The sequence below is a fragment of the Canis lupus genome, chromosome 21, assembly GCF_048164855.1.
Source record: "Canis lupus baileyi chromosome 21, mCanLup2.hap1, whole genome shotgun sequence".
NCBI lineage: Eukaryota > Metazoa > Chordata > Mammalia > Carnivora > Canidae > Canis > Canis lupus.
This window is the reverse complement of record NC_132858.1, coordinates 7,148,452-7,259,043: the sequence shown is the minus strand read 5'-3', so window position 1 is coordinate 7,259,043 and position 110,592 is coordinate 7,148,452. Positions and strand designations below refer to the sequence as shown.

General features: G+C 53.2%; 4 protein-coding genes, 1 long non-coding RNA gene and 1 pseudogene across 17 annotated transcripts; 4 read left to right on the top strand and 2 right to left on the bottom strand.

Moving 5' to 3' along the window:
- The first annotated feature begins 13,492 nt into the window (after positions 1-13,492).
- Positions 13,493-21,785, top strand: MRGPRF (MAS related GPR family member F). Of its 7 annotated transcripts, none has more exons than XM_072790271.1 (3): positions 13,496-13,758; positions 16,837-16,944; positions 19,930-21,785. In XM_072790271.1, exons 2-3 carry the CDS (start codon positions 16,897-16,899, stop codon positions 20,911-20,913), a joined length of 1,032 nt encoding a protein of 343 aa, XP_072646372.1. In that variant the 5' UTR covers positions 13,496-13,758; positions 16,837-16,896; the 3' UTR covers positions 20,914-21,785. The 7 variants fall into 7 exon arrangements, with proteins under 7 accessions (XP_072646377.1, XP_072646372.1, XP_072646370.1 ...); XM_072790269.1 differs by having other exon boundaries at positions 16,832-16,944; XM_072790272.1 differs by lacking the exon at positions 13,496-13,758 and adding an exon at positions 13,888-14,257 and having other exon boundaries at positions 16,832-16,944.
- Positions 21,786-34,851: 13,066 nt separating this feature from the next.
- On the top strand, positions 34,852-35,901 carry MRGPRD (MAS related GPR family member D). Its single transcript, XM_072792025.1, has one exon. The coding sequence runs from the start codon at positions 34,852-34,854 to the stop codon at positions 35,899-35,901; it is 1,050 nt and encodes a 349-aa protein (XP_072648126.1).
- Positions 35,902-44,974: 9,073 nt separating this feature from the next.
- LOC140612576 (uncharacterized) lies at positions 44,975-54,160 on the bottom strand. The gene is made up of 3 exons (XR_012013731.1): positions 50,112-54,160; positions 48,702-48,780; positions 44,975-47,219 (listed from the first exon to the last, which is right to left on the bottom strand). It is a non-coding gene; the product is annotated as an uncharacterized lncRNA (long non-coding RNA).
- A 16,028-nt stretch (positions 54,161-70,188) lies between these two features.
- On the bottom strand, positions 70,189-96,931 carry LOC140612573 (DNA-binding protein SMUBP-2-like). 6 transcript variants are annotated; one of them, XR_012013730.1, is made up of 16 exons: positions 96,773-96,931; positions 94,820-94,989; positions 91,946-92,135; positions 91,452-91,549; positions 89,659-89,822; positions 85,457-85,657; positions 83,189-83,336; positions 81,826-82,069; positions 79,606-79,788; positions 79,210-79,328; positions 78,719-78,813; positions 77,701-77,824; positions 76,079-76,987; positions 75,305-75,393; positions 73,708-73,880; positions 70,189-71,268 (listed from the first exon to the last, which is right to left on the bottom strand). XR_012013730.1 is itself a non-coding variant. In XM_072790264.1 (16 exons), the coding sequence occupies exons 2-16, from the start codon at positions 95,322-95,324 to the stop codon at positions 71,071-71,073; spliced, it is 3,027 nt and encodes a 1,008-aa protein (XP_072646365.1). In that variant the 5' UTR covers positions 95,325-95,414; positions 96,773-96,900; the 3' UTR covers positions 70,189-71,070. The 6 variants fall into 6 exon arrangements, 5 of the variants coding, with proteins under 5 accessions (XP_072646365.1, XP_072646362.1, XP_072646363.1 ...); XM_072790264.1 differs by lacking the exon at positions 75,305-75,393 and adding an exon at positions 95,314-95,414 and having other exon boundaries at positions 96,773-96,900; XM_072790261.1 differs by lacking the exon at positions 75,305-75,393.
- On the top strand, positions 85,696-86,464 carry LOC140612574 (nucleosome assembly protein 1-like 1 pseudogene; annotated as a pseudogene).
- A 3-nt stretch (positions 96,932-96,934) lies between the features above and the next one.
- On the top strand, positions 96,935-110,352 carry LOC140612575 (large ribosomal subunit protein bL21m-like). Of its 2 annotated transcripts, XM_072790268.1 has the most exons (7): positions 96,935-97,075; positions 100,963-101,020; positions 103,573-103,658; positions 104,714-104,877; positions 107,274-107,326; positions 108,258-108,361; positions 110,238-110,352. In XM_072790268.1, exons 1-7 carry the CDS (start codon positions 96,976-96,978, stop codon positions 110,300-110,302), a joined length of 630 nt encoding a protein of 209 aa, XP_072646369.1. In that variant the 5' UTR covers positions 96,935-96,975; the 3' UTR covers positions 110,303-110,352. The 2 variants fall into 2 exon arrangements, with proteins under 2 accessions (XP_072646369.1, XP_072646368.1); XM_072790267.1 differs by lacking the exons at positions 96,935-97,075; positions 100,963-101,020 and adding an exon at positions 101,722-101,804.
- The last annotated feature ends 240 nt before the right edge of the window (positions 110,353-110,592 follow it).

The window sequence follows — 110,592 nt, the reverse complement described above, 5'->3', positions numbered from 1 at the left end:
CTGGCTTGGCTGAGTCCACCTGCTTCCAATTCGTGAAGCCTCTTCCCAGATGAGGCTGCAGATGCCACAGGTAAGGACAGAAGTGAAGGAAGTCCACATTTTTGCTGGAAGGGATTTTGGTGCCCGTCAGCCAGGAGGATGTACGTTCACCTGGGTGACAGCCAATGCTTTGCAGACCCCCCTGCAGGGAATCCCCTACAGAACGAGGCCTCGAAGACATGTAGTCACACCCTCACCCACAGTTGGCAAAGCCACCAGCACATATGGTGCATTCTCAGGGTGCGAGGGGTGCAGCTCCAGGATGGAAACCAGGGCTCAGCAAACAGCATGAGCTGGAATTCACCCCCACCCTATCACCCAGGTGTACTTGAGCAGTGCACAACCCAGCAACAATACATGGTGGCCCTGCTTATAGCTCCCTTCACAGAGCCTCTGCAGTCTGGCAACGGGGACCTAGAAAGACCCAGATCCCCAACATTTCATGCTCCAGTCTTTGGCACTGCTTGTTTCTGCTGAAAAACGGTGGGCTGCAGGCTGTTATCAACACTTTGATTTCAGAGCAGATGTTTCTGATGCTATTTAGTAAGTAGGGCTTACAAGCAGTTTGGGGAAGAAGGAATGGCGATGCCATAATTTTTTAATCTCCCAAAATTCCCCATTAAAAATGGACAGAGCACCTAGGAGGGCAAAACCCAAAACTCACAGATAATAGTCACAGTGAAACTAGGCGGCTAGGCACCCAGAGCGAGCAAGTGGGTGGGGGTGGATCACCAGGGGCCGCAACCCCACATGTCATCAGCCACGGCAGGAGAGGACAGGGAGGGAAGTCAGCTGGGCCTGCCGGGCCTGAGAAGTAGAGGACCTCCCAGACCCTGACGGGTACTCACTGGTGAGCTCAGTGGCCCTATCGGATTGCAGGAGAGCAGGAGTCAGTATCTAGAAGGGGACACACAGCCTTCCCTTCCCAGGGAGCAGCAAGGTCCTCATGCTGGAGCAGCCCGGGCCCTGGGAACTCTGGAGCCAACAAAGCGAAACCTCCTTCCAGGACAAAGCCCCGTACTGAGAAGGAACTGCTAGGGGAAGCCCCTCAGGGACAGGGCAGGGACAGAGGGAGAGAAAAGCAGGTCCAGATAAAAGACAGACAGTTTACAGCCTACCTCTCCTTCTGCATAGTCACAAGAACTCCTCTCCCTGGGAGATACCTGAGCAGCATGGGGTCCCCGGGTGGCTCAGTGGTTGAGCGTCTGCCTTTAGCTCAGGTTGTGATCCCGGGGTCCTGGGATCGAGTCCCACATCGGGCTCCCCGCAGGGAGCCTGTTTCTCCCTCTGCCTGTGTCTCTGCCTCTCTCTGTGTGTCTCTCATGAATAAATAAAACCTTTTAAAAAATTATAGTTCAAGAAATTTAAAAAAGAAAATTTGAGGACATTATAAAAGACCACCCCACCCAGGCTAGGAAACCAATTGACAAAGGCCAAAAATATGAGGGACGGCAGATATTACATAAGGTTATGAGGCAACCACAAAAACTATGGTCCTAAATGCCAAAATATGCACTAAAAACAAAAAAGAAACACAGAGGGTGTGCTAGTGTGGTGGACTGAAAGTTTATGCACCTGTCCCAGATTCCTGTGTTGAAGTCGTAACCCCCTGCCAGATAGTATTTGGAGACAGGCCTTTGGGGGGGGTGAGGGTTACTTGAGGTCAGGAGGATGGGACCCCTCAGAAGGAATCGGTGCCCTTCTAAGAGAGATCAGCACCCGAGGTGGCCCCCTGTGGGCCGCGTGGGGCGCAGGGGGTAGGCAGCGTCCACAAGCCAGGAAACAAGCTCTCAGCAGAAACCAAGCGCTATGCACCCGGCTCTTGGACCCGCCAGCCTCCGGAGCTGTGTGTTTGAGCTGCCCGGCCTGGGGTTTGGGTCCCCGCAGCCCAGGCTGGCCCGCGGGTTGTCTGACACCCCCGTGTGCCACCGCCACTCCCTCTAAGGCTGAGAATGACGTGTCCCAGAATCCTCTTCTCCAAACGGCGCCTGGTAAGTTTACCAATGAGACAAATTCTCCAAAGATTTGTAAGGTATAAGTAAAGCAGAATTCTCTAGATGTCGTGGCAACCAGATACAGCAGCTTCACGGATGTGTCCAGGAGCTTCCATTTGGCCCTGGGAAGGAGGGAAACGGTGGCTCTGCGCACCCCTCCCTGGCTCCTAGCTCAGCCCGTGGTGGCCAAAGTGGTTCTCTCAGGACGTCCCCCTGGCCCGTGCCTCCCCTCTGCTCCAGCGCTCCAGCCCATAGCGGTTCCCCTAATCCTCTGGGATTTCCAGACCTTTACCCAATGCTCCTCTCTTACATTCAGAGAAGCCCCGGTTTCTATATTAAGACGTTTATTTCTGGAATACATGGAGAGGCTCTGTGTTGTTTTGTTTTGTTTTTTTAAAGATTTTATTTATTTATTGATGAGAGACACAGAGAGAGAAGGAGGCAGAGACACAGGCAGAGGGAGAAACAGGCTCCATGCAGGGAACCTGATGTGGGACTCGATCCCAGGTCTCCAGGATCACGCCCTGAGCCGAAGGCAGATGCTCAACTGCTGAGCCACCCAGGTGCCCGAGGCTCTGTTTTCTTGATCAAACTCAGATGGATACCGTTTTCTGTAACAGAAGTGAGGTCTGGAGATGATCATCTGAAATGTGGTCTCTGGCCTGATTATATGTGAAGGCACCTTATTGCCAGTAGTCACTGGGACACTGGTGTTTATGCAATGCATGGGGCCAAAACAGTTAACCTGAAAAATCACCATTAGTCCCCTGAAGGCTGTGTAGCCTCACCCAGCAGGGGCCCAGCCGAGGGTGGGTGATTATCCGGTGAGACTGAGATAAGACCCGCAGACAGCTATTGAGACATAGGTTTATTGGGGGAGCTTATGGATAAAGGGTCCAGGGACGGCATCCACTGAGAGATCCTCTGCGGGGATCTGCAAACCCAAGCTTTGATATCAGAGTGACTCTCTGTGGCTGCTCCTCCTTCCAGGGCCAGTGCTCCGAGGAGATCGAGGCCTGCCACTGGACATGCTTCGTTACAAGGGAGATGCTCCGGATTGGCCACCCGCAGAGTCCCTGACCTTGAAGGCTGAACAATACATTCTCCTACACATCCTGCTTGATGGAAATTTAGAGGGAGGGTGGGATTTCTCAAGACAGGGATTAACGGGGGCGTTCAGGATGTGCTTGCCCAAACCAACCGGCCTTCGAGCATGTACCACAAAGGGTCAGGTGACACATGCTTTTTATTGACAGTGACAAGGACGCCCAGCAGAGTGTACATGCTATGGAGTTGGTGGGCCTCTTCATTTGCATAGAAAATTTAGGAGGGGGGAAAATGAGTTGAAACCTTTAAATATTCAGCTCACAGCCAAGTTAAAGTATCAGAAAACTTCCATAGCTGCCCTTAAAAAAAATTTAAAAAAAAAAAAAAAGCCCACATCTCTTATAGGCACAGATTTGAGATTTCTGAAAGTCTGAACCCAAACGCTGACCCTGTGGGGTAGCTGAACCATGCAACACAACCATTTCCACTCATGGCCACGCCGTCCTCCATTAAATTAGGGCATCAGTTGGGAAATGGGGGGACCCTGAACCCTGGAATGAATTCCATTTGAAAAGACTCCAAGGCAGCTGAGGATGTTGAACCTCCAAATTACATAGAACCTCTCTGCTGGCCGAAGCAGCCCCTGTCCCCTCTCAAAGGGCATTAGCTTGGAGGAACTATATGAAGGTCACTCCCAAGCTAGACACGTCCTCAGGAGCCCACCTTGACCTCCTGCTTCTAGACCTGCACCTAAACGCAAATCCCAGCATGCTCCGGGAGCATGCGAACAAAATCTGACCCAGGAAGATGTACTATCCAGAGGAAGTGACAGGTATTTTCAGTCCCCATTGGCAGAAGCTTTGGGAATATGCACAACAATGGCCCCTACCCCATGAATGTTGGACCAAGGTGGGAGAAATGCGATGTTGGGGCTTGCTGGGAATGACAGCGGGAGATGGTGGTCAACCTGGACTTCCTGAAATCAAATGGGGTGATATGGCCCCTACGTGGCTGGAGCCAGGGACCCAAGGAGGGCGTAGTTACCCTAACAGAAACAGGAATAACCAGAATAGCTTGACCCATGGCGATCTTTGGCACTGGCTACTTGATTGTGAAGTACCCAAGACCAAAATGTTTGGTTTAATCACATAAAATTGCTGATATTCGACCATTTTTTATCTGAACAACTACAATTTAACACGGTTCTCAAACAGATGAGCAGCCTACCAAGAACTTCCTTGACTGGAATAAGCAAAGATGCTCTAGATCTGATCGACAGATGTGGCCCGAACTACCACAGTAGAGAGACCTGGTTCATCTCCCAGTCCCCAGATTTCATCCAGAACCCCTTGAGGAAGGATCCTGCTAGTCTACCAAAAATTTATAATGTACAGATCTCCTCTTTGCCTTCCCCGAAAAGAGGCCATTTACTTGGGCTGGGTAGTGGAGAAAAGGAAGGATCCAGATGTGGGGGACCCTGGGTCTGAGCTGATGTGAATTCTGGGAGGTTTACATCACCCCCATGGTCCTCCTTATGGAGGTCAGGCAATTAACAGGATTTCAATACAGATCCAGCTCATACCAAGCTCAGTGGGTCCCCCAAGCCACCCTGTAGTCATCCCCCTTATTCTGGAAGGCCCGGGGTGGGGGGAATAGACAATCTCAGCAGGTGGCAGTTCCCTGGCTGGCAGAGGTGTGCTGTTGTGGCAGAGATAGCTGAGTAGAGCCCCAGAACTGCTAATCTCTCTCTCTCCCAAAATAGAAAACCAAAAGGAGGGAACCTGGGTGGGTCAGTTGGTTGAGCGTCTGCCTTTGGTTCAGGTCATGATCCTGGAGTGACAGGGTCGAGTCCCACATCGGGCTCCCTGCTCAGTGGGGAGTCTGCTTGCCCCTCACCCTGCTCATGCTCTCACTCTCTCTCTCAAATAAATAAATAAAAATCTTTTAAAAAATAAAGTCCAAAATGTTTTTTTTTTTAAAGAAACAAAAGGAATATCATAAACTCAACCGGTGGTGAGTCCAGGTTCACATGTTCTTCCAGATGTGCCGGTATCTACCAAAGCAAATCAACACCACTCCCAACACCCGTCAAATGCTTCCTTCCCCATATTCATTATTTATTAAACAAATGCAAATGAGAAGTTTGTTCTCACCCAGCAGTGACAGCAGTACACCTGCACCATCTTCCCGTAGGCCCGTCAACTCTCCAGCCCGGCCTCAGGATCTAGTGCTCTGGGACCTGGGTACCTCACCATTTCATGGGACAGCACACTTATTCCCTGTACTGATGACTCTGTGTGGATCAGAGCTGATGAGCAAGAAGCCTAAATATTCTAGAAATCTTGGTGAGATACATACATATCAAAGGGTGGGAAAAAAAAAAGGGTGGGAGGCGAACCCCACAAAACGCAGGGGCCTATGGTCTCAGTGAAATTTCTAGCACTACAGTTGTTTGGAGCACATTGCTATGTCCCCTCCAGGATGACATACCAGTTGCTAGACCATACAGCTTCTTCTACTGAGCAAGCAGCACGATGCCTAAGGGGCCCCTTTAGATTTGGGAGGCAACATGCATCCCGTGATGTGTACCACTGAACTTCATCCATGTTGCCTATCATCCTAAGTATTTCTGAGTGAAGGGACAGCCTTTTAATGGCTGAGTGACAATACTTCGCAGGACCCTAGCATGCAGCCTAGGCTCTGAACCAAGAGGCAAAGAAGGGGTTTACTCTGCTGTCTGGGATGACTGGCCCTGGTCCCAAGCAGAAACCAGAAACCTACCAGGCCATAGGGAGCCGCACCTGGACCCCAGGAGAGCCCCTGCAGCTCCCCTCTGAACTCTCATATCCTGGTATGCCTGTGGGGGAAACTCCAGCAACCCAAAAGAGGTGGACCCCCTGATGGCACAGGACATTCAGGGATGAAGGTTTGCCTCACCCCACCAGGCAAAGAACCAAGGCAAGCTGAGATGAGCGCACAGAGCTAAGGGAGTGGTCTGGGACGGGCAGAGGAGAAGGAAGTCTCCCCCCGCCTCGCCTCGTTAGAGCTGGAGGAAGGAGCTGGAGCAGGTGTGGGTATGCTCCTCCCCCCTCCCCTTCCTGCTCTAGCTAATAGGAAATGTGTTCATAGTGGCTGCCCAGTGTCTAGGATTCAAGGTCCCGGGCCCAGAAGGGAGTGTGGCTCAGCTAGAAGGAATGGACGCCACCCAGAGACGGGTAAGGAGCCAAGAGGATTTTGCATCTCCTCTTCTGGAGGGAGGCTCGGAGTGTCCTTGGTTGTCAAGGGACTGTCGGGTTCTATTAGGTAGAAGGGTAGTACTGGTTTCTTTGTTCAAAAGTTAAGTGTAGGTCACCACAGTGAGATACCCCCTCGCCCCCGTCAGGAGGCCGCTAGGGAAAAGGAGGCAATAACATGTGTTGGTGAGGATGTGCAGAAACTGGATCCACCGTGCACTGTTTAGGGGACTTGGGGGGGACTGTAAAATGATGCAATTGCCATGGAAAACAGCATAGTGAGTCCTCAGAGGTGTAAAACTAGAATTACCATAGGACGCAGCAATTCTGCTTCTGGTGCTCCCCACCCCCAAAGGAATTGAGAGCAGAGTCTCAAAGAGACATTTGCAAAGAGATACTTGGTGTGTTCACAGCAGCACGATTGGCAACAGCCAAAACGTGCAAGCAGACAAAGTGTCCACCTGTGAATGAATGGACGAGCAAGATGAGGTCCACCCCTGCCCTGGAACATCATCCAGCCTTGAAAAGGCAGGACATCCTGACACCTACTACCCCACGATGGACCTGGAGGACGCTGGGCCGAGTGAAACCAGCCAGTCACGAAAGGCCAAATACTGTGTGATTCCACTTCTAGGAGGTCCCTAGGGTCGTGACGTTCACAGCAAGTAGGATGACAGGTGCCAGCGGGAGGGTGGTGTGGGACTGGGGGATGAATGTTTAATGGAGACAGGGCTTCTGTTTTGCAAGATAAAAAGTTCTGGAGATGGACGGTGGTGGTGGCACAACAGTGTGGATGTACTTAACGCCACAGAATTGTGCGCTTAAAAATAATTAAAATGGCAAATTTTTAAAGAGATTTTATTTACTTATTTGAGAGAGAGCACTCGGTCACGAGTGTGGGGGGAGAGGCGGGGGGGGGAGGCAGAGGGAGAGAGAGAAGCAGACTCCCCACTCAGCAGGGAGCCCAACATGGGGTTCGGTCTCAGGACCCTGGGATCATGATCTGAGCCGATGGCAGAAGTTTCACCCACTGAGGCACCCAGGTGCCCCTGGCAAATTTTATATTAGGTGCATTTCACCACAATGTTTTGAATATCCTGGAATTGAAAACTTCTTAAAAAGAAAAAAAAAAATGGGGGATCCCTAGGTGGCTCAGCGGTTCGGCACCTGCCTTTGGCCCAGGGCAGGATCCTGGAGTCCCGGGATCGAGTCCCGCATCGGGCTCCCGGCATGGAGCCTGCTTCTCCCTCCTCCTGTGTCTGCCTCTCTCTCTCTCTCTCTCTCTGTCTATCATAAATAAATAAATCTTTTAAAAAAATGACTTGAGGGGCTCCTGGGTGATGCCCAGGGTTAGGGGTCCCACTCTGGGTTTTGGCGCAGGTCATGATCTCAGGGTCGGGAGATCGAGCCCCTCATTGGGCTCCATGCTCAGCCTGGAGTGCACTTGGGTTTCTCTCTCCCTCTCCCTCTGCCCCTCCTCCTGCTCTCTCTCTCTCCTGCTCTCTCTCTCTCTCTAAAATAAATAAATAAATCCTTTAAAAAAAAAAGAAAGAATGACTCAAACCTCCCCCCTCCCGGCCCCCCCCCCCCACCCCGCCCCTATCAGTGTGATCTGTTCAGCTGGCAGATGGAACCTGGCTTCAGGGGAAATTCCAAATCAAACAGATGTACCAGGAGCAAAACAATCTTGAGTTTTCTCTGGAAAATAGCTACTTGTGCCAGAAAATTTAGGAACCATGGCCTCCCATGCACAGAAGACAGCAGATCACCCAGACCTGAGAACAAGTCTGCGATTCTGCACTAGTCCCCGGGAAACTGTAACCAGTCTGATGTGGACACCGGGACGTGCTGTCACTGTGTTTGTACACACGCACCCACGGCACGCCCAGACAGGAACGCAGACCCTGACCTCGGTACTTAGGGTGACGTCATCTCTAGCCTCCCTGCCTCCCATTCCTCCGAGTCAGGGGTCAGTTTACCCAGACCAGGGTCTGACGGCCACTTTGCTAGTCTCAGCCTCTCTCTTCACCCTCCAGCCACTGGTCCTGGGCTCCTGCCTGTGTTTGCAGGTGTCGATTGTCACAATAACCCAATGACAGAGGCTGAGGCCAATGGTGAGTGACAACTAGGTGGGGTCTTCTCATGACCCCTTTCCTCCCGGCTCACTTCCTCACAGTATCTCCTGGAACCATCACCCAAGTCAACTACTTGCACTGCCCCAAAATGTTAAGTATGGTTAAAGTGGAGGGGAGGTCCCAGGGGAGGCTGGGCCACCGGCAGGGAACCTGGGCCAGAGTTGCCAGAAGCCTGTGCCAAGTCCAGGCCATGAGGAGGGAGAGAAGTGGACACAGGTGGGAAATTTCTGGGCACTGGAGAAGTGAGGATTTGGAAATTGGGCAGACAGTACCCAACTAGAAAGATGGGAAGCTGGCCAAAATGCTCTGCCTGGAAGCATCGTGACCTCAGGCTCCAAGAGGCAGCTCTTCACCTGGACTTGCAGGGGGCTGGAGGTGCCACCCACCTCCTCCCCAGCCTCATCACACACACCTTCCCACTCCTGCCCTCCAGCCACCCTTTCTGTTCTGCTAACACACCAAATCCTTACCACCTCAGGGCCTTTGCATCTGCTGTTCTCATCCTGGAACCTACATACCACCTGTATTCCTTTCCAATGGCTGCTGCAACAAAGGGCCCCAGACTCTGGGGCTTTAAACAACAAACCTTTATTCTCTTGTTCTAGAGATCAGAAAGTCTTAACACCAAGGAGGAGACAGGGCCAGTCCCTTCTGGAGCACCTCAGGGAGACCCCATTTCCTTATTTTTACAACCTCTAGGAGCCACCAGCATACCTTAGCTCAAGATCCCTCCTTGTCTCCCCACCGACCCCAGTCATCAGACCTCCCGCCTCTCCCCACCCTGCCCAGTGATCACACCTCCTGCCTCGTCCTCCCTGACCCCGGTGATCACACATCACTCTGAGCCTCCTGCCTCCCACTTATAAGGACCTTGTAAATACGCAGGTTCATGCGGATGATCTAGGATTTCCTCCCATCTCAAGATCCTTAGATTTATCATTTCTGCAAATTCTCTTTTGCTTTGTAAGGTCACATATTGTCAGACCCAGGTATTAGGGTGTAACATTTTAGGCTTGCATCACACCTTTCCACCCTCTCACCACATCATTCTCTATCACCACCCTTGTTCATTCTCCTCACTGCCTGGATCCCAGTTGGAATTCTTGTGTTCATTTGTTTCCTTTATCAAGGAAAAATGGCCTTTATCAAGGAAACAAATCCCCTCCTCTTGTTCTGGTTTATCCACTATTCCTTCCTAGCACCACTGTTGTTGTTCAATAAATATGTGCTAAATGTAGATAAGACTGGCTGGCTGGATGACGATAGGTGGATGGGTGATGAATGATGGATGGATGATGGGTGGTGTGTGGATGATGGATGGGTAGGTGGATGGATGGATGGGTGGATGGATGGATGAATATGGACGGATGGATGGATGGATGGATGGATGAGTGAATAGACGGATGGGTAGGTAGATAGATGGGTGGATGGATAGATGGGTGGGTGGATGGATGAGTAGATGGATGAATGAATGAACAAACAAAAGAATAATCTCCCACATGTAGAACAGAGGAAGATGTAGGCTTCCACATAGATTCCTGAGATGTACTTCCATCACTGATGGTCCAGCCTGGCTGGAGAAGGGGGAGAATGGAAGGAGAGCGGGCCCCACTCACCTCTGCCCATCAGGAAAGCCAACGAGACCTGGAGACCTTTTTTTTAATCTCCAGAGCTGAAACCAAAAGGGTGATGGGGCTAGACTGGGAGACCCAGACCAAGCCTACACCTGCCTTGTCTCCTGGAGGATCTTAGCCAATTGGAAGAAAACAGGTCCTAGACCACATGGGCCCCAGGAACCAGCCTCTCACCATAAAAAGGGACACTGGCATATGCCACACATGGATGAACCTTGAAGACTTTATACCGAGTGGAATACACAAGATACAAAAGGCCACTCGGTGTGTGATTCCACTTCACTGAAATGTCCAGAACAGGCAAATCCATGGAGACAGTAGATTCGCAGTCGCCAGGGGCTGAGGGCAGGGAAGGATGTGGAGTGACTATTCACAGGTACCGGGTTTCTTTGAGGGGGGGGGGTGGCAACAGAATGTTCCCTGATGGGATCATGGTGATGGCCCCACAGCCCTGAGAAAACGCTAAAACCACGGTACACTGTAAAGAAGGGAATTGTCAGGTACGGGAAATATGTCTCAGCAGCCCTGCTGAGGAAAAAGAACCAGCCCTACCAGAGCTGAGTGAAGGGTGAGCATGGGGCAGGGAGCAGAGGTCCCCCCGCCACCCCTCAATGCTACAACTGGGGAAACCGAGGCTTGGTTTCCCTCGGTTCATCAGAGACAACTCCAGGATGAGACCCCAGGGCTCTGGACCTCTCCTCACACCCCGATGCCTCCATGTCCAGTGCTGGGGATGCAGAGGTGACTCGGACCCTGCCCCCAGCTCAGGTCCTGCGGTGAGGGCGCGGGTGTCCTAGGGAAACACGGAGTGGCTCCTTGGGCCTCTGATGCCAGGACCTGGGCCCATTGCAGACAGGGATCACTATCTGTCTCATTCGTCAGTGGGTTCCCAGAGCCGAGATCAGTGCCTGGTCAGTGCCCTACGGATGTGTGGGATGAATCCATAGAACAAGGGATGTTGTGAGGACTGAATGATGGAACTGAGGCAGGCCCTGGCTCACAGGACACGAGGGGGGTGGGCAGCTGTAGTTGTCACTGTCAGCCCTGTACCTGTCTTCTGAGCACACAGCACAAATGGCCGAAGAAACATGAAGACAGCACAAGGAGGGCGAGGTCCTGAGCCCACAGGGGCCATTTGGAGCTGCCTGGTGGCTGGGATCTCATCCACCCCAACTCATCTCCCTGCCCCAGGGCCTTTGCTCGTGCCATTTCCTCTGCTGGGCTTGCCTCCCTTCCCCTTCCCACCAGAGTCACTCCTGCCCAGCCTTCCCATGGGCTCCTGGTCTACCTGATCTCCTGTCCAGGTGAGGTTTTATGCGTGTTTGGGTCATCTGATCTGGATCTGCACCTGCTTGACTACTGCTCCCTGAGGGGAGAGATTGTCCTGTTCATCAGCCTGGGGCTGGTGCCCAGCACTTAGCATATGGTCAGGGAACACCTGCAGGGCAATACACCTGCGGAGCTGGAGGGGCCACAGGAGGGGCCACAGGAGGTCTGTTCCACACCTGGCCCCCCATCCAGGAGCAGGAGGCCAAGGGTGCAGCACAGAAGGGCCGGGTCAGGAGCTAGTCCTGTCACAATCTGCCTCCTGCCCCTGGGGACCCAAGCAGAGGAGGGTCCCCGCCTGCCCCCCGGGGAGGGCGCGTGGGGTGGGGTGTGGTGTGGCATGGTGAGGCTGGAGGCCAGGATGATTACAAAGGAATTGTAATTCCTCTCCCCTGGGAGGGTGGCAGGGAGGTGGCGGCTCCAGCAGGAGGACAGGATGTGAGGGAGTGGGGATTGTGGCCATGTCACCTCAGCACGGAGGCCCAAAGCTCGCAGAGGAAAGACAGGCACGAATGAGTGAATGACGCGAGGCCCACACACGGAGCCCAAGGTGGTGGCTTCGCGGGCCAGCCCAGCCGGGGCCCTCTGTCCCTGCAGGAGCCGGGCCTGCAGACCTGTCCCCCACGGCCCCGACATACTGTTCCACGCGGGGACACCGGCTGGGGACGCTGCGTGGCAATGGGACCCAGCCAACCAGGCAGAGGATGGCACTCCCATGTACAAGCACCTCTCATTAGTTTTGAAAGAAACACATTTCCGGACCAAATAAGGCGCGGACTTGGGAGCCGTTGCCCACTTCACACGATTCCTTTTAAGTGTCCAAATGCAATTACGCTTGGAACTTGCCTGGATTCGGCCTCCCCCGGCCTCCCCCGCCCCCCCCCCCCCCCCCCCCCCCCCGCACTGCCCTGGCCTCCCCACGTAAACAAGCAATCCAGCTGGGCCCCAGCTGGCCTGCCCCAGAGGAGGGGAGAGGCGGGAGGGTCACCACGCGGCCTGCTCCAGGCCCAGCCCCTCTCTCAGCCCTGGGCGGGGCCAAGAGCTTCAGCATCCTGGAGCCCTCCCCTCATGCTCTCCTTAAAAACAAAGGCCCCAGAAGGCCAGCTGGACCATGCAGAGAACAGTCCCAGACTGCCCCCTCGACTCTGAGGTTTGCACTTGGACAGGGACACCAGGTTCCTCCAGGGGCAGGAGGCTGTATTTCCCCGGGCAGGTGCAAGGGAAGCTCTGTTTCTGGGTTCTCTTCCAGATGCCCACCCCACCCCCAGTCTGGGCACTATTTGCTCCCACAGGGATGGCGCAGAGGGGAATTCCCTTGCGCTCCCCGGGGCCATGAGAAAGTTGGTGCCGGGCTGGGGCGGGGGGCCTTCCCAGGTAGCATCCTGGGAAGCCAGTCCTCACCACCTCCGTCCTCCACCTGGAGGCTCCTGAATCCCCTTTCAGACTTTGGCTTGCTGCTCCCAGGACCCTGAGAAGGCTCGCAGGGTAGGGGGGAGGCCTGACTCATCCTCCCGCGGAGCAGGCACACACAGCCCGCCAACCGCACCCCCCCTCCCCAAGGAAAGTGCTGTGATTTTCCACTTGCGCCATCTGATTGCTATTAGGGCTAGGGAAAGGGGGTTCCTGGTTCCATGAGCCGACAGGGGGCCCTAGGCAGATTCCAGGTGGGAAGGGGAATGGGCTGACCCCTGGGTGGCACTGCTGTCCTGCTGCCAGTCTACGTCTCAAAAGTGCCTACACCTCCCTCTCCATGGAGCCCTCACCTTGCTACCTCCCAGCTTCTCTGTAACAGCTCCTGAAGACGTTTAAACAAGCGGGTGGGGGTCTGTCCCTCGTGGCCTGCACGCCCCCGAAAGACCCAGTGGGAGCAGAAGGAAGGAACCAAGCAAGTGCACAGCCCCGAGCTTTCTGGGGGGCAGCCCTGCGGAGCTGAGCTGCAGGATGCAACTGAAATTAACAGCTGGACTCTGGCAGCAGTGCTCGGGCCAACATGACGTCACCAGGCGGGGAGTTGAGTTCCCAGTGAGGCTGGGGGAAGAGGGGTTGCTCCCGAGCCCGAGCCCGGCATTCCTTCCCGAAGCTTCATCCCAGCCCTGGCTCAGCCCCTCCTCCTGTCCTCCTCTCCTTCCCCCTCCCTCCTGGCCTGGAATTGGGTTTGGGGCGGGTTCTGCTCCCCAAGCCATCTCCTCCGCAGGCGGGCAGGCAGGCGGACAGGCAGGCAAAGGCTGTCCTCCGCCCCGAGCTCCCATTTTCTGAGGCTCCGGGGCTGCCCTGCCGCCCCGCAGCTCCCCGGCCAGAGGCGGGTGCGCGCTCCGTGAAGGGGAGACCTGGGACGCTCAGGACAGCGCAGGTAGCTGCACGGCCGGGCCCAGGGAAGGCTGCAGGGAGGGAGAAGGAGGTGGGTGCTGTCGGGGCGCTCAGCCCCCAGGAATCACGTGGCTCCGAGCAGGAAGCCTGAGGCCCCAGAGAAGACTCCAGCACGCTCTGAGGCTCTGACAGCCCCAGCCTCGGTGACCGGTGACCGGCCCTGGCGTCCTGGCATTGCCTGTCCCCCACCCTGGCCTCCACCTCCCACTCCTGCTCTGTCCTCCCAGTGGGAGGGGTGGGGGCTCGCCCTCTGTCCCTACCCCCACCCTCACCCGCCATCCAAGTCCGCTTTCTGGAAGGGCGGGAAGGGAACACCCAGCCGGCAGCATCCCAAGTGCAGAGAGACTGCTCCCACTGTGCGCAGGCAGCTCGCTGGCCGGCCGCGTCTACAGGAGGCGGAGCGGCTGCAATCCCACCTTGTCCCAGGCGCCTGGTGCGCTGTTGGCTCTTGAGTCCCCAGATTAGTCTCTTCCATCGGAGCTGTGAGCTGAGCTGGGGACCCTGGCCCTGGAATGGGAACCGCAGCATCCCTGGGGTGGAGGGCGGCTGTGACACCTGGGAGGGAGGGGCCGGGAAGCCGGGTTGGGGGATTGCAGCCTGAGTGTGCCCACCTAGGCCTCCTGCAGGACAGCCTCACCGCCGTCACCGTCAGGTTCACTGTCACCATCAGGGTCCCCGGTAGATCTGGCACTGGGCTGTGGTACGGTGGGGTGAAAGGAGAGAAGGTGGATAGGTGGCCGGACCCTTTGAGGCCTTGTGCTTTGCAGGGGGGGTCAGGAGTGCGCAGAGCTGACTGCTTTTTCTGTTTGCTTTAGTAGGAGCTACTTCTGTCATAGGCCAGATCCCAACCCAGGGAGCACACACACTCCCCTGTGTTCACACACGCTGCTCACACACGTCACACGCATCACACACGGGTCTTTTTGTGGCCCATCTAGGGTCCGCTTGGCTTCTAGATCCCTGTATGAGGGCAATCGCCTTCCAGACTACCCGTGGCAAGGTGGCAGGAGAGTTCGGGGACACACTAGGGGCATCCACACATGGAAGCAATCAGCGGGGTGAGGTAGGAGCCCTTACTTCATGCCTGGGCTCAGCTGGTCATCACAGGCCGACCCTAAGCTGGCTGCCCCGGGAGGCGTCTCTGTACCGGGGGGTGGGAGGGTGGGCGGGAGGGTATCTAGCTTGGCTGAGGTGAGAGGGCAAGGCCGGCAGTCAGGACATCCCTGAGGGCCCAGGCCTAGGGGTGGTGGGCAACCAGAAGGGCCACCAAGTACAGTGGGAATCCATCGGGGACCAGGAGGGATGGTGGAGGCCAGTAGCTTGCAGCCCAGTGTGCAGGTGAGCATAAGGCCTGTCCCAGGCAGTGGGGACCGTGGCCTGGCTGGAATCAAGATTATGTTTGGAGGAGGCGTGGGGCTCTAGACACACATTTGGTAGCCTATGCTATCTGTCTGCACACACTACACACGCACCAGACTCGCCCACTTCCTCTGGGGCACCAGGGCTCCCACCCCGTGGACAGCCACCTAGGCCATTGGTGCTGCCCACACTGTCACGGCAGGCGGTGCTGTGACCCGCACACTGGGCATACATGTGCGCTCACCACACCCACAAGCCACACACCCACAAGGCTCATGGCCACACTGTGCAAGAGTAGGGGCGAAGAGCACTCTGGGGGGCCAAGGCCAGGAGGGGAGCCAGGCTGCAGGGGGTGGGGGGCCTGGGTCCAGGTGCAGGTCCAGGTGCAAGTGCAGGTCCCTGCACACCCCCTGCCTCGGCTCCAGAAGGTCAAGCATTAAAGAGGGTGCCAGCTGCGTGCAATTGGCCACCCTTCCCTGCTGATGACAGGCATGCCTGCCTGGGTCTCACCTGAGCCGGGGTGTGGAGGGAAGCGCAGGGCCGCTGTGGTTTGGGAAGGAACTCCAGGGGAGGCTGGCTGAGCAGCCCAGCATTCCCTCTGGGTGGAGGGCAGTCCCAGCACACTGTGGTTCAGCCTCAGTTTCCCCACCTGCACAGTGGGAGGACTAGGGGCTTGCCTGCTGGGACAGGGCTCAGACTGAGGGACCAGACTCAATTCAAAGGGGACCTGGAGCACGTGGGCCAGTGACCTCTGCCTGGCCAGGGTGGAGCAGTCTCCATCAGGCAGGGATGCCCCTCCTGGGGGCTGTCACCACTCCCAGGCCTTCTGACTTGCAGTCCTAGCTGCGTACAGCTGCCCTTCCTCCCGCCTGGAGCCGGGGCCATGGCAGTGCCCTCCCGGCCTGCTCCCTCCAGCTGCTCCTCCTCCACAGCCTCTCTGGGCTCAATGATACACAAATCTCCCAAACTACGGTGGGTACAACTGTTACCACGTGAGCTCTGGGCAGGTGACTGCACCTTCCTGGGCCTTGGAACCCCCCCGCCCCCATCATGGCTGGTAATGAAGACCAAGTGGGATGATGGCCATGGACTGGCTGGCATGGCATTCCACTCCTGGCGGGGAGTCACTATCTGAGGGGTCAATGGTGGTGACAGTGATACTGAGGATGACCAGGTTATCCTGCCTTGCAGTCACGTGTTGTGGAAGGACCAGACACCTTCAGGAGTTACAAACACAGGGCCCGACCAGGTTGCTGGGCCTGGCTGCCAGGAACCCCATCCCACCAAGGGCTGGCACAAAGGAGGCACACGGCAAATCTGTGTGTATATAAATGCATGTCCCCAGAAGCCATGTGGCTTCAGAAGTCTCACAGATCAAGCAAGAAGGGGTGAGGAGTGGGGTTTCTGCCCAAGGAAGCATCAGTGAGCATCTAGGGTGTGATGAAGGGGTGCATAAGGAGTCCAGGCAGGAAAGGGTGGTGCAGCAGATGTTACCGCCCTGGACTCCACAGGACAGTCCCCGTGCCTTCCACACAGCCTCGGAGGCTCTGAGTGAGCTGGGTGCTGGTTTGCCTGCTTTTCCTCCAAAGTGAGAGCCCTTGGGGGGCCGGAGGGCACAGGGGTCTGGAAGGTGGAGGGGGCTTTGGGGCAGGTGGAGAACCCTGTTGCCCTGACAAGACCCTTTCTGCCTTTGCCAGGGCAGGTGTGCGGGCGGCGCACGGTGAGCAGAGCCGTGAGGAGTCTGGACGGGCCAGGCCTGGAGATGGTGGGGAACTGTTCCTGGGAGGCCCATCCTGGAGCCAGGGGCAAGGCAAGTGCTCCAGGCAGCGGAGGGGGCTCGGAGCCCTGCGGGGCCGGGTGTGGCGGGAGGGGCAGGCTCAGCCCAGCATCTGCTCGCCCTGCACTCTGCCACCGGGGCCCATCCCCTGTCTCAGGACTAAGAGGTGGGCAGCAACCCTCAGGGCTATGTGGTCCCCCAACCGGATCCCTTCCCGAGCCCACCCTGTGAGCTGTTACAACCTCGAGGGCCCGTGTTCTGTCTCCCCCCTGCAGAGGTGGGGTGGTCAGCTATGTCCCGTGGCCAGGCCTTGCCAGGAGGCCTGAGAAGCTGGCACCAAAGTGGCCCTGATGTCATGTGCCCTCCGGAGCACCACCCGCCCAAGGCCAGGGTCTGGATCAGGGCATATATCCGGGCACCAGCTGTGGCCAAGACCCTGACATCACATCAGGCCACGCTGCCCCTTCTGGACTTCCCAGCCCCCTCCTTCCCTGAGGTCCTGGAAAATTCTGGGATTCCCTTCGAAATCCTGGGCAGAACACTCTCCCAGTTGGAAGGACCCTTGGAGTCTGTCTAGTGCAGCCTTATTCACATCTGAGGAAACTGAGGCCCATGCCAGCATAGGAACTTGACTGGGATGAGCCCAGAGGTGGGGACAGAGCCTGGACTCCTGCCCGGGGCCTGTGGCCCTTGGCCTCCTTCCCCAGAGACCACTGTGGAACAGCAGCCACAAGAGGCAGAGATGGGACTGGCTGGGGAGAAGTCTCCAGAAATCCCCGGAGGAAAGACAGAGCCCCGGGAGGGGGGCCAGGCTCCAGAGCCCGCATTTTACAAGGCAGTATGTGGCCGGGGATGGCAGCTACACGCCCAGTGACTCACCCGGCCCTCCCGCTCCGACTCCCAGGAGGGGATTGCAGACTTTTTCCAGCCTGCGAGAAGCTCTGAGCGATCCCTCGGCGTGGGCTTGTCTGGTGCTCCGTGGCTGTGGCCGGAGTCGTCAAAGCCACCAACAGGAAAGCCTGAGTAAAAAGCAGCCTCAGCCAGTGGGGGGTTGACAGACAGATAGACAGACAGAGATGCCGAGCCAATAAGTGTGCCTAGAGGGAGATGGGGGGCTAACAGGACCCCCTTAGCGTGCTTGCCCTGACCTCACAGAAGTTTGGCCAACACCCCCACTCTCTGCTCGCAGACTCCCCTGATAGAAGCACACACACACACACACACACACACACACACACACCCGTGTTATGGGGTATCTGGCAAAGCTGGCAGACTTCTGGAAGGTGACAGACTGTCCCAGCCTCAAGAACCTTTCCATTTGTTTTCTTCTGGGGAGAGTCATGAGCGATGGGAATGATACCTAGCCTTAGACTGGGGCGGGGGGTATCGGAGGGGGTGGGGGCGTCAGGTTCAGGCTCTGTGGGAAGGAGGGCTGGGGGGACCAGTGACGCCCGCCGGGCTGAGGGGAGGGAGTGACAGTGCTTGGGCAGCCCTGTCGCTTGGAACAGGAGGTCAAAATGATAGCCCGAGAATGAATCCAGCTTGTAGATGGGTTATATTTGGCCTACACGATGTTTTTCTAAATGTGACCCTTTAAAGATCAGGGTAGTTCATAGTACCATCTAGAGTTCTGGCTTCTCTGGGGAGGGAAGGAAGGATGACGGGCTGCTCAGCCTGTGGTCCGTTCCAAGCTGCCCCCCTGCCCCCCAGCACCCACCGGCTGGAGCAGAGCAGTTGCTCACTGTGCTCAGGACGGGTGTTCTCCACTTTGCAACACCGCCTGCCCCCCCATGGTCCTTTGCACAGGGCCCACCTTCACGCATTTGTCCCCAGCCCACACCCTGCAGGCAGGATACTCAGCTCAAGTATCAAAGTGCTTCCCCAGAGCCTGGGGTCTCCACCTCCCCAGGGAGGCCCCGAGGTGCATCCAGATCCCTCTTGATCCAGAAACCCAGATTCACCCTGGCCCTGCAGGGACCACCTCTTCATCCCCAGGTCTCTCTGATCCCGCTATGGGACACCTAGGTTCCTGCTCCAGTCAGGGCCAACGTCCATTTTTTTAGTCAATTATTTTACTTAATTGTTTTACTTTCTTTAAAAGATTTTATTTATTTATTCATGAGAGACAGAAAGAGAGAGGCAGAGACACAGGCAGAGGGAGAAGCAGGCTCCCTGCAGGGAGCCCAATGCAGGACTTGATCCCGGGACTCCAGGGATCATGACCTGAGTGGAAGGCAGATGCTCAACCACTGAGCCACCCAGGTGCACCTATTTAATTTTTTTTTGAATAAATATTTTCATGTGTTAGTGTGGAACATGGCAAATGTACAGAAAACGTGCCAGGACAGCCCCGGGCTGACCCATATGCCCCTCACCAAGCGTTAGCCTTTGCCACCTGTGCTTCCCCTCTATGCACCTCATGGTAGACTCTTCCAGAACTGCTGGAAAATTAGTTGCAGCCACCAAGCCCCTTGGGGCCCAAGTAGCCCTGTGAGAACAAGGACCCTCCAGTGCAGAGCCACAGGGCATGTTCCTGCTCAGAACATCTAACGTTGGGGCAGGACCAGGATACACACATACAGACCCTACCCACATTTCCCCGTCACCCCGCTAACATACTTTACAACAACCAACAGGGCCCTTCTAAAATCTAGGACACAGCATCACATTTCTTGGTCATGGCTCTCCATTCTCCTTCAATCTAGAAAGGTCCCTCAGCTGTTCTTTAACTTTCCTGACACGGACACTTTTTGACCAGAGTTTATTCTGACTGGGGGTCAGTCCTGTGCCTCTACTGGGGACTGACGGTTCTCACTGTCACTCCTCTAGGCCGCTGGCAGCAGCCTCTGGGGCACAGGGTGGTGGCACTACGTGGGAGCAGGGTTGTCTTTGGCTCTGGTTACAGAGACCAGGGACCCTACAAGCCCAGACTCAGGACCAGCGCACCCGGACGCAGGTGCAGGCTGGGGAGTGGGGCCCGGCCGGCATCACAGGTGTCTCCCCTCTGCACCTGCACAGATGTGTCCCGGCGGGAGTGAGGCCCCGGAGCTCTACAGCCGCGGCTTCCTGACCATCGAGCAGATCGCCTTGCTGCCACCGCCGGCCGTCATGAACTACATCTTCCTGCTCCTCTGTCTCTGCGGCCTGGTGGGCAACGGGCTGGTCCTCTGGTTTTTCGGCTTCTCCATCAAGAGGACCCCCTTCTCCGTCTACTTCCTGCACCTGGCCGGCGCCGACGTCGGCTACCTCTTCAGCAAGGCCGTGTTCTCCATCCTGAACACGGGGGGCTTCCTGGGCACGTTCGCCGACTACATCCGCGCCGTGTCCCGGGTCCTGGGGCTCTGCACCTTTGTCGCCGGTGTAAGCCTCCTGCCGGCCATCAGCTCGGAGCGCTGCCTGTCCGTCCTCTTCCCGGTCTGGTACTGGCGCCGGCGGCCCAAGCGCCTGTCGGCCGTGGTGTGCACCCTGCTCTGGACCCTGTCGCTCCTGGTCACCAGCATCCACAACTACTTGTGCGTGTTCCTGGGCCGGCAGGGCTCGGGCGCGGCCTGCAGGCACGTGGACATCTTTCTGGGAATCCTACTTTTCCTGGTCTTCTGCCCACTGATGGTGCTGCCCTGCCTGCTGCTCATCCTGCGCGTCGAGTGCCGGGCCCGGCGGCGCCAGCGCTCCGCGAAGCTCAACCACGTCATCCTGGCCATGGTCTCGGTTTTCCTCGTGTCCTCCATCTACTTGGGGATCGACTGGTTCCTCTTTTGGGTCTTCCAGATCCCGGCCCCCTTCCCCGAGTATGTCACCGACCTATGCATCTGCATCAACAGCAGTGCCAAGCCGGTCATCTACTTCCTGGCCGGGAGGGACAAGTCTCAGCGGCTGTGGGAGCCGCTCAGGGTGGTCTTCCAGCGGGCCCTGCGGGACGGCGCCGAGCTGGGGGAGGCGGGGGGTGGCACCCCCAACACGGTCACCATGGAGATGCAGTGCCCCTCCGGGAACGCCTCCTGAGAGCCAGGACCCGGAGGGGGCAGGGGCCGTGGCCCCCAGAGACCCTTTGCCACAGGACAGGAGCTTGGCAAGTGCCCCGGTGCCCAGGCACAAGGAGGAGAGTCTGCTTCCCGCCCCTCATGCCTCCTTCTCCGTGGGCCGGAGGCTCTGGGGGTGGCTGGTGGACTGAGCAGCCCCCTGCCAACAGGCCCTGGGACCCGGACAGGCTCCCGCAGCAATTCTCTATGGTCAGAGGCCCATGGTTGGGAAGTTGCCCCCGGAGGGTGGGGCTCCTCCTCCCCCCAGGCTGGTCAGGAAAGGAGACGCGGGGGTCACCCGGCCCCATCCACCTCCTGCCCCTTTAAATCAGCCCTCCTTGAAGATGACACAGGCGCCCCCACCGCCCCTTGGGGCGGCAGCTTCGCCCCATCAGGGCACCGGTCTCTCCGTTGTGCCCTCCGAGCAGTGCTGGCGAGCCGACCGGAACGAAATGGTGCTATGTGGGAGAGGGCTCTGGCTCACCCGCCCTGCAGCTCCGTCCTTCTGCACACGATGTCTCGATGAATCCTTTGCTGACTTCAGTGGAGGAGTCTCGGGTCACGGCCAGCAGCTGGGCAGGAAGGAGCTCTGGCCAGCTCGGGCAGGCCACTGCTCTCTGACTCCCCGCGGGCCAGCCCCTGGGCAGCCTCCCGGAGGGCACGGTGTGTCGGTCCTCGAGACTCGGCCGACTGTCCGGGGCCTCTAGGCTCCAGCCCCACCCCGCCCCCCGAAAGTGGGCACTGGTCCACCTGGCCACCCAGCCCACCTCCAAGCACAGTGGCCCTGCGTAGCCAACGCAAGTCTTACGAAAAACAATAAATGCATATTAATAAACGTTTTATATCATGCACTGAGCAAGGCTTCCTGCTGTCTCCTGTTTATGCTCTTGCCCCACAGTGAGGGCCCTTGGGCGCCTTTCTGTGCTCTGCCCCCCCCCCACTCTGGACCCCAGCTCCGGTGCTCTGCCTCCGGGCTGACCTGTCGACACCTCTGGAGTGTTCTCTCTCCTGGCAGGGTATCCAGCCCTCTGATGGAGCCTTGGTCAGCCACACTGTCCTGTCGGCTGAAGCCTATGTCCTTTCTCACCCGTTCAGCAGCCCCTGCTCCCCTTGCAAAGTTTTCATCACGGGTCTACTCAGTGCCAGGCCTTGTGCTGGCTAATACAGTCCCTGCCTATAAGGAGCAGAGCGTGTCCACACAGAGGCTCCCTGGGTTGGGCTGCTGCCACTTCTCCTACTGCTACTTGTCCAGAATGCTGCTCCGCATCCCATACTCTCTGAGGCAGGGGCTGGGCCAGGCCAGAGGCTCCCCGACTGCCCCCTTGCCTCCAGCCAGCCCCCAAAGAGGCCCATCTTGGGCTCCAGGTGTCCAGCCTAGGATCCCAGCCCCATTGCAGGGAAGCTCTGAGAGGAACCTGCTCATGGGCCCAAGGAAAGACCAGGGCAGAGGCACCAGTGGCCCAGGTTGGGAGCAGGCCCCTGTCTGCTGAGGGTAGGGCGAGGGCAGGGAGAGGGCAGGTGGCTAACGGAACCAACTGCCTGCCCACCTGGGGAGCAGCAGTGCCACCAGGCTCCTGCAGGCCTGTCTGGGGGCTGGCATTCCGCTGAAGACCTTGGATGTGTTCTGCATTACCCTAGTCATCCCAGAGCATTTCTTGGTGACCAGCCCCCCAGGTGGCTGCCCTCATCCCTGCCAACCTCTCCAGACCACTGCTCTCCTTCCCAACAATCCCAGCTGCTCCTCCAGTCGAGGTCACTGTTCTGCAGAGAGAGGATCCTGTGTGTCTGGAGGCAAGTGGAAGTCAGTGTGCCTGCCTCTCCCGCCCCCCAGCCTGGTGTGCATGCTCCCCAGCCTCCCACACTCCCCGTGCCTCCCCACAAGCCAGTCCAGGAATCCCGGAAAAGCAGACTTGGAGGCCTCATATCTGACACTTCTGGGGACTCAAAGAAGCCAAGTGGGGTCCCGAGGACACATTCAAGGGGCAGGACCCGTTCACAGGGAAAGCTTCTACCAGCAGGCCTCCCTCCATGGGGTGGAAATGCTTTCCAGTCCTGAAAGGGGCCAAGGGGGGAGCTACCCCCATCCTTCCCCAAAGAGCTTGAAGGGAGCACCCTCCCTGGGTCCAGCTGCAGCCGCTCAGAGCCCAGGCCCAAGGGTCAGGCTGGCAGCCCTCACTCGCCACAGGGCTTGGAGGTCAGGGAAGGGCTGGCCCCCCAGGGAACACCTATTTGCCCATGCTTAGTGGGTGCTGGCCTGGGAGGGTAGGGGGTGAACCCCAGGGATCGGCCCCTCCCAGCCTCTGAACCTTTCTCAGGTGCGGACCCTACAGTTTCTCCAGGGAGCAAGACCTCTCCTGCCAACCCCCCGGAGGATTGCCTGCACATCCCGCCCACACCCTGGGCTACCTCTCATCTGTGTTAATGGAAGGGAGGCCACTTTGGTGCTGAATCAACAAAGGGGCCAGGGAGCTGGCTGCAGGGATGGGGCAGATGTGCCTCCGCTGACCCCACCAACAGCAGCTCAGCCAGGCCCAACCCCAGCATCCTTCTCTCTGGGTATCTGGTAAAGGCAGGAAGCAGAGGGCCCCGGGCATCACAGATATCCACCCGGAACTGTCTGCAGCAAGGGCTCTGGCCATCTGCCCTCTGACACCTCCGGGTCAGCGGAATTCAGGGAGCAGGTGTCGCCACCCACCCGCCAAGGGGCCTAGAGGTGGCGCACAGGGAAGGAGCACTTGTCTCCCTAGCCCGCTGCTCCAGCTGTTACTTAGTGGGACTTGCTGCCACCCCCGGATACGTGGGCCAGAGGGTGAAGGGGCCCTCCTTCCAGCCACAGCTGTCCACACAGCACCAAGTGAGTGCACCAGCACACTCCCGGATGATGAAAGGGATAAACAGGTGCCAAATGTGGAAAGTCCAAGGAGACGGGGCTGCCACCCACGAGCCGCGGGCCTGGCTTTTCTCACATTCCAGGCACAGTCCGGGGGAGCTGTCCTAAATGCCTGGTCAGGCGGGGGGCGGGAGCTAGCTGGCCTGGAGGGAGCAGGGTGGCCAAGAAGGAGGGACATTAGGGGAAAGAGCTAATCCCGAGCCCCGATGACTCAGGCACGGACTGCCGTTTGCGGAGGACCTACTGTGTGCAGTGGGCCCCCATTTCAGAGCTCCAGCTGCAGAGCTCATCTAATCTGCACAGATGGGCTTCGACCTACAGCCTGCAAGCACCCAGCGTGGAGCCCCAGGCACCGTCCAAATGCCCTGGTGGCTGTCTGCTTGCCCTGGAATCCAGGCCTCTGGCTTTGGTGTTCCCACCAGCAAAGCATCGGCAGCTGGGTCCCCAGCAACACCGCGTGGAGTAGACAGGACAGGCCCATCACAGCCCAAGGAGAACCCAGATTGGCCCTATCAGAGGCCACCATCCATCACTGGAGACCAAAGGAGGGGACAGCTCAGGCTCAGGCTGCTGGTGGCCGGAGCAGGCAAGGGACTGGCAAGGGACATGTGTTCAGCAGACAGCACGGCACATGGCCTGAAAGCTGAGGCCTCTTCCCGTCTTCCTGTCCTGTCTTTGTAAGATGAAATGGAATGCCTCTCTGGCATCCACCTCACTGTTTCCCGTCCCCTGCCAGCTGTGGTTTTGAGATAATTGAGTTTTGTATGTGGGGCCAGAACGTTGAAGCCCGAGATCTTTATGCGCATGCACATCTTGGTCCAGAATCCTCCGCCGAGATACTCTGTCTTTCCCAGGAGCCAGCCACGGGGTCCTTCTAGAAGGTGGGACCAAGGAATGGGTCCACATACGGTCCAGCCTCTCCACAGACAGAAAGAAGCCCAGCCCAAGGAAATGCACCCTGAAACATGTTGGCCACAAGACCAGGAAGCTACAAAAACACATTGTAGAGATCTTCCCTAATCGGAGCAACTCAGAATGCTAGCACAGTGAGCTCACGTCGGAAGCCAGTGGGGGCTCGAGAGAACAACAACACGCCACAGTTCACAGAACGAAGACTCATGGAAAAGTCTGCTCCCATGAGTCAGAATGCCAGCGCAAAGTTTCCTGGCAATTCGGGAGAAGGCTCCCCTACTTAGGCAGATTTTGTATAAAAAGAAAAAAAAATCTTTGTGATTGATTTAATAGTGGTCTAATTTACGTACAATAAAATGAACCCATTTAATATATAGCTCGATGTCCTTTGACATGTACATAGGCCCGTGTCCTCACCAAACCAGTCTGTGGAATGTTCCCATCTTTGCCCAAAGAACAAAAATGTCCCAGTGCCCCAGAGCACCCAGCCCCCCACCCCGACCCTGCCTGCAGCCTGGGGTGACCACCTGCCTCTGCTTTGCACCATATATAGGTTAGAGATGACGGATCTGCTTCCTGGGCAGATTTTAACAGCTTGTCGGCCAGGACTCTTGGGGATAAGTAACAGAAACTGAGTTTGATCTAGCTTGGGGTTGGGGTGGGGAGCATGTGGGTGTTTTAGGAAGTTTACTGATTCACCTACCAGGGAAACTCCATGAGTGATTTCTGCCACACTCACTTCTTTCCCACAGAGGATTCTAAATGCTCCTACCCCAAATGCATAGTTGTATTATGCACTCTCCTTCCCCCCAGGAAGAGAGAGGATCCAAAGTCAATTCCGGGGACTGCCTCCCCAGCACTGAGCCCAGGACCTGTGGGCTCTTAGCATCTCTGTCCATGGGATCCAGAGAGACGTTCTCCAGGACCAATACAGGAAAGGATTGCCACTGTCAAGACGCACAATTCACAGTGGAATAACCGTGATTCTTTAAAAATTGCATTTAGGAAAGGAAAGAACAGAAACCATGCATGCTTAGCCCATTGCATATTCCATACTGGGCAGGAACCAGTGCAAGGTGCAGCATGGTGGCCAGAATCCAAGATGGTGCCCCGTCACCCACCTCCCGGCCCTCACAGCCTCACATGTGATCTCATATCGTGAGGTTGGGCCAGACCAGGACACTTGCTTCTAACCAATAGAATGGGACAAAAATAATTAGGCTACGTGAGATTGTGACTTCCACCTTGCTAGCAGACTGTCCCCCTCGCTGGCTTTAATGAAATCAGCTGGCATGTTGTGAGATGCCAAACCAGAGATGCTCCAGGGTGAGGAGCTGAGGGCAGCTTCTGGCCAAGAGCCAGCAAGGAACTGTGAGGAGCTTAATCCTGTCAACACCCACGTGAGCCTGGGGAACGGAAGCAGAGCTGATCTGCCTCCTGACACACGCGGCCTAAGGTGGCAGGTGGGGCCTGACAGTCCTGTCACCCACCAGGACCCAGTCAAGTGCACATATGAGGGCAGGGTTTGCTACATGCCTCTTCCAGGTATGAGTTTCCCCACTGGTTAGGATTCTTGGCTGCAAGTGACAAAATCTCCACTGAGGTGCATACACGCGGATGAACTCAGGCTCACAGTACCATGATTGGCTTGTGCCACTGGAAAGTCCAGGTGTGGAAGGGGTCCAAGAACAGCTGGATCTGGACACGCGGATCCAGGAACTCTGTTGGTCAGACTGTGACTAGTCAAGAAGTATGAGCATCTGCATCTGCCATGCACTGTTCTAGGCACGGAAGGTATAAGAACATGAGAATTCCTGCCTTCTGGAAGCTCGTGCCTTCTTGGGTGGCTAGTCTGTCTCTGGGCCTGAGGCCTCGTGTTTCCAGCCCATTCTCAGGCTATGTGTTACCTCCTGGAGGTAAGACGTCCACCATGGCCCTGGCTCAGCAAGCGCAGAATAAGAGCCTGGGATAGTCTGAGCCATTCCTCTAAAATCGGGATGGCTATGTTCCTGGGAACATCCGTGAGCACAATGGAGCCTCTCTGTCCTGAGTCACCTGTTATTGACATAGGGCATTGGTGATAGTTTCAGCAGCTGAGCTCCCCATCTCTCCTCTCTTCACTCATATTTCTTTCCAAAGCTGAGGCCCAGGGTCTCCCACACCTACCTCTTCTTTGCCTCCAGGGTCAGGCAGGGAGTATTAGCACGACAGCTCCAGGCCTCAACTACCAGTCACCCAATGTGTGCAGGACCCCAAGCAGCTGTCAGGTCCCCGGGGGTTGCCTGGCATGCCAAGCTACATAGCTGGGAGGTCAGCCTCTATCCTGCCCCAAGAGAGGGCTCAGCTTTATGGGGATTCTTCACTTATCAGGCAGGAAATTGGGTTCAGCCAATGTGGGGAAAAGATCCCCATTCAGGGCTGAAATGATCTCCTCCCTCTTGTCTTCTGTGGTGTATACAAGGAGTTAAGAGAGGCCCGAAGAGGTTCTGTGAATTTCAGTGAGGACTTGGACACTCAGAGGGGTCATTTAAACCACACAGTTCCCCAGCTAATAAGCAACAAAACTCAGACTTGAAATGTGGTCCTGGACCCCAGGCCTATGTTCCTTCCTGCTTGGGCAGGTCCATTAGCCAAGAGTGGCTCTCCATGCAGATGAGTGGGTAGACATAATGGCCTCTCTCTCAGCCCACAAGAGCCCCTCTTCCCTGCATGGCTCAGCATTAACTCTGAGATGATGGGGCCTGCTAATGCTCTGAGGTCTCCTTGGCTGTTCCCAGGTGGCCTTCAGGAAGGGAGGCATTGCCAGGATGGCACAGGAGAGGGGTGGACCCCACCCCCACGGCTCCTCATGGCCCCCCAGCCTTGTGCTCATTTCCCTGAAGGCATGTCCCACCCTGGACTGGGAGTCAGGGAGTCCACGCCTGCCCAGACCCATTAGCCCCCAGCCAGCTGGTCTGGAGGCCTTCCAGTGGGTGGGGCAGGCGCCTTCCTGCACTTATGTCTGAAGCTCCCCTTCCAGCATCTCAAAGAAAGCAGAGTGAGGGTTCTTGGGGCATCCCTGGAACAGGACTCCTACTCGGCTGGGGTTGGGGAGCAGCCAAGGATAACTCTGAGCGGCCCCGCAGATCCAGAAGCAGGGCCGGGGCAGGAACAGGTCAAGGGCCCGGGCCAAGTGCAGGTGCTCCCGGGAGCCAGAACCAAGCACCGGAAGCTGGCCACCCTTTCCTGAAGGACTGAGCACCACATCGGGAGCAGGTGAGAGCCTCAACTTTTTACTCTGTGGGTGGAGGAGAACATGGTGGCAATGGGCAATGCCTTGCAAATAACCAGGGACAAGAGTCCTGGTTCTGTCAGGGGCACCTGGATGGCTGGAACAAGTGCATCGACCTCTCCAAACTGGCGTCTTCCAAATACAACGGACTAATGAAGCCTAGCTCACCATTTAAAGTGGTGACAAGTTCATATCACTCCCAGGGAACCAGCCCCACGGAGAGCCCCCATCAGTGGTGAGAGCCAGGGCCAGGACAGAGGGGGGCAGGCAAGTGTCAAGTGAGCACAATTTAAGAAGACACATAGGTCATTTTGGGAAAAGCAGCTCATGAGGACCACGAGGTAATAGACTTTCATTAATATAAAAACATTATATGGAAATGTTCAGGAAAGGAACCCTCAAGGGTGTAATCACACACAGTGAGACGCAGGGTGAAGGCAAAGCCTAGTTCCTCTTCACTGTGCAGGTCTTTTAAAATAAGACCGTTTTGGGATCCTTGGGTGGCTCAGCGGATTAGCGCCTGCCTTTGGCCCAGGGCACGATCCTGGAGGCCCGGGATCAAGTACCGCGTCGGGCTCCCGGCATGGAGCCTGCTTCTCCCTCTGCCTGTGTCTCTGCCTCTCTCTCCTTCTCTGTGTCTATCATGAATAAATAAATCTTAAAAAAAAAATAAGACCGTTTTACCACCTCGTCCAGATAACTTTGTTCATGTTTAAAGTACAAGGAGAGGGATGCCTGGGTGGCTCAGCGGTTGAGCATCTGCCTTTGGCTCAGGGCGTGATCCCAGGTCTGGGGATCAAGTCCCACATCAGGCTCCCTGCAAAAAGCCTGCTTCTCTCTCTACCTATGTCTCTCTCTCTCTCTCTCTCTCTCTCTCTCATGAATGAATAAGTAAATACGTAAATCTTAAAAAAAGAAAATAAAATAAAAAGTACAAGGAGAAACACTATTAGCGGGAAATGATCCCTTCCTCTAAGTCTTCAGTGGGGTAGATAAAAATTCAAAAAAGCTTCAGAGGACAGGAATACTAAAGCTAACTCAACAGATACTATATCTTAAACTATCACCAACGGCAGGTCGTCACTGAGGCTTTGCTACGTGCAGAGATCGGGTCAGCAGCCGGGAGGACACAGAGAGGCATAAGCCAGATGCAGGGCTGTCCCCGGTGCTCACAGGCCCAGTGACATACCCAAGAGCTTGGGGACAAGCCCATCAGAGGGAAGGCAGCAGTGCGGAGGAAGAGTGACCTGGAGCTCCAGTGTCTGGTCTCTGGAGGACACTAATCTTATTGGATCAAGCCCCACCCTCTGGATTTCATTTAGCCTTAATTATCTCTGACATCGGGGCTTGGGGCTTCAACGGATGGTTTGAGGGAGACACAATTTAGTCAATAGAAGCCAGCATGAGGTCCTCTCTCACTTTGACCCCCCAAATCCCTCCTCTCTTTCCTCAATCCCAATATCTGACCCTTTCTTTCTTTGCAGGAAAGGAGGAGCCTTCCTGCCTGGGGTCACACCCAGCGGGTTCCCTAATTCTCCCCTGGGCGATGCCCAGCTCCCAGCCACCTGCCCATCCTACCGCCGCTGTCCCCAGGACCCCCCTGCAGCCATGGCCTCGCCTGCGCCCTCAGTTCTCCCTCTGCTTAGTGGCTCCAGACCACATGCCAGGGGCAGTGAGAGCTTTCCCAACACTACTGCTCAAACCTCAGCCTCCTGGTCCCACTTCTCTGCCTTCCCCACGCACCTGCCCATTACAACAAACCCCTTCAAAAGGTCACCCACACTCCCCGAGTCCACAGCCGCCTCCTCAACGTGTCTGGGGTCCCTGCAGCTGGAGCCGCCCCACCAACACCACCATCCCCTCCCACACTGCACACCGACCTCTGTGAGTTAGCCACACCTGAAGCTTCATACTCTTGCTTGTCGATGGTCTCCCCTCAGAGCAGCATCCCTTGGGGGGAGTGGCAAGCCATGCCTGGCAGCCCAGGCCCCAGAACAGCACTGGCCTGGTCGGCCCTCCGTCCCTGTGGGTGGGCTATCTAGAGACCACTGGGAAGAAGCCCAGGTGCTCTGAGGGCCCCTGTCCAGGTCCCTGGATCCCTGACCAGAGCAGGGGGTGGGAGGGGAGCTCTGCATGCACCCAGAGGTAGGGTCGGGCATGGGACAGGGGTGGCAATGTGCAGCAGGTACAGGCCCACGTCTTCCCTCCCTGAGAGTGCGGCCCGGACACTCCTTACTTAGCATGGGGTTGTGTGGCCTCTCCCTCGCTGAGCCCAGCAGTGGGCAGGGACGGATCGCTTGCATTCTGCTGCTGGGGAGGGGCCAGGGGTCCCCCTGCAGGGACCTCAGTGGGTCCCTCACAGCAACCCCTCCACCTGGCCTCTACCAGGGCCTCTTCAAGCCCCACCTGCCCTTTGGGTCCCCACATTGCTATATACCCCTCTGGGGGGTAAAGGATAATTGTATGTATTGTTATATTTCCTCCCCTGGACTGTGAGTTCTGTGAGAATCAGCTTTGTCTGTCGTGGCCATTGCCGTACATGTATTGTGTGCATGTACACGTATATACATGTATGTGCATATTGTGTATGTATGCACCTGGGCCATGTGTGTGTGTGCATATGTGCTGTGTTTATGTATGTATCTGTACTATCTATACATGTATCTGTGCTGTGTGTATACATATTATGTACATGTGTGTGCATATAGATGTACATGTGCTATTCTATATCCATATGTGTTACATACGTATAGCACTATACACGTATACATTTGATAGATATTATTTACATTTCTGTGGAACCTGAGGGAGGGACCCCTGACTATAATGACAAGGCACCTGTGGAGGTTGGTAACTGTGTGTCATGGTACCACCCACGCTCCCATTGTGGATACAAAGAAATGCAGGAGAAAACATAACCCCTCTGCCTGAGACTGTGGGAAGTGTGTGAGCAGAGTCAGCATTGACTTGAGTAGCGAAAGCCCCAAATTTGCAGCACTCACAGGCATAGAGTCTGAATTTACAAAGTACTCTCATGATGCCAAATCTCCAAGCCATGAGCCCCATCACAAACCTTTTCCTGGACCAGTGAAATCCTGTGAATCCCCGACAGAAGCCAGTGCCAAATGTCTGATAGTGAATCTAAGTATTAAAAAAGAAGAGGGCCATGACATAAAAGATACATTTGCCCCGGGATAATAGGATCATCTTGGGTTTGTACCTACTTAACAAAGTTTCAAAAAGAATGAAGAGAAAAATGACAAAACTTATTTGTAGCAGATAAAAATATTTGTAGTGTTATGAATATGTAGTGTTATGAATGTATGAATTTGTAGTGTTATGAAAATTTAAATTTTAAAAATTTAAGTGGCTTTCAATTTTTAAATATTTAGGGGTGAACAGCAATGAAGATACTACATACCAAAGCTCATGAAACATCTAAAGAAATAATTAGGAGTACACCTATAGCCCTAAATACCCGTTAGAGAAAGAACATTTGAAAATTACCTAAGCATTCAACACAAGAAGCTGAAAACACAATCACAAAGTAAATCCAAAAAAGTGGAAGAAGTAAAAGCATCAATTAAGAAAATCAGAAGCAAAGAGGTAATAGAGACGATTAAAAAAAAAAAAAAAAGCAGTTCTTGAAAAAGCAAACCTTTGGCAAACTGATTTTTTTAAAAATGACTGCACAAATTTTAAATGACAGATGAAATTGGGGTTAAAAATAATAAGAAAATACTGTGTATTTAGAGTATTATATCAATAAATGTAAAACCAGAAAGCATGAATAATTTTCCAGAAAAAAATAATATTCCCTACTCTAACTCAAGAAGAGATTCAAAATCTAAATAAACCTAAACCAGTAAATAAATCACAGTTGTAATTGCTTTTTACAAAGCTATGCATGTCCACTAATGCTCACATAAAAATTACCAGACCAGATGGCTTTACCTTCTGCCAAATCTTCAAAGAAAGATAATCCTTACATGATACAAATTGTTCTAGAGGGTAGAGAAAAAAAGGCAAGCTCTCCAAGTCATTTTATGAAACAAGTATATAACCTTACAGCTTTGAAATAAAAAACAGACAAGGAGAGTAACAGAGAGGAAAATTATGGGCCAATTTCACTTATGAACATGGGTGAAAATTTTCTGAACAAAATCAGGACACCCAAGGGTGTCCAGAGCAAACTAGAAACAGTCTAACCTAAAAATGTAAGGACGGATAAACACCAGAAAACTTACCACTATATATCCACCACATAAATAGACAAAGGGAGGAAAAAAAGAAAGTGATTAGGTGGGTGCAGAAAAAAAATTGTGACAAATTCTATCATTTATGATAAACACTCTCAGACAATGAGGAAGGGAACTTTTCTCACCTTGATACCAGAAAATACCACAAACTCTGAGTAACGAACACATCTGATAGAGAAACTTCAAGATTAGGGAGGAGATAAGTATGCCTGATTCTGACTATTGCTCAGCAGAGTACTAGATGTTCTGGGCTATGCTATAAGACATGAAAAAGAAATTAGAGGCATGAGCATAGCCGCACAGGAAATCAAGAGAATCAACAGAAAAACTGATAGGTATGGTACAACAAATCAGGACACTCGCCTGATTAATAAAAGTGACAAAAATCAACAGTGTTCCTCCACACCAGCAATGATGAAGAGGAAAATGTAATAGAGGCTTTTCTGTCTCTAGCCACAAGGAAGGAACTGGTGCTGGACCAGCCCTCCCGTTGTAAATAACCAGAACACTGGAGAAAATATAAGACACAACTGTGTTCAGATATCGGACAAGAGGCCCCCGGGACTGTGAACTCTGAGGAGAAATGTAAGAGGTGAGCCCTGTGATCACCCCGGCTTTCTGCCTGGAGGTGCTCTCTGAACAGTGGCACCAAAATGGGGAAAGCCAGGCGGAACTCGGTGGTCTCCCTAAAGGATGAAACTTCATGAAAAGGGCAAGGGACAGGTACTGAGTGGCTGTCAGCCACACAATGCCCAGAGCTCACACAAAACCATAATATATATTTTTTGTTTTTAAGAGTTTATTTATTTATTCATGACAGAGAGAGAGAGAGAGAGGCAGAGATACAGGCAGAGGAGAAGCAGGCTCCATGCAGGGAGCCCGAAGCGGGACTCGATCCAGGGTCTCCAGGATCACACCCCGGGCTGAAGGCGGTGCTAAACTGCTGGGCCACCAGGGCTGCCCCCATATATATATTTTAAACACACACGCATAAAAAGTGTGTAAGAATGGAGAAACCCAGATCAGAAAGTCATAAAAGAGTCCTGTGTGTGTAAACAGGAACTTGATAAGTCAACAGGGAAAAGACAGGCTGTCTGGGAGACAGTTTTGGGAAAACTAGCTCATAATATGGAGGAAAAATTAAGCTGTCTTTATCCCACACAAAAATAGTTCCAGCTGGATTCAAGACCAAATTCTGGAAGGAAAAAAGTATAAAAATAACAGAGGAAAATACAAGGGGATTTCCTTTTCACCCAGGAACATGAAATAACTTATGACCCAAAAGCTGCAACACTTTGGGGTGAACACGTATGGGAGTTGATTATATCAAAATCAAGCACGTCAGCACACTCAAGCTCACAACAGAGTAAGCTACCATACTGAAGAGAGCTCTCAGAGAATGACACCTGCAGGGTCTAAACCCAGCAAGGATTCAGAAGCCTGCAAATCAAGAGGGAAAGGAAAGGTATCCCAACTGAAAAACGGGCAACCGCTGTTGAGCTCATGGTTCAGGTTACATGGCAGGTAAATGAACTGATTCTCAAGCTCACTGTCATCAGTGAAATGCAAGTTCACACATCAGCAAAATCCACTCTGTGGCCATCAGGTTAGCAAAAATCAGGATAGCACGTGGCAGCAATTATTGGTGAGGGAAAGAGGAAACAGGACCCTTCCTGTCCCACGGTGGAAGTGAGCCCTGATGCAGCCATCCAGGGAGGGAAGCAGACAATAGTGAAGCTAAGCATGCACGTGTCCTCTGGCCCAGCAATCCACTCCTGGAACATCCCAGAAAAATCCTGAGCTGAATCCAATGGGGACAGGCATGAGGATGTTGGACACAGCATTTCTACCATCCTGGGACTGAAGAAGCGGATAGGTAAGATGAAACACAACTTGTCCATACAGCCACCTATAAATATCCTTAAAACAACAACAACAACATAGTGTTGAGTGAAGAAAAGTAGCATAAATTCTAAATCACAATGATATTTCTGTAAATTAAAAAACTTATGGGCACCCACCTTTTTTGGAAAGATGGCTGGAGGTCCAAGGACATATGTTAGACAGGTTAGGACAAGAGGGCCGCAGGGTTGGGATGGGGATGAAGATGGAAACACACACACAACAGTTTAATGTGGTTTTAAATGACCTGATGTTCATTGTGTGCTGCAAAGTGAGGAGTGTAATCAAACATAATTGCCCCCACGGTGCCAATTTCATAGGATTTGAGCTGTATAGGGGAAGTTGATGAAATGAATAGATGTACAGAAAGCCTTTGCTAAAAGTCAACACTTCTTCATGATTAAAACAAATAAACTCAAAACACAAGAGAACCCCTTAACTTGACAGAGCACATCTAAAACAATTTCGGGTATGTCGTGGTGGGGGTGGTAGAGTCAGCAGGGAACCAGTGGGAACCAGTGGGAGTCAGGGGAGTGGGCAACAGGTCAAGCCTCCTGGTTGTGGTTTCTTGCAAACAGAACCCTGGTGAGAGCCCTGAAGCAGGAAAGTTGGGGTGCACGGCTTCCAGAAGTCCCCTGAGGCCCAAGCAACACAGAATCTCACACTGGTCCACCTACCTTCCACAGGATGAGCCAGACTCTGAACGGCAGCCAGATCCTGAAGCCCACCCCATATAGCCCCATGCTGGATGCCCCATACAGCCCCACGAGGGAAGTCCTACATGGCATTGTGGTGGGCAGAGAATACCACCCCACTTTGGACTCCTCAGACAGCCCCAAGGCTCAAGTGGTGCTGAGCATCCTGGCCATGTTCACCTGCGTGTGCGGCATTATGGGTAACAGCCTGGTGATCTGGCTGCTGACCTGCCGGATGCAGAGGACCCCCTTCTGCACGTACATCCTCCACCTGGCCGTGGCTGACCTCCTCTTCCTCCTCTGCACGGCCATCACCATCTGTCTAGAAGACAGCCTGCTGGCCTATGAGGTGATGCAGAGAATGAAGTACTTTGCCTACACAGTGAGCCTGGGCCTGCTGACGGCCATCAGCACGCAGCGCTGTCTGTCTGTCCTCTTCCCCATCTGGTACAAGTGTCACCAGCCCCAGCACCTGTCAGCCGTGGTGTGTGCCGTGCTCTGGGCCGTGTTCCTGCTGATGAACATGCTGGCCTCGTTCTTCTGCAGCAAGTTCTGGCATTTCAAGAATGAGCAGTGCTTCATAGTGGACTCCACCTTCAGCACCCTCATTATGGGGGTCTTCACCCCAGTGATGACCGCATCCAGCGTGACCCTCTTCGTGCTGGTGCGGAGGAGCTCACGGCAGTGGCAGCGGCAGCGCCAGCCCACGCGACTGTACGTGGTCACCCTGGCCTCCGTCCTGGTGTTCCTCATCTGCGCCCTGCCCCTCGGCATCAGCTGGTTCCTCTTCTACTGGCTGCTCCTGCCCCTGGAGCTGAAGTCTCTGTTCCACCACATGGCGACCTTCTCCTCAGCCGTGAGCAGCAGTGCCAACCCCATCATCTACTTCGTGGTGGGCAGCCGGGGCCGCCGGGGCCTGCAGGAGCCCCTGGGGGCCGTGCTGCAAAGGGCGCTGAGGGAGGAGCCGGAGCTGGAGGGGAGAGAGACGCTCTCCACGGGCACTGGCACCGGCACCGGCACCGGCACCGAGGAGGGGGCCTGAGAGCCGCTGGGCCCGTGCATCTGCATGCCTGCCCCGCTCAGGGCCTGTCTGGCCTGCTGTTGACAGCCCCAAAGACTTGCTTCTTGCCCTGCCTGCCGGGGCCCCCTTCCTCTATGCCAAAGCCCCCACGGCACAGTGTGTCCTGGTTCTCAGAATGGGACTCAGCTGGGAAGATGACATTCAGTTTGTCCGTTCGCACGTACGGACAGAGGGCACACCTTCGCTTTGAGGCCTGGCCTGCTGAAAGCTGATTCTCTTCAGAGTCCCTGCAGGTGGGTAGCAGCACCCACCTGACCGAGACAGCACCTTCTCCCAGCCTCTCTCTCTCCCTACAACAACATCTTTGTACAGGAGGCGGGGTATGGTTCCTGTGACCTCATGGCCTGATGCTGGTCCTTGGGCATGTGCTGGTGGCATCAGCCTTCCCCCAGGTGTCCTGCCGATCCCCTCATGACTGCAGTCTTTGGCTAGCCAACTGTGTCCATCACCGGCCATGAGCCCAGAGACTGCCTCGTCCTCCACGTGGCCCAGGCCATCACTCCACCCTGGTCTTTGCCTTCGGGTCGCCTTGCACCACCACGCCTGGCGACCAGAGTCGGTCTGCTTGCTTTCCTCCGGGAGGCCGCGCTGAGACAGGAGAAGCCTCTGCCTGGCCTCACTGGAGATGCACAACCGGCCTTGATGGAGCTGCGCCCTCGAGGCGGGGGCAGCCTGGAGGCAGCTCTGTCCCAGAGGCCTGTGTGGCTGCACAGGTCGAGGTCTTCCTAGACCTGGTGGAAACACTTCTCCCCCCTAGGGCCAATGCCTTACAAGGGAAGATTTGGGACACTTGTCAGCACACCTTGCTCCCCGCACCTCTTTTCTTGCCACAGTCTCCTGGGCCCAGAACAAGGAGTGGACGCTTCTTTTCCTTTTCCTGCCGTGCAGTATCCAGCCCTGTGGTTATCCTGTGGCAGCAAATCTCCTGCATCTGTGCTGCGGGAGGCAACAGAGTCCCCGGAGTGAGGTACTTGTGTGTCTAGGCCTAGGACCCTCTGGCCTGGCTCCCCCTTGGCATTCACCGACCTGAGACAGAAGGAGCAGGTGAGCGTGGAGCACTCTTTGTTTCCTGCGTCACCTGCCTTCCCACCTAGAGCCAGCACCCCAGATTGATGTGCCCCAAGGAGGCCTATGGGGTGGGGGTCCTTCATCAGTCACTCCAGGCATCTAATGAGCACCCACTACCTGCACTGGTCTTGCATGCCATAAGCACTTAATAAGTGCTCATTTGGGGGTGCCTGGGTGGCTCAGTCAGCTAAGTGTCTTCAGCTAGGGTCATGGTTCCACATTGGGCTCCCTGCTCAGCAGAGAGCCTGCTTCTCCCTCTCTCTCTGTCTGCTGCTCCTCCTGTGTACTTGCTCTCTCTGTCAAATAAATAAATAAATAAATACATACATACATACATACATACATACATACGTACAATCTTTAAAAACCAGTAAGTGCTCATTTGGCTAATAAGAATAACCAACATTGGGGATCCCTGGGTGGCTCAGTGGCTTAGCGCCTGCCTCAGCCCAGGGTGTGGTCCTGGAGTCCCGGATCGAGTCCCACGTTGGGCTCCCTGCGTGGAGCCTGCTTCTCCCTCTGCCTATGTCTCTGCCTCTCTCTCTCTCTCTCTCTCTCCCTCTTTCTGTGTGTGTTTGTGTCTCTCTTGAATAAATAAATAAAATTTAATTTAAAAAAGGAATAACCAACATCTTTACAGTGCTTTACAGCAGTGGAGCTCAGAGAAGCCAAGCTCTGCCCAGCGTCACACAGCTAGAGCACAGGACCCCATGCTCCATGGCCCTTCTCTGCCCTGGGCAGTGACAGAGTGGCTGGCGTGAAGCAGATGGTCAATGATGAGGGTAACCTCGTCTCTCAGGGTAAGTGCCCCTCATAAGACCCTCCCTCACATGGCAGGGGAAAGAACCTGAGAAATTGCTCAGACAGTCATGTTTTGATACAACTGCTAATATTGTACATCCATGAGGGCCACATTCTCACCTTCTACCCCAACTTTTCCTCCATCCCTCTGCCTCAGGCCAGGCGACACTGGTAAGGCCACAGGTATTGGGGGGTCCAGCTAAGGAAAAGTTGAGTTAGTGACACCTGCAGCTTAGGTCTCTTGGGGCACATTTATGTGGTTCGTAGTGCATCATTAGGCCATCATTATCTATCCCTGTGTAGGAATGGCTTCCAGGAGCATTCCCACTGCCTGCTGTGCCAACCCAGCTGGCATAATGGGGAAAATGCAGGGCCAGGCATGTGCGGAGATACGAGCATCACCAGCCATTTGCGGGTAGCAGCTAGCAAAGAATAAACAAGATTGGGAATGTGCAGAACCAGAAGCTCATTTGCAAGAAAGCCCTCCGATCATCAGACGCAGAAAACTGAATAGTTCTCACCCCTTAAGAATATGCTTAGTCATGCAGCGTGTGTAATCATAAAACATGCCACACCTTCTTTTTGATGGGTAATGTGCAAAATTCAAATTACGGGATCTCAGAGCTGCAGCATAAGCTACAAAAATGTCAACGTGTGAAGTTGCATGTTTCATGCATCCTGGCTATGGGTGCTTTTAAATAAATCTGATCAGTGAGGAAAGACCAAGTTATCTATTTTCTCTATAGAGATTACAGAATGTGCAAGAACAAGAACTCTAGGCCCCAGGCTGGGGTAAGGGAGGTGAATCTTGCCTCCATCGCACGCTAGCTGTACCATCTGGTCAATTCACTAAATCTCTCTAAGTCTTCATTTTTGCACCTTGGAAGGGACAATATTCATGCCCATCTCAAGGAGTCAAGGAGATGATCGTGTTGTATTTGGCTCTGTCTGGCCCAAGCAAGGACCCAGTAGTGGTTACGATGTTTGTGCATGGACCTTTTGGAGGATTGGGGAGGCCTCCAACCGCCTTTCCAGGGAGCCCACAAACTTGCTCTTGGAGGCCCGCCTGCTCCTCATTGCAGGAAAATGTTTTTTGTTTTGTTTTGTTTTTATTATGCAGGAAAATGTTAATCAAGGAGTCCTCACTTCCAGAGACCAAAGGGGTTCTCGGAGTCTTTCTCCCAGGTCCTCACCACCCCAGAACATATGAGGGGCTGGCCCAGAACCCAACGGACCAGGCGTTCTCTCTGTCCCAGGACTCTGAATCTTGAGGAGTGCAACAAGACTGGAGAAGTATTTGGAAGCCACCCATTCCCACCGGGGCAACCTGACGTTTCCTGGAGATCTTGTTCTGACGCCTGTTCTGTTTTGATGCCAGGTTCCCCGATCAGTGTGTTGATTGTGGAGGCTCTCCACTGTCTTTCCAGCTACTGCTCTGTTTTCACTTAGCTTGGCCACAGCGAGGCCTGCAGTCATGGATGTTACCTTACACAGAAACCCTCAGAAGGAGCATTGCTGGTGGCGGAGCCTCAGGTTAGTAAACACATGGGACTGAGAACAGAAACTCAGCCGAGAGTGTGAGGCTCATAAAACTTAAGTCCCAAAACTCCCTGCCGCCCAGCTCTTCCTTTGTCCCTCAAGGAAGGAGGTCTCCCAATGTGTTCACGTGGTTGTCTGGAGCTAGGATGGTGCCCCCGTGGCACCCAGGACACGAAGGAGATGGGTGTGGAGGAGAAATGTACTGGCCAGAAGCCAGTCTGTGGGAGATCCTTCCAAACAGATACGGATTCACTGTTAAGTGGAGGAACTCCTTCTCAGGGGTGTGCACACGCAGCAACCAACTAGATAGATGTCATCAGAGCAGAAGCTGCCTGCAAGGTCGCCAGTGACTTCAAGGTTCTCAGTGGATATGGGTTCCCTCTTTGAGCTTATCCTGTAAGTGGAATATTTTAAGGCACACACCAGCTCGGCTTCTCCTTTTAAAGATCTGAGCAGGGGGGCACTTGGGTGGCTCAGTGGTTGAGCATCTGCTTTGGGTTCAGGGCATGATCCTGGGATCCTGGGATCGAGTCCCCCATCAGGCTCCTCGCAGGAAGCGTGCTTCTCCCTCTGCCTATGTCTCTGCCTCTTTCTGTGAGTCTCTCATAAATAAATAAAATCTTTAAAAAATAAAAATAAAGAGCTGAGCAGAAGGCAGCAGGCTGTCCTCACAAAGCCTTTCAAGTCCTGCACTTTGGGAGTGGTGACATTCCCAATACTCCAAAATACATTTTGGAATTGGAAGAAAAACATGGATTGCAAATGAAAAAGGAAAGGTTTTTCAAATTTGGAGACGTATTTTGGAAGATTTCCTCCCAAATAGTGAGAAATTATAAACTTCTGACTTAAATGAAGGGGATCTCGTTTGCTTATCTTTAATTTTGTTTATTTGTGAACAAGTAAGAGAAAGTTCAGATTGAAATCAGTGGACTATGAGACAGAAGGGATAAAGATAAATATTGAAGTCAACAGCCATTGGTTCGAAAATGAGAACTGAATTTAACCGAAAGTAATTCAAGAAGAAGAGATCATTGTGGGGACGACTGGGTGGCTCAGTCGGTGAAGCACCTGCCTTCAGCTCAGATCAGGATCCTGGGGTCCTGGGATGGAGCCACATTGGGCTCCCTGCTCAGCTGGGGAGCCCGCTTCTCCCTCTCCATCTGCCCTTCCCCCTTCTGGTGCTCCCCCTCTCTCTCTCTAATAAATAAAATCTTTAAGAAAAAAAAAGAGGAAGAGATCATTGTGGAATAGAAATTCATCAAGAGGAAGAGGTCTTTGTGGAAGAGAAGAAACCAAGAGCCTGTGGGTTTCTGATAATCCAGTTAATGAGGGATGCATCCCATAACACTGGGAAATATTTACATCTTGTGCTGATTTGACATCAGTGAAGGCAGCTTAGATCATAAGTCACCACTGCAGCAAGGACAGTGACAAAATCGTTAACGAACGTCATCCATTTGAAGACTATTTCAGATAAATCGATATACAAGAAAACTGGACCTGCCCTGAAACCTTACTATCCAGGCATGAAAAACAGGATAAAGATCTTCCCAGAGTTGATAACCATCCTAAAAATGTCTAGGACGTTACCAAGAATGTGTTGTGAAGCTAAGAAATATCTTTATTAACAATACAAGACAATTTTTGACCAACCATGCTTTTAAAAAGATTGAATTATTTCTTGGTTCTCTTTATGGAAAATATTCAAAACTGTTGACATATGAAAAAGCTATCAAAGAGTGTGCAGCAAAAATGGTAGAAAATGGAAGAAAAATATTGCAGGTATTTTCCTGTATTTTGCATTGCTTGCATTGTCACTTTAAAAAAAAAATCTACAATTTGCTGCAATTTCTGGTCCCGTTCTAGATAAATATTCATCATGGTATCTAACTTTGTATGATTTTGTATTCTTTTTCTTAAGAAGCATCCATCCCCCTCTTGTTAATAAGCTTTGGTCTCCACAGAATTTGTCCTTGGATGGAAGACAGAAGAATTTCCAAACTCCAGGATGGTCAGCAGGACTCATGACTCATGTGAGTGACCACAGAGCTACTGCCACAGACATCCACGAGGACCAGAGGGCAGAGGGCTGCTGTGGACAGCCCAGGATACCTCCCATGAACAGAATGACAATTCAAATCCCTAATCTCTTGTCCTGAGATAAGGACTGAAATTCAAGGACTCTATGGCAGTGTGGGAAGAAACCTTTTTTTTTTTTTTTTTTTTTTGGTAGCCTGGAGGCTGAGAGTGATTTCAGGGGGCGGGGTGGGGGAGAACCTCACAGTACATTCTGCAATTTGCTGAATTAGAACATCTGTTGAGGGGTGCCTGGGTGGCTCAGTCGGTTATGCATCTGCCTTCAGCTCAGGTCATGATCTCAGGGTGCTGGGACTGAGTCCCATGTGGGGCTCCCTGCTGAGCGGGGAGCCTGCTTCTCCCTCTCCCTCTTCCTGCCGCTCCCCCTGCTAGGGCTCGCTCGCACTCTCTGTCTCTCTCTTTCTGCCAAATAAGTAAATAAAATCCTTAAAAAGAAATTGAACATCTGTTGAATTCACAACTTCACAGGTCTGTTGCTCGTTCAACAAGCACCAACAGGCGCTTACTATGAGCCACGCATTGCTCACAAGAGGCTGCTCATTTGACCGTAGGAAACGAGGTATCAAGAGGGTTCCAAAAGCCAAAGGGCTGGTCCTGACCCTGAAAAGCCAAACTTTGTGAAACCAGTGCCCACGGGCTTCTCCTGCCAACGCTGTGGCGAGCTGCCCCTGCTCCGAGGAAGCTCTGTTACAGGAAACTGTAATCCCCCTGCTCCACCTACACAGTCACCTCTGCCTGGGATCAATCAGCTCCCCACCTGAGCCAGGGTGGGTGGAGAGAAAAGCAGGAATTCAGTTCTATTTGTCAACATCGGGATGATTTGTATGGGGATGGGTTTTGGGGAGCGCTTAACAAAAGAGGGTGCAAAGTTACTTAAGACCCAGTGGAATGTGTCCCTAGGCCTGTGTCTATAGGAAGTGGACACCCCCCGCCCCCCACATCTGCACTCGAGGCTGCCTGTGGTCCTGAGGCTGGGGCGCCTCCTAACACCACCCTGACACTCACCCAGGCCAGGGGCCCAGATGACAGACGGCCCTCAGCTTGATGTAGGTGGAAGGGCCCAGAAGACCCCATAAAAAAGGAATCTAGAGCCCCACCCTCCATCTGCTCTCCCAGCCTGCTCTCCAGGCGCCAGTAACTCAGCGGTTCCCTGACAGGCTTTTAAACAGTGTCTTTCTGTTTCTTTCTTTCTCCATAAGTCAGATGGGGTTGATTAGGACTATCTCAACCCCAGAACCTCAACAGGCTCTTCCACTTGTCTTCCAAGAAACTGTGTAAGTAAAGATACTTAAGGCTGCGTGAACAAAACCGAAGCTGAACTAGATAAAGGGAAAAGGAATTTAGTGGCTTTTGGAAAAACTTGAAAAAAAACATGGCTTCAGGCACGGGTGGATCCAGGTGTCCTCGGGACCTTGACAGCGACTGTGAACCTGACTCTCCTCCCGCTCTCCCCGCTGCTGGCCTAACAGGTCTCACTTCTCAGACTTCCATTCTGCCTGTTTCGTACCAGGAGGAGAGGCCCTCCCCCCAATGGAAAGTGTTTCCATCAAACTACCAGGGCTGCCTCTCATTGGATAAATTAGATTCTGGCCTTCCTGAAATAGAGTCATGCGCCTCCTCCCAAACCAATCCTGTAGCCGAAGAGATGGGATATGCTGACTGTCCCAGTCGGGAGAGAGCTACACCAGCTGCGCGGCCGGAATGGAATTCCCCACTAAGAAACACCTGCAGCTCTCGTCTTGGTGACAGCACGCCGCTCCTGGCCACCCAGGCCTGGGATGTGATGTGCTGCCAACCCCCTTAAAAGTGGGGTTGCCTCGTGGAGGATGCACATTCCATCAACTCCTTGGATTCAAAGCAAAGCCAAGTCTCGGCCCTGGGACTGACACTGCAGAGTGAAGCCCCTCCTCTCCCCTCCCCGGCTCCCCAGCTCCCTGGCATCAGGCTCCCCATTCGCTATTTTGGGTTGGGGCGCAGTGTTGGGGGGAGCCCAGGTCACAGCTGAGGACACGCATGGCCCTTACAGCTGAGATAACGTCCAGCTCCTCAGGCAGGAATTGTGCACTGGGGGGGCCTCCCCAGATCGGATGGTAGGACCCCTGCCCCTGCGGGGACTTGAAGCAGGGGTTCACTGCCCCCTGCAGGCTCAGGTCACCTGACTCTCAGCCCCTTTGAACTGCTGACCCCAAAGAGGCAAAAGGACCTCTCTCTCCACACAGCTTTATTATTCCTACTACTTTTAGAGAGTTCAGCTTCCGGAATTCAGGTTTGAGTCTTAGAGGACATTACTGGGAATGCCCAGAAGCCTCTGAAATTCTGACCTTTCCTACCCATTTTTCCAAGGCTCTGATATGGGCTGCATTGTGTCCCCCAAATTCCTATGTTGAAGTCCTAACCCCAGTACTTCGTAAAGGGGCTGTATTTTGAGCTAGGGCCTTCAAAGAGGTGATCAAGATAACACGAGGTCACCAGGGAGGCCCTGATCCCATGTGACTGGGGTCCTTGTAAGGAGAGGGGATCAGAACACAGACACACATAGAGGGACGACCCTGTGAAGCCCTAGGGAGAGCACGGCTGTCCACATACACGCAGAGAGGCCCCAGGAGGACCTGCCTGCCCATGCCTGGACCTCAGTCTTCCAGCCTCCAGGACGGGGGGACCGTGAGTCCTGTTATGTGAGCCCCACCTATAGCATTAGTTATGGCGGCTTAAGCAAACTCAGTTAAACATCATGTGAGCATAATATTCAGAGTTTACACAGAACAGAGTTTGCACAATGACAGGCCACCTCGCAGCAAGGATTGCAATGTCTGGCCGGGCAGTGGGGTGACGCAGAGCCTGCTCAGCCCGTACGCTGGGTTTGCCACATGTAGCACCCACCGCATATATTCAGGGGGCAGGTGTGGCTGGGACTCTGTCATTTGCAAGTGACAGAAACCGTGTCCATGAGATGAGGCACACCGCTTTCCAGAGGTTAAGTAGCACCCAATGAAGATGTGCAGGGCAAGGTCTCACTTCCGGCATAGCGGGATCTTGCGGTGGTCTGGAATCTGTTCTCATCTCTCATCTTTGACTTCCTTTGTCAACTCCTTTTCAGGCCGGCTTCATGCCTGCAAGGATAAAATGCCACCAGTACCTCCAGCCTCCTAGTCTGCAGAAAACCAAACCCTGTCCCCGTGCCCCAGACGGAAGATTGGACTGGACTGATTTGCACCACATGCCCATTTCTGAAACAGTGACTTGGTTAGGAGGTGGACTACACTATGGCTTGGCTGGGGCAAATGCGAAATCACGAACCCACCTGAAACACAGAGATAAGGGGAAAGCCAGGTGGTCTTCTCAGAGGAAGAGGGAATTGGTTCTGAGCAGGAAAAAGAAACAGATTTCCCTACAGTGACTGGGGTTACCTGGAGCACTACCTAAAGTTCCAGCTCTTCCTTCTCCAACTGTGTCCCCCTCGATGCTGGCCACCCCGCCTTTACCGCCTCCTGGTGTCGGCATGCTTCCCACCCTCCCTGCTCCCGCCCCTTCTCCAGCTGCAGACCAGATCAGGAGAATTCATACCCACAGCCTTCAAGGTTCTCGATCATTGACAGGGCCAGTGATATCAGGATTTTGAACACTATTAGTTTCCTGTGGCTACTGTAACACAGGACCACACATTCAGTGGCTTAAAACTATGCAAATCTATTATTTTACGGTTCTTAGAAGTGAGAAATGGGTCTTCAGGGCTGACACCAAAGGCTGTGTTCCTTGGGAGGCTCTAGCGGAGAATCCACTGCCTTGTCTTTTCCAGCTTCTAGAGGTGCCTGCATTTCCTGGCTGGTGGCCCTGCGTCACTCCAACCTCTGCTCTGTCCCCACATCTCCCGGACTCTGACCCTCCTGCTTCCCTCTCCTAAGGATCCCTGTGATTACAGTCAGGGTCCACCCGGACCATCGCCCCTCCCATGGGTCTTCATTTATTCACCCCTGCAAAGTCCCTTCTGTCATGTAAGGGAAGATGTTCATGGGTCCTGAGACATAGGACACCACGTCAGCTTCCTAGGGCTGCATAACAAAGTACAATAAACTGTGGCTTAAAAAGCTGAAACGTACTGCCTCACGGTTCTGGAGGCCAGAAGTCTGAAGTGCGGGTGTCGGCAGGACCACGCTCCCCACGCGGCACCAAGAAGGGAGCCATCCCAGAGCCCCCCCCAGCTTCCAGGGTCTGCGTACAAGCTCCCATGTTCCTCGGCTTGTAGACGCAGCCCGTCGTCTTCCTTTGCTGCGAGTGTGAGTCCAAATCTCTCGTTTGTATAAGGACACCGGCCACACTTATCAGGGACCCCCGTCATGATCTCATCTTCACTTGGTCACATCTGCAAAGACTTTATTTCCAAATAGGGTCACATTCGGAGGTTCTGAGCGTTAGGACCCCATCATATATTCTTTGTGGGGGACAGGATTCAGCCCCTAACAGGCCTGGACATTGTTGGGGGCCATGATCGTGCCTACGCCACCCCACCCCAAGGACTGTCCACCGACAGGAGCTGATGGGGCTGCTGCTCGGGGCAGACCCGCCTCCCTGGGCCTCCCGACTACACGCACATTTGTACCTTGCACCCCTCTTCCTGCTTCTGGGAGGACAAGGACCCTGATCCCAGGGAGAGGACTTCCAGGAGCATCAGGAGACCACTCCCCAGGCCAGCCCTGCACAGGGAGCAGCAATGGGCAGCAGCTGAGGCCCCAGCTTCCAGGTCGTGGGTGGCTGGGCACTGTCGCCCCAGGGCAGGACACTGCGGCCAGCACAGGGAGAGGACACGGAGCAGGAGGCAGGGGCACACAAGGGTTCAGAACACACCGCAGGCCTAGCTTCAACTCAGCACTCAGCCACTCGCTCATCCCCGGGTGCCCCTCCCTAGTGTCCCCTTCCCTTCTGCCCACGGGGACAACACTCACAGCACCCCTGTGGACCCACCAGCCTACACCGCCTGCGTGCAGGAGGGACCCAAGCAGATTGTGGACCACTGTCATGCGTGGCCCGTCCTCAGGCTAATATTTCTATCTCAAGGACACAGCTTGAGATAAGCTTCTCTTTGTTCAAAGGAAGAAGGCAAATGGAGAGTGAATCTTTTTCTTCATCTACTTCAGTGGGAAAAAAAAGTAGGTGGGAAAAACTGATTAATGAAAAAAAAAAAAAAGCTGATTTCAGGCCATTTTTGTTCTTGTCGCCTCTGCTGCTTCACTAGTGCAAACAACAGACAAGGAGATCAAGCTCCTTCCAGCCCACAGGCTCTCCCAAGGCGGCTGTTTACATTGGAAAGTGGGTGGGGAGGCGTGAAGCCAGCTTCCCGGCCCAGCATGGGTGGGAGGCCCAGAACATTCCTTCACAGCCAGCCTCAGGGCCAGGAGTGGGGGGGTCTCCCAGCAGGTGACCTACAATCTGTGTCCCTCTTAACTCCGCCACTGAACCCCCTCCGTGAGCCCGTGTGTGAGGCTCTGCACCACTGACGGTGCTCTCGGGGGGCCACGGCTGCCACATGAGGCATTTCCTGCTTAAATACGGGACCATCCCTGTGACAAGTGCAGGGTGAGGGCTGTGCTCCTGGCCCGGCTGGTCCAGGAGCCGTCGGCTGGGGCAGCGGGATCCGGCCTCAGTGTAGCTCACTGGCGCATCTCACGGATCAGAGGGTAAAGCAGCCCCTCCTTTATCAGGGGTGATGCTCAGTGCAGTGGGATACCTGGATCGGATGGTGCCCCCAAAAGGCCTGTCCAAGTCCTAAGCCCTGGTCCCTGCGAACACAGAACAAGGATCTTTGCCAATGGAGTCAAGTGAAGGATCTCAGATGAGACTGTCCTGAGTCCAGACAGGTGTCCTTATGAGAGACATAAGGAGAGAGACGCAGGGAGGAGGGGCAGAGGCTGCGGAGATGCGGCCACAAACCAAGGCACGCCTGGAGCCCCCAGAAGTGGGAAGAGGAGAAAGGGATGCCCCCCAGAGGTCTACATCTGGGCCACGGAGACACATGCCACCCCTGGCTCACTGCCAAAGCCTCAGGCCGCCTTTTCCTCACCCTATGGGTCCCCTGGCTTGAGTCACACTAAGGCCTCCTCTGGGATCACATTCCAAAGCTCTTCCAATGGTTCTCCCCAGCCCCTCACCAGCTTAGCACTAAAGCCTGCCCCTCCCTGTCCACCCCCATTGGCCCCAAAGGTGCAGGAATGCACCAGCAGGAGCCACTTCTTCCAAGGAAATTCCTTCCCTAACTTCTTCCCCCAGTCCTCCCCCATCCCCTAGTGACTCATCTCCCTGAGGATCAGAGGGCATGGAGCCTTGAGGGGCCGCAGCCTGAAACTCAGTGACATCGCAGCAGCAGCCGAGATGCAGGGGGGCCCCCCAGGGCCCTGGACGCCGGCTGGGGGAGGGGATCACAGGCATGCGACCAGGCTGGTGGATCCGGGCCTGCACTCAGCCAGGCCTGGGCATGGGGTCTCATGCCTGCAGCTGCCTTCTTGAAACAATATCGTCTCTGAATTTGTGTTTGTAAGCGAAGTCCAATTGGACAGCATGACAGGCGCCGGGGACTCGGGGCGGCAGCTCCAGGGGTCCTGTCTCCCCCTGCCCTCCCACCACCTGCCACGGGGCCTTTGGCTCTGTTCTCCACGTAATCCTCTTTACGTAGTCTGCCCCACAGATCCAGTGACAGTAACACCTGATACCGTGTGCCGAGCACCACACTCGAGCCTGGCCAACAAGCCCAATCCTTCTGTCAGCCCCCAATTCGGGACTCTTACTGCCCTGAGTCACAGATGAGGGAACTGAGGTGGGAGGGGTTGTATGACTTCCTGCAGGGACATGAGGTTAAGGAGCAGGGCCAGGGTGCAAACCCAGGAGGCCTGGCCCTGTGGTGCCTTTGTCCCCACCACCCTGCGCTCCCACCCTCTGGAAGCAACGATGTTTAGTGCCAGGTGACACAGTGGTTCGTGAGGGCACCAGGAAGCCCACCCTCATTGTGCTCACCAGCCTTCCAGGTTCACTGGCCCACGGGGCCTGTCATTCTGGGGCTCTGCAGGGCCCATTCTCATCTGTGACCACCAGGGCCAGGGCCCTCCAAGGGCTTGTCACTGTCACAGGGCACCCCCAGGCCCAGGAAGATGACAGTCAGGCCACCGTGCCAGCTGATGGCCGGAAATGTCCCCCTGAGCTCCCCTGGGCACCCTGGCCTGGAGCCCTGTCCCTGAGGGAGGGGCCCAAAACACAAAAACAGCACTCACTTCTTCGATGAGTTTTGAAGTCGGCTCTCCAGCAAAGGTGATTTTTTAAAGACCAAGGCTTTTGATTCGCAGGATGGGGCTATTTTGTATAAAAAAAAAAAAAAAAAAAAAGTTCCCCTAATTCAGCACATAAAGTTTATGCCACACATGAGAGCGACAGGAATGTCTGAGGGGGTCCCATTGACCAATTCAAGTGCCAAATGAAACACATGAGCCGGGGAAATTTGTAAATCCGAGATGAAAGCCCGACCACGGGGTCCCCCACCGATCCCCCTGAAAACTGAAAGGAGAGAACAGGCATTTCTACCGGCTTCCCTGCACAGACCCACAAGGCGATGGGGACACCTTGCCCACCCCGGCCGCCCTCTGGAACTCCACCGCTCTGTCCCTCTCTCTGTCACATTTTTATGACAGACGTTAAAAACCACACACACCAGCAGAGAGAGGAGTGTGCCGAGCCTTCTTATCCTGTCTGGTGCCACAGCTGTCACCACTCTGCTGTTCTCATCTCATCTCTCCCACATGCTCCTTTTCCTTTCTTCTAGAATGTTCTAAAGCAAATCCCAGGATCATTTCACTCCTAATTTGAAGACTTCTTTTTGTAGGCACTACCCCATCATCCCCCCAACCCAACAGAATGAACACTCATTCCCTCTAAGCACCCAGCACCCTGCTCCCCGGCCTGCTCCCACCGCCTGGGGGATAGCCAGCAGGGCCAGGCTCCCCGCCACCCTGGCTGCCCAAGGGCCGTTCTCCATGCCTCACTGCAAGATGCCAGCAGCCTCTGAGCATGGATACATGACTGCCTGGATGCCTGACTTTATCAGTGAGCCTCAGCCGATGGATGGCGTCCTGACTCAGTGGCCGAGCAGCTGGTAGCTCTGCTGCACCGGCTGCATGACTCCACGCCCATGTCCTGAGCATGGGGCTCCATCGAGACAGAAGGCAGAGGGGAGTCTGTTACTGAGTGGGGGCTTCTTTTGGGGTGTGGGCTCCCTCACAAGGAGGACACCCTACCTCCCAGCCTAGGATCAGGAGGGCAGTGGTCAGAAATCCAGCAACATTCCAGAAGGATCTTCAGTGTAGGAGCCGCTAAGAGCACAGAATGCTGTTTGTCATTGCCTGAGGCGAGAAGGTGCAAACTCCCAGGAGGGATGCCCTGCTTTGGCAGGTCGTAAACCAGCCCACACACGTTTGTTCCTCGGACCCCCCTCGGAACCATCTGGGCTGCCTGGCAGTGAAGCATGTCAGATACCAGCATGTGTCACAAACCTGAGCCTACTGGTGGCCATCCGCAATCAGCCCAGCCTCTCGGTCCTTGTCCCAACCTGGTACCAAGCATGGGCACCCGTTCCCACACCTGTTGGCCCCGATGTGGGCCAGGCTCTGGCTGCAGTCCCCCCCACTCACCATGCTGGCCCTGTACTTCTGCTGGCTCAGAAGCCCCCACCTGTGGCAGGGCTCCACGGTGGACACCGTCTTCCACATCTTCACACTGGGCAGCTTCATGACTTTTGTGGTCCTGTCCTGGGTGGTCTTCTTCATCCAGCCTCAAAGAAGCTCCTGACAGTGGCAGCCCATGCAACTATACATGGTCATCCTGGCCATCCTGGTGTTCATCTGCACCCTGCCCCTCAGCATCTACTGGTTCCTCCATCAGCCCGGGGAGACAAAGGCTCTGTTCACCAATTGGCGTGCCTCTCCTTGGCTGTGAGCAGCGGTGCCAAGCCCATCATCTGCCTCATGATGGGCAGTCAGGGCAGCCCAAGCCTGCATGTGCCCCTGGGGGCTGTGCTCCACCAGGTGCTGCGGGAGGAGCCTATGCTGGAGGGGAGGAAGACATCCTCCACCTGCGGGAACCAGGTCCGAGTCTGAGAGCAGGGCCTCCTGACGCCTCTGCCCCGGGGCCGCCCATTGTCACCAACCCTTCCCAGCTCTTCCCCACAGCTCCCTGCTCGGCTACTGCCCTTTCCGGACTCTGAGCATCCAGTGGCCACTTAACTGGCAAAGAGCTAGTGTGAGCCAAGTCCCGAGAGTGAGGGCGGGACGCAGAAGAGGGGGGACAAGCTACCCAGGCACGGTCATATAAAAACTCTTGGCACCAGTCAGGTGTGGGTGTTCAGCCATTAGACAGACATTCTACAGCCTTGGGCAGGTGTTGGAACTTCGGCTGTCAGGTGCCAACCCTTCAGATGCTGAATCATTGAAAGACAGGTCCTGCAGGTCCTGGGCAAGAAGACGAGCAACCAGGGAAATGGTGGGGGGTGAACTAGTGGGGGCAAGGCGGGAGCAAGTTATCAACTGGTAAGGAGATGTTCAGTACTCAGGGACTCGGTGCCTTACCCACGTGCAGCTGCTGAATGCCAGCATGGTGATGAGCTGGAGTGGGCAGCCTGTGCCCAGCCATGTGAACAGCACAGACGGTGCCGGCAGAGGCCTGTGTGGGGCTGTGGGCAGCGGGCAAGAGAGGGGGTGGGGGCAGAGTCACCAGCTAAGTGGTGCAGGGCGGGCAGGTGGCAGAAGGCAGCCAGGGAGACAGACCTGATCAGAGCAGCATTTCTAGGACACCTGGCCAGGGTTCCAGGGTACTGGTGGGGAGGGAGCTTTCAGGGCCACATGACACCTCAGGACCATGAGTCTCTGCACCAACCCTGTTCACACAGAGGCCCACATACCAGACCAGGGAGCTGGAGTGGGCATAGCCCCCCAAGTGACTGCCACCCTGCTGGGTCAGTGCCCCCCCAGGAGATGCAATCCAACCCTCCACAGACCACACATGTAGCAGGCATATAACACGTGCCTGCCCAGTGAGAGTAACACTGCCTGCTTGCAGGATGCACATGCATCCTGACTCCCTTCACACTCTCCTGAGGGCCCTTTCCCACCTCCTTCTGCACAGATTCCTGGCAGTCATGCCAGAAGTCTGCAGGGTGTCCCTGCCCCACCTTCACCCACTTACTCCAGGCCACTGAGTATCCACCTCAGGGCCTTTGCAGTTGCTGTGCCCTCTGCCCGGAATGCCCTTCCCTAGCTGTGCACAGAGCTCTCTCCCTTACTTTGCACAGGTCACTGTTCAAATATCACCTCTTCACAGAGGCCTCTCCTGATCACCTGACATAAAACAATGCAATACACACACACATACACCTCTCAACCCTCCTGCCCTGCTTCATTTCCCTGGTGTGTTCCCCTGACTGATAGATTGCATGTTCACACATTCACCAAGAAGGCAGGGGCCATGTCCATTTTGATTACTGCTGTGCTCCAGGCCTAGGACGGTGCCTGGCAGAGAGGGGCCCAGGACATGTTTGTGGAATTCCCACTCACAGGCATTCCTTGGGGGTCCAGACAAGAGAAGGGGAGAGAGCCACAGCAGTGAGGCAGAGTGGTAACCCAGGTGGCTCAAGTCCACAGTCACCTCCAAGAGGGCCCCCCTCAAATGAAATACCTCATAAGAGTCCTCTCCCACATCTGACTGGGAGCATTGTTCATGTGGGCACACGTGTGACTGTGTCAATAAGAGAGAGTAATGAGTGTGTCTACCTGTTTGTGTGCATCTGTGAGTGTGAGTATGTCTTCAGTACACAACCCACACCCTGCACAACTGGTACCAGCCACTAGTCTCCAGCTATTTCATGTCTCTGTGATATTTTTCTTCCCTCTATAGGACAAACTCCCCAAGAGGAGGGTCTGACACTTTTCAGCCTCACTGAAGGCTGATGGCAAAGACTAAAATCTGTCCAAAAAATTTTGTTTTGACTTCCAGAATGATGGGGCACCTGGGTGGCTCAGCGGTTGAGTGTCTGCCTTCAGCTCAGGTCATGATCCTGAGATCCAGGATCGAGTCCCATGCCGGGCTCCCTGGGAGGAGCCTGCTTCTCCTTCTGCCTGTGTTTCTGCCTCTCTCTCTCTCTCTGTGTTTCTCCATGAATGGATAAATAAAATCTTTAAAAAAACATTTTGGGTCCAAGTCCCTGCTCCACTGTGTCGGGTATACTTGGACCCAAGCTCGAACTTGTAAATAAACCCTCGTGTGTTTGCATCGGAAAAAAAAAACATTTTGTTTTGACTTCCAGAATAAAAAAAATAAGTCCATGCATGAGCTGCTACTTTGCTTTATCTATTTTGAGACTATGTTATTAGGAGCATACAAATTTAGGAGTGTTATATCATCCTGAGGAGCTGGATGATATTTCAGTATTCTTATCTGTTGGATCTATCACTTGTAAACAATTGAGAATTGGGTTGAGTTGCACCTTTGAAAATGAAACCCACCACTACAGTGAGTAGGCCTGTGTCCTGAATCCCCCATCCCACTCAGGAGTCAGTCCTAAAGAGTTGTACAGGTGGGCAGGTGGGAAGGCTCAGCCCTCACTAAGTTGTTACAGTGATGGAGGGAAGGGACTGGCTCTGGCTTCAACCCTGGCTCCATTACCACTGTCCTGGGTGCTATTGGGCCCATCTTGCACCCTCTCTGAGCTGTCTTCTTATCTGTATAAGGGGGACAATCACCTCCCTCCTCTACCAGTCTTCTATGTGGAAAGGACACACAGGTTCTGCATCCATCCGTCATCACCAGGCACTGAGAAGCACTATCCCAAAGGTGGAAACCTGAGTCCTTCCAGCAAGAGGCCCATGGTGGGTTAAACATACAGCCCAGCCCTGTCTAAGCAAGCTATCCCAGTCCCTCTCCCTCCGGTCCCACAGCCACCTATGGTTAGTTAAAAGATGTCAGCCCAGAGCGACTTGCAGGCTCCCAGAGGCTGAGCTCTTCTCTCAAACAAGGCCATGACTTATTTGGCTCTTGCATCACCTATGTTTCATTTTCTGTGTCAGGGCTGTACTCCATCTTTCACTGAGGAATTCCGCTTCAAACTTGGAGAGCCCAGGCCCTTCTCACTCAGGGAGAGTAAATAGGGAGCAGTCAGGATGGCCAGGGGCACCAGGATGACCAGGAAAGGTCAATACAACCAATGGAGGCCAAGATGACAGGAACAACTATGATGATAGCACACAACCTCCCCTCTAGGCCGCTCTGCTGCCAAGGTCCCCTCCCCGCAGAAGTTCCTCTCACCTCTTTTGTGCCAAAGGGAACATTTGCCTTTTCCAGACCTGGCTCACTACAGTGTGACTGGGGCAGAGCCAGGAGCATGAGGAAGATAGAAACACAGAGAGAAAAAGAGAAATGGCCTGTCATCTCATCAAGCCTTCTTCCCACCTCAAACTCCTCTCCCTTCTCAAGCAAGTGATGAAGGAGTGGGAAGAAGGAAAGAAAGGGCCTCTTACAAGAGCCCCAAGACCCTGCAGTGGGTATGGATAAGCATCTCTGATCCCACGGAAGAGGCACACAGAGTGTCCTGGCACAGTGACCACCCTGCAGAGTGTTCAGTTCTCTGAGTGACTCAAGGCTGCCTCTCCTCCAGGCTGTTTGTCCAGCACAAACAAAACTTGGTCACTGGGAGAGAAACACAAATCAGGACTCTGAGCAAGCCTGACCCTGTCAGTAGGGCACAGCCCTGACCCACCCCCCCAAGCCCCGCCCCAAACCCAGCACCCACCTCAGCAGGCCCCTCCATTTCAGCCATGCCCCAGGCTCCATCTGCCCCCACTAACATACAAGCTCCAGCCCCGCCTACTCTGGGCCCCCTCCCAGCCCAGCTTTTGCCAAGCAAGCTTCCCAAGTAACTCCCCAAGAATGCCCCACCCAAGCTTCAGCTGTGCCCCACCCCATCATCCACCTCCTAAAAAGGATTCCACCAGCAAGGGCTGGAGCATCTTGTCTGGGTGAAGAAGAACAGGCCTGCATGGAGTAGAAAGGGAAAGTAGCAGGGGCCCCTTGAAGCTCGCTCAAAAGCCTTCTGTTAAGCCCCGCTCATGCAAACTGTCTCCAGTAGTCACATCCCCACCCTGGAATCCCTGGCCCTTGGGCCTTGGATCCCGGGTGATCTGAGACCAGCCTGCCCTTATCTGACCTGTGTGCTAATTAAAGGCCCCCACAACCCTGCATTAAGAGCACAACCACCCCCTCCCCCTTCCCAGCTACAACACTAACCTAGGACTTCCCATTCCAGAGAACTCCTCCTAGGGAAAGAATTCACTAAATCAACCAATAGAGTTACCATGAAGATTAAATGAGATAAAGCCGGTGAACGACAGCATAATGCCAGGCGTATAACAACATGTGATAATATGTAATATGTGATCATAATAATGTGATTAAAAACCAGTCAAGACTTATAGGCAGGCCGCCCTCACTAGGGGCCAGGTGTTGGGGTGTTTCAATCATCTCCCTCCTCTTACAGCTGAGGCAACTGAGGTGGGAAAGGACTGACTGGCTTGTCACAAAACCCAGAGGCAACAAAAGTGGACTTTGAACCCAGGTATTCGGCTCCAGAGTCTCTGAGCTCAAACCAAATCCTATTCCGCCTCTAGAGGGTGGGCACCAAAGTGGAAAAGTGAGCCTCCATATTTCACACTCCTTAGCAAACTCAGAGCCCAGCACAAATTCACCACACTGGTAAACACCAGACAAATGACAAATGCTTAGTATTCCCCAACGTAAAACAAACCAACCTTGGGTTGAGGAATGAGGTGCCATTTGGAAAAGGAGAAAAAGTGAAAGCATACACTGGTCAGAGCAGAGAGACCCCCCAGCTCCCTGGGCAGAAGGTAGGAAGGTTCTTTACTGAGTGGGTTGGATTCCTGTGGCTGCAATAACAAATGACTGCAAACTTAGTGGCTTCAAACAACGCAAATTCATTCTCTTACAGTTTGGGAGGTCTGAAGTCTAAAATGGATCAGCAGGGCTGAGTTCTTTCTGGGAGCTGTAGAACAGAATCTGTTTCCTTGCCTTTTTCAGGCTCCAGAGGCCATCTGCACATCCTGGCTGTGGCTCCTCCTCCATCTTCAAAGACAGCCAGCTACTACCTTCAAATCACTCTCGCTGCTCCATCACATCACCCTCTCTCTCTCTTGCAATCCCTTTTAAGGATTTATTAAGCCCACCCAGACAATCCAGAATAATCTCAAGATCCTTAACTTAATTATATCTTCAAAGTCCCTTTCACCATTGAGGTCACATATACACGGGCCTTGGAGATGGGGACACAAACATCTTTGGGGTACCATTATTTTATCTACCATACCATGGAAAATGGCCTGCCCAAGAGATAGGATCTACAGATAGTGTATAGGGTTTTCCCAGAGAAACCAATGGTCCCTTCTCTATAAACTGATAGTGAAACCAGTAATCAACTCACCCTACCCACCACCCACAGAGTTTTCCATCAGCAGTTAGTACTGCACTCTTAAATAAAAATAGAGTCAAAGACCTCCAGGGAAAGTTTAAACGTGAAAGACAAGGTGCTAAAGCAAAATGGAGAAAGGAACTCAGAGGAAACAAACCATGCAGGGTGCTGAAGGAAGAACCAAAGCAGCAGAAGATAGTGCCTTCCAACATCAGGGTGAAAACGATCTTCAACCTAGGATCCACACCATCCATAGCAGTCTGAGACTAAATAAAGTTCTCAAACAAAAAATTTAAAAACTACCTTCCCTTCGCTCTTTCTCAGAAAGCCACTAATATCAATAACCAAGAAAGAGGGGTTTTTAGTTTTGTGAGAGAGTTTGAGGATGAATTCATGAAAGTACATAGAAAATTAAGCAAATGAGAAAAACAGGGCAATTAATAACTAGTAAAAACAAAGAGTTGTCTGAGAAAGGAAATGTAATCAATTTATCATATTTATTTCCCTATCCTGATTTGTCCTCCTGCATGAGTCCATCCAGTCCCATGGCCTTAAATGCATGATAGAGCCAGTGACACGCCCCCCCACCTTGTATCCCACCCACTTCCCTACTGAGCTTCAGACCTTCATATCAACCTGGTTTCTTTTTTTTTTTTTCAACCTGGTTTCTTAAAAATCTCTCCTTGGGTGTCTAATAAGCTCCACAAACTTAGCACATCATCAGCAGGTCCTGGCAGTCCTGTGCAGATCCTGGCTCATTTCAAAACTCCATTCCTCTCCCAATCTTCTCTATCTCAGGAATTATAACCCCATCCCTCCAGCTGCCCAAGCCAAAAATCAAGGAGGTATCTTAACTCTCTCTTCACCCCTTCATCTCCCACATACTTTCAGCAATCCAGTTAAGTTCCAGCCCCCAAAATATCATGCATCCACCCAATTCTCTCCATCAAGCCTGAGCTCTCTCCACCCCTGCAGTCTGTTTTCTACAAGCCTGGGGGGCCTGCCAAGAACCCTCATACAGGGTGGCTCTAAGTAAAATCTATGCTCCCTCCCATGGTTCCTGAGATCCCACCCCACTTAGACCCTCCAATCATTCTCTGGCCCACTCATAGCAACCTCTTACCCACTTCTCAAGTATCCGTCTTGTTCCTGTCTCAGAGCATTGGTTGGCACCTCTTCTTTTTTCCCCACTGTTTGACTGAGAAATAATTGACATACATCACTACATAAGCTGAAGGCATACAGCATGATGGTTTGATTTACACATATCATGGAATGATTTCCCCAATCGGGTCAGCTAACCTTGCACTCTTCTGACCCAGAACCTCCTTCTCCATAGTCTTTGCATGGGCGCCCCTTCTTATCATTCAGATCTTGGTTCTAATGTCACCTCCTGGGTGTCACCTCCTTGGAGAGGCCTTCTTAGACCCTGTGACCTTCCCCTGGCCGCTCTCTGAGACGATCAGATTTCACTGTCCCTGTCCCCACCCCATCCAACATCATTTCCAGAACATATCAGTAACCATGAGCTCAGGAACCCTACATGCTTTGTTCACTCTATGCCCCAATGTACCCCAGAGTTAGAGTTTGTTATGCACCTGCTGTGTAACAAAATCTTTTGAAGAAATAAAGAACGAAAAAAATAGTAAATAATCTTAATCAGGAAGGAGCAAACAAACTTCATTCTGTCAAGGAGTGACAAAAAACATTTTAGCCTTTGAGGACAACACTGTGTCCACACAGCTACTTGACTGCTGTTTCAGCCAAAAGCAGCCAGATAACAGTAAACAAATGGACGTGGTTGTGTTGCAATCAAACTTCACTGACTCTGAAATTTGCATTTTATACCATTATCGTCTATCTTCTTTTGATTTTTTTTTTCCCAACCATTTAAAAAAGTAAAGTCCAGGGCAGCCCACGTGGCTCAGCGGTTTAGCGCCGCCTTCAGCCCAGGACATGATCCTGGAGATCCAGGGATCGAGTCCCACATCGGGCTCCCCGCAGGGAGCCTGCTTCTCCTCTGCCTGTGTCTCTGCCTCTCTCTCTCTCTCTCTCTCTCTCTCTCTCTCTCTCATGAATAAATAAATAAAATCTTTAAAATAAATAAATAAATAAATAAATAATAATAAATAAATAATAAATAAATAAATAAAAAGTAAAAAGTAAAGTCCATTCTGAGCTTGTACACCTTACAAAAAACGTGGTGGGCCAGATTTGGCCTGCAGGTTCTATTAGCCGATTTCTGGTCTAAATAACAAACATTAGGGCAATGGTTTACTCAATTATGGAGAGCCCCACGGTGCAACACTGTGAGGCTATTTAAAATGACAGTTGTGACAAATACAAAAAATATGGGAAATGTTTGTGACTCATTCCATGAGAAATAGCAGAACACACAAGGGTCTGAACAGTTTGATGCAAGTATGCAAAATTATGCAAGCATATGGAGGGTAATCTGTAAAATATTAAAATAGCTGTGCTGAGTTAGCATACCATGAGGAGTTTTTATCATTATTTCTTCACATTTTTTTCAAGAAGAACCAATATAATAAATCTTGGCTTCTGCCACAAAATGAAATTTTAGAAGCTGGGGGAAGCAGCATAAGCAGTGATCAAAATCCTAACTTTTGGCTATAAACGGATTTGAACCCAGCTCTTGTACTTGTACATCCTGGGGCCTTGACTTGGCTAAGCTTCAGCTGCCTGTTCTGAACTTGCCTTGAGCAGGACGTGGGCACATGCACCCAGCATCTGGTAGGTTCCCATCGTGTTGGCACTACTGGTATTGCCCATACAGAGAGTCCTCCCCCATGGGGAGCCCTCCTCTGTGCCTTAATTGGAGCCTGTGGCATCCTCCTCAGTCACGGTTCCTCATGGGCGCCCCGTTCCCCCATGACTGTTTCCGGTGTCTTAGTGGTTGGCAAGTGTTCCATAAGCACCTCCTCAGCCTCCCAGCAAGCCAGGCCCACGGGCACTAGCCAAGCTCCTTGCTCACAGGGAGGCAGCCTTAGAGCCACAGGGCAGAGGTGGAGAGGCCAGACCAGCCAGTAGAGGTCAGCAAGTCTTCTCACTGCCCTGTGTCTCTGTTTCCTTGCCTGAAAAATGAGACCAACAGGCACACCTCCCTCACAGAGAGTAACGGACAAAGGACATGAGAGTTATAAAGAGCCTGGCTGGGGCACCTGGGTGGCTCAGTGGTAGAGTGTCTGCCTTTGGCTCAGGTTGTGATCCCGAGGCCCTGGGATGGAGTCCCACATCAGGCTCCTCCACGGGAGCCTGCTTGTCCCTCTGCCTGTGTCTCTGCCTCTATGTGTGTATCTCTCATGAATAAATAAATCTTTTTTAAAGATTTTATTTACTTATTCATGAGAGACACAGAAAGAGAGAGAGAGAGAGAGAGAGAGAGAGAGAGGCAGAGACACAGGCAGAGGGAGAAGCAGGCACCACACAGGGAGCCTGACATGGGACTTGATCTTGGGTCTCCAGGATCACACCCGGGCTGAAGGCTGCGCTAAACCGCTGAGCCAACCGGGCTGCCCAATAAATAAAATCTTTTAAAAATATACTAAAACAGGGGATCCCTGGGCTCCCCGGGAGTGATCCTGGAGTCCCGGGATCAAGTCCCACGTTGGGCTCCCGGCATGGAGCCTGCTTCTCCCTCCTCCTGTGTCTCTGCCTCTCTGTCTCTCTCTCTCTCTGTGTCTATCATAAATAAATAAATAAATAAATAAATAAATAAATAAATAAATAAATAAATAAATCTTTTTTAAAAAAATACTAAAACAAAGAGCCTGGCTGACAGGGCAGGTGGGAAGTCTTGTGTGCTTTTCAAGAAGTCCAGAGGAGGAGGATCTGGGTGGCACAATTGGTTAGGCATCTGACTTTTGGTGTCGGGTCAAGTCCTGATCTCAGGGCCGTGAGTTCGAGCCCCTAGGCAGCTCTGTGCTCAGTGCAGTGTCTGCTTAAGACTCTGACTCCCTCTCCCTCTGCCCCTCCCTCCTCTCTAAAATCAATCAATCAATATTAAAAAAAAAAAAAAAAAAGAAAGAGAAGTCTGGAGGACACAGACAGACCATGTGATCCAGCACTTCCACTCTTAGGTAGAGACCCAAGAGAAGTGAAAACATGTCCACATAAAATCTTGTACACAGACATCCAGGGCAGTACTACTCACAATGGCCAAAATGTGGAAAAAATCCAAAGTCTACCAAATGAATGGATAATTATGAATGGATAAATAAAATGTGGTCTATCCCTACAACGGAACAGTATTCAGCCACAAAGAGGAATGAAATCCAAACACGAGGGTGAACCTTGGAAACATTCTGCTAAATGACAGCAGCCAGACCCAAAAGGCCAGAGTGAATGAGTCTATATACATGGAAGGTCCAGAACAGGCAAATCCATACAGAGAGCGGATCCGTAAGGTCAGAGAGGGTGGGGAGAGGCGTGACTATGAATGGATACGGGGCTTCCTTGTAGCGTGGTGAGAATGTCCTAGAACTAGAGAAAACAGTTCTACAACATTATGAAGGACACTAAAGTGCTCTCCTTACAACGGTGAGTTTTCTGTTACGTGAATTTTACCTCTAGCAAGAGCAGTGACTGGGAGCTGGCCCGGGGAAGGGAAGGCAGCTGCACAGAGCTGTCAAGAACAGGGTGAGCTGTCATAACCAGCACCTCACACAAACACAGACATCGATTCTTCCATCCAATAAACCCGCCCCGACACCCACCATGAGCAGACCCTGGGTGGGCAGGAGGAAGAGCTGGGTGCCGTCCAGCTGGTTTGGGGAGGGCTGGACCCAGGGCAGCTTCCACTCCTCCCAAAAGAGGACAAAGAGCTCTCAAGAAGCTCCACTCCCACCTGGGGGTTGCAGCCTTCTCTGCCTCTGTCCCCAGCCCTGTGCTGTTCACGGCGAGGCCCAGAGAGTTCTAGTGGAACATACTGATGGCAGGTGGAATCGGCCGACATGACTGGAAAATCCAGAATTCCTCAGATGCACACGTTCCTGGGTGTGCAGAACTTCGGGCAGCATGTGTGAATTAAAAGTGAAAGAAAAGGGCACCTGGGTGCTCAGTGGTTGAGCATCTGCATTGGGCTCAGGTCATGATCCCAGGGTCCTAGGATCGAGTCCCGCACTGGGCTCCCCACAGGGAGCCTGCTTCTCCCTCTGCCTGTGTCTCTGCCTCTCTCTCTGTGCCTCTCACGAATAAATACATAAAATATTTTTTTAAAAAAGTAAAGTAAAATACATTATCATTAAGAACACTGAGGGGGGTCCCCTTCCTAGGCCACTGGCCCATCGCCTGGGCCTGAAACGTGAAGTTCTCTCCCTCTCCTTCACACCCCTGGGGGGTCAGCCAGCAAGTTCTGATGACTGAACCCGTGAATATTCTGTAGTCGGCCCTGCCGCCCAGCTGGGCGACTCTGCAGACTCTTGCTGCCCTCCCGCAGGCCTTCCTATGCGATTCCCGCCTACCTCTGGCACCCACCCCCAAACCTGTAGCACCTGCTCCCCATGGCCTTCCCAGAGCGATCTGATACAACACAATTGGGGCCTGTCTCCTCCTGCCCACCACCCGCCTTCACCTCCTCTCACCCGTGTGAGACCCAGAGCCACAGTGGCCGGGCCACACTCGGCCCCAGATGGAAAAGGTGGTCACGTGAGGACCCCAGACCCAGTGGGAATCACGCCCGCCCTTGCTTGTGACACGTTCCACTGACTGGCCGCAAAACCAGCCAACAGGAGTCATTCTGTTCCGATGACAAAACCAGTACTCACCATTGGCAAAAACTTTAAGGAAGCAAAGAAGTACAAACAAGACAGTGAGAATCACCCCAAACTCCAAAGGCCAGAGACGTTTACAATTCGGCCTCTAGCCTCTTCCATATGTGTGTTTTGAGAAAGTTGGAGAGACTGAATATATAGTTTTATATCCTACTTTTGCCATTAAACGATAACATTCATGACTGTACATTGTGATTATAAAATGATTCTATCTCTCTCTCTCACTGTGTGCCTATCATAAAATTAAAAAAAAAAAAAAAAAAAAAAAAAGGGATCCCTGGGTGGCGCAGCAGTTTAGCGCCTGCCTTTGGCCCAGGGTGTGATCCTGGAGACCCAGGATCAAATCCCACGTCAGGCTCCCGGTGCATGGAGCCTGCTTCTCCCTCTGCCTGTGTCTCTGCCTCTCTCTCTCTCACTGTGTGCCTATCATAAAATTAAAAAAAAATAAAAATAAAAAAAATAAAATGATTCTACTGGTTGACTTTACAAAGTATCTGAAAAAAGAATAATTTGTCACAGAGGAGCTTCTGGGTACAGATGGAGGATGGAACTCCCACATCCACGGAGGTTTGTGAAACAGACACATACCACACACTCCCCGAAGGCTCAGGAGCAGGGCCCCTGGGGCCCGTGAGGTGGGGTACAGCGGTGTCAAGAGAAGGAGGGTGGATGGATAGAGCAGCAGTTAGTCACGGAGGCAGAAAGCAGAATAGGGGCCGCCAGGGGCCAGGGGTCAGAGGGACCAGCATCAGTGTTTCCTGCCCACAGAGTTTCCATCTGGAAGACGGAGCAGCTCTGCACGTGGACGGCAGTGATAGCTGCACAACGGTGCAAATGTACTTAACGCCACTGAGCTCCATGCCTGCTAAAATGGTCAAAATGGCAAATTTTATTAAAAACTTTAAAAATTAAAGTTTAATGATTTTAAAATCATTTTTAAAAAAGAAGCAGCAGCAATCAGATCCTCCAGCCCCTCTGCGTCTTGGGGAAGCCTACAAACACACGGGGCTCCCCGTGCAACAGGTAAAACAGGCTCCTGTGCTCCAGGGCCCAGGGCGCACTGGGGCGCTGGGGATCCCACACAAACACAGGGGCATTCAGTGAAAGCATGAACCGGCTGTGCGGACCCTGCCGCACCCGGACTCAGGCCCCAGAGCACCTGAGATCTGACAAGTTCCAGGAGAAAGACACGCTAGGCTCCGACCTGCCCCAGGTCCACGGCTGGATGGCTGGCTCCGTGGCAGACCTGTGGTCACCAGCCCGTGCGCACACCCAAAGTCCAGTCCCTCAAGCCACTCGAGCACACAACCACCAGGCACCTGAGGACAGCCCTCCTGCCAAAGGCAGACAGAAGGAATCTGGAATAAAAATGAGGCAGGAAGAAGCAGACCTCACACAACACACCAACGTCTCCCTCCGCGAGGACCGAGCAGCCAGTGACCAAAGAGAGGGCACTGCACAACAGGAACACAAAAAGATAGTTCTTCAACTGTAAAAATGGGGGCAAAAATGTATGTTTAAAATCTAATTAAAATGGCTGGAAGAGAAGATGGAAGGGTATTTTGTAAAAAGAATATTTCATGCAAAAAGACCAAGAGGTAGAAATGGAAGAGGAGAGGGAAAAAAACTTAGAAACGCAGTCCAGCTCTGCCTCGCACAGGAGAGGGGCTCCGGGAAGGGGACTCGGAGAGAAGTGGGAGAGAGGAGAGAGATCCACATACCTGTTCCAGAAAACATCCCTGGACAGAAGCACCAAGAGGCACCCCACTAGCAGCAGAGGGATGGAGCAGGGCCGCACACTCGCCAACTGATTCCTGGGAAACTCCACAAGGCGGATGCCCCAGCCCCCTGAACACCACGAGCAAACCCCTGCATGGAAGGCTCAGTCCACAGGGCTCCCGAGGCCTGCATCCGCTCGCTCTGGCCGCTCCCGTACAGTCCACTCATTGCACTTCTGGTTAGAACCCTGGTCGCTGCCACACGCAGACGTCACGGCTCACCGCGGGGAAGTAACGTGCAGGTACAAGACAAAGCACAAGGCAAGCAGCGTGGGCAGACAAGTAAGGGCGGTTGTGATGAAGCTCTGTGTTCCATTTGGCGAAGCTTCGAAATGTCACCCCAAACTCCAAGACCCTGCTCATCTCACTGTGATGGGCAGCCGAGCACTACGACGCCCCTGCCTGCCTGGCTGAGAACGGAGGCAGGAGGCTGGAAGGCCAGTGTATCAGCCGCGTCTGCTCAGGAACAAGGGAAGCCACAGGGCTTCAGACGGCAGCTCTGATCTAGGACACTGATTTCACAGAGAAAATAACCACCTTTAGCCCTCGGAGGACAGACGGGCACAGGGAGGGCATCCAGGACTCGGGCACTCACAGAATGGGCCCCACAGCACTCGGGGGACCGGGTGGCCTCCGAGGTGGGGCGAGAGGCTAGTTTGGGAAGTACCAGAAGAAGCCTGGACAGGAGGCAGCTGCCACTGCTGGGGGGACACCAGGATGGACAGGGAAGGAGGACCCCCGTCCCTCGCCCAACTCCCAGTCCCCCTCCAGAGCATCAGCCCAGAGTCAGAGAGCAGAGGAGGCAAGGTGGATCTGGAGCAGAAGTGTGCGGGGGCAACAGCCCTTGGGGTGAGGGGTCAGCGCTGGGATGGGGGGCTCACGAGACGTTCTGAGGGCCAAGCAAAGAGGAGCTCCTGGCAGATCGGTGTGGGATGCAGGGGAGACAGGTGTACGGGATGACGACATGAATCTGGGAGCCTGGGAAATGAAGCTGCAGACCTGGAAGGTGCGTATCGAGTATCCCAGGGCGGCCATGACAAATGATCCAGGTGGCTGAAACAACAGAAACATATTCGCTCGTGGGTTCCTAAAAGTCCAAAATCAAGGTGTGGGCACGCTCCTTCTGAAGGCTCTGGTGGCAGGGGGTGGAAGGGATGGGGGGAGCCTTCCTGCCTTTTCCACCTTCTGGGACCCCAGGTGCTCTGTGGCCTCTCCCCTTGACCTCACACAGTCATCTCCTCCTCTTGGGTGTCTGTCCCATGTGTCTCTTAGAAAGACAACTGTCATTGGATTTAGGGTCCCCCGGCCACCAGGACGATCTCATCTCAAGATCCTTAATTACCTCTGCAGACCCTTTATTCAAGTAAGTTCACATCCACAGGTATTCTGGGTATTAGGACGTGGACATGTCTTTTGGGGGTCACCATTCAGCCTGCTACCGAGGGGCAGATCGGGCCGCTCAGATTTGGACACGGTGAGTTTGAGATGCCCCTTAAATATCCATGTGGAGACGTGATTGGGGGAAGATAGCAAAGAAGATCATCAGTGGGGATCCCTTGGTGGACACCGAGCATTTTTAGCTCCAAGGCTCCATGGTGCGTGGTACAAGCCTGAGGTGGGACTCGAGTGCACGGGGATAATTGGGAGACGCTGCTGGGGAGAAGAAGGAGGGAAGTGGGGTGGGCTCAGGGCAAGTCAGGTGAAGACACGATCTTGGAAACAGGGGTCATCAGCCTGACCCCACGGCAGCTCTGCTTGTCCCCCTGAGGCAAAGGGCTGGCCTCTTAATTAAACCTGCCCTGTCTGAACTGCTGAGCCCCAGAACCCATGAGCATGGTGGGTTGCTCACACCACAGTTCTGGGTACATTTCTCAGGCAGCCATAGTCAGGGGAACACTCTTTCCTTCTCTGATGAATCCAGAAGTCCTGCCCCAGCTCCAAGTTCCAGAGTGTGAACCTGGCTCCGATCCCACCAGAGAATCGGCCCCTTCCATCCCTGCCACCCCGAGGAAGGTACCTCCTGCCTCTCGCCAGGCCAGGCAGGCACCTCCCAGGCCCACAGCATCCACACCCCCGATGGCCCTGTTTGGTTTCTGGAAAACAGGGATGTTTATCTTCTTTTGAGGGTGGCTCCATGTTTTTAAAACTTTTTCCACTCTGTGTATCACTGCTGAGTGTCAGGAGGGGGCGGTGCCTCTCAGCAAAATGTTGCCATGTCACCTTGACCTCCTGCAAAATGGGCTGCCCTCCATGACGGAGGCTGGGTTCGCCCCCACCCCACACCCCACACCCCCCACCCCTGCCATGGGGCCTGGGCCTCCTGCGGCCTCAGCGTTTTTGTTCTTGAGCAGGCTGTGGGGGAAGCCTGCCTTCCCTTCCCTGCGTGTCCACGTCCACACACTGGACGCCAGAGGTGGTAGAAGCCAGAGGTGAGGTCAGTCCCGGCTCCCAAGGCCCTCCCTGCTCAACACCCGCAGGTGTTTTCTCGTACATTCAGAGCAAGCAAGCCTGCGTGTGGGATGGGGTTTGCTAGGGCTCGGCTGCATCGGTCTCAGTGTGCAAAGCACGGAGAACAACAGGGAGGAGCAAGCCACGAGCTCTGTCCTCTCCACTCGAGGAACAAGTGTAAAAGACAGCAGGACGCCCCGTCGTGCGCCAAGGAGGACGGACCAGAAATTCCCCGCATAGGGTGGGCTGTGTGATCTCGCCCTGGCACCCCCACCTCCCCACCCGAACCCCGCCCACAGCCAGGGCCGCTAGCAGCCCCCACGGCATCGCTGGCATGCCTTGCTCTGAGTGGTCACAGCCTGAGTGCATGACCCGACGGGCAGGCACAAAAGCCGCAGCCCCACCTCGCCCCCAAAGCCCACCCTGCACGGCCTCACACGCGAGTCTGCTGCGGTCCGGCCACAAGAGGCGAGCGGGCCAGCCGGGTCGGGACCCCCCGAATGCTGAAGCACGGGATGAGGCCTAACACAAGTGGCACAAGCACCGAGGATGGTCTGGGCACTGCGTCCAGCGGGGAAGGAGGGGCGTGAGAAACCCTTTGGCGGGTCTGTTTCTCCAAGTCCCAACACCCCCGTGTCTCATTTCATTAAAAGAACCCAAGCATGGCTGCGCCCACGGGAGAGTCACTTCTGATTTGGAGCAGACCCCAAAACCGTGGTTTCCAAATATTGCCGACCATGTACCCCTATCAACAATATATACATACGTACATTAAACGCCATGACCAAGTGGGATTTATCCAGGAGTTCCAGGTTGGTTTAACATTCAAAAGTCAATTAATGCATAGGCATTAATTATTAATTATTAACAGGATAAAGGACACACCCCACATGGCTGTCTCAACTGGTGCATGAAGTCCAAAGTCTATTCATGATTTTTTTTAAAAGGCGTAATAAAAAAAACCATATAAGCAAGTAAATAAATAAATGCATAGAGAAACCCTCAGCAAACTAAGGATGGAAGGGAATGTGCCGGCCTGACGACCTCAGACGGGAGCCGGGTAGGTGGCGGCGGGCGGACCCTGCTGAGCTGCACACCCGCGGTGGGTGGACTTTACGGTATGGCAATTGCACCTCAGCAACGCTGCACAACAGGAGGGTGCACCGGCAGTCGAAGGGGGGGCAGAGGGAGCCCAGGGCCCAGGCAGCTACAGACAGAGGGACGAGAGCAAAACAATCCTGGGACTGAACACCCCATCCCAGCACAATTAAGAATCTGCCCGCCCAGATGAGAAGTCTGCTTCCTTGTTCCACTTTTCCTCCACGCAAAGAAGTTTCCAGACCAAATAAGGCTGCGGTTTTTGCAATGCTCCTGGCACACAACACAGTTCCTTTTAAGTGCCAGGTTATAACTGGGGCCTCAAACGTCCCAAAGCAGCACGGTGCCCATCGCCCACTGGTCCCTCTGGGTAACGCTCCAAACAACCCAGGTAAACACAGAGCGGGGCTGGCCTGGCGGCAGGGGTGAGAGTGAGCCCCGTCATTCCAAAGGAAGCCCGGCATGCCCACGTGGAGTACCAGGGCTCAATGTACCAGCAACTCCTGCTGGCAGCTGACCAGCCCCTGGGGCCCTGGGCGCCCTCCCCTTGTATGTCCAACCTGCACAGGGCGCCCCCCTGATACCTACAGCTTTGCGGACACTCCCTGGCATGGAAGGGTCAGGCATGGTGTCAGTCGCCCTGTGACCTGAATGCATTTCACCTCCACAGCAACCCTGGGAGACATGTCCTGCTATTTACCCACTTTACAGATGGGGAAACAGAGTCACAAGCCACACGGCCCATATGGGGTGAATCTTGAATGAACCCCCACGTTGACATGCTCCAAGCTGGGACTCCATCCTGTGCCACATCACCCCCTCACCCCAAAAGGAGAAAAGACAGGGCTCCCAGCTCCGTGCCTCCTGAGGGAAGCATGCCCACCCAGAAGGGACTCCTCAACCTTGGGCTGCTCCTCCGGGAGGGGCTGCGGCCTGCAGGTGACCAGCAAGACCACCCTTGCTGCCTGGGAAGATGTTTGGCTTGGCCTGTTTTTTTCCCTTTTTTTGGGGCTACCCTGTCCAGGCCAACTGGAGGGCATTTCTGAGGCAGCCAGTTACAAACATTGTCCTAACAAGGTCTCTCTGGGACGAGAAATGGAAACTTTTGCTGTTGCAACGGTCAACTCTGATATTTTAACGATGCGTCAAGACCAGCCTGAGTGGAGGCCAGCGATGGAGGGTGCAGGCTCCGTGCAGGAGCGGGTGGGCGTGGTGGTCAGGGAACCCTAGGCTGGGCACCGCCATCGAGCCCGCTAACCCAGACTCGGGTCTTGCATCACATGACACTGCCCAAGGATCATTCTGTGGACCTGTCGGCAAGGTGAAGACTGTTCTCTGCCCCGTCAGCGATGAGCAGACGAGCTCAGAGAGGCAGACGCTTGCTGACGCCACATTCCATGAAGTCAGCGCGCAGACTCAGGACCTTCTGATTTCCAGGCCTCCCACCGCCCCAGCCCACGCTGCATTGCCCTCCTTCCTCTACTTCAAGCTCTTCCTGGCAGGGTGGCCCATGGGCAAGAGCACGTGGATGAAGGAACAGCACCTGCTCCTTCTCTCATGAGCGTGGGTGTCCTGATTTGGTACCGCCTCCGTGCTGGGTCTGGGTATGCCCAATACGATACACAGACAAAGGCACAGCTGGACCAGCAAAGAGAATTCTAGCTGCAAGTGACAGAAACCCAAGGCAGACTTTCCTCAGCTAAAAAAGGAGACCCTGGGAAGAGAGGGGTAGGCGACCAGGTGTGGCTGGATCCAGGTGCTCAAATGTGATTGTTACTTTGCTACTTCTATTTTTGGCTGTTTCTATGTTGGCCTCCTTCTCTCCTGCACACAGGCTTCCCTTAGGAGGCAGGAAAGGTGACTGTCAGCCACCCTCAGGGAAAAGAGGCAACCTCTTTATTTCAGCAGCTGTGTGTGAACCCCACTCTAGAACCCTGATGGGCCCTGTTTGTGGACTCTGCCCATCCCTGAACCAGGCCTAGCTGTGGGCAGGGGATCAGGGCTTATTACCACAAAGACAGGGAGAAAAAGCAAGCATCCTCAGCAGCAAGACAGCTACCACCGTGCCCCTTGACAAGGGTGAAACACTGCTTTGTGTGCGCAGATCGCACTACCTTGCAACCTTGTTTCCCACCAGCTGGGGGCTGCTGGGGGCAGTGAGAACTTCAACTGACCGTCTGGGATGCTGTACGGCTCCTGCATGCAGCAGCAGCCCCTGTGCTGACACGAACCACCCAATGGACCGTGTGTGACACACAAACACACACTGCCTGGGGTCCCCACCGCCTCCCCTTCCTGAATAATTTGGTCTTAAAGCCAGTTGACAGGAGCAAGGAAGGCACCCACGTAGAGGGGAGGTGGGGGGGCCATGGTGGCAGGGAGGGCGTCAGGCCTGGGCTGTCCCCAACAGAAGGTGGCCCAGCACTGTGGCCCTAGTGTGGTCCAAGTGTGTGGCCTGGTGCCAAAAACAGTCCACAAATATGCTGAATAAATGGTACTTGGGGGCCAATGGCAGGGTAAGATACGGGAGGCTCCTGGGGATAACACAGACCTCTTGAACGCCTGGTCGGGGAGGCTGAGGTCACAGGAACATGAATGGCATTTAGGGTCAGCAGGTACAAAGTCTGCATGAGGGGTGTCTGGCAGGGGCGGAAGGCAGAGGACATTGCGCGTCGGGCGAAAGCGGGTCAGACCCTGGGCTGTGGACATGAGGGGCAGCAGATCTGAGCCCACAGGGCAGACCCCCAGGGCCCCAGGGAGGCACTGTCTCTGACGCCTTCCCCTTTCTTCCCTTGGATAGCAGCCTCTCTCCAATCATCTCTTCACGGAGGCTGGTCTGGTTTGTACCAGTTTATCACCCCAGCCTTCCCAATTTCAAACTCATTCTAATTAGAAAAGTCAAGCAGAAAGAGGTATTTTTCTCCCCTTTGTCATCTGTGAACAGGGACAAGGCCCCCGCAGTGGCCCGCACACCCACCTCCTTGCTCTGAATGCTGCCAGCACCTTCTGGATGCCCAACACCTATAGCAAACGTCGGCTCACCCTGAGCCCTGGGCCACTCCAGGAGAGACACAGTGAGCACAAAGGAGAAAGCACGTTCACCAGAGACACATAACAAACAATGTGGGAGATGTGCATGGATCTTTATTTCACTCTTAAATAATTTATATCCCATTTAAACAAATAAAACTCTGAGACTAAAATATAACCACCTGAGGTTCTCCTCAATGAAGCAGCTGGCAGAGAACACCCGTGGGAGGGCTCCGGCTTTGTGTCGGCCGCGCGGCTGCTCTAGGACAGCTCCTTTCCATGACCGCCACCTGCACAGGCTCGCACAGGCCAGGGCGCCTTCATAAACCATGCGCCTGCGGGCCTCCAGACCTCACAGCCGGAGCGGAGTCTGCTGCCCTGCAGGACCAGGTCAGGTCACCGCACCTGGCCAGGAACAGGACACAGATGGAAACTGGACTCCGAAGTCACAGCCGCGTCAGGGCACATGGGAGAAGTGCCCAGTGCTCTCAGATGCCATCTCCAGGCACGTGATCTGACTTTTCAAGTGCTCTCCCTCATGCTGGTGGCTGCAAGCTGGCCAGCCCCCAAAAGCAGGAATTTCCTTGTATGAAGCTTGAGAGGGTATTGGACCCAGGAAGGGGGACATAGTTTGAGGGGGACCCACATGACAACACCCAAAGTTCAGATGGTGGGATTTCGGTTCTGACTTGGAAGGAAGGAACAGACCAAGAAACGGTCCAAGGCAGAAGGGGAACGTGGTGTACACCACGTCCAGAGAGGGCCATGTGGCACTGACTGCACGCCCAGGCACCCTCTTCCAAGAGCTGTCAGGTTAGACAATCTCACCTCCTGCCTCCCAGACACCGTGTCCCCCACCCGACTCTGATACAGGCAGGTGGGTCAGGTTGCACACTGTCACCAGAAGCAGAAAGCTCGCCCTCACTGTTTTTTTCAGAGACAGGAGCTCTGGAGCAGCATGTGAAGAACTAGCTCTTCACTTTTCCTTCTCCTTCCGTTTACTCTTCCTCTGGCTGGTCAGTTCATCCAGCTTCTTATCCAGCTTCCTCTGGAGCTGGGCCCTCTTGGCTGGGTCCAGGGACCTGTCCTTGGTCCCACTGCCGGCATAGAGGACTCCTTCCCGGCTGATTCTCTGCCGGGCGTGGGCGCGAGCCCTCTCCCCACAGCCATGGATCTGGGGGGAGGGGAGACACAGTGGTGAGTGCTAAGCCAAACAGGGACAAACACCCTGCAATTCTGCCCACTGCAGAGCTTGGGGACCATGACGCCCCATCACGAGGTTTTGGAGGGGCTGCCTACCCTTCCTGCACCTGAGCCCTCACCAGCAGGCTGCCACGGCGGGGGGCTAGAGGAAGCACCCACACCCTGACCTCCATCTCTGCCTTCAGCTCAGCCCAAACCATGCTCTGAGAAAATGCTGTCGCAGGGCTAGATCCCCACAACCTCCCTGACAGGGGGACATCACTTTGGGTATGGGTGACAAACACACACACAGGCCCACCAGCAGTGGTGTATGAAAAGCAAAACGTCAACAAACAAGTCATGCCCCTGGAAGCAACATGTCTTTCCTTAAGCACGTAGCCCAAGTACAATCACGTCCCCTCTGGGCAAAAAGCTGTGTTCTTTAATCTGATCCCAACACTAGGCCTGTCACGGGAGCTCCAAAATGTGCATGAGCTGGTGACATGCCCCTGTGTTTTCAGGAAACTCTCACGTAACTCCTGTTTTTGAAAGAAGGAAACCTTCTGAGCACATCCCCTGCACCAGGTACTACAGCCAGTGCACAACATGTGCATAACACGGTTCCTTCTGGAAAGCCTGCTTCCATGCTGCACAGACGAAGGGAAGGGAATTGCCCGTGGAACCAGCGTGGACCTAGCCCGCCAGCTCCCCCAGCCCTGTGCACAGCTCACTGAGACCCTGGCAGCCTGCCACCTGCACAGTGTCTGTCCCCACCCCTGCCGCTCGAGGCTCATGGGCTGCCCACCACAGCTCTCCCACAGACAGCCATGCTACGTCATCCTTTCCATGTGGCCCAGTGTCCCACGTCCTGCAACCCCTGCTCCTCACTGCACCTCGGTCAGGGGTGAGGGCTGAGGCACACCACCTAATGAACATGTGGGGCAAGTGGCTCAGGGCTCAGGCAGAGTTCATTTGCCCATGTGACAAAGGGAGCAGGTGATAGAGCTAGTGCTCGAGGCTGAATCCCTGCCACCCAGCCCCATGCCATTTCTGCACAGCCTCATCCCATTGACCGTAGACTTGTGACAGACTTGGGGCCCTGCCCGCAGCCAGCATCTCGTGTCAGACAAGACACTGCACTAGCGCTCCCCATAACACTTCCACCGACCACACGGGAAACGCACAGCCCACTGGCCCCTGCAGCCGGAGCTGCCCCACACCAGGGGCCTGCATAGGCTATGCCAGTAATGCAAGCTGGTCCCCCAAACCTCCATAAGACAATTTCTAAACATCCTAGAAAAATATCTTTCTAAAACACCACACACTTTGTCAAACAGATATGAACACAGACTGTGCACAAGTGCATGTGCGTGTGTGCACAAGTGAAGGTGGGAAGGGGACTGGGGCAGGAGTAAGGGGTGGAGAGGGGACCCCTGCTCAGGGTGGGACACCACCAGAATCCCCATGCAGCTCATCCAGGACGGTGACACCCCAGGCACCACATGCCCTCCCCACACCTGCCCCTCCCACCCACCTCCGACAGTCCCACTGCCATCCTCCTACTGGCCCAAACCAGAAACCCAAGGGCCCCTCTGGGTCCTCCTTCCCCTTCTTGTCGTGACCCACAACCAGTTCAGGGCCCAAGTCCATCCCTCCATGCTCCTCACGATCCACCCCAGGACCTCCCAGCCTTGCCCTGAGCCTTCCCTGCACTGCAGCCAGGGCTCCCACAACATGGTGGTGCTGAAACCTCCAATGCTCCCCTCGGCCTCCAGAAGCAGAGCTCAACTGCTCGGTACACAGGATTCTCAGCCTCCATTCCATCACCCTGCCTCTGGCTCTGCTCACAGCTGCACAAGGGCACCCCCTCCCTGGGGCCTTCACATATGCCCTCCCCCACCCAGCCCCCACCCCTGCTGCCAGCTTGGCGCCAGATCCTCCCTCAACACGGTCAGCACGTCATGGCACCAGACACAGCTCTCATACCCAAGTCCCCACGGGTCCCCGCCTGGAGCAGAGGTGAACCCTGCTCTGGCCCCCAGCAACCCACACCTGGCAGAGGAGATCCACATGTGCTCAAGAAATGAATGAAGCAGCAGCCGGGCAGCCAGCCCATTTGACTGTGGGCCAGAGGCCCCACCTCCCACCTTCCCTATGCTAACCCACTGATAAACCCCAAAGACACTAGAACAAAATCCCCTCTACCCAGAATTCCCACCAACTTGGTGGCGACTTGGCAAGTGTGACATTTTACTTCCTTACGCTTAAAGCAGAGTATGAGTCTGTGTCCACTCAGAAATATTCAGGGCTTCTGACCAGCCACTATTTGTGTGTGGAGCACATCTGCCCAGGGCCTAAGCCCCGGAGACAAAGCACCACCACCACCACCACCCCGCACTCTGCCATCTGAGCCCCCGGAGGGCCGCCATACCTCGGGCAGGTGGTGGCTGAGGCAGAACCGGCGGCCACAGTGCTGGCAGAGCTGGCCCAGGGTCACCACGCTGGCTGTGCACTTAGCGAGGCCGCAGGTGTTATCTGCCTTCACGGCAGCTGCAACCAGGGCATCAAAGTCCTCCTCGCTGGGCAAATCTACAGCCGCGTGTCCTAGGGGAAGAAAAGGGTCGCTCAAACAGGGAAGAACACAGTGGGATGAGAACCCCGCTGCTGGACCCGTGGCTGCCCTGCCAAGCTGCTGTGCCCAGCTTACAACTTTCTGTTCACAGCAAACAGGCAAATGACCCTCAGTCAAGCCTGGCATCTGTTCAGCCAAGAGTGGCCCTTCCTCAGGGAGCTAATAACCAGTCCCTGCTAGGAGGTGTGGGCAGCATGCGGACTTCCTAGAAGGAAATCAGTGCACACACAGAGCCCTTAAAAGTCCATCTGCTTTAATCAAGAAAACATCTAACTACGAGGACGTTCCTTATGACGTGAACCATAGCAGGGAAACAGATGGACAAACCAGTGTATTCACAGAAAACGACGTTAGGGGACCTCAGCCTTCCTGACCAGGTACAGAGAAACTTTTTTAAGTTACTAGAAAATGCTCAAAAGTGGAAAAGAAACAGGAGATCATGCATAACTTTAATTCTGTGAAATATATTTGTGCACTCCAAACATGGACATGCAGAAAACACTGGAAGGCTCCCACCAGGCAGCTGTCCTCCATGATCTGGGGGACAGGAACAGACAGGACATGTCGGCATGCCATTTCCTGGAGTTAATTCCGTATACTAGGCATGCTGCAGTGCCAGGCACACAGGTCAGGATGGTCAGCCTCAGAAGGACCCAGGGGCAACCATGACCTCACTCAGAAAGCCCCACTGGTCTACAGGCACCTTGGTCAGCTGCAGCCACACCAGACTTTCCGTGCAGATGCAACTCTGCCACCATCCCCTGCAAATGGGGAGGGGCCCCAAGCCCGTCCCCCACCCCAGACGGGCTCTACTGCACTCACAACATGCCAGCCTGCTGGGCATCAGAGGGCAGGGGAGGGAAAGACGTGCTCATGCCCAGGAGCAGCAGCAGGAGGCTTAGGGAAGGACTGACAAGGTGCTCGCCACTCGTTGGCATCCTCAGGAAACAGACAAGATGCAGGGACCAGGCACACAGGAGTGTTCAGGCCCCAATCCAGAAACGAGATCTCCCAAGAGTCCTGACTGCTTATGGGACAGGACCGAGTGCCTGTCATTCCCCCAACCCTCCTGAGGGGCAGGCAGCCTCTGACGCATTCAGCGGCACCCTACCCCACAGGGCCTCCAGCCATGGCCCCAAGGGCACGTTCAGACTGGCCTCTGCTTCTCATCTGCTGGGACCTCAGCACAGAGTCTAGGGACTGACTGGACCGGTCATGTTCTGAGCCTGAGTGGCAAGATGAATTCTGAAGGTGGCCGCTGCTTCAAGAAACACTTCAAAGCGGGGCTAAGTCTCCCCAGAACACAGTCTTCAAGTGACCATGCCACACACCTCCCAGAAGGAAGGCCAGGTCCTCCCATCATCGTGTCCCAGCACCTGCCCTTTACGGCACTAACCATTTTCTCAATGTGGTTTAAATAGGCACTTAACTTCTCTTTCTTCTGCCAGAACGTTGGTTCCTGGAGAGCAGGGGTGACTTTACTCCCTGGCACAAAGCAAGCACATAGTAGCTGCTCACTAAATACCACAGAACCAGTAAACTATGGCCTCAGACCCTGGGGCTGCTCTCAAAGACTAAGAGTCATGTTTGTGCAGCTTTGCTTCCAGAAATTCAAAGAAAAAAAGGATGTGGATGGTTTGGTGGTCTTGTTCAGAGAGCAACAACTGGAGTAAGAGATTACCCAGCGGCCTCCAGAAAATCCAGGCCTTCAAGCTCAATTCACGTGGATGCTCAATCACACTGCAGGGCAAGGGGCAGAGCAGAGAGACCCACCAAGCACACCAGTGCGCAGCGACTGCAGCGCAAGATAGGAGCTGGGATGTGGGACAGCTATCACCCAGCACGGACATCTGAGATCACCCAATGGCTCCTGGACACTGTCCTCGGCTCCCCCTCCTGGCTCTTCCCCTGCACTAAGTGCACCCTGAGGGCTTCCCACCTGCCAGGCGCTGCCTGAGGCCCCGAGGACGCAAAGGTCACCGTGACCAACCACTGCCCTCAGGGAGTTCATACCAGACCAGTTAAACACAAGGTGCAAGATGCAGAACCAGAGCAGGAGCAACAAAGGAAGTCCTGAGTCTCTCTGAGGGTGGCAGGCAGGCTTCATGTGGGGCAGACACCCCAGGCACAGGGGCGCCAAGCTGGACTCCCATTACGTGACCCCACTTACCTTTTGCCTCTTTCTTCTTCTTCCTCTCAGGTAGCGTGCGTGGCCCTGAGTGCGGGGCCTGCTGCCCCTCCATGGCTGGCCGCTCCTGCCGGCTCTTCTCTCTCTGCAGCCTTTCCAGGTGCAGGGCCTTTAGATTCAGGGGGTCCTGGACACTCTGCTCCCCAAGAGGGGGCTTGGTCTGTGTGGGGCTGGGGGCTGGGGGACCGACAGGGGCTATGCTGCCAACCCCTGCTGCAGGCGGCGGGGCAGGTGGGGCAGGCGGCGCAGACGGTGCAGACGGGGCAGGCGGGGCTCTCTTGCTCACAGTGATGAACCTCTTCTTCCCCGTCCCAGTGCTGTCATGTCTCAGTCCATGCTCTTCGGCGATCTGATGGACCCACATCCTGTCGTGTGAGTTCAAGGAAGGAGGAAACTCCAACTGAGTTTTCTCACTCGCCACAAACTCCGCAATCATGGCCCTGAAGTGGTCTGCATGGTCTCTGCTCCCCGCTCCCTCTGGGCTGCCTCCATTGAGGCTGGGCTGAGAAGGGACCTCAGGGCCCGAGGGCTTCCCACCCCGCCTCTTCCGCTCCAGCCCAGCAGCTGCTCTGGCCTCCTGGGCCCCTTCCTGGGCCCCCTCCTGAGGCCGGCTCCCAGGAGGCTTCCTGGACAATGCCGCAGAGCTTTGGGGTTTCGCACCAGCTTGTCCGTGGCCCTGGGAACTCTCGTGGGAGTAGTTTTCAGGGATGATGTCATCAAGATATTCAAAGGCGGTGCGCACCTCCCCATGCTCTGTGAAGTGATCCACCAGGGTCTTCAAGAAGGCATGGTTGCTAACAGTGCGAGAATCGCAAACAACTGCCACGTGGCGCCGAGCACGGGTGACGGCAACGTTGATTCTCCGGTCCTCAGCAAGGAAGCCCACCTCACCTAGGAACAAGCCAGGGCTGAGTGGCAGACCCGAGACTAAGGAACAGGTAGTCAACTCCAGCACCTGAGTGATAAGGATCACCAAGGGGATCATCCGATGTCCCTTCTCCACCAACCACCGGCCCACTGCCGCACCGCCGCCTGCTGGGCCACCCCAGGCACCTGCGCAGACCTCCTGCTGCCCATCCTGCTGCCGGCCCATGGCTTACCAAGTCTAGCTCCACAGTACATGGTCTGGATACGGCTGTTCGTCTCCTTCCCCAGCCCAGCCCGGGGGGGTGACTGCAGCCAGCAGCAGGGAAAGTGCGAAGGATGAGCCTACTCCACGCGGGCTCTGCTCAGAGCCCTGCTGCACCCCACCCCTGGCCCCATCTCTCGCCTGCCTCTTGTCCCACGCCAAGCTCACAGAGACCACGCTCACACCAACCTGCACAACCCCAGCAGAAATCCAGTATGCCCTCCAAATAATCTATTCTGTGCTTCCCCAGAGGCCTCTGTGGAGCCCTACGTACCTTTCCTTTTTTTTTTTTTTTAAGATTTTATTTATTCATGAGAAACAGAGAGAGAGGGAGAGAGGCAGAGACACAGGCAGAGAGAGAAGCAGGCTCCATGCAGGGAGCCTGATGCGGAACTCGATCCCAGGACTCCAGGATCATGCCCTGGGCAGAAGGCGGCGCTAAACCGCTGAGCCACCCAGGCTGCCCCCTACGTACCTTTCCTATTGGATCTGACGAAGGACAGTACCACAGCCTCCTTCTCTCGGCCTTGGAAGCCATCAACTGACTTAATTTCAAGCTCGGGGTGCCTGTGGGCAAGGCTCTGTCTGAGCAGGTCCACCTGGAACACCAAGCAGGGCCACATCCACATCACAGCTCAGGCCACGGCGGCCTTGACGCTGCTCTTGTACTTGGCAGAGGGCCTCACGCCGCACAAGGGCCGTGACTGCCTTCTGACAGGTCAGCAAACACACGAAGCAGCACATAAACAGGTCAGGTGCGGCCTCACACCCCAGCACTGACGTTACGTCATTTCTTCTGGCTCAAGACAGCCCCCTGCCCAGACACCCTTCTGTGTGATGCCTGTAAACCAGGAAGGGAAGGCAACCAAGCCACAGACCTCATGATACCTTCCTGCACCTGCATTTTTCCCACCAAGCAAGACAGACTTTAGTGACTTTCACTGAGAGAGAAAACATGAGAAACCCCAAAAAGAAAGGAGCAGGTGATGGCTGCTTCTGCTGCCCCCCCCCCCCACCCAGTAACAGGCAACACCCCGATCTTCCTTCAGCAAACTGCCTGTCCCACACTTAGCCCAGGAAACAGAGCCAGCCCCCCTACCCAAAGACGGGTGAGGAACTGCTCCGGCCACAGCAACCAGTGCAGGGATGGGGACCTAAGTCAGATTCCTAAGATCCAAAGCTGAGACCCTGTGGGAGAGGCTGTGATGGGACAGGCAGTCCCCAGGGCTGCCCTGTAAGGATGGCGCCAGCTCAGGCAGCCAGGACCTCTTGGGCAGCTGGCCAGAATAATGAAGCCAAGCAGGGAAGCAGGCTGACATCCGCAGAGCAAGTAAAAGAGACAGATTCTTGCTACTGTCATGTGTGCCCTGCATCCAGTTAGGAGATGAACAGTCCGCCTAGAGTTTACAGTCAGAGACCAAAAACCACACCTTCCCTTCACTTAGGGGGACTGTGCCCCACCGACACAGACAGACAAATGGGCCCCCTCACACCTGGAGGTTGTATGGTGTGATGACGGCGATGTCGCTTGCCTGGACACCAGCGTCCACCAGGGCCTGGATGTGCAGACTGACAAGGCGCACTTCACCTAGAGGGAAGTAAGCAGGCTGTGGGCCAGGTCACTTGGAGCAGACCCCCATCATCAGTGCTAGTTTCTTTAGCAGTCCACACAATCCGACAAGCGGATCTCACATCGTGCCCGGGGTAATGTCCTGAGCTGCAGGGTTGCCAGACTGAGCCAACGAAGACACAGGCCAGTACCATGGGGGAGCCAGGATCTTGTCCAAGGCCGACAAGGCCGACCACAGCGGCCTCGTGCCCCCTCCCAGGCCTACTCCTTCCCCCAAAGCCACACGTGTTCCCACCTCCTCTCTTCTCCCCGCCTACTCAGCTCCTCTGAAGTTGGCAACTGCAGTAGGTTTCAATGAAGAGGAGCTCAGGGTCTGATGAAGCTAGAACACTGGCCCTGTCCCAGCGAGCTCACCAGGGTTCCCCTTAGACTGGTCGTCATCGTCTTCGAGTTCAAACAGCCCGCAGCCGGCTGTGTCCACGAGCAGCAGGGGGATGCCTGTTTCCTCCGTGGCAGCCACTCCCGGGAGGTCCCTGCACGCAGGTGGAGACTGAACACATGAGCCCAGGGCAATAAAGCAGAGCTGAAGCCCTAATGACAGAACTCGAGTCTCTCTTTAATCCCTCTGGCACAGCCTATTCCCACGGGAAACGGGACATGAAGAACCTCAGAGACTGAGCACCCCAAAACAGCCCTGCAGAGTAAGGCCCTCCCGCCTGAAAGCCAGCCTCAGAGGTGACTTTTACTCTAGACGCTCCACTGAATGCGGGACTCAGGGTAGGCCAGGTGGGGCAGAACCAAAGCACTCACCGCAGAAGGTGCCCAGCCACGGAAGGGTGGGCTGTGAGCTGCCCATGGTACAGGGCCTCCGAGGCCCACCGCATGATGGCCTGGTGCATGCGGTACTGCACAGTCAGTGTCCGCACCACACGCGCGCCATGCTCCTCGGCCAGGCGCTCCATCAGGCTGAGTGACAGCCCCGCCAGGGCAGCCCTGTGCCAAGACAGGAACCGGGAAGGGGAGCCTGAGTTTCCGAGTCTGCCCTGAAACCAGAGTCCAGGGAGGAAAGCAGTGTTCAAACCTCAGATCCCAATGCCCCCACCCCAAGTTCTGACCTAAAATTAAGGTTGTGCTCACCCCAAAGATGCCCACATCCTGGGACCTGTGAACACGTGACCTTACCTGTGTGTGTCAAGTCACAGTAGGCCCAAGGCTATCAGGGGGGTCCTTCTAAGAGGGAGGCAGGAGGGGGAGGGTCAGGGTCAGGGTGAGGGTCAGGGTCAGAGAAGACAAGACCAGAGAAGTGAAGACACTGCCCGCTGGGTGTACGGGTGGAGAAAGGGCCCCAGGTGAAAGAGTGAGGCACTTCCAGAAGCTGGAAAAGCCTAAAACATGAACCCTCCCCCGGAGCTTCCCTGCCAACACCCTGACTTTAACCCACGGAGCCCAAATGTGGACCTCTGACTTCCAGAATCACAAATAAATCTATGCTGTTCAAGTGATGATTTGTCACAGTACCAACCGCAAACTGTTACGAATTATTTCAAACTCCAACATACTTCAGCCACAAGTAACCCACTACTAATTGTAACCACAGCTGACATTCACCAAGGGCTTCCTGTGAACCACTCTTAACACTGTTAACTCACTCAATCCTCACAAAACCTTAAGGGGTAGTGTTGTGCATCCCACTTCCCCAGGAGGAGAGTGAAACACAGAGAAGTTGAGGGACCAGCCCAAGGCTGCCCAGCCAGGGAGCTGCAGAGGCCGAAGCACCTCTTCACCACCATGGTACAACGTCTCCCTCCCAGTCGGTGATACTAAAACTGGGGCAAAGTTCCTGATCATACTTCAGGGGCCCTTGCTCTGTAAGCTTGTAAGACCTCGTGGTCGACCTCTTCCAATTCAGATACCTACTGAAAACGATTCATGCCAGAGACATGAGCAAAAAGCAGCTACCAGTCTCCACTGCAAACAGAGAACTGCCTGGCACAAGTTCCCCCAACGGGGGCATCCCTGCTCCAAGGGCACAGCTCCAAACGCTCTCCACACAAAGGTCTGTGCAGGATACAGAGCCCCTGTCCCGGAGTCTCCACACCGACTCCTACCGTGGGGGCAGGCCTCCCGTCAGGACAACTCCCCAAACACAGCGCCCCATCTCCACCTGCACTGCACCCACTCTGAGGACCCATGCTAGGTGCTCTCTCCTTCTCCGACGGATCCTGACTTAATGCCCCTCTGCTCTCCCCCCCTCCCCTCTGGTGGGTTCCACCCAACAGACATGCCGGTGCATTGTGCTTCTGGCCCCCAGAAAGGGAGCCAGAAGCTCCACTGCGACCTGTCCACACTCATGGCAAAGGATAAGAGCATCTTGGGGAACAGCAGAGCGAGAAGAAAGCCACCTGTGTGGAGAGAAATTCCCCGCCTCAAGGACGGCTGGTGTCCCTGGGCGCATTTACACAAGGCCAGTCCTGGTCACAACTTACATCCCAGCTGGAACAACCAGGGAACGAACAGACTAACACACTGCTGCCACAGAAACACTGAGAAGCTGTGACAAGGGACCTACAGATAACAGGGACACATGGAGACAGGGTGGTCACGGGAGAACACGAAGAGGGTTCATCCGGGAGAGGACTGAACGGAGGAGGGTGAGGTCAGCCCGTGTCCGGGAAGGAACCGTCCAGATGGGGAGAGAAAGGGCAGAGGAGGCCAGTGAGGCCAGAGCAGTGGAGGAGGAGGGGCTGGTCACGACACCAGGGACTGCTGCATCTCTGTGGCATGCAGGATCAGAATCTACAGAATCACTCCTTGTGGCCTCAGTCAAAGGATGTGCCTACAGGTCAGGACTCCAGGCCAGGCCAGGAGCTGATCAACCCAGAGGCCAGTTGGCCCACCCACAGAAGCAGCTCTCCCTCGGACCCCACCTGATGGAACAGGCACATCGACCTGCTGGGAAACCACTCAACTGGCCCAGACTGGGCACGGTGCCGAGTGCTGAGGCAAGAGAGACACGGGCAGGGGTCTTACTTATGAGAGACCGTGGTGGGGGGCAGCTGTTTGTGATCTCCAGCCAGGATGCACTTCCTGGCCTTCAGCAGGGGGATCCAGCAGCTAGCTTCCAGAGCCTGCGCGCACTCGTCGATGACCACCACATCAAAGTGGGTATCGGGCAGTAACTTCAGGGGACCATCAGAAGAGGCACCTGGTGGAATTGGAACCGTGAGCCTTACAGAAGTTGCTGGCTGTCTGCGTCCTAGCAGCTGTGAACACACTGCAAGACATGCCAACAGACCTGTCGGTTCAGAATCCAGTCCAGTGTTAAGATGGTGTAAGAAGCGTGCATCTTGGAATAAAAACTCAGGAAGGACATTAAAAACCTCGTGTTACAGCCCACCTGTGTTCATGTGTGAGGCAGTGTGCTCCTAGCCAAAGGCCACCTCAACACTCCAAACACCAGGCTCCATCAGCCCTATAGGGGCTGGGAGCACCCCCGATGCAGAAAGCCCTCTCCCCAAGCATTTGCCCAAAACCATGAATCTCTGAGGCAATGCACAACAGCTGGAGGGAGCGAGACGTAACCAGAAAGCCTCAAAGGAAGAGTGAGAGAATGAGATGTCCACAAGGGGTAGAGAAGCTCCGACCTGACCCTGGGGGCCCAGACGGCGATCTACACACGTCGGGCTGTGTATGTGCTCACACAAAACCCCAGGAGCCCCCAAGCGCTCATGGCTGGTTCACCTCTGGCTTCACACCAACAGGAAGCGAGGCCCAAAAGCTGTGAAGCGCATGGCTGAGCGCTGAACGTGTGCCCCCAACACACAGAGGCCCTCGGCCAAGATGCGCAGATGTGCCACTTCCATCGTGGGAGGCAATCTGTGCGATCCTCCCCTGCCCTCTATGCTGGCAGGCTTCAGTGGCCGCCGGGGACAACAATGCAGGCATCTCAGAATCAGCTCAGGGAAGTCACTAAACAAACCAAACAGTAACAACAAGCCCCGGGGAGGGAAGAGAACCTGATTTCCGTATTCCCGGTATCAGGAATGAAACCAGTGACACCATTACAGATGCCACAGATATTTTTAACATAAGTGGATATTAAGAACAAGTTTAGACCTATGAATTTGATCCGTTAGATTAAATGAACGAGTTCCTTGAAGACACTACCTGGCTCAAGAAGAGGAAACCTGAATATCCCTGAATCAATATGGATTAAACTGAGTTGGTCATTGAAAACCTCCTCATAAGGAACACTCCAGGCCCCGAAGACTTCCATGGTGAATCCCACCGTTTATGGACAGCTCTACACAAACCCCGCCAGAAACAGGGAAGGGAGAAGACCCCTCCCGGCCCCTCTAGGAAGCTTTGCTGAGAGTGGACCCGCTCTCCTCACCCGTGTTTGTTGCCAGCACCACCGCTGCCGACGTGAGGCTCTCCAGCATTGCGGCTTCCTCCCTCTCCTTCAGCTCTTTCCTTAACAGCTTGACTTCATTCCAAACACTACTCTTCTCTCTTCTATCCTGGGTCTGCCTGTTGTTCACCTACAAAGGAAAGCCAACAACACATAAATGCTTGCACGTGATTTCGCACCTACTTAGCTCTTTCTCGTTCATGAAGTGCTCCTGTTTATAACCAGCTGGTCCACTTCATTAAGCTTGAGAGGCGCTAAAATCTCAAGAATCCGTTTGATGGGCAGCCCAGGTGGCTCAGTGGTTTAGCGCCACCTTCGGTCCAGGGTGTGATCCTGGAGACCCGGGATCGAGTCCCACGTCGGGATCCCTGCATGGAGCCTGCTTCTCCCTCTGCCTGTGTCTGCCTCTCTCTCTCTGTCTCTCATGAATAAATTTAAAAAATCTTTAAAAAAAAAAAAAAAAGAATCCATCTGAAAGGAGCAACAGATACACACAGGTGACCCAGCACTTGACACCCTGTGGCCTTACTGCCAGTGTTACCCGCACGGGGGAGGGAGTGGGGCAGAGTCCAGGTCCTCAAACCAGACAGTGCTTAGAATTGTAACTCAGATGAAACCAGAAATGGGACCCCACCCTACCCTGAGCAGTCACCGCACATGCTCTTGGCAAGAAAGAGCACCTGCCATCCCAGGATTTGGGTTTTAGCTGCTCACAGAGAAGAAGCTATACACTTCAGTTGTTATTCCATATTTGCCAAGAGAGTAACAAACTTTTCTCAACCTATAAAATGTGTATCTAAGCCTCGACTTTCTGTAATACTAAAGAAGACACTCTTCCTAGAGGCACCTGGTTAGCTCAGACAGTGAAGCGTCTGCCTTGAGCTTGGGTCATGATCTCTGGGTCCTAGGGTTGAACCCCAAGTTGGGCTCCCTGCTTAGTAAGGACCCTGTTTCTTTCTCATCCTCTACCTCTCCTTAGCACTCAAGCTCACTCTCTCTCAAATAAATAAAATCTTTAAAAAGACACCCTTTATTTTTTTAAGATTTTATTTATTCATTCATGAGACACACACAGAGAGAGAGAGAGAGAGAGAGAGGCAGAGACACAGGCAGAGGGAGAAGCAGGCTCCATGCACCGAGAGCCCGACGTGGGATTCGATCCCGGGTCTCCAGGATCAGGCCCTGTGTTGAAAGCAGCACTAAACCGCTGAGCCACCCAGGCTGCCCAAGATACCCTTCCTAACTGTGATTTCTGCTTTGGAGGACTGGATATGGCAGGGTTGACTGGGGGGCCTTACTGTGCCTCCCTTATGGGGAAGACCCTGAAAAGCACTGATTACAAATGGAAACAAGAAAGGCAGTCATCCACATCTGCAGTGGAGGCAATACCATCCGGGCATACTCCTATCCCCTCTACCCTCAATTGACATGCTCTCAGCCTGTCCCCAGATCTGCTGGGTGCACACGGGCATCTCAAGTGCCACCTCACTATTCCGCACCAATGGGAAGGCGGACTCACAGCCCCAGCCCTGTGGGACCAGGACACAGAGGAGCAGCAATGTGAGGCCAGGAGACCAGCTGACTGTGAGCAAACAAAGGGGATGGTAAATCAGAGAACCAGCGAGAGCCAAAGTACCAGACTGCAAGACTTAACACGTCTCTAATTATCCTGTCACCCACTGCCTCTCTTCCACAGGGAGAGTGTAAATGGACCAAAATTTGGGAAGATGAATTTTTGAATTTTTATTATCAGGTTCCTGGGTTTTTTCTTGCCAATACTACCAGACCTAGGAGATGTTCAGAGACATGTCTTCTTTAAGATGACCTCTCACCTCCTCCCAAAACTACTTTGTAAACAGCTGAGACCCTATTAAGTGCTGAGTACAAGTTTCTATCAAAAGTGGGCAGTCCTTTATTTCTTAATACAACTGGGGGGGGAGGGGGACTCTTTTAATGGGCAGTTCTGATGTTTGAAATTCTTTTTTTTAAGTAGGCTCCATGCCCAGTGTGGAGCCCAACTCACCGCCTGAACTCACAACCCTGAGATCAGAACCTGCACTGAGATCAAGAGTCAGACACTTAACAGACTGAGCCTCCCAGGCACCACCCCCTACTGCCCCTATGTTTGAAATTCTTAAATGAATTGATAGAGGCAAAGGAAAAGTGAAGAGGAGCACAAACAAAATTGGCTCCCAGGAAAAACTGTGGATCAGAAAGCATGCAGAGCGGTCGCTGGTAGGAGGTACGTACAAAGGCCTGATCAATGTCCTTTCTGATGTCTGCAACAATCTGGGCATTGTCACTCCGCGCTAAAACCGCATCGAGGGAATGCTGCTGAATGGACTCCAGGAGGCGGGCAGGGTGCCCGAGGCGCAGGATCTTCTGCTTACACCGAGCCAGGCGCTCTACCAGATTGTCCACAGCTATGTTAGAGGGAGCACAGCACAGAACCTGGGGGGGCAAAGCTCAAATTCAGCGACTTCTTTAATCAACCACTTAAGTTCATGCTAAAACAAAGAGATGCTGGCCAGCCTATGAGTTTTGTCTTAGAATTTCACTTTGAACCCAATGAATATTTCACAAATGAAGTGTTGACAAAGACCTATAGGATGAGATCAGAACCAGATGATTCTGATCCTTTTTCTTTTGATGGACCAGAAATTATGGGTTGTACAGGGTGCCAGATAGATTGGAAAAAAGGAAAGAATGTCACTTTGAAAACCATTAAGAAGAAGCAGAAACACAAGGGACGTGGGACAGTTCGTACTGTGACCAAAACAGTTTCCAATGACTCTTTCTTTAATTTTTTTGCCCCACCTGAAGTTCCTGAGAGTGGAGATTTGGATGATGATGCTGAAGCTGTCCTTGCTGCAGACTTTGAAATTGGTCACTTTCTACGTGAGCGTATAATCCCAAGATCAGTGTTATACTTTACTGGAGAAGCTATTGAAGATGATGATGATGATTATGATGAAGAAAGTGAAGAAGCAGATGAGGAAGGGGAAGAAAAAGGAGATGAGGAAAATGATCCAGACTATGACTCAAAGAAGGATCAAAACCCAGCAGAGTGCAAGCAGCAGTGAAGCAGGATGTATGTGGCCTTGAGGATAACCTGCACTGGTCTACCTTCTGCTTCCCTGGAAAGGATGAATTTACATCATTTGACAAGCCTATTTCAAGTTTTTTGTTGTTACCGTTTGCTTGTTTTTGTTTTTGCAGCCTAAAATTAAAATGTCAAATATTAAAAAAAAAAAAAAAGTAACAAGTTTTTTTTTTCCTTTTAACTTGATAGTATATTTATTAGAATAAGAGATTAGATTTGTTAAACATTTGGATTGAAATGGTTAAAAGGATTTTTATTACAATTTTTAGGCACTATACACACTTGTTTTATAATAGCATCAGTACTTGTTTCTGGGGAAAGATAAATCTCATACATTTTAATGCCTTGATCCGTTTGTAACATTCAAAGTAACCACCATTTTAGAAATGTTAATTCAAACTTAAAGAGATATAAACCACTAAATATCCCACATAATATATTTAAAAATAAATATAGAAATACAACCAGAAGTCTACAAATCATCACAGTAGACAGACTGGTAAAGCCCCAGCTATCATGGCAGTGAAGGGCTCTGGCTAGATTTTGATAGAAATTGCTTCACTCTACACCAAAAGCAAAAATATAAAATAACATGATATATACTTTCTGATGTTCTTTTTCATAGCAGCAAAGCATGCTTCACATGCACTACCTGTGAAGGATCTTACAAGGCTCCTTCCTACTCAAACAGGAGGTATACCTGGCAAGAATGCAGTACCACCAAGTGTCAAAGAATCCCAAAGATACAGGCAGCTAGGCAGTCACGGTGAGGGAAGAGCAGTGCAAATTTGAGTAAGAATTTTTTTTTTTGACATTTTAAGAATCGTTTAATTAACTTTTGCCTTATTCTTAAAGAGTTCCTTCGATGGGAACAAAGTAAGAATTTTATATCAGAAGGAAAGAAAAACACTTATGAACACGTATAATGCCTCCTCAACCTGAAAAGCAGGAAAGGATAATAAATAGCAAAAATCAGATAAAAATACTTCTATTATAATAGACACCATGTTGCAAGTGCATTTAAAATTAGCAAAGCATAACATTTATTTCTTGACATTTGTCTTCCAAAGAGTTCACAGTGTTTCAGTGTCAGTTGAAACAGGGGAAGAATCTCAGGGAAGAATCCTTCACATAATAATAGGACCACTGGTAGTAATGTCTCTCAGTTCTTTCCAAATCCATAAAGCTGCATTTCCTGATGAGTGACTGAGCTGTGAAGAAAGAGATGAGAAACCCTCATCCCTCTGAATTACTTGTGTCAGAATATTTTAACCATAGTACTACGGATAGTAAATTATCCTTATTAACAGGAAATACATCTCAGATTGGAATCTGAGCAATCAGATGGGCAGAGAAAAAACGCTTTGACTCGCTCTTCATCTTTTAAAGACAAAGGAGAGCTTTTCTATGTACAAAGTCAGTTGTCAAGAACTGAAAGTAGAGAGAGGACAGAGTGCACAAGTGATCATGTCAGAGCAGCTGGAGGGATGGCTGGGCGCGACCTAAAAATAGTGAAAGGGAATAGAGGGGAAGGGAGAAGAAATGGGTAGGAAATATCAGAAAGGGAGACAGAACATGGAAGACTCCTAACTCTGGGAAACGAACTACGGGTGGTGGAAGAGGAGGAGGGCGGGGGGGTGGGGGTAACTGGGTGGCGAGCACTGAGGGGGGCACTTGACGGGATGAGCACTGGGTGTTATTCTGTATGTTGGCAAATTGAACACCAATAACAAACAAACAAACAAATAAGTAAATAATACATACATACATACATACATACATACATACATAAAGGACACATGTTACTGCAGACTCTATAGTAGCTGCAACTGATGCTTCAGAAGTCTAGTCAGCGGGCACCTGGGGGGCTCAGCCGGTCAGCCATTGCCTGGGGTCGGCTCAGGACCCTGGGACTGAGCCCCTCATCAGGCTCCTTGCTCAGTGCGGAGCCTGCTTCTCCCTCTCCCTCTGCTCATTCACTTGCACTCCTGCTCATGCTCTCGAATAAATAAAATCTTAAAAAAAATAAAAGAATACAAAGAACTCCTAGAACCAGAAATGTTAAATAATTTGCAACCGGGGGGAGGAGGGGGGACTCAAAAATTAAAGCGTCCTGAAATTATCAGGACTGGAGCATATGGTTCAACACCGATGAAATCACTTTCTCATCTGACAAAGTGAACAAGGGGAAATCTTTCTGATGGGCTCAATCTTGCTCCTAAAACTATTTTCTGTAGTGATTTTAAATCAGGAAAGAAAAACCGGAAGTTCCACTATTAGAAGTAGTTGACAGCTAGCAGAGGAGGTGGAGCAGACCCCCCGGGGAACACAAGCCTCAGAAGCAGGTGGCCACAGCGAGCCCTCCCTGTGTCCTGCGCCACCGTCATCCCTACAGAGGGCCTGAGTGTGAACCAAGGTGTGTTCTGTACCACAGTTTACACAAACAGGAGGCATTATCCACTCAAACCACCAGACCTGCTTCCTACCAATGAGTCATCACTTAATCAAGTTTTCAAATGCCTGAGCCAAATCACTCATTTGTATGAAACTACTGGACAGTTTCACGACCAAGATCTCCCTTCAGCTCTAAGCAGCAGCGGTTCTGCCTGCAGAGGAGCATGAGGCTCAGAGCACAGACCCTGGAGAGCGTGACTGCCTGAGTCCAAACCCTGGCCCTGCCATCCACCCACTGCTTGGGACCTTTGCCAATTTCTTTGGAAACACGGGTCCCCAGCAGTTCCTAGCACCCAGGGTTTCCGTGAGGACTACCTGGGTACATGGACAGCACTCAGAAGGATAACTATTTTGTAAGAACTCATCAGTAAAATGTTGATCTTTACTGTAATAATTATAATACTTACAGTTATCTGATATTTACAAAGTAAGATTTTCTAAAAGTTTTCCACATGCTCAGAATCCATAATGACTCACTCATGTGGATGCAGAGGAAAAAAGACCATTCTCAACTATTAAAAACATAAGTGAGTCATATACAATATCCCATATCCCATGTCAATGACAGGCCAGCTGTCTCCCTGAACTAACTACAGGGCCCAAAGGTACGGACAGGCCTGCCCACAGTGTGAGCATGGCAAGTGCGCTGAGCAGAGCCTCTCTCAGAGCCCCAGACCGGCACTCCCAAGCGTGCTCCCCCTTCCCATGCCCCCTGCAGCTCTCAGAAGTCAGGGCAGGCCAAGCCCAATACACCATTGGTAGGTGCTCCGAACACTCCTGACTGGGCCTGAATCCAGCTGAGCACCTGCAAGCCAAGCACCTGCGAGCCGAGCTCCTGCGAGCCCAGCACAAGGAGCACATCCATCCTGACGGGGCAGCAGCACCCATAGCTCACCTTTAAGCCCTGTCTCACAGCCTGAAGAATGATCTCGACCACAGTGGTGGTTTTCCCGGTGCCAGGAGGCCCATGGATGATGGCAAGTTCTTTCTGGGACAGCGCAAAGGAGACTGCTTCCTTCTGGGAGGCGTCCAGGGAGGTGTTGCAGAACAACGGCGGCTCTACAGGAGAGACAGCAGTGTTAGGCTCTGTCTCCATGCCACTCGGTACTTCCTCCTGGCAGAAGGCACTGACCCTTCCCAGGAACTTGCCAATAGACGAAATCAGTCCGCTTGGTCCTCTGGTGGTTCCTCCCAGGAAGCAGATCCAGCTTGCTGCGTGTTTTCCCAAGTCCAGTTTCCCTGGGACCCAACCACACCCGCTCACATATGCTTGTCTCTGGCTGCTACATCAGCTCACAAAGCCTGACATATTTACAATCCATCCCTTTATTTAAGAAGTTTGCCAATTTATGCTACACAGTAACAGACCTTTCTGAAAGAAATGTTTCTTGGAATCTATTTCTAGTAGAGGTGTCTAGGGGGCTCAGTCCGATAAGCACCTGACTCTTGATTTCAGCTCAAGTCATGATCTCGAGGTCGTAAGATTGAGCCCCCACACTCAGTAGGGAATCTCCTTAGGATTTTCTCTCTCGGGATGCCTGGGTGGCTCAGTGGTTGAGCATCTGCCTATGGCTGAGGGTGTGATTCCAGAATCCCAGGATCGAGTCCCACATCGGGCTCCCTGCATGAAGCCTGCTTCTCCCTCTTCCTGTGTCTCTGCCTATCTGTATCTCTCATGAATAAATAAATAAAAAATCTTAAAAAAAAAAAAAAAAAAAAAGGATTCTCTCTCTCTCTCTGCCTCTGCCCCTCCCCTCCATGTATGCTCGACTCTCACAAAAAATAAAAGTAAAATAAGTAAAAATTAAAATAAGTTAGTTTTTCTATCCTGCTGCCCCTTTTTAAGTGCCCATAAAGTGACAAAACCAAATGACAAAAAGGAATTAGCAAATTTTGGAATCGTGTCTCCTCACTGAATCTTCTATGATGAAGACCAATTATTTGCCTCGTGTACTCTGTGCTCAGAGAGCAGCAGCTATGTGTCCAGCTCTATAGGGCACCGACTACATGGAGACACCCGGCCCATGAGTGAGCAGAACTCCCAGGCACAGTGCCCTGATCTGGGCTGGCCAGACTGACACAAAGCTAGAAAGCAGCAGAGAACCACCTGACCCAAAGTCCCAGTGCACATGTGTGCATACATGTCTGTATGTAAAAGACAGAGTGCTCCACGTGGAAAAACTAGAATATACACAAATACTAGGGAGGCTAACTCCAGATGGCAGGTTCCTGAGGGATCTGTTCCCCTGCTAATGTACTTATTTCCAAATATTCTACAATTAACACATACTCTATTACTCTTCTCATCAGAAATAAGTGATCTTCAATTTGAAGGATGCTGAGAAATGACCAAATGCACTTAAGAATTGGGACTTTTCAAACAAACACAAAAACACTATTAAACACAAACACTCAATCATCCTATTTCCACATCACTGAGCTAGAACATCCTCACATCTCCAGAGAACGTAGTGAAGTCAACAGAACGAGCTGCTTCCTTGCACTAAATACACAAGAGGTCAGTCCATGTGAGTCATTCTGAGAAATTTAAAGTAGACTTTTAATTTATAAAAGAGAGATGCCTTCTAACTGTACATCCTCGAACTTTCACTCAAACACCCTGGGTCCTGCTGTTCTTGGTGTTTCTGTAACAACCTCGATCAGAAAAGAACACACAAAGGTTCTTACCTGTATTGCTGGCAGGACTGGGGGCTGATCCGCCAAAGAGGACCTCTATGAGTGAGGACGCGGGGCCAGAATGGTACTTCTTTAGTGTTATCAGAGCCCTGCCAACAGAGTAGAATTAGGAGTGTGGTGAACACCAAATATTGAATCTGTGCCCAACCCTCTGCCCAGCAAAGGCCACCTGCAGCCTCCATATCCCGTGAGGGGCCCACACAGACTCCACACTCAACACAATTGCTCTCTTCTACCCACAGAGGCAAGCAGTCAGGGTAAGTGTGCAGTACTGGAAGAAAATAGGATGCCTGGGTGGCTCAGTATGTGATCCCAGAGTCCTGGGATCGAGTCCTGCATCAGGCTTCCCATAGGGAGCCTGCTTCTCCCTCTGCTTATGTCTCCGCATCTCTGTCTCTCATGAATAAGCAAAATCTTAAAAAAAAAAAAAAAAAAAGAAAAGAAAAAGAAAAAGAAACTTGATTCCCAGTCACACAAACTCTTACTTTTTCAGTCGCTTGTAAGTGATGTCATTGGCAAGTTTTAACAGTCTGTAGGCCCGCTCCCGGTCCCGGTCCAAGCTCAGCTGGAAATCATGAGACGCATCAAAGGCTACTGTGACTGATCTCTGTGTGATCCGCGTCAGGATCCCTGTGGCCAGCTGATTGCCTTCATCATACAGACCCACTATATCGCCTATAGAAGCAAAAAGTTACACATATGCTGTGCACAGTATTTCAAATATCCTATCCCTCTTGTCTTTAGAAATGCAAAAAAAAAAAAAAAAAAAGAAATGCAATCGGTAGCAATAAAAGTTTTTTTTTATAGTAAAAGTTTTTTAACCAGCACCTAAATTATATATAAAAATTGACTTGAAATCAATGAAGTGTTTACAGCAAACGTGCCAGTCAAGAAACATTTAAAGTGCCTGCTCTGTGCCAGGCGCTATTCCAGGCACTGGTCTGATTAGAAATAAGACACAGACATCTGCACCGAAGGCTTTAAGGAAAGATGAAAAAAAAAAAAAAGGAAAGATGAAGCCCACCCAGGAGGGGATGGAGAGGGATGAGGGCGTCACTTTAGAAACACTGTATAACAAGGGTTCCTCTGAGTGGTGACAGGTAAGCAGGATGGGGCTTGAACAAAGTGGAGCCCTCAAGCACATCTAGGAGAAACATTCCAGGAAGAACAGGAACATCGACGAAGGAGGGAGGGAGGTCATTTGCTGACCACTCAGCACGGATCTCTCCACTTCCCATGGCAATGCTGGGGGATTCACCCATCTGCTAGGTGACCCTGAGGGCCTTCCCTTGATGCCAGGGAGAGAGCATACAACCTACGCCTCAGCCAGTCACTGCATCCCATGTCCATCCCTGGCCACGGTGACCGTTCAGGGATGAGCACAGACCAAATCTGAGGCCCTGAGATGCAATGAGACTTTTGATTGGCATCTGCGAAAAGGCCCTACGTCTGTCTAGCTGAACCAGGAACTTGAAAGCAAATTGGGGCCAGAACCACTATGATGTGTCACCTGAGAAGGAAGCCAACCCAGAAGAGGGCAAAGCCAAGAAATGGAGAGAAGTGAAGCCTAAGCAACCTCCCAAAAGCCCTGAAGGCAACCTTCCAGTATTGCAACCAACGCCATCCTTCGTACCCAAGCCAGTTTGGCTTGGGTTTTCTTTTTTTTTTTTTTTTTTTTTTAAATTTTTATTTATTTATGATAGTCACACAGAGAGAGAGAGAGAGGCAGAGACACAGGCAGAGGGAGAAGCAGGCTCCATGCACCGGGAGCCCGACGTGGGATTCGATCCCGGGTCTCCAGGATCACGCCCTGGGCCAAAGGCAGGCGCTAAACCGCTGCGCCACCCAGGGATCCATGGCTTGGGTTTTCATCACCTGGAACAGAAGACTGTTCTGACCAAAACAGACTCCACTGTGAGAGAAAGCCAGAGCCACTCACATATTTACACCCTATTTGTTCTGTCTCGGAAAGTATATGCCACAAGTCAACCAGGCACCAGGCACACCCTTAACTTGGGCTACTTTTCTTCCAGGCAATGAGTTTCATCTCTACCTTGAACCTTTTCTCTGGCACCTTCTCTCAACTTTATAGACACAAAGAGCACAGGGCAACAACACTCCTGGGGCAGGGTCTGGTTCTGTGTGCGCAACCACAGGACCCCATGCCTCCTGGGACCACCTCCCCACCAGTACCCTGCATAGGGTCCCATGTTCCAGAACTGATGTTTCTAAGTTGAGCCTTAAAACTGCTCTTCAGAAGATTAAAAAGTAACAACCCTACCTCAATCTGATCAACACCTGCATCCACACATCAGATTTTTAGCCGGATGCTTTTCCACATAAATGCCCCTGCCCCTGACTTCCTGTTTATGAACCCTTCACTAGTCTCTGGGGTCACACTTTACAATGCTGGTCAACTGAATATACTACTGAATATATTTTTACTTTTCGTTTTCAGATTTACAACACCCCCCCCACCCCCCCCCATGGATACTGGACTGTGACAGTGAAACAGTGTAACAGAAAGTTGCCACTGTAACGCCCCCAGTCCCTGTCTGCAGATAGCAGCCTCACTTAACAAGAACATGTAGACCTGATGCCAACCAGCAGCCCCTCTTCATCCCGTCTCCAATTCCAGCTAGTATTCCAACAACTGTGGGCAAGAGTTTGGCCAATCAGAATATGAAATCAAAAACCCGTCAGCACCAAAACACAGCGGAGACTCTTCTAGAGCAAGTACAGAACCACTGGTGCTGCTGTCTCCAGGCTTGAGAGCTAAACAGGTGCCCTTGGTGGGTGGTTCAGCAGCTTCTCCCAGCTGCTCGTCCTCTCCAGCAGGGTTGGCACGAGTGTACTTCAAGTACTCCTGGCACAAGAAGCCAGGGAACACGGAGCTATGAACACTGTGTCCTCGTTGTCCAAGACAAATACGATGACAGTCCTGTGTAATGTTACACTTTCTAGGGGCCACGATAGGAAAAATTTTTTAAAAATACATTGGTTTTAATAACAACATATTTTAATGCCATATACATTCAACATGTATTACGTTTCCAAAAAATTACTCTAGAGATTATCTATATTTCTTTGTACTTGAACTTCAAAATCTGGTGTGCGCTGCACGCATGTGGCAATCACTGCCCACATCTCAACCACACACGGCAGGTGGCTGCCACCGCGGACAGTGCTGACCTAGACTACCAAAGAGCCACAGAGGTGGTGAACTTCCAACTAAGAGTTCTTCGCTGCATTGCTTTATTCTCCAACTAGTCACATGTAAGCTGGTGCTCACAAGAGTAAAAGTCACAGCTTGGAGACCAGCAGCACAAAATATACGCCTACATCGCAAATGCACAGACCTGAAGTAAAGCTGTTGCTGGGAAGCACCGCAGCAGATGTGCATCTCCTGGGCTCTAAGGTGACCAGCAGCCGCCCGTACAGCCCAGTCCGCTGGCTGGAAACCTGCAGCTTCAGCAAACAGACGCCTCGGCTCTGGAGTACTTTTGGGGAGATGTTTTCCTGCCAGGACCTGGAAGACATCCAATACTGAGAGTTCAATATTTACACTTGCCCAGCTTTTATTCCAGCCCACACAGAAGGAACGTAAAAGGGAGAGAAAAGCAGACAAAGGCGCCAAATGAGACCCACAGAGGCTCTGCATCTGCCCCTTGCATCCTGAGCCTCCCCCATCCCCTCGCGCTGGCAGAGCTAGTCCCTTTACCTGATCTACTTGCACGGGTTCCCCCCATGTCACTCAGTCCATCAGTGCCCCCTGCCAAGTCCACCATCTGTAACCTCACGAATCCACCTCTGCCTCTCATCCTCACCACTATAACCCCGGTTCAAGCCATACCTCCTCCTCATCTGGACCAGACAGAGCCTCCGGCCTCCTGCCTGACCTCGGGCGCTTGCCCTGACCAGTCAGTCGCAAGCAGCAGCACCCAAGCAGGCCACCTGAAACACAAATCTAGTCACTCCCCTTTGAAAAGTAACAAAGGAAGACCTCACTAAGATGGAGTAGGGAGGCCAGAGAGGGGAGCTGCACCATTCCACGTCAGCTACAGACCCTGATGGCACAGAAGCCTCAACCCCACGACGGGAAAGATGCGCATCACATCCCCTGCAGGAAATCCGCCAGCCCTGCACTCAGCCGGTGAGCACCGGTCATCACCCTGCGCGCCTGCCTTTCTGTGATAGACTTCTATTCCAAACAACCCTTCCCACTGCCTCCTTCTCCGTAAAATAAAGGTCCTTCCTCTCCTCCTCTTGTTGCACTAATCCAGTTTGTGCCACAGCTTCCTTGGCCGGAACTGCAGTTCTCTGCTATTATGAATAAACTCATCTCGCTGGTAAAAAAAAAAAAAAAAAAAAGGGGGGGGGGCTGTATTATTTTTGAGGTTAACCCCTCCCCCGAAAACCCACACTTCACCGTGCAGAGCCGTCGTCCGCACACAGAACAGAGCACAGGCCCGCCGCGAGGCCCTCTCAATCTGAGCCCGGCCGCCTCCCGTGGGCGCTCCCGGCGGGCGCTCCCTGTGCACGGGCACCGGCGCCGAGCCCAGCGCCTGCGGCAGGACCAACTCGAGCTCACCGAATCCCACTTCACAAGCGAGGCGGCCACGGCTCGGAGGTGTAGCCGGAATGTCCCACGGCCACGCACGAAGGAGCGGGGGTGCTGCCCAGGCTGGCGGGGCCGCAAAAGCTCTTCATCTTCAAATCAAAAGCCCCTCGCGCAAACCAGGGCGCGGCCAGCCCCTGCCCGCAGCGCAGTGACTTGGCGCAAACCCCGGAATCCCACGGCCTGGCCCCGGGTCACCCTGGGGGAGCCACGGGGCCGCTCGGCGGCACAGCCTCCTCGGGTCAGAGGAGCGGAGGACCGAAGGCACAGACCACCTGCTGCTGCCGCTGCTGCTGCTGCTGCTTCAGCCGGGCGGGCTTCCCTCCGAGGCAGCCTGTCTCCGGTGCTCCAGCTTCTCCCCAGGTCTCGTCCGGGAAGGCTCCCCCCGCCCACCTGCACCCGGGTCCCCGCCGGCTCAGCCGCGCGCACCTGGGGGAGCCGGGCTCCGCCGCACGCGGGACAAGCTCTCCTCCCCGGGCCCGCCCCGCCGCGCCCCACCGCAGCCAGCTGCCCGCGCCCCCGCGCCCTCGCGCCCCCCACCCGCCCCGAGGGAGGAAAAGGGCCGAGGACACGCCGACAACAGGCCGACAACGGGCCGGACCCGGGCTGGACGTTTGGGGCGGGGGCTCCAGGCTGGAAAGAAAGGACCTAAGGGCCCCCAACCCGCGCCGCGAACCTGCCGGCCGCCCCCTACCTGCGCTCCTCCACCTCCGCGTCTCTCTCGAGTTCCAGCAGGTCCAAATGCTTGGTCACGAAGCTCTCCACAGCCGCGGAGGCCATGGCCGCCGACCCGCCGGGCCCGGGGCCGCGGAGATCCCGGCCGGACCCCGTGCGTCGACGCACACGGCGCGTGCTCGCGCCGCTTCCGCTTCCGCTTCCGGCCGAGGCTGCGGGAAGATGGCGGCGGCCGTGGCGGCCCGCGCCGTGCCCGTGTGCTTCCGACGGCTGCTGTGCGCCTGCAGCCACCGCGGCCCGAGAGCCGCAGGGCCCGGAGCCGGTGAGAGGCGGGCAGCGGGGTGGGAGGCGGGCAGCGCGGCGTGCGGGTCCGCGTCCGCCCCATGCCTTCGGCGTCGGCCGCTTGCTGTCGGCGCGGTGACCGGCACGGCGCTGGCCTTGCGGTCGGGACAGCCCAGGCTCGGCCTGGTGCCTTTCGTTAGCAGTGACGTTCGCCAAAGGCACTATCTTGGCTTGAAATGACTGGCGTGCCTGTTTTATTTATTTGAGGGACAGCGCGCGCGCGCACCTGAGCAGGGGCAGGGGCAGGGGCAGAGGGAGCGGGAGAGCGGGGAGCCCGGAGCGGGGCTGGGGCCGGGCACCAGGATCGGAACCTGAGCCACCCACTGCCCCCAACCATGTTTTCAAAATAGGCCCGGGGACGCCTGGGTGGCCGGCGGCTGAGGTCTGTCTGCGCCCCAGGTCGCGATCCCGAGGTCCTGGGATCCAGCCCCTCGTCTGCCTCTCTCTGTGTGTTCGTCCTGAATAGATAAATAAGATCTTTTTAAAAATAGGGCTAAGTGTACATTTGCGGATATTGAAGAAGTGTTCTCCTTAGATACAACAGTGCTTCGGTGATGTGTTTTTTAAAGAATATTTTCTTTCCGTGGAAGCACGTTGACATCTCTGCTGCTCAAGCAGTGTATCTGTGATTCACTTAAAAATCATTGCGAGGGATCCCTGGGTGGCGCAGCGGTTTGGCGCCTGCCTTTGGCCCAGGGCGCGATCCTAGAGACTCGGGATCGAATCCCACATCGGGCCCCCGGTGCATGGAGCCTGCTTCTCCCTCTGCCTGTGTCTCTCCCTCTCTCTCTCTCTCTCTGTGACTATCATGAATAAATAAATAAAAAATCTTTAAAAAAAAAAATCATTGCGAAGTTGGGCCAGAGACCCTGTACACCCAAAAATGGGCAACGCGAGTTGATAACCGTTGAATCTGCGTGAAGGCTCTGGACTCTCGGTTCTGTCCTCTTTACTTTCTCGTGTGTTTGACGTTTTCCATTAGTAAAAGTCAGGTTTAGGGTTGGAGGGACAGTTTTACAAAAGCGGTGGAAATTATTCCCTTGTCCTGACATAAGACCGCCTTTGGAACGCTGTGTTCAATTCCAGACTCCCCACTTTAAGAAACACAGGTAAGGTGGAGTTCAGGGAAGGTGACCAGAATGGTAAGCAGCCAGGTCCTTGAGGAGTGAGAGAGGGGAACAGGATGGAAGATACCACAGTGCTCAGAGCTGTAGGACGACCCCATGGGAGAGGAGGGAGCACATTTGTTCCTTCCGGGGTCCAGGACTGAGCCAAGGCCGTAGATGAGTTCCAGTGAGGTGGCTTCCAAGGGAGGCGCAGAGTCCACTGCCAGGGCATATTCCAACCAGGGCTTCATTCATTCGCCCACCATTTACTGAGCACCTCTTATGCGCAAGCACTGATGGGGGGAAGGGTGGAATACATCGTAGACTTAAATAATCCCTGCTCTTAATGGTGCTAGTATTCTGATGGGGGAAGGGTGGCTGTGGAAAGACAGGCAACTTTTTTTTTTTTTTTTAAGATTCTGTTTATTTATGAGAGACACAGAGAGAGAAGCAGAGACACAGGCAGAGGGAGAAACAGGCTCCATGCAGGGAGCCCAACGTGGGACTTGATCCCAGGACCCCCAGGATTAGGCCGTCAGTTGAAGGCGCTGCTAAGCCACAGAGCCACCCAGGCTGCCCAAGAAGGAAATTTTTTAAAATAAATTACATAGTGTATTAGAAGCTGGTGAGTCTTAGGGAGAAAAATCAAGCATGAAGCGGGTGGGAGAGGGTCAGTTTTAAATAGGATAGTCCAGGAAGACCTCTCTACTCAGATGCTGTTTGAGTCCACCCAGAGAAAATGGGGGAGGGAGGTTTCAGAGGAAGAGCAGCCAAGGCACACACGCTTCGAGGCAGGCACTTGGCATGTGCCTGGCATGTTCCGAGAATAGCCAGGAAGCCAGAGTGGCAGGTGCAGAATGAACAAGAGGTAGAGTCTGAGACATGGGCTCAGAGCGAGCCACAGAGAGAGGGGGCATCACACTGCCCGTGCCCTGTAGGCCCTTGTGAGGGTTTTGGCTTTTCTCTGAATTAAATAGGAAGCTCTTGGAGAGTTTTGGCAAAATAGTGACAAGATCTGACCTGAGTTTTCACAGCGTCACTCTAGCTGCTGCACAGAGAAGGGAGGTAATGGGGAGAGCAGGGTGTTAGTAATAATTCCAGCAAGATGTGATTGATGGTGGCTTGGGGGATTTAGGTGGTCAGACCCTGGATCTCGAAGAGAGAGCTGATCTGCTGATAGCTCTGAGGGTGTGAGAGAGGAAAGGGTCAAGAGGGACTGAGATTTTTTGGCCTGAGCAACTAGAAAGGTGACATTGCCATTTTGTGAGATGGGGAGGAAAAGCAGGCATGAGGGTGAATCTGGAGCCTTTGTAGTTTTTGAGATGCCTGTCAGACTTGCAAGTGGTGACAGCAAATGGACAAGTGGGTGGTCAAATCCAGGCTGCAGGTGTAAACCTGGGAGTCACCAGTGTAAACAAGATACTTTAATCCATTCATCTAGATACAATCACCCGAGGAATGGTCCCAGAAAAAGAAGAGATACGGCCGAACGAGGATCTAAATCCCAGGCACAGCAAGGTAGTAGAGGAGAACCCAGCCCAAGATACCAATAATTGGGAACACCTGCTAAGAGGTAGCTGTAATAGGGTGAATTTCATGGAAAGTACATTGTAGCTCAATATTTAAAAAAAAAAAAAAAAAAAACTAAATGCAGGACGACTGGGTGGCTCAGCAGTTAAGCACCTGCCTTCGGCCCAGGGTGTGATCTTGGAGTCCCGGAATCAAGTCCCACATCCGGCTCCCTGCATGGACCGTGCTTCTCTCCCTGCTTCTGTCTCTCATGAATAAATAAATAAAATCTTTAAAAATAAAAAATAAAAATCAAACACATCAGTAGATGCAAGAAATGTTTGGCGGGATTCGATATTCATAACGACAAGTCAAAGAACTAGATAGAGGAAACTTTTAATTCATTTTAAGTAGACTCCACACCCAGTGTGGGGCTCAAACTCACGACCCCGAGATCCAGAGCTGCATAGTCTACCGACTAAGCCAGCCAGGGGCCCCCATAGAGGAAACTTCAGTAACAGGACATCTTTAGAGGCAATGAATAAATAAATCCTCAACAGTTACTGAGTTGCTACCCTCTCCTTTTCTCTCCTAAGCTCCACATTTGATTTCTGGGCCTTTGTCCCTTGGTGTATTAGTCATCTACTGCTGCATCATAAGTCACCCCAAAACTTGGCAGCTTAGCGTGGTTGACATTTGTCATGTCCCACCATTTCCAATGGTCAGGAGTAGTACAGGAGCAGGTTAGCTGGGTGGTTCTGGCTCTCAAGCTGCCCTCAGGCTGTCTGCTGGGGCGGGATCTTCTGTTTCCCAGCTCACAACCTTAGTCATGGGCAGGAGGCCTCCATTCTAGTCTTTTATAACGTAATTTCAGAAGTGTTGTGCTATCACGTCGGCCACATGTCATTGGTCACAGAAACCAACTCCATTTGGGAGGGACAGCATGGGTGAGCCTAGCAGGAGATGGGCTCCTCAGGCCGTCTGGGAGGCAGAGAACAGCATCTGACCCTACGGGGCACTTGGCGATCAAGGAACAGGTCAGTGGGTGAGGGTTCTTGTTTTAGGCCCTTTTCAATGGTGTGATGAACAGATGGACACACACAAGTAATAACCACAAGCAATGGTGTTTTAGCTTTGTCAACGGAGATTTTTTCCACAGACACGTTGTGACCTGGTGCTCCAACTCCAGCACCAGCAATGAAGAGCAGTGGCATTTCTTACCACTAATGATCACTGTTTCTTGTTTCCTCAGCTTCCCTGGGATCTGCTTCCCAAAGATTTGGTTCACAGAGTACTTCAGTTCCACAAGGGTAATGTCAAAACATGGGTTTGAGTGACTCTTCCTTTGTAGGACTATCTTTCTAAAGTCAGAACGGCCTATGTGTGGGTTTTCAATGATATTTACATTTTCTCATACCTTTTTTGATAGTACTTTTAGAACCCTTGACATAAACATCCATGGAACATCCAGAGTCCAAAGATGAATGTGCTTTTAGGCCTTGCATAGCTGTATTTTATTTAAAAAATCTAGTAGCTCCCGGGATCCCTGGGTGGCGCAGCCGCCTGCCTTTGGCCCAGGGCGCGATCCTGGAGACCCGGGATCGAATCCCACATCGGGCTCCTGGTGCATGGAGCCTGCTTCTCCCTCTGCCTGTGTCTCTGCGCCTCTCTCTCTCTCTGTGACTATCATAAATAAATAAAAATTTAAAAATAAATTAAAAAATAAAAAATCTAGTAGCTCCTAATTAGAGGCTTCTAACCGGAGAGCTAGAATCACAAGAAGGTTGGATCAGAATTTTTAGGAAAAACTTAAATATCTCTTGGAAGAACACATTCAGTATTAAAATATCACTCTTAGAGGAAAAAATCTTTTTTTAATTTTTTTTTAAGATTTTATTTACTTTGGGAAGGGGAAAAAGAAGGAGAGAGAGGATCTCAAGCAGACTCCCAGCTGAGCCTGAAGCCCAAACACAGGGTTGGGTCCCAGGACCCTAAGATCACCACCTGAGTTGAAATCAGAAGTTGGATGCTTAACCGACTGAGCCACCCAGGCACCCCAGGGAGAAAAAAAACCTTTAATGTAAACTACAGAAGGTAAATTTGACAAAATCCCACCCAAATTCCCAGTAGGAATATCCAAAAGCAGTAGAGGGTAGCAGTGAAGAGTAAGGAAGCTCCTGGTCCTGTCCCAGTCCCACCCCTCACAACCCAGGGGCCCATGAGCAAAGTAGTCCACTCTGAGCTTTGTGCAAGATGGATATGGTGTTAGTATCTCTCTCAGTGGAGTCCTCTGCGCGTTCAATAAATTTGCACATTTAAAGAGCTTAGGACTAAATAAATAAATAAATAAATAAATAAATAAATAAATAAATAAATAACTAGCTTAGGACAGTGCTTGGCGTACCATGAGTTGTTATGGGGTATCAGCTGCTCCTGCATTCCCAACTCAGAAGTGGGAAGATTCGGGGGGCTTTTATGTTTCTCAAAAGATGAAGTCGAAAAACAGAATCAGATTAGAGAGAGAGAGATCCTAAGGCAGAACATTAGTTAATTTGAGTTAATCTTTCTCTTTCCCCATGAGTTCCAGGTCTCCAGCATCTGTTGTCTTATAGTCTGTCTCATAGGGAGGGCCGGGCCCAGCAAGGGGACCAGAGCTCCCACGATTGGACTCTCCTCCTCCTTGTCTGTCAGAGATCATTGCTTGGCCACAGGGTGGGAACGTGTTTCCAGGTACCCTGAGATTAGCACAGTGGATGAGCTCAGTTTCATTTTTTGGCCGGTTGACACCAAAGTGATTAGAGCCACAGCATGGGGAGCATTCGTTGTACGCACCCAAGTGGGGCTCCTGATGGAACTCTGCAGCAGAAAGACGGACATTTCCCTCTCTGGTGGCAAACAGCAATAGAAGCTTTAAAACCATTCTGAATAATTCAATTTGGGCTCTACTGAGCTCTCCCCTCTCCATAGATTTCAGGAATTCAAGGCAGAAGTAGATCAAGAAGTGAGAAAGACCCTGCCACCTTTTGCCTCTGTGCTCCCTCCCTGTGCACCCAGCTTGTTTCCTCCAGGCCGAGCGGAGGGAGGGGCAGACCCTGGCTGCAGCAGCACTGCTCCCGCGTGCATCTCCACACTGCCCGGTCCTTCCGGGCACACCATCCCTCCTGATCCTGCACAGCCTTGGGGACAGGTGTTTTTGTTCCCATTTGCTCAGTGAAAGAAACTGGAGCACAGAATAGTGAGATGGTTGCCAAGGTCCTGTTAGTCTGGTGACAGAGGCGGGGCTCCAACCCCTGTCTGTGCACAAAGGCCAAGCAGACTCTTACCTGGTGGGAGTTAGAGGTAAGGGCTGAGCAGCAAAGTGTTCCTGTCACTGGAGCCCTGCCCTCAGAGCCCCTGAGTGTTAGACTGGCACTGCAGCACGGTTGGGAGGCAGAGAATGTCTTGCCTTTGGGTGGAGCGTTGGGGGTGGCAAAGGAGGGGCATCGATGCAGCCCACACCTCTAAGAGAACGTGTGCCCTGACACTAAGAAAGAGAGTCCTGTCTTCTCGGATGAGCCACCGGCCCAGGGGGGTAGTTCTTCCGAGGAGGGGCACTTCTGGGATGAAATGGTTGGAATTCCCGTTTTGATTATTGAGTAATTAGTGGATGTTTCTTGAAATATGTGGCCCTTCTGAGAAGATGTGCGGTCACACAGAGGGGCAAGTCTGTACTGAGAGTCCCGTGTCCACATGGCCCGGGGCCTCCTGGGAGCATATGGCAGGCATAGCCCTGTCCCCCCAGCTTGAGCACAGCCGTTTCTCACAGATCCTGAACTGTCTTTTTCCATGGGCATGCCGTGTACATGTAAAATCTGTTTTACAGGTACGTTCCTAAAACATCACTGAGTTCACCACCTTGGCCAGAAGTTGTCCTGCCAGACCCAGCTGAGGAGACCAGACACCATGCAGGTACCAGATGTGGAAACGAGGGCGGTACCCCCTATTTCTCCCCCGACAAGGTGGTCCCCTGGCCACAGAACAGGATCTCACATTTCCAGGGGCCCTGAGACTCAGCACGGTGTGAATGCTCAGGCTCGTTTTTGCCACTTGACACAGATTCAAACCCTCTCAAGCACCAGCCACAGTCCAAGCAGGCAGTGTAAGCAAGGGAGGACCCCCGGCTCCACCTATGTCCACGCTGTTGGTGGAAACACAGTGGCAGGAAAAGATTTCTCCGCCATCAGAAGAACCATGTGCATGGTGGTCAGTAGGTGTGGGTGCAGCCTGGGAGTTGGAGAAACTCGGGGTGTCAGGATTCCTGTCGACCCAGAGCGTGTCCCGTGAGGAGGGACAATGTGGCCGGCCACCGTTGCCACGAGGGAGCGCAGTGTCCTCTGCCTTACAAGGCTGGAAACGCAGGTCAGCGCGTGGCATCTTCTGGTTTTAAAGTACCGTTTGAGATGTGGTGCCAGATAAACAGTGCTCTGCCCTTTCTCCGGGAGCAGCTCGGGCCTGACTCTTTCCAGGGCAGGCACCGTGCACTCCTGTCCCAGCACCCAGCCTCAGGCCAGGCTGGGCAGGTCAAGGCTCACAGATGCTTATCAGACAGCGAACAGGGCAGGAGAGAAGGGATCGCGACCTGAGGTGAGGCAGTGGAAGCCCGGAGCTGTGCGGGCTGTGCGGGCAGAGGCTTCCAGGTGGACCTAGCACCACAGGGTGTAATTCTAGCTTTTCCTGGTTTGCAAAAAGGCCTCTGCTCTCACTTTGCTAGTCCTCTGTCTTTTTCTTACAGAAGACTGGGAATCCAATGGGGTGAAGGTCTTTGCACCCCAGAGTCACAGGGACGGAGCCAGGTGCACCTAGTGCTCAGGCTAGAGAATCACGGGCGGCAGCCCCACCGCCACTTCCCATCCCACTGAGGGAGAGCAGGGGACCTGGGGCCTTGTATGACTGTCCCTGCAGGCCTGTGCCAATGGGAGTAGCTGACCAGCTGGCCACCTGGCCTGCTTTCTCCCCGCTCCTAGAGGTCGTGGGGAAGGTGAACGAGCTGATCGCCACAGGCCAGTATGGCAGGCTGTTTGCTGTGGTGCACTTCGCCAGCCACCAGTGGAAGGTGACCTCTGAGGACCTGATTTTAATCAACAACGAATTAGACATTGCATGTGGAGAGAGGATACGGCTGGAGAAGGTGAGTGCAACAGGGTCTGTGTGCCCCAGGAGTTCAGTCACCAGGTGTGCTATCCTGGGGAGCCTTCCTCAGGTCAGCGGGAGAGGGTGAGCAGAGCCAAGGGACAGGAGAGGGCAGGTGTCCCCTTGGGGGTGGCTGAAGCCCAGCAGGGCGAGGGACTGCAAGGGCAGCTCAGGAGACTTCCCCTCACAGGGAGGCGGGCCACCCTTCCTCCAAGGAAAACACGTGTGCTGATGGAGCTCCCGTCTCAGGAGCACCCTCCCTTAGAGCGTAATGAGCATCCCGGTTGCAGACAGGGGTTCAGCCCCACACTGACGGGGCGAGTGTTTCTGCAGGAACACTACTGTGGTGTTAGACTTGATGGCTGCTGCTTTTAAGCAGAAGGACTGGTTTTAGAGGCATTTCCCAGGGACTGGTATGTCTACCGGCCATTCCACACTGCTTGGTCTGCATGTTTAGCCTGGTATTTCTACCCATCGCTTACAATTCTTCTTGTTGTTTGGGGCAGACTTCTTTGTTTTTTTCTTATTCTATTTATAAAAGTATATCAAATGTAAGTTTTCAGGGGTGCCTGGGTGGCTCAGTCAGCTGAGCATCAGATTCTTGTTTTCACCTCAGGTCGTGGTCTCAGAATCAGATCAAGCCCCACATCGGGCTCTGCACTCGAGATAGAGTCTGCTTGGGACTGTGTCTCCCTCTCCCTCTGTGCATTCTCTCACCCACTCACTCTCTCTCTAATAAGTTCTAATATATATTTATATATATATATGAGGTTTCTATATTAGATCGTTTTTCTAGGATGTGTTTAACTGCTAACATAATGTGCCATAGCATATATGGGTTTTTTTATTGATTAAAACTCCTCTTTTGTGGTTGCAGAGTTTTTGTGTACTTAAACCAAAACTCTGGTTTTTTTAAGATTTTATTTATTCATTTGACAGAGAGAGAGAGAGAGAGAGAGACAGAGCACAAGCAGGGGGAGCAGCAGAGGGAGAGGGAGAAGTAGGCTCCCTGCTCACCCAACGCAGGACTCAATCCCAGGACCCCGGGATCACGACCTGAGCCAAAGGCAGATGCTCAACCACTGAGCCCCCTTAAACTCTTGTTTCTAAGATGCTGTTCTCAGCCGGTGAACTGAGCTCAGAGCTGAACTAATCAACCATATAGGGCTTCAACAGCCAGGAGGACTTACTTCTCCTTAATGACAGTGGCTCTGTCATGAGCTCATGGGCAAGGGCACACTTACTCTATATAACATCTAAAATAAGTAGGAGACTTTAGAGGTGTATCTGACCATTTTTGAAAGGGAATTTTTTTTTCTTAAGTTTTTTTTTTTTTAGTAATTTACACCCAACATGAGGCTCAAATTTATGACCCCAAGATTGAGAGTCATGCATTCCACGAACTGAGCCAACCAGGTACCCCCTATAAAGATATCATTTTGAAACATTTCACATTAACAAAAACATTCTAGAAACCACCACCTAACGCAAACTGTTTTTCCTAACTTAGGAAATGCAGGGATCCCTGGGTGGCGCAGCGGTTTGGCGCCTGCCTTTGGCCGGGGGCAGATCCTGGAGACCCGGGATCGAATCCCACATCGGGCTCCCGGTGCATGGAGCCTGCTTCTCCCTCTGCCTGTGTCTCTGCCTCTCTGTCTCTCTCTGTGTGACTATCATGAATAAATAAATAAAATCTTTAAAAAAAAAAAAAAAAAAGGAAATGCAGTAGAAGAGAACGTGTCACCCTGAAAGTGACTGTAATACAGTGTTTTGATTATTTGTCATCATCGAACATATGAAGTCCGTTGATGTTGTTGTAAAATACACTTCACCTTAAAATATTTAAGCTTTATGTCATTGGGTGTTTTTCTCATCTGCCCTTGTAATGCAAAGATGCGTTCATCTGAGGCCGCACTTGGCCATGCAAAGGACAGTTGTTGAAACATCCACGTGGAATTTTGCAATCTTTAAAAAATACACTTGAACCTAAATCTTGGCAGAATTAGCAGTGTTATAAACTGCTTCCAAGGACACCGCAGTAGGATTTTCGCTGTATATAACTTTCTATAAAAAGTAAAAAAAAAAAAAAAAGCCACCGTTATTTACACAGGCGGTTGACACTCTTCTCTGGAAGCACAATCACCGAGTCAGTACTCAACGACGCTTGTCCTGGCTGCACTGATGGGCCTATCTGGGAGGTAGCCGCAGCTCTGTGGCTCAGCAGCCAGGGGCTGGCTCACATTCCCGCTGGTTTGAACCCTGAGGAACAGCTAGTAGGCTGGCAGATCAAGTCCGTAGCACGCTGTTGGGTGGCTGGTTCCTTCCTCATGCTCCATTGTTTGCATCACTGACTTTTCTGTCACTTGTTGGTAACATGCCTGTTTCATTTCCCAGGTCCTATTGGTTGGAGCTGACAACTTCACGTTACTTGGCAAGCCACTCCTTGGGTAACGCGCTCACTAATGCTGGGCTTTGTCTAGGGCCTGCACGATCTGTGAGGGAGGCCATGCAGAGGACACCCAGGCCAGACCATTGTTCTATTACAATTTATTACAGTGGAGACTTGTACGATTTGTTGACAGACCACCCTGTCTCTTTTTTCTTCTCTTCTCTTTTCTTTTTTGTAAAGTAAACACTCTCCCCACATGTGGCTCAAACTCACAACCCCAAGATCAAGAGTCCCACACTTCTCCAACTGAGACACCAGGTGCCCCTGTGCTGTTCTCTTTTATTAGTATCAGGTAATAATTCACATACAGTATCGTATCCATGTCAGGTGTACACGATGTCTTGGTACATTACAGAGTGCAGTCCGCCATGGGCCTATTGCCCTGGGTCACCTCCCAAACTGATTACAGTGTTGTGGACCATATTCCTGGTGCTGAGCCACCCCCCCATGGCTGGTTTATTTCACAGCCAGAAGTTCACACCTCTTAGTCCCCTTTTCTTTTCTTTTCTTTTCTTTTCTTTTCTTTTCTTTTCTTTTTTCTTTTTAAGATTTTATTTATTTATTTATGAGAGACACAGAGAGAGAGAGAGAGACAGAAACAGACACAGAGAGAGCGAGAAGCAGGCTCCATGCAGGGAGCCTGACACGGGACTTGATCCTGGGTCTTCAGGATCATACCATAGGCTAAAGGCGGCACTAAACCACTGAGCCACGTGGGCTGCCCCCCCCCCCCTCTCATTTTGCCCATTGCCCCTGCCTCCTCCCCTTCTGTCGTGCTTCTTTGAGGTTTTCAAATTATCTGCAGGGAGGGTATAATTTATAATCAGCAGAAAAGAAAGTAAAACTTTGTTTTGGAAATTCTTACACACCATTAGTAAGATTGAAAAATAATTAAGAAGGTAGGTCATTGTTTATTTTCTTCTTTCTAGAAAGGATCTCGTTCGAGTAGAAGCCACGGTCATCGAAAAGACAGAATCATGGCCAAAAATTAATATGAAATTTAAGAAGAGGAAAAACTACAGGAAGACGAAAGGTGAGTTAGACAAAGTGTGGCTGGTGCCCCGTCCCCACTGTGCTCGGTCCCCCACTATGCTCGGTCCTGTGGCTGCTGGCAGGGACAGCGGCCACCGACACGGGACGGAGCTCAGCCCCGGTCTCCTGGGTTAGATGGGGCCGGGCAGGTAGAAGTCACTCGTAAGCAGAGCAGGGGTGTGGAGGGAGGGGCCCTGGGACCTCAGCCACTGCCACTGGACCACAATGTGCCAGCAGGTCACAATGGCAAGGGGAACATTTGCCTTCACCTCAGACTGGCACAGCGTGTCCCATGACCCACGGACGGGCATCAGTGGCAGCACCATTTGTGCCAGAAGCACCAGAGGTGACTCCTGTCCAGCATGGAGACTCGACAAATAAACGGGGTGGGGCAAGGCAGTCCTCTCAGCAGAGCATTCCCCCCGCAGTGCCATGAGCAAACTGCCACTCCACACGAGAACCGGAAGGAATCTTAGATAACTGGTGGGACCTGAGCAACACCTGACCTTGTGCCTCTGGGTACATATATCCAGGGGTGGAGGGAGGCCTGAGGAAGAGGGCCGTTGGTTGACAGAGAAGGGAGAGCCAGCGTGGGATGGGGTGAGGAGCATAGGGTGAAGGGCCGTGCAGAGTGTGGCTTGGTGATGAAGTGAGTGTCCCTCTGATGGCCTCACTGCCGGGCAGGAAGTCCAGGGGTCTCCTGGGGACGGCGGGGGTGGAGGGAAGGTTCAGGTGGGAAGGGGTGAGGTCAGGGGTCAAAGTGAAGGAGCAAAACTGACTATGGACGAGAGAGGGAACTGGCAGGGTATGTCAGCCCGGGAGCTGCGTAACGTGCTGGCAGGTACAGCATGAGGGCCAGGGGCAGGGGCAGGGCGGATGCTGACCATTGGTGTCCAAATACTTGGGCTGCACAGCGGGGGGAGGTGGCCCTGATGTGGTCTAAGGAGACCCGGAGTAGAGCAGCAGCAGTGAATGTGACGGGTGGTTTCACAGCACAGACCTCACCCATGGGTGCCCCCCTCCCGCCAGGTGTGAGGGAGCAGCGGGGCCCTGGGGTGGGTTCAGCAGCCAGTTAGCGGGAAGAGGAGAGGAAGCCTCCTGCGGTGGCTCTTTGGGGCACGCTGCAGGGGTGTCCCAGACTATGGTACGAGAGGTCGGGAAGGTGAGGGCATCTCCTGAGTGAGGGCAGTAGCCCCCAGGTGGGGGCCAGGCCCCACACATCCAAGATGGAGGGTCCTGGGACACATGGGGTCACAGGAGGCCCCAGGTAGGTGCCAGACCAGCTGTCACTCCACTTTCTGCCCCTCCCCATCTTGAGGGAGTGCCAGTTGAGGCCTGGCCTGTGCTCCCCCCAACTCGTCCTGTCCCCATTAGCTTTCTTTGGTCCAGTCCGTGGCCACCCCCCACAGCCCCTTGAATCAAAAGCAGGAACAGGCCCATCCCTGCAGTAGGCACCCCTGGAAGTCACAACCCCCCGTAAGGTGGGGGCTCCTCAAGCCTAGGACCCACAGGTGTGGGATCCTGTCTGGGAAGTGTATAGCATGCACAGTCCTCAGTCACCCTCATCACCACTGGCCTGAGCTGCCAGTATTGGGGAGGTGCTAAAATACCCTGACAGAGTAGGCTGGCTCCGCCTCAGGTCAGGTTCACAGGAGCCTCTCCTCCACCCTCTGCTGCTTCTGAAGGGGCTCCCGGAGCATGGGGCGGGACAGGCACGTGGCCAGCGGGGTCCCCATGGGGCCTGGGTTCCGCCTGGGGAGGGCCAGTGCCAGGCCGACCCCCCGTGGAAAGAGCAGGTGGTCCGGCCACAGGGTCTCACTGTGGCTCATGAACACCGCAGACGTGGCCAAGCTGTGACCCTGTTCTCTCTCTTCCAGTTATCGTGAACCCACAGACTGTCCTTCGGATAAACACCATTGAGATCGCTCCATGTTTGTGCTGATCCTGAAGCTCATGTTTACAGAATGTAAAAATAAACCCCTGTTTTCTGGACACCGAGTTTCAGAATTTCTATATAAAAAGCTTTGCATTCCTGTGACAGATTGTTCTAGCTTGAGTGCCACGTCTGTGAGCTTAGTTCTGTAAGCAGCAGCCTCCCCGAGCCAGAGAAGCCTGGAATTCAGGAAGAAGCACGAGCACGGCCCTCCGGGGGCTGCAGCCTGCAGGCTTGTTTGAGAGACAAAGTCGCGTTCTTGGCTGCTGTCCACTATCCACCCCACTGCAGGTGGCGGG

Excerpts from the sequence above, each read along its gene's own strand:
- LOC140612573 (XM_072790261.1), bottom strand. The coding sequence starts at position 96,858 with ATGGCCTCCGCGGCTGTGGAGAGCTTCGTGACCAAGCATTTGGACCTG. Across the intron at positions 85,658-89,658 it reads CTGTGAGACAGGGCTTAAAG|GTTCTGTGCTGTGCTCCCTC; the intron begins GTGAGCTATGGG and ends TTGCCCCCCCAG. Across the intron at positions 76,988-77,700 it reads CGTCAGATCCAATAGGAAAG|GTGAGGTGGGCTTCCTTGCT; the intron begins GTACGTAGGGGG and ends GCTTGTTCCTAG.
- LOC140612575 (XM_072790268.1), top strand. The coding sequence starts at position 96,976 with ATGGCGGCGGCCGTGGCGGCCCGCGCCGTGCCCGTGTGCTTCCGACGG. Across the intron at positions 103,659-104,713 it reads GGAGACCAGACACCATGCAG|AGGTCGTGGGGAAGGTGAAC; the intron begins GTACCAGATGTG and ends CCCCGCTCCTAG. Across the intron at positions 108,362-110,237 it reads AAACTACAGGAAGACGAAAG|TTATCGTGAACCCACAGACT; the intron begins GTGAGTTAGACA and ends TCTCTCTTCCAG.
- MRGPRF (XM_072790271.1), top strand. The coding sequence starts at position 16,897 with ATGGTGGGGAACTGTTCCTGGGAGGCCCATCCTGGAGCCAGGGGCAAG. Across the intron at positions 16,945-19,929 it reads ATCCTGGAGCCAGGGGCAAG|ATGTGTCCCGGCGGGAGTGA; the intron begins GCAAGTGCTCCA and ends GCACCTGCACAG.
- MRGPRD (XM_072792025.1), top strand. The coding sequence starts at position 34,852 with ATGAGCCAGACTCTGAACGGCAGCCAGATCCTGAAGCCCACCCCATAT.